This window comes from Rana temporaria, chromosome 7 (assembly GCF_905171775.1).
Source record: "Rana temporaria chromosome 7, aRanTem1.1, whole genome shotgun sequence".
NCBI lineage: Eukaryota > Metazoa > Chordata > Amphibia > Anura > Ranidae > Rana > Rana temporaria.
In genome coordinates this window covers 170,132,070-170,276,248 of record NC_053495.1, presented here as the reverse complement: position 1 = coordinate 170,276,248, position 144,179 = coordinate 170,132,070, and the positions used below count along the sequence as shown (strand labels likewise).

General features: G+C 43.6%; 2 protein-coding genes and 1 pseudogene across 7 annotated transcripts; 2 read left to right on the top strand and 1 right to left on the bottom strand.

Annotated features, from left to right (window-relative positions):
- Positions 1–10,827: 10,827 nt before the first annotated feature.
- YIPF1 (Yip1 domain family member 1) lies at positions 10,828–51,251 on the bottom strand. 5 transcript variants are annotated; one of them, XM_040360445.1, is made up of 12 exons: positions 51,146–51,248; positions 49,995–50,072; positions 49,503–49,665; positions 40,230–40,289; positions 30,233–30,387; positions 27,472–27,552; positions 25,959–26,046; positions 24,887–25,003; positions 22,633–22,799; positions 21,028–21,210; positions 18,748–18,849; positions 10,828–11,192 (listed from the first exon to the last, which is right to left on the bottom strand). In XM_040360445.1, the coding sequence occupies exons 4-11, from the start codon at positions 40,258–40,260 to the stop codon at positions 18,754–18,756; spliced, it is 918 nt and encodes a 305-aa protein (XP_040216379.1). In that variant the 5' UTR covers positions 40,261–40,289; positions 49,503–49,665; positions 49,995–50,072; positions 51,146–51,248; the 3' UTR covers positions 10,828–11,192; positions 18,748–18,753. The 5 variants fall into 5 exon arrangements, with proteins under 5 accessions (XP_040216379.1, XP_040216381.1, XP_040216378.1 ...); XM_040360447.1 differs by having other exon boundaries at positions 49,995–50,066; positions 51,146–51,190; XM_040360444.1 differs by lacking the exon at positions 49,995–50,072 and having other exon boundaries at positions 51,146–51,251.
- Positions 51,252–61,748: 10,497 nt separating this feature from the next.
- On the top strand, positions 61,749–90,827 carry LOC120945893 (annotated as a pseudogene).
- Positions 90,828–116,939: 26,112 nt separating this feature from the next.
- LOC120945892 (type I iodothyronine deiodinase-like) lies at positions 116,940–131,318 on the top strand. 2 transcript variants are annotated; one of them, XM_040360442.1, is made up of 4 exons: positions 116,940–117,424; positions 122,467–122,610; positions 124,728–124,927; positions 126,812–126,952. In XM_040360442.1, exons 1-4 carry the CDS (start codon positions 117,094–117,096, stop codon positions 126,824–126,826), a joined length of 690 nt encoding a protein of 229 aa, XP_040216376.1. In that variant the 5' UTR covers positions 116,940–117,093; the 3' UTR covers positions 126,827–126,952. The 2 variants fall into 2 exon arrangements, with proteins under 2 accessions (XP_040216376.1, XP_040216375.1); XM_040360441.1 differs by lacking the exon at positions 126,812–126,952 and adding an exon at positions 130,518–131,318 and having other exon boundaries at positions 116,995–117,424.
- Positions 131,319–144,179: the final 12,861 nt, after the last annotated feature.

The window sequence follows — 144,179 nt, the reverse complement described above, 5'->3', positions numbered from 1 at the left end:
TGGAGATCCCATCCCACCCAAGTCTCTGCAGGATCTCCAAACTACACAGCCCCATTCAAACTTGACTTTGAAACAGAGAAAACTGTTTTGGCAGCTTTCTCTGGGTTTTGCTATGCTGTGTAGTTCTGCAATCCACTGACATGCAGACTCTGGCCCAGATTCAAGAAGCACTTGCGCCCGCGCAACCATAGGTTGCGCGGCGCAAGTGCTTACTTGCTCCGGTGTAACGAGTGCTCCTGATTCAGGAACCTCGTTACACCGAATGCAGCCTAGGATGTGACAAACATAAGCCTCCTTATGCCTTCACATCCCAGGCTGCATTCTTGCGTTGGCCGCTAGGGGGCGCGGCCTTTGTGATCGGCGTGTAGTATGCAAATTGCATACTACCACCGATTCACAAAAGTTGTGCGGGCCCTTCTCACGCAAGGTACGGAGTTTCTGTACGGCGCCTTTAGCATAAGGTTGCTCCTGCTATAGCAGGCGCAGCCAATGCTAAAGTATAGCTGCGCCTCCCGCTCGCGACGTTCAAATTTCACGTCGTTTACGTAAGTGAACCGTGAATGGCGCTGGACGCCATTCACGTTCACTTACAAGCAAATGACGTCCTTGCAACGTCATTTGCCGCAATGCACGTCGGGAAAGTTTCCCGACGGAGCATGCGCTGTTCGCTCGGCGCGGGAGCGCGCCTAATTTAAATGATTCCCGCCCCCGGCGGGATCATTTACATTAGGCAGCCTTGCGCCCGGCTGCTTAGCATATTGCCCGCGCAATTTACGGAGCAACTGCTCCGTGAATCGCGGGCAAAGCGCAATATTTGCGTGGGCGCAGAGAAAAAAATTTGCTCTTTGCCCACGCAAATATTGCGCGATTCTACTTGAATCTGGGCCTCTGTGTCCATTTTTGCTCCCTTTTTATAGTGACAGGGACTCTCACTATTACACAAGTTACACCTGAATTTAAGGTGTAACATGATGCAAATACTTCAATACTATACATAATTGCTCACTTGTCAGAGTATGAAATGTCAACATGGTTTGTGTTGATCCAATGACATAGATGTAGCTGAAATGTTATGTATTTGGGATGTGTGTTTTGTTTTCTTTTTTACTCCCAAGAAGCTGATGACTCTTTTTAATAAATGGGCAAAATTAAATCCAAGGACACTAAGGTAGAACTTTGTTACAAATAATGACATGAAATGTTGCTGTATATTGTGTCTGAAACATATTCAACAGACACTAGAATTTTTTTTCCAGCTCTTTTTAGATAGACAATTTTTTTTATATTTCAGAAACCAGCCAAATGTAAAGCCCTGTACACACGATCGGTCCATCCGATGAAAACGGTCTGATGGACCGTTTTCATCGGTTAACTGATGAAGCTGACTGATGGTCAGTCGTGCCTACACACCAACCGTTCAAAAACCGATCGTGTCAGAACACGGTGACGTAAAACACAAAAACGTGCTGAAAAAAACAAAGTTCAATGCTTCCAAGCATGCGTCGACTTGATTCTGAGCATGCGTGGACTTTTAACCGATGGACGTGCCTACTAACGATCGGGTTTTTCCTATCGGTTAGGTATCCATCGGTTAAATTTAAAACAAGTTGGCTTTTTTTTAACCGATGGAAAAATAACCGATGGCGCCCACATATGATCGTTTTGGACCGATGAAAATGGTCCATCAGACCGTTCTCATCGGTTTAACCGATCGTGTGTACGTGGCCTTACTCGTTTTTTTGTGGTCTTTGTGCCCTTTAAAAGGATTTTCCCAAATTTCTTGCCTATGGGACACACTGTAACCAGAACACAAAGTGAGGAGAAATCTACACACCTAAAAGAAAAAAGTGTTGTGTCTGGAATTGGGCTTTACCTTGATCCATGTTCCTATGAAACTCCCTGATCAAACAAGATGTGATGAGAAAGGGTTAATAGTACCCGCGTTGCGGCGCTGCCAAAGTGCTTTGCAGGAGCTTCGGCAGCACTGTCCATTCTTTTCAATTCATGTTTTGGCTTGGGGATCAGATACTTATCTTACTCACTGAACTGCAACTCAATTTATAACATTTGTTTCATGAGGTTTTTCTGGATTTTTGGTTGATGTCTCTAACATTTGAAATACACATTTTAGACCCTTCATTTCTTTGTAAGTGGGCAAAGTTACAAAATCTACAGGGGATCAAATTATTATTTGATCCCCACTGTACACACACAATATTTAGTACCTTAGTAGTATTAGTCTTTTATAGTAATGCCCCGTACACACAATCACTTTTTGTCATGAAAAAAAACAAAGTTTTTCCAACTTCATCATAAAAAACGACGTTGCCCACACACCATAGTTTTTTCAAAATGCTCTAGCAAAGCGCGGTTACGTATGTAGCGCTCACCCCCGAAGGAGCCGCTGGTTAGTTTGGGACCAGCTTACCAAGTTACCTTCTTGACTTGATCTAGAGGTGACTTCTGTGAATGTGAATAAAGAGCAAATGTCCAGACACCAATTCAGTTTTCAATGCTTTATTCCAAGGCCCAAACTGGCCAACATCAACAAGGCACACGACAGAACGTGCAAGTTATGAGACGGGAGCACTCGTTCTCATTCCTGTCCTTTTGTTACCTTCAGCATAATATGCGTGTCGTCAGAAACTCGTGAAGAAGCTCAAACGAGCGAAACATGTTAAGCGGTGGTATCGTTACATACGCCCTCTAAATGGAACATATAAAACGCTTGACATGAATGTTGTATTTTCTCATGTTTTTTAATCTTGCATTCAATTATAAAATGTTGTATTTTTTCCAAATACGTTGTTTACTTTAATGTTCTGAACACCTTAAAAGTCCCGGGGGTTGGAACCCCCCCCCCCCCCCTTTTCATAAAATTTGTGCTCAGAGGTTCCCATTTTCCCTGAATGGGCTACTGAACTTGATCACATCACATGCATGGAACTACTCTTGGTCCAAGAAGCTGACACTCAGGAGCAACACACTCACACATAGGCTGCTTGGAAGGTGTTGAGAGAATCTCAAAAATTCTAATCTCTTCTTTGGAGCTAAAAGTAGTTGGGCAAATTAAGCCTTGACAGAGAAAATATCAAGGAATTGTACAATTACAACACTAACGTACCAAAATATTTGGATTCAAAAGGATAACATTTCCAATTTATTCGATCAATTACATTTCAGGGCACTTGTATATTTTAGATGATATTGCTTTGGATGTGTCTTTGCATAACCACAGACATAAGATAATTATTACCCAATCCAGGCAAAATGGTTGTTGTGGGCAGTTAACGGTATGTAAGTGAGCCCCTCAAACCCATGCAGTCACTCCCATATGTAGTGATATAAAATGTATAGCGGAGTCCGGTTAGATAATTGATATTTAGGTATTAGTATGATGACTATAAGTTCTGTCCCACAGCAATACCCCAGGCTCTCCAGAGAGTGCATTTATTTGATTTCCAATACAGAACAAAGTCCAAATTCCACAGATGATACAAATCCAACAGAGTAATTCAAAGTCTCATCTTTTCCTAGACCTGTGCCATATTCATACAGAGAATATACTCAGAATATACTCAGTGACAAGATTGACTGAATGCCAGCTTGAATGTCTCAAATACTGGTCTCACACTGGAGGGAGGGGTTCTTCCAGGTCAACCAAATGTTTCCCTGAATGAATACCCCCTCAAGTCTAATTACCATCAATAAATACTTCCTAGGTAGTCTTGCATAAGATTAAATCATCAAAGGGTCTTTAGCTGTCCCTTTGATATGTTAGAATTCAGCTGGCTTGGACAACTGAATTCCTGGTCAATATGGTAATGCAATACAATATATTGTGCAATACATACCTACACATAAATATTAATATTACAACACTATACTGGTAGGACACACTTTTGAATACTCTCTATTGTTACCCAGAGATTAAATTGACACCGCAGGTGCCTGCAGAGCACATGAACACCTGTGCTCAGCCGGTATGGTCATCCATTCTTACTTATGTCATGTATGTTCTACAAAACAACTGCGTGGCTTTTGCTTCTTCCAAACCACTGTATATGTACAGGTGCCTTAAAGCGTACATATAGAAACAAAAAAAAAAATACTTTTTGGACAGAGAAAGGTTAAAACACTGCCAGGCTTTTTTTTTTTTGCGGTCTACATAACATTGGGGAATTTCCCTTCACTTCCTGTCCTAGAGACACAGGAAATCTCCTAAAATAAGGGGAATTCCCCTCTTAGACAGTTGTCCCCAGATAAGGTGTCCCTATTGGGTGATTTCCCCTAACCTCTTGTCCAGGAAAAAAAAAATGCAAAACATTTTGATTTCCTCCCTTTCTTTTTCAATGATAAGGTCACAAGTAGAAATCGAGGGGGATCTTCTCAATTAGAACACAGAGATCAATAAATCTTGACAGGGGGCTAAACCTTCTACACTCTATCCAAGAGGTACTTGAAGGCTAGCAAACTAATGCATTTATCCCTGCAGGAATGAATTATTTCCTACAAAATGCTAGGAAAGCAAAAGACTGCCCACGTTTATAAATCTGGATTCTGGTAGACAAAGTAACAGATCCTTTAGTTTAAAATATTTGCATATTGCTATAAGGACTGTACTTGGAACTCATGGACTTTAGTATAGTCTGCTTATCACAAGGATGCTCGAAATGGTCAATGTTGTATACAAGCCAATGTAGCTCATCAGTAGCATCCAGACAAGGGTTGGATGATAGCTGTTCACTGACAGCTGTACAAATAAGCACCTCTTACCTGCCAGCCTCTGAAGTCATATCACGGGAGCATAGAGAAATCTTCTGTCCTGTCTGCAGGTATTGAAGGGCTATGGCAGAAACAATAATTACACCTGAAGCGCCCAGCTAAGGAAACCTCATCCGGGCTGAAAGCATCACTTACAGTGGTTGTGTAGAGTTACTGTCATTAGAGTTACTGTCATTAAGTAAAGAGAATCTTGCCTGGTTACTGGCATAACACTAACTGATGCATGATTACACTCTGATGTCAGCCCTAGACTACAGCCTACAGTTACCAGAATCCAGTCCCTGATAATAACATCCTAATATAGAACGGATGGTGATTCATCACTGCTGACTCTACTGCCATCAGACACCCTGACCTACTGTATATCCCCTAAAATGAAACCTGTCACCAACCTGCACAATTCAGACTGAACATATAATTAGCAAATCATGATATACTTTATAACCAGCTTGGAATAGCTTCCTGCAAGTTGGCTTAGTGGTCAGCACTTCTGCCTTGCAGCACTAGGGCCCTTCAAATTCCAGACAGCACCCTATATGTATGGGGTTTGCATATTCTCCCTCCAGGTACTCCGGTTTCTTCCCATGCTCAAAAGACAATCCGGTGGGTTAATTGGTTCCAGTATAAATTGATCTTAGGTTCTGCATGTGAAATAACAACCTCAGATTATAAGCACCTTGAGGGCTGATGTGAATTTACAATATGTAAGGCACTGTATAAATTGTGGGCACTATATAAAAAAAAAAAAAAAATTATAATAAATATGAAAAATAATAATATAAAAAAAATATATATATATATATATATATATATATATATATATATATATATATATATATATATATATATATATATATATATATATAAAATAGTGTAGCGCCTGTAGTTTGAAAAAAGATACAGTGCAAATATGAACAAATATTAGTAAAAATATTGTGACATAGAAAACCGTTATGCCCCGTACACACGATCAGGCTTTTGCCTGGCCAACTAGCATCGGAATTCCGACGGAATTCCATCGGAGTAAAAGAGAACATGTTCTCTATCTAAACTCCGATGGAACACAAGTCCGCCTGACTTTTTCTATCGGAAATTCTGATCGTGTGTACGGGGCTTTAATATGCACACAAATGACAAAAACACAAATGCAACAGTATATGAATAGTGAATACTGTGCTCTGATTAATAAACAAAATAAGCAATGAATGATTAAAAATTCAAAAACTCCAAAATAAATGTTCATAAATCAAAACATGAATAAAAAAAAGGGAATGAATAAAGTCCACTGAGAAAAATAAATCCTTAAGTGAAGATGAAGATATCCATATGAAGGTACAGTATAAAAAACACTGGCCACTGCTTTGTGCAATCCACCACCTGAGAGTAAAATGGACACGCTTACCAGAAATTGTGAATTTCCAATGAGCATCAAAAGTCGGCTTGATGAGCGCATTTAAAATCCAAAAGATGTATCAAGAAACAGCCTGCGACTACTCACGAGCGTTACCCGGCGCGTTTTATCCTATTGGACATCATCTGGGGTGTGCCGGTAGGGGACATACTGGTAGGTCAATTGGTTCCAGTCTAAATTGGTCTTAGTATCTGTATGTGAAATAACAACCTTAGATTGTAAACAGTATTTAACCCCTTCAGGATCATAGTTGGCAAACAAAATATCCATTCCTTTTCTTTCCACATAAGGATAGTGTCGTAATCACCTCTGCGTTTAGGTACGAATAGGGAAAACAAGCATTTTCATTTTAATCCCTCAATAGAGGATTTATGAGACCTCTCAAAGTGCTGTGCTATGGGGCCCCCATTTTGAATTATCTTTATCCTTACTTATTTAAATGTTTCTAATGCTACAGAGGTGCTCCCCTTTATGTGTACATAGCTGTTGCTTCGTTTAGCCCCTTGAAATGTAACCGCACTGTTTTGATACAAAAAAATAAAAGTAAGATTGAAACATCTAAACAGAAAAGCAGTGGCCCTTTAAGGGCACAATTTTGAAAAGGGAGGAGCATCCCCATTATAAGCCCACTGACCAGTCCATTGCATCGTTCTGAGAAAGCTCACACAGCTGTGCGAAATGCATAAAACACCACAGTGTTTAGCAGCCCAGTCTTGGAGCCACATACATGTAGCATATATCCACTTCACTCATCACCACACGAAGCGGGGCCACCACTGACAATTATTATTATTATTATTATACAGGATTTATATAGCGCCAACAGTTTACGCAGCGCTTTACAACATCAGGGAAGACATTATAGTTACAATACAATTTAATACAGGAATGATCAGAGGGCCCTGCTCGTTAGAGCTTACAATCTAGAAGGGAGGGTGAAGTGGAACAGAGGGTAGTAGATGTGGGGGGTGATCAGGTGGGCAAGGTTAAAATACAGTTGTTAGATGTGGGTAAGGTAGGCTTCTCTGAAAAGGAGAGTTTTCAGGGATCCTCGAAAAGCTAAAAGAGAAGGAGATAGACGGATAGTTTGGGGTAAGGAGTTCCATAGGCTTGGAGAGGCTCTGGAAAAGTCCTGTAGACGAGCATGGGAGGAGGTGACAATCAGTGTACATCTACAACCAGGCAGGCAAAGGATGACCACTTCCACTGTCTGAACTGTCCCAGGAACTGACTTTTTCGGACATCTGAGGAGTCAATCGGTACTTGACTAAAGAAGCAAGCAGCATGGCGGGTGAGATTGTGTCAAGTATGCTGCAGTTTCGTCATTTAAACTTTTCTCCATTTTCTCCAAATCCCGTGCCATCTGGCTGTGGCGGCTTCCTGTGATCGGAACCTCATCCATATGTACATATATGTCAGTAACTTTTAACTACAGGACGTCCCCGAGTTACGAACTTTAGAACTCCTCCTACTTATGAACGGGAGGATGCGAGACGTATCTGCCGCTCTGCGCATGTGTGGCCACTTTGAGGGCGGGCACATTCGACGGAACATCGAAAAATTACGTATCTGCCGTTCTGCGCATGCTTTTCCGAATTACAAACATTCAGTCCCTAGCCCGTTCGTAACTCGGGGACTGCCTCTGTATGCTGGATTATCCTCTTCACAGCTGACTGTATTATCTCACTGATTTTTTTACAAAATAATTTTATTAGGAGAAATTCCACCATGCATATACACACAAACAAATATGTATATTTAGCATGACATATCATCCGCTAATGCAATCATAACAAAGAAACTTACATAGGTAACGTGCAATGTTCAGACATTAGTAAACATTAGTAAACATGGATATTAGAACAGCGCGATGCTGTACACGTTACCAGATAAAATTCAATAAGCCTAAAGACACCCTATTGATAATATCTCACTGATGTTTTAGTGTTGCCTTTCAGTTGGCTAAACACGTGTAGGAAAAATAGAAGTGATATATGTTTAGGAGATGTGTTTGAGTTTCGTGAAAAGCGCAAGCGCAGTACCAGGAGGGCATTATTCGACACGGGGCATTTCTCGACCCTAGTATAGATTGCAAGGATATTGGGCCAAATCCTCAAAAATCCTGCCTAACTTATCTTTTCCCATTTAAGTTACACTGACTTAAAATTTCTACCTAAGTGCCCTATCCACAAAGCACTTACCTAGAAATTTCAGGCCGTGCAACTTAAATGTCTCCGGCGCAAGGCGGTCCTCTTCTGCAGGGGGCGATGACAATTTAAATGAGGCGCGCTCCCGCGCCGGCCGTACTGCGCATGCTCATGACGTCATTTTCCCGACGGGCAGCGCGCAAAATTACGTTACGTCGGGCTTTGTGGATTGCGACGGGACAATAAAGTTGCGTCGGGTAAAAAAAAAGTTACGCGCCGGAAAAAAAAAATCAAAATTTAAAAAAAAACGCGGCGATCTGTTTTTACAAGGTGTTACTAGTTTACACTTTGTAAAAGCAGAACTAATTTTACGTATGCAAACGTAAACTTACGCAGAAAACACAAAGCTGAAAAGCTTTGTGGATCTCTGTAAGTCCTCATTTGCATACGCAAAGCGGCATTTCAATGAGAAATGCCCCCAGCGGCGGATGCGGTACTGCATCCTAAGATCTGACAGTGTAAGTGTCTTACAGATGTCGGATCTTCTGCCTATCTTTGGAAAACTGCTTCTGAGGATCAGTTCCAAAGATAGGCACAGGGATACGCAGGCTGAACAGCAGTTCCGCCTGCGTATCCCTTTTGAGGATTTGGCCCATTATCCCTGAGTGCATTAATATACGTGCAAGTCCACCATATATGGCACGCGCGTCGAGACCAGGGGCGCACGCCCCTTTTGGCTGATTCGCGAGATGACGTAATATTACGTGATCCCGCGCAGCCGAGCCGACCTGCCGCCGTATAACTGGCTGGTCAGCAAGCGGTTAATAGACTTTGGGGTTGATTTACTAAAACTGGAGAGTGCAAAATCTGGTGCAGCTCTGCATGGCAGTCAATCCGCTTCTAATTTCAGTTTGTTCAACTAGGCTTGGACAAAAATCCTGGAAGCAGATTTCTATGCAGGGCTACACCCGATTTTAGCAAATCAGCCCCTTTGTCTGTTGAGAAATTATTTTCTTTTTAATCATCAATAATTTTACAAAAAAAATAGACACATACAAATACAAAAGCGGATTAGGAGTAGGTAGCTTTTATTTAAAATGGTACATTGGTTCCAGTGTATAAAATAAAAACTTGCTTAATTATGGTTATCACAATGTAGCTATGGCTATACCTACTTCCCCAATATGTCAGAGTATTAGGCCACATATTATTACTCACTGCATTGTATAGTCAGTTACATAGTGCAATTCATTTAAAATGTAACATAGAAATTCATTGTACCTGCAAGGAAGAAAAACAAAATGTGCAAAATTTTCATCTGCTTTAAAGCGGACCTAAACTCGCTTTTTTAACTTAAATTGCTTACTCCTCCTCCTCCCCTCTTTTTTGCAAGTCATTTTTTTTTTTGGCGGGGGAAATAGGTGATACCTATTTCCAACAGAGGGCTCCCAGTGCTTCCACACCTAGATAAAAATTACATTCTTACCATCCAACGCCACCTGGGATAGCCACATCAAACATCCCAGGAGGCTTTGGGGCAGTGCAGAACCTACTACACATGCACAGTGTAGTGTCATTAGGAGTCTGGCTGCTAGAATCCAGGCCTTTTAATGATGCCACAAGAAGATGGTGGCATGGCACCCGGCCTGCAATGATGGGACAATACTTGATTCACTGGGTGGACGAGTATGTTATTTTAGCTCAATCCATCTGACCAGGTAAAAAAAGTGGTTAATGTTAAAATATAAAGTTCCTCTTTAATCTCCAAAACTTTTATAAACTAGTTTCTCAATACCCCTCACTTCCTGTCCTTGAGGCCTGATCACAGTAGAGACGCCCTAGGTGTTGATGTGGTGCTTCCTTCCAACTGCATTAAACTTTCTCAATTCTGATAAATAGGCACTCAAGTCTTGTTCCAAACGTTACATGCAGCCTTTAGATTGCCTTACACAATTTGATTTAATAGGTCCTAATAAATTAGGCATTTGGGGAGATGCTTGGCAGTGAGAACTATGTGCCACCCCATTTAACCATCTGTATGAACAGGTTGTATGGAATACAGTATATAAAGAGTGAAGTTTGCATTGCATCGATGGTGATCACTGGGATAGGACAGGAAGTGAGAGCGACAGTTCAAAAACATTTTACAAAAGGAGAGGAGAGGAGTTTTGGTTGGAGCTACACAGAACAGAAAACCGAAGATAGGGTAGTAAAGAGATCATTTTCAAAAATGCCCTCAGCTGCAGAGAGACAGTGTACAAAATGTAGAGAGATAGAGATGGAGGAGATAGGGATGGAGGAGATAGGGATGGAGGAGATAGGGATGGAGGAGATAGGGATGGAGGAGATAGGGATGACGGAGATAGGGATGACGGAGATAGAGATGGCGGAGATAGAGATGGCGGAGATAGAGATGGCGGAGATAGAGATGATAGAGATGATAGAGATGGAGATATATATATATATATATATATATATATCCTCCTTTTTCATTAACCTTTACATACTGTAATGTGGTTGAGGATGCCCTTAGTGGGTCATTTAGGCATAGTGTTTTTGTAAATAAGAAGAGATTACTCCTTTTATAGTCTATTAGCATAAATAATCTAGCAATATATTAGTGTTTTCCCTTCTGCTGCTTCTGAGCAATTCCCAGTTTTCACCCAAAATATTACACAACAAAAATAGAGCCACCCAATAAATATTTTAGACCATAAAAAAATAAAAGAAGGAGGAGAAAAATTGTGACAAAGCGGTTTATGAGGCACAGCTGACATCCAGTGTCCTATTCACCAATCCAGCAGAAGCGTCCAGCCCTGCTCTCCATAAACAAAATAGGTCCGGGACAACTGCAAATTGAAAACATGAACAGGGAATTAGAAATATTATATCATTTCAGTTTAGCAAATGGAATTACACTTGAACCTCAGATTACGAGCATAATGCGTTCCAGGAGTATGCTCGTAATCCAAAGTACTTGCATATCAAAGCGAGTTTTCCCACTGAAGTCAATGGAAACGAAAAAAAATTGTTCCGCATTGACTTCAATGGGATGCAATAACAAATGCAGCCAGAGGTGGGGGGCGCCAGAGAGCGAAAACGGACGACAAGGCCCGAGGACACTTCAGCTTGTTTCCTGCGCCCCATACCTCAGGCAAAATGAGGTACTGCAGGCCAATGTTCAGCTTTTCTTGGCTTCTGCGCCCCCGTACCTCAGGCCAAATGAGGTACTGCAGGCCTATTAGCTTGAATTCTGCTCGTCTTGCGAGTCAACACTCGCAAACCGAGTCAGAATTAAAAAAAAAAAGTTGCTTGCAAATCAAAATGCTCTCAAACCAAAGTTACTTTTGAACCGAGGTTCCACTGTACATATTTGTAATCTGCAGTATACTTGGCCAAACTCCATGCATGGATATATTTGGCCAAACTCCAGGGCAGGATTATATTTTTTTGGAAAAACTCAAATACTGTATAGCCGTGCGCAGCCATTCATTAAATGACAGGCTGCAGGAAATACAGCTACAGTTATGCTGAACAGGCTCACTTGGTCCGTGTGCAAGAGCCCATATACACAAAGCAAAAGTGCACTGCATCGTTTTGACAACCATCACAGGGAAGAGTGAGAGCGTTTACAACTGGCTGATGTGCCACACTTAGGGGTTTATTTACTAAAGGCAAATCCACTTTGCACTGCAAGTGCAGTCACTGTAGATCTGAGGGGGACATGCAAGGAGAAAAAAAAAAAAAAAATGAATTTTTGCTTGTACATGATTGGATGATAAAATCAGTAGAGCTTCCCCTCATATTTACAGCGACTGCACCTCCAAATGCACCTGCAGTGCAAATTGGATTTGCCTTTAGTAAATAATCCCCATAGTTTCCAGAGGTTGCCTAAGGCTGCTTCTAATTGCTCTCTCTACAGCCAGCATATGGAGACCTGTTACACCTGTTTGACCCGTTTCCAATGCTCATACAGGCTTAAAAGTGATTCTAAACACACATGGTTTAATTTCCATTGTCTCTTCTATTTCTGTATATGAATTATGGCATAGTAATTATTAAAAAAAAACACACACACACACACTTTTTCCAAATCATTATACAGCTGTAACATGGCCCAGCTCTCTTCCAGCCTGTCTTCAAGGAAACAAACAGGAGGAGCTTGTAGTTCTCTGCTGCTGGTCACATGTTTAAAAAAAAAAAACCCTCCAGTGTCTTAGAATAAGAGGGAGGTGAAGCCTCCATCAATCCATATAAAATATCCCTCTCCCATTGTGTTTGGTGGGCATTGAGGGGAGGGAGGGAGTGGGCTGTCATTTACCACTGATATTATGCCCATGTGTGCGACTCTATAGTCACATGGGCAGCTCAGATGTGATAGGGAGGAAATGCTCATAATAGAAACTCACTGAAAACTGAGCATGTGCAGAGGTGCCAACACTGCTCTGCAAAATCCCTAGCTGAATTGGGGACATGAACAGAAGGTGGAGACAGAGAACAATTGCAAACAACTGTTGTTGAAAGAGCCAGGTAGAAAAACATCAGCCAAACAGCTCTGTTTGGGGATTCTGACAGCTGGCACTTCGAATACAATAACTCACAGCAGAAGATTCGGCCATTCACACCGTTATGTATATACATGCAAGGCAAACTTAAAGCGGGGGTTCACCCTATCGACAGGAAAAAAAAAAAAAAAATTTTCTTTTACCTTTAAATCAGGCACTGTAGCGCGAGCTACAGTATGCCTGTCCCGAATTTTTTCCCCCCATACTCACCTTGTAGTCGTCCATCGAAGATACCGGGGAATGGGCGTGCCTCTGGAGACGGAGGATGATTGACGGCCGGCTCTGGCGCGTCACGCTTCTCCGGAAATAGCCGAAATAGGCTTGGTCTTCACGACGCGTGCGCATAGCCTGTGCGCACGCGCCGTGAAGAGCCGAGACCTACTCCGGCTGTCTTCGGGGAGAGTGACGTGCCAGGGCCGGCCGTCAATCATCCTCCCTCTCCATAGGCACGCCCATTCCCCGCGGGAGCCGGAATCTACGATGGACGACTACGAGGTGAGTACGGGGTTAAAAAAATCGGGACAGGCATACTGTAGCTCGCGCTACAATGCCTGTCTCGATGGTAACATCATGTGGGTCAGGGTGAACTACCGCTTTAAGCATGTGTTTATAGTACTCTTGGAAAAAACAGTATATACTTTTTTGTTTATAAATACTTATTTGCTCAATAAAGCACAACTTTGCTTTAAATTTATGGGCCAGATCCTCAAAAACCCGGCGCAACGTAATTTTTGGCATTTAAGTTACACCGCCGCAAAATCTCTACCTAAGTACCCGATCCACAAAGCACTTACCTAGAAAATTTTGAGCGGTGTAACTTAAATCCGTCCGGCGCAAGGCGTTCCTCTTCAACTGGAGGCGATTCCCATTTAAATTAGGCGCGCTCCCGCGCCGGCCGTACTGCTCATGCTCGTGACGTCATTTTCCCGACGTGCATAGCGCGAAATTACGTTACGCCAAGCTTTGTGGATCGCGACGGGTCAATAAAGTTGCGTCGGGAAAAAAAAAAAAGATACGGCGAAAAAAAAAAAATTCAAAACAAAAAAAATAAATCGCGTCGCTGGACAGAAGGGTCTACTTTTACATGGTGTAAACAGTTTACACTTTGTAAAAGCAGCCCTAATTTTGCGTTTGCAAACTAAAACTTACGGAGAAAAAACTAAGCGTAAAAGCTTCGTGGAAAAAAAAAATCGCAATAAGCGTATATTGATTGGTTTGCGCAAACAATTATAGTGTCTACAAAATAGGGAATAGTTTTATGGCATTTTTATTAATAATAATTTTTTTACTAGTAATGGCGGCGATCTGCGACATTATGGTGGGCACATCGGACACTTCTGACGCTATTTTCGGGCCATTGTCATTTATACAGCGATCAGTGCTATAAAAAAAATGCACTGGTTACTGTGTAAATGACACTGGGACGAGGAAGAGGTTAAGTGTGTCCTAGGGAGTGATTCTAACTGGGCTACGAGTGACACGACATTGATCACTGCTCCCGATGACAGGGAGTAGATCAGTGTCATGTCACTAGGCAGAACAGGGAAATGCCTTGTTTACACAGGCATTCCCCTGTTATGCAGCTCCGTGACAATCGTGGGACACCGACGGACATAGAGTCCGCAGGTCCCGCGGGCACGACCATGGAGCTCACGGCCGGCGGGCATGCATGCTCTCTGCCGGCAGGCTTTTCAAAGCAACGAACAGGTGCGTTGCTTTGCCCACAAGAGCCATTCTGCTGATGTATAAGTACGTGAAGCGGTCGGCAAGTGGTTAAACCATTGAAGTCTATGCAACCAAAAACCAGAAAAATTCCCTGGCCCTTTCCATAAAATGCACAGATGTGAACGTGACCCATAGGAAACCATGTTATATGGACTCTGGTGTGTTTCTGCAAAACTGAAAAAGCACTAAAAAATGCATAGGTGTGAACCAGGCCTTAAGCTGTGGTCAGACTTTCTTGAGTGCATCCTATTGGGTGACAAAGTGATCTGTTTGGAAGCAGTTCCATTTCTATCATTGTGCCACCTGAGACGGCACTGAAAAGATGTCACCTATGATCTCATCAGCCACTTCACAGCACACACATAAAATGTTTTCATCCCTGCTCACTTTTACAAAGGCTTCTACAAACAGCTCAATAAAAGCAAGTAATGCTTGCAATTATGCCGTTGAGATGTTTATCAGATGTGATGCCTGATGAGGATACTTCTGTATCTGGTGCTACACAACGTTTTTTCCTTTGTATTTGCCGCTCTTGTTACCAGCTGTACTGCCCGGCATGGCAGTTTTTTTTTTTTTTTTTTTCCTTTCTTTGTTTTTTATTGTAAAAATTTACAACAAAAAAAAGTTCAAAAATAAAATTCTAATAAAAGAAAAAAAAGTAAATCTTGCAATTACTGGGTCATTTCTAATGTATTAGCGGACAAAAAGGCAAACCTCAGTAAGTCGGAGGGGTTTTTCACACCAACATATTCCAAAATGTGAGGCTCTCTGGTCTTCGTTAGAGAAGACAGAAGGATCCAAAAAGTTCTAAAGTAAAAGAGGCAGGTCCTGGCACTCATGTGACACCTGAGAGAACAACCAGCCATTGTTCTCATGAAGATATCTGTAGCCAACCTTGGACAAGTCATAGTTGATTGCGATTTTGGCTGCAGGAAAGAAAATTGATCGATTCCCCCATCAACACAGTCAGCATTCCCTGCTGCCAGAACACAATGATTACTGCTGGCAGCTATAGCCATCGACAGTAAATCGCATGCAAAAAAAAATCCAACAGGTGGTACTGAAGTCGATTGTTTGATGGAATTCAGTACAACCAGCCTGCCCATACATGAATCGAATCGCTGCTGGTCCAGCTGAGATTTGATTCATCTATGGCTTGCTTTAGAGTCCACAAGATAACATCACAAACGGAGAAGAACAAAATATTGATGTGCACACCCAGGGGTTTTCTTCCCATTCCAATTTATTAAAAGTAGTAAAGCAGCATTACAAAAATCTCCCCAAAAATCATCTAACCTCCCCCACAACTCCCCGCAAGTGAACAAGACACCCCTCCCTCCTAAATGGCAGGGACCCAGCATCACAAACTCAACCCCCACCTTCCCTCACAAAAGGGGACCACTATTCACCTCCCCTTAAGAGCTGGAACCAAGAACTTTATACACCCCCTATAAAAACAAGATGGTAACCCCAGAACACATGTATGCAAATTACCCAGAGATGTAATCAAGCCAGGCAGCTCCCAGTGCCCCGAATGAGAGGCTCAACACCTTAAAGCCACATTGGGCAAATTCAGTAGCCTAACCTAAACAGGAGGCACTGAAAGACTATGACTGCTGGGAAAAAAAATAAGAGAACACCTATAATAGTGTGACAGTGGCCAATCCCAAAAGGACTAATAATGGAAGGGTCGGTGATCCTGTCAGGAAGAACGCATTGAGGGATAGAAGTTGAAGGCGACAGTTTAGGGATGAATGAAGTCTCTATATGAGAAAAGAGTGCAACGTTTGATCATCCCATTGGTTGCCACCCAGGTGCCATTTAGGGGGGAGTGGTGTCTTATTCACTTGGGGGGGCATTGTGGGGGAGGTTAGATGATTTTTGGGGAGATTTTTGTAATGCTGTTTTACTACTTTTAATAAAATGGAATGAGGAGAAAACCCAAGTGTACGTCAATATTTTTTCTTTTTGTGATGGTATGCTTCTTGTGAACACACCCTACCATTATATATGAAGGTACCCTCATGCTTAGTAATTTATCAGGCTCCTAGGTTGTATTTTCTTTTTTCATAGGTTTTACAAAATAAGGGAGCATAGTCCATAAGAAGAAGTCACTGTGTCATATGACGAAATACGTCAGAGGGCAGAGTCACGTGACTTGAGCACGCCTGACAGGAGGCAAATGGCCATTGTATATTCTCCACTGGATGGATGTTTCCATGTAATAGGATATTTCTGGATATGGTGAAACCTGTCTGCTGTATTCAGTGCACTGGATTGTAAAGTGCACTCTCCTTGTGAGTATATTACAACTGTATTTTAAATAAAGTAGACCCGTATTTTGATATACTACACCATGATGGTTTTTATTGGTTCTATCCCTGGCTAAGCTTTGGAGGCTGTGAGAGCGAGAAGTTTCATGTAACCTAAACCTGAGGTTGGTTAACTTTCTCCTGGAGAGCTTCTGCAATGATTACACCCAGTGATCTGGGAAGGCTTGTGCTGATCTTCCCTATATGGGGGGTCTCCAGATGAGGTAGAGAGGCCGCTTAAATAGGTGGTGGATCATGGAAGTAATCAAAAAGTCCTACCGTGTGTATGGGGCTTAATGCCGTGTACACACGATCGGACATTCCGACAACAAAACCGTGGATTTTTTTCCGACGGATGTTGGCTCAAACTTGTGTTGCATACACTTGGTCACACAAATGTTGTTGGAAATCCGATCGCCAAGAACGCAGTCAGGTACAACACTACGACGAGCCAAAAAAAATTAAGTTTGATGATTCTTAGCATGCGTCGAATTGATTCCGAGCATGCATAGGATTTTTGACAAGAACTTTTGTTGGTCGGAAAAATTGAGAACCAACTCTCAAATTTTTGGTGTTGGAAATTCTGACAGCAAATGTCCGATGGAGCCTACACACGGTCGGAATTTCCGACAACAAGCTCCCATCGAACATTTGTTGTAAATTCAGACCGTGTGTACGCGGCATGAGAGATCACGTGTGTGTGAATATAGAACACAGTGAAACAGAATATTATACCAGGAGTGGACTGTGATTTGGCAAAGCATCACGTGGGTGTTAATAGAGTGCACAGAGGTGGACTATGATATATATGCACTCTTTTTGTGTATATATATATATATATATATATATATATATATATATATATATATATATATATATATATATATATATATATATATATATATACACACACACACACACACACACTTATTATAATTGTAATATATTTTTGTACATATTGAGGTGTAGAGTTGCACTATACTGATTATAGGTACATCAATAATTATTTGGTTTCAGCTGACAGACAACTATGCAAAGAGAGTAATCGGTCTCATGCCACCTTTACAGATCAAAGCTCAAGACAAAAATGTCCGATGGTATGGATGGCCTTGTCTGCGACCTTCATAGCAGACAACATAGCTGTTAACATTTCCATGTAGCCTGCAGATAAAACATATTAGATATGACAAGAGAAGTGACCATATTGATGCCTATGATGCCGCGTACACACAACCGTTTTTCATGTCATGGGGAAAAAAAAAATGCGTTTTCTCCACGTGATTCTTGTCAAGCCTGCCTTGCATACACACGATAGTGAAAAAAAAATGCTTGAGCAAAGCGCGGTGATGTACAACACATACGACGGCACTATAAAGGGGAAGTTCCATTTGAATGGCGCCACCCTTTGGGCTTAATTATGCAAATTTCCCTTCTCATAACTTGCTTCTGAGCATGCACGTTTTTTTCCCAGTGGTTAAAAACTACACACGACCATTTTTCACGACGTGAAAAACCTCGAGAAAAAAAAGAGCATGTTCTAAATTTTTAATGGTAATTTTTCACGTTGTGAAAAATACTCTGGAGCCTACACACAATCGTTTTTAATGACCAATTTAAAAAATTGTAATTTTCTCGTCATGAAAAACGGCCGTGTGTACGCGGCATTAGAGATTCTGAGACCCCACTACCAGTAAGAATTTTGTCACAGGAAATGTTTTTAGTGCTCTTCTGAAATTTGATTGCAAAGAACAAAACAAACAGTGCTTTGTGATTTTTTGTTTTTAATTAGACAGAACCATTACCTCTTATCAATGACTCTGCACTTGCCCCGATGTTGTTGTGCTGACTATAGACGTGACAAGGCGTGGAGTGAGATCAACTTGTGGTTGATCAAAGAAATATTCCTTTAAATAGAAAGAAAGAAATTACACTTTTCATACAAAAAATGGCTCCAGCATTGATGATATTTCAGAATTTACAGGGACATTTTTAACACAAACAAAACAGAAGAAGAATTTTCACAGCGATATTTACAATCTGGTCAGCAGACTTCACCCCAAGAGAGTTCTATTTTATAAGAGTGTCTCTGTGTGATCCCGTCTGGTCTCCCTGCACAGAATTCCTTTCAAAATTTGTTTGAATTCTACAAGGTTATGATTACTGGTCTTTTCTAAAGAAAGAACCTATGGAACGTTTGGCAGTAGAATCCCCAACAATGAACAATTCATAGATCCTGCACCAAAACAACCGTTTCTAAATCCCATCACTGTGTTGTAACCTAAACCTGGCAAAATGGGGTAATAGAAAAGAAGAATGATTATTATTTAAACCAGCCAGCTGGTGGAGTTCTAACCCCCTTTTCATCAGTGAAGTATTGCATCATTATTATGTGTTCTGAAAGAAGCCCATTGTTTAAGGGACTGAATGAGGCCTGGTTCACACTAGTGCCACTTCAGAAGTGACTTGTGTTGCACAGAATTGCATGACAACGGAAAATCACGTCAATGCGACTCTGTGTGGTTCAATTTTGGAAAAGGTTTCTGTGCTATTTTTTTTTTTGTGAAATTCGGCTCCATAGAATTTGAGTCGCACTACATAATTGCACTGAAAATTGCATTAAAATCTCATTGCAGTAGTGCGATTTGAGCCTTAATCATCAGACACCAGTGATTCCCTTATTCCCTTATCAGATGGCAAAGTCAAAGGTTCAGGCTACAGAAACATCAAACTTGTGCAAGAAGCACGCCGATAGGTGGAGTGCGCATAAAGATTAGTTTATCAGTTTTCCGATTCTCCCATCACTGTCAAAAGGGTAGAGAGGAGAGCTGTGAAATGCGAAAGCAAAATTACAGCACTGCTAAAAATTTTGTTAGTTTTCGTTTCATTCGTTTTTTTTCGGAAAAATTGAAAATTCTAATGTAGAAAATTCAAAATTCGGAAATCGTAAATTCGCCAATTCGAAAATCCAAATTTTTAGATTTTAGAATTTACGTATTTTCCAATTCTGAATTTTCTAATTTACCTTTTTCGAAATTTTTAATTTTCGAATTTCCCAATTTAGAATTTCCGATGAATTTATGAATTTCGAATTTCCGCTTTTCCAAAAATTTAGATATTCCGAGATTAGGACTTTGTAATTTGCTAAATTTTCAAATTAGATTTTTCGAAATTCTGGATTTTGGAATTTCAAATTTTCTAACTTCGAATTTCCTAAATTTACATTTCCAAATTACCCGGAATTCGAATTTTCGAATTTCCTAACTTCGAATTTCCGCTTTTCGATATTCCAAATTTCCGCTTTTGGAATTTCGATATTCTGAAAATTCGAAATCAGAAAATTCATAAATTGAAAAATTCAGAATTAACAAATTTGTTAAAAGGTTTGTAAAGGTTTGTTTTTTATTTTCTAAATAGGTTCCTTTAAGCTAGTGCATTGTTGGTTCACTTACCTTTTCCTTCGATTTCCCTTCTAAATGTTTTTCTTCCTTTGTCTGAATTTCTCACTTCCTGTTCCTCCTCAGTAAGCTGTTCTGGATGACTAACCCCCAGCCAGAACGGCTCGGATGATGGGGGCAAGCTTACTGAGGAGAAACAGGAAGTGAGAAATTCAGGCAAACAAAAAAAAAAACATTTAGAAGGGAAATGCACTGGCTTAAAGGAACCTATTTAGAAAATAAAAAACAAACCTTTACAACCCTTTTAAAAAACAAATTGCACATGTCTAAAGATTAGGTTCCCTTCAGACTGTTTATGTATCTGTTAGCAGCTTTGCCTATCTAGAAGCTGAACTCCAGGTTACCTGTTCACCATGGCAGACAGTCTCACTTCAGAATGATTTTTCTACACAGCAACAAAGTTTAGCAAAAACATTTTTTGGAAAAAAAAGTTTAAAAAAATTGGGCCTTTTTTTGGGGTGGGAATTATAAAAAATATCATGCTACAGCTGTTGCATAGGTCCCAATAAATGGACTAGGGTTGGAGAGTCACACACCTGCCTAGTATGCCTCTGCATTATCATGTATCATACTTCTCTTGCATCTAGTTCAGCTCTTTTGCCTTAGTACAGTGTGGTGTTATCTTACCCCACAACCAACTGCCAGCAGAACATGAAGCACCATTATCGCCACTAGAGTGGAGATGGCAACTTTTCTGTTATCTTCCCGTACAGCGGGCCAAAATGTGAGCATGAGCACAGCTCCAGACAAAGACATGGCTAAAGACATGAGGACCCAGCGTAGGATTTCTGAGTGAATGATCCACAGGACCTGTAAAGAGAAAGCAATTCGAACATAGAATGACATGAAGTGGGAAACACGGAGCACAGGCTTTTATACATCACATCTTAATGAGATTGGGTAATATGGGTATATGAATACAGGCCCTAGCTAATTATTGGACAATTTCTGACTTTCTAGTTAGGCAACTGAAAATTCTAGAGATATTAGATAGATAGATAGATAGATAGATAGATAGATAGATAGATAGATAGATAGATAGATAGATAGATAGATCTATCTGGAAGGGGGACCCAATCTTTCTCTGTTGTAATTTCGCTTTTAAAGTGGAGTTCCACCAATACAAAAAAGTCTGCAGCTACAAAAAGTGTAGCTGCTGACTTTTATTAATCAGACACTTACCTGTCCCAGGTTCCAGCGATGCAGGCGGACGAAAGCCCCCCACTCATCTCCCCCTCCTCTCTGCAGTGAAGGCACCTACTGCAAATCCGCAAGCCGTTATTTGCCGGGCAATCATCTGGGACCTGTGACGTGTCCCAAGCCGTTATTGGCCAGGCAATCATCTGGGACCTGTGACGTGTCCCAGATGATTGCCGAGAGGCAAACTTCCTTCTGGTGCCATGGAGCCCCGGGAAGAAGTGGGAGCTGGAACCCTCTAAAAAGGGCCGTTGTTTGGCTAGGCTGGGAGGATTGATAGCAGCGCAGCCATTGGCTGGCGCTGCTGTCAATCACAGCGGATGACGCGGCGCGCCGGGGCCGAGTGATACAGTAGACGGCTATGGCCGCTGCTGTATCATGGGTGCGCGCTCGCAAAAGCTTTCCACCATGCGAGCTTGCTCGCATGAAGGTAGAAAGTTTTTGCCAGGAGGAGCCGAGACAGCCGCCGAGGGACTCCAGAAGACACGGATCCGGGTCACTTTGTGCAAAACAAGTTTGAGGAAATTTCCTGCATGGTATAGTACTGCATTACCTCTATCCAAAATGGCAAAAAGGCCCAAATACATTTCTACTTTTTTACTATACATTTCTTAACCACTTCAATATAGGGCACTGAAGTGCCTTATCGTAATGAAGTGACTTATCGTAAAAAATGGCCTGGTCAGGAGGGGGGAATCTTCCGGAGCTGAAAAGGTTAAATCAAAAACAGAAAGGCTCTATATAATATACTAATGGAATATTTGGGCTCAGAATATTTCCTTATGTTTATGGTTAACAAATATGTCCTTCTTTATGTAAACAGGAATGCACTGCGCTCTGGCAGAGCCTGGCGCTGTCTGTTTGTGCTGGCAGACAGGAACATACCATATCGTGTGCTCTTCCTTCTCTATGGCAAAAGGTTACTGCATATTTTAGGTGTACTGTGTCTAAATGAAGCACCTTGTTTCTATAATTAATGCTTATAAGAACAAGAACTAGTTAACATGTTCACGAATGGCTATCAGATGGACTTACAGAAGTGGGGATGTAAATGAAGAGCGAGTATCCATAAACACACACTATTTCCAAGAAAGAGTAGGACACCATACTCATTACTTTGCTGTGTCTCCACGATAGGAAGCCCCAGAGAGCCAAAGGCACCAACCAGGCATATGCATAAATGGCAGTGGCAGCAATGGAAACTGCAAAAAAACAAAAACACACAAAATGGTGAATGAATATGGACAGAGGAAAAATTATTATGGGTCAATTTGCCACTGGAGTCATGAAGAGCAAAGTTAGCTGTAATCTTTTTTTTGTTTGTTTCATAAAAACAGTTGTGATCTATGTGGAACAGACACTAGCAATGTGTATCAGTTCTTAGTGAGCTTAGCCTTAACCCAGCTGCATACCCTGGGCATTCTAGGTATGCTCATTAAAAGGTGTATCTAGCCGTCTCTCTCCCCACTTCCTTTTGCCTCTGTGCCAGTGGAAACTGCAGGGTCCCAGTCTTTGTCTTAGTTATTGCAAGCAGAACCACAAAGTTCTTTAATCCAATAAAACTCTCAAACTGAAGACATAAGAGATGTTGGTTGACCTGTCCAACCAATACTTTGTAAGACAAATATAAACAGGAGGGTCCCAACTCCCGGGAGTGATTGCATTAGAATGTGACATCTATATAGCATGGAGATTTTGGGCCAGATTCACATAGGTTAGCGGATCTTTAGATCTTTAGTGCAAAAAATAAAAACCACAGAGGTGATCAAATACCACCAAAAGAAAGCTCTATTTGTGGGGAAAAAAGGATGTCAATTTTGTTTGGGAGCCACGTCGCACGACCCCGCAATTGTCAGTTAAAACGGTGCAGTGCCAAATTGCAAAAAGTGGAATTGTCATTTGGCAGCCAAATGGTCCGGGGCTGAAGTGGTTAACAGGCCTTACGCAAAATATGTCTTCTAAAGGGCATCTATTACAATGGTGCAGTAAAAACAAAAAATGTTATACCCCCTGTTTCTAAATTACCATGTTTCCACACTATGTACTGCTTAGAACTGCTTGGGAACAATCGTGAATTCCAGACTGGACTATGCTAACGCCCTGTACCTCGGACTCCCAAAGTACCAAATCTCCCGTCTGCAAGTCGTTCAGAATACGGCCGCCAGACTGGTGACTGGGAAAAAAAATGGGAATCAATCTCACCTTCGTTGAGAACCCTTCACTGGCTGCCAGTAAAAGACAGAATTGCATTTAAAGCACTCTGCCTGACACATAAGTGCATCCATGGGAAGGCTCCGCAATATCTTTGCGACAAGATAGAACCTCACAATTCGAATCGCGTTCTGTGATCCACCGACCAAAATCTGGTCAGGGTACCAAAAACCAAATACAAGTCCAAAGGAGAAAGAAGGTTTGCTTTTCAGGGTCCTAGACTATGGAACGCTTTACCAACCAGCATTCGGTTGGAGGAAAACCACCTGACTTTCAGAAGACAGATCAAAACTCTGCTCTTTTGATGTCATGAGACACGAACAACTAGCGCCCAGAAGCGATTCAGTTCGCATGCGCCGCGCTTTATACGTTTTTCATTCATTCATTAGAATATTTTGGTCTAGCTGAGCTGAGAATGGCAGTAGCTTCCCAGGGAGTCTTAGCAGATGGATCATTTGCAAGTGCCCAAAAACTGAGTGTAACAAGCAGCACCCTCTCGCCTACATAATCTGTAGAATCTTCCCAATGACACACTCCTCCTTAACCAGAGCATAGCAGACTTTATGCTGGGACACCCACTCCCAACTCACTACTGTTCTCGGAGATGTACTAAAGTTGGCTTACTATTCTGTAAGCTGGCAGTGGCACATCAAAAGCTGGCAGCAGAAATAGCAACCCATGTTTTGGGAGTAGCATTTCACTCTGCAGGAGGAAAGGAATCCTCAAATGATCCTGCCACTGCCTGCAAAAGAAGGAGAATACCTAACTTTCTTTTTTCTGCATATTATATGTAACTTCTACTATCCTGAAGAAACCTATGAATGGCATATTAATACATTTATGTTTTTGGGTGTAACATGACAAAATGTGGAAAATTTCAAGGGGTGTAAATACTTTTTCAAGGTACTGTATATAACTACTGCTAACTTGAGGGAAACCTACAAATGTCCAAGTTAGTCAAAGCTTGTTTTGCAAGCAGAACCCTTTGCTCCTCGGATCTACTGTATGTCAACTTCCAATAGGGAATGTCAGTTTATTCACAGGTAAAGAGAAAAATATGACATCATAAATCACTAACCTTTTCTAAATTCAGGCACATAATGGTATTGTGGCTCTCCCTTGTGCAGCAGGAAGTTGGAAAGATTCCCACTTATGGTGATGGTGAAAATCAGGGTGGCGCATATCCAGATAGGACCTTTTAAAAGGAAATAAATGTTACTCTACATTTTTACATGTAATACACAGTAAATGAAAGCAAGGCCAATAAGTTGATGGAACAGCTAGTGTAAAAAATTACATTAAAATAGAATGGTTTATAACAAAAAAATAAATAAAAAATGTAAAAGGGATCTATCAAATCAAGCTCTTCAAAAGCGTGGATAATAAAAAAGTCTCTGACCATACAAAGTAATAATACCACCTAATAGCCCCCAGCAAAGTATACCCAGCTGAGCTGTGCCTCTGTAATGGAGTGGGGCTTGTGGGGATGTAGGTGGCCTCCCACATTACAGTGCTCGGGATCATGGATCGGTGTGCCCCTTAAAAGGGTTGTAAAGGTAAAAAATGCTTTTCCTAAATAGCTTCCTTCACCTTAGTGCAGTCCTCCTTCACTTACCTCATCCTTCCATTTTGCTTTTAAATGTCCTTATTTCTTCTGAGAAATCCTCACTTCCTGTTCTTCTGTCTGTAACTCCACACAGTAATGCAAGGCTTTCTCCCTGGTGTGAAGTGTCGTGCTCGCCCCCTCCCTTGGACTACAGGAGAGTCAGGACGCTCTCTACGTTGCAGATAGAGAAAGGAGCTGTGTGTTAGTGGGTGTCCTGACTCTCCTGTAGTCCAAGTGAGGGGGCGAGCACAAAACTCCACACCAGGGAGAAAGCCTCGCATTACTGTGTGGAGTTACAGATAGAAGAACAGGAAGTGAGGAAAGTGAAGAAATAAGGACATTTAAAAGCAAAATGGAAGGATGAGGTAAGTGAAGGAGCACTGCACTAAGGTAAAGGAAGCTATTTAGGAAAAATATTTTTTATCTTTACAACCCCTTTTACCCTGAAAGGAGGGGGGGGGGGGTGACACTTTCTCTTTAGTCCACTCCTACTTTGGGAAGTTTTAGGCACAGAGGGCTACAATAGTGAAATCAAAAAACTCACCATAAAGATCTGGATTGCTTCTGACATATAATCTTACAAAATTTCTTCCTGGTATTGGTAAGACAGAACCTTTTATCCTATCCAGAACCTGTGGCATTGTGAAAGCAAAACATTCAGTTTTTGTTTAAGGCAACAAATGGAATTTTCTGTCTTTTTAGTTATACGGAGATCAGCTCAATGTAAATAATGTTATCAATGTCTTTTCATTTTTCTATTCCTTTTTTTTGTGTGTTCAGTTTGCAATTATGTACAGGGCCGCCATCAGGAATTATGGGGCCCCTTACACAGCTTCAGGCATGGGCCCCCGTGGAGCAGAGAACCGGGAGGGGGGGGGGGGTGCTGCCGCCTGAAATTGAGAAGCGGGGTGGGGCTGCTGCGAATTGAGAAAATTCAGAAGGGGGGGCCCTTTAAAAGAAACAAAGAAAAAAAATTATATATATATATATATATATATATATATATATATATATATATATATATATATATATATATATATATATATATAAAAAAAAGGGGGGGTAGCCATTTTTTGCTGTGAAAATGACAATGGTCCCAAAAATGTGTCAAAATTGTCCGATGTGTCCGCCATAATGCCGCAGTCACGAAAGAAAAAAAGCTGATCGCCGCCATTAGTAGTAAAAAAATAAATTATTAATAAAATAGAAATGCAATAAAACTATCCTCTATTTTGTAAACGCTATAAATTTTGCGCAAACCAATCGATGAATGCTTATTGCAATTTCTTTTACCAAAAATATGTACAAGAATACGTATCGGCCTAAACTGAGGAAAAAAATAGTTTTTTTATATCTTTTTTTGGGGGGTATTTATTATAGCAAAAAGTAAAAAATAGATTTTTTTTTTCAAAATTGTCGCTCTATTTTTGTTTATAGCGCAAAAAATAAAAACCGCAGAGGTGATCAAATACCACCAAAAGAAAGCTCTATTTGTGTGAAAAAAGGACGCCAATTTTGTTTGGGAGCCACATCGCACAATTGTCAGTTAAAGCAACGCAGTGCCGAATTGCAAAAACTGGCCAGGTCCTTTACCTGCGTAATGGTCCGGGTCTTAAGTGGTTAAGCAAATTAACCTTGACCACCGCTGCTCATTAGAGGGGACTGAAGGGTCCGCCTGAAAAACTGACAGGAGGACCCGATTGGTCTGCACATGTGAAAGGGCTCTTTATTTCTCTACTCACTCTGCTCTCTCATCCACACATGTACTGCAGATGCAGCAAAGCTTGAATAACTAGCAGCCATTCCAGTCTCAAAGTTTACAAGGGAATATAAGAGGCAATATCAAGTCAAATTTAGTTTTACACTAGCTGCATTTTTTAAAGAATGCATAACTACATTCATTGGTGTTATTTTAGATCTGCCTGATACACATTGCAATCACAACAAAATATGTGCTCACTGAAACTATACTATATTTTGCCTTATATATACCAATATGGGTACAGTACTCTATTTTATAGACCATTTACATTACATACTATGGGCATTTCTCTTACCTGGTAAGTATCAACATCAAAGAAAGTCTGGTAATACTCAAACGTCCAGAAGGGGGCAGCTTTCTTCTCTCCAGCAAGCAGCTGAAAAGTAAAAAGATATTTGCTATACAAACCAGACATAGGCCTTTCCTCAAAAAATATCCACCAGACCGATATTTATCCTTGACGTATGGTATGTATTTTAGGGGGGAACCCTACATGCAAAAAAAAATGAAAAATACAAGGGGGTGCATAGGGTCCCCCCCAAAAAAACAAAACATATTATACCCTTGGCTCAGCGGTTGTAGGAGTCTGCTGGCGGGGGGGGTGAACTTATCAGAATCTGGAAGCCTTCTTTAACAATAAGGGAGCTCCAAGATACAGTCTCCCCGGGTGATGAATAAGAACCCCTTATATTGTTCAACAATCATTCAAACCTCAATTATAATGAATGACACTTGTCAAATGAACCAGCTAATGTCAAATTATAGCTTCCAGGCCCTGCTGCTAAAAGGTAAATAGAGGGATGTGCTTCTCAAGGGATGTAATTGAGCAAATATGACCACAGCCATATTTGGTTAATGTCATTGGCCCGGATTCAGGTAGATTTTCCCCTTAATTTGCGGAGGCGCAGGGCAGCGTTTTTGCCCTGCGCCCCCGCAAATTTGCTGCGCTACCCGCGATTCACGGAGCAGTAGCTCCGTAAATTGCGTGTGCGCTGTGTAAACTTGCCCTGCGTAAGGGCGCCTAATGTAAATGATCCCGTAGGGGGCGGGAATCATTTAAATTAGGCGCGCTCCCACGCCGAGCGTAGAGCGCATGCTCCGTCTGGAAACTTTCCCGACGTGCATTGCGGCAAATGACGTCGCAAGGACGTCATTTGCTTCAAAGTGAACGTGAATGGTGTCCAGCGCCATTCACGAATCACTTACGCAAATTACGTAAAATTCGAACGTCGCAACGCGGGAACGACGGGTATACTTTAGCATTGGCTGCCCCTGCTATTAGAAGGGGCAGCCTTACGCTAAACACGCCGTACGGAAACGCTGTAAATTGCGTACGCAGGGTTCGCGCAACATTGTGAATCGGTGTTAGTATGCAATTTGCATACTATACACTGAGCACAATGGGAGCGCCCCCTAGCGGTCATCGCTAGAATGCAGCCTAAGATATGCGTGGCATAAGAGCCTTATGCCACGCAGATTTTAGGCTGCAGTCGGCGTTACGATGTTCCTGAATCAGGAGCATTCGTAACGCCGGGGCAAGTAAGCAATTGCGCTGTGTAACCTATGGTTACACAGGCGCAATTGCTACTTGAATCCGGGCCATTGACTGAATATGGCTATATTGTGTCAGTGATGTGACCCTAAATCCGCCCCTTTATTTACATGGCCAGTGATTCCTAGCAAAAAAAAATAAAAAAATATATAGGGCTGGGTGATGTCACTGGTTGCTAAGGATGTGTTGGGTGCCAGCACCCACTGCTTCCTTAGCAACAATTAGCAGCAAGAAAGCTGTCATATACAGTAGTGGTAAAAATACTGTTACTATACATGACATTCGGCTCCTGCTAAACAAGTCAAAAATAAATTGGATGAATACAAACAGCCAAAGTTCAGTCCAAATACTTTGAACTCTTCCCCAATATCCCCAAAAAAAATTTAAAGTGAAGTTTCTCATCAGCCTCTACAAAAAAAATATATGCCTTCTGGTTTTAAAGCTACAACTACTGATATATATGATCTTGGAGCTACAGTAAAAAGACATTCAGTATTCTATTTCTCACAGCTAAAATAATGGCTGTTTGGAAACTCAGAGGGCCAGATTCATGAAAATTTGCGGCGGCGTAACGTATCCCGTTTACGTTACGCCGCCGCAAGTTTCCAGCGTAAGTGCTTGATTCACAAAGCACTTGTGTGTAAACTTTCGGCGGCGTAGCGTAAAGCCGTCCGGCGCAAACCCGCCTAATTCAAATGGGGCGTGTACCATTTAAATTAGGCGCGTTCCCACGCCGAACATTTTGCGCATGCTCAGTTTGGAAATTTCCCACCGTGCTTTGCGCAAAATTACGGCGCCCCGACGTGTTTTTTTTGAACGGCGACGTGCGTAACGTACTTTCGTATTCCTGGACGTCTTACGCAAAAAAAAAATAATAATTTGAAATTCGATGCGGGAACGACGGCCATACTTTAACATGGCTGGTCTAAATCTAAGCCATGAAATAGCAGGCTTAAGTTTGCGACGGGAAAACCCGACTAGCGACGACGTAAGAGAATGCGACGAACGCACGTACCTTCGTGGATCGCCGTAAACAGCTAATTTGCATACCCGACGCTGGAAAACGACGCAAACTCCACCCAGCGGCCGCCGGAGAATTACACCTACGATCCAAAGGCGTACGAAGCCGTACACCTGTCGGATCTATGCCAAAAGCCGTCGTATCTTGGTTAGAGGATTCCAAATCAAGATACAACGCGGCAAATTTGAAAATACGCCGGCGTTTCAGTAGATACGCCGGCGTATTTCTGCTGTGAATCTGGCCCAGAGTACTTAAAGCTGATCTCTATGGAGTGAAATAATACCCCTTTCTATAATACCCAAAGATTAACGTTAAAAAGTTAAAGAAAACTTGTCATGACAGAAATATTGGAGGCTGCCACCGCTGACCTTTACTTCTGAAAATGCTAATTTCTAGGTTGTCATTTTAATGCTACATTTATTAGTGCAGTTAGCTTGATAAACAAGGCCCAATGTAATCCCCATGACTTTTCCTGTATTTCACCTCTGTTTTATCAGAATCTTCATTTCCCAGCAAGTCATCCTCCTCTTCTCTGGATTGCAATCCTTTCTTCTTCCCACTGCTGTCTTCAGGATCTCCGATATTTATAGTAGTGGCATCAGGGTTGGCAGCTAATAAATTGGCTGCATCATCAAACTCTGTCAAGCAGTACAAAAGAAAAAGATCTTTGCAAACCTCATAGCCAATGACATAAATAAAACAGTTACATAAGCAGTTGCAGAGAACATGTTATGTAACGAAAACATGGGCGCCATTGCTGACCAACTTCCGAAAGGGCCAATAGCCTGGCAGTCTTTGTCTTCAATGTCTTCTGAATCAGTACACATATATCAAATGAAACGATAATTCCAGGTATGCATATTTGTTGCAAAACAGTGACCTATAAAGTCACTGGATACATAGAACAGTGAGGCAATTATCTTAAAGCGGGGGTTCACCCTAAAAAAAAAAAAATGTTTTTTGTCTATCATGCCATGCAGCATACTAGCGTCAGCTACAGTATGCATTTATTTTATTTTTTTCCGCTGTACTCACTGTGTAATCCGTTTCAGACTCCCTCGGGGAGTAGGTGTTCCTATCAAGAGGGGAACGTGATTGACGGCCAGCTATGGCGCGTCACGCTTCCCGAAAATAGCCGAAATACGACTTGGCTCTTCACGGCGCCTGCGCAGTCAGCTCCTAGTCTGTGCGCAGGCGCCGTATAGCGCCGTGAAGAGCCGAGACCTACGCCGGCTATTTTCGGGAAGCGTGACGCGCCATAGCCGGCCGTCAATCATGTTCCCCTCTTGATAGGAACGCCTATTCCCCGCGGGTGTCTAAAACGAAACTATTGGATAACACAGTGAGTACAGAGCAAAAAAAATAAAATAAAGGCATACTGTAGCTGACGCTAGTATGCTGCATGGCATAGTAGAAAGTCGTTTTTTAGGGTGAACCTCCGCTTTGATTACAAGGTCAATAATAGGAACCACTATATTTCTATTTTGCCATACTTCTGTGGTGCACTTTTGTCAACAGGGCAAACTGCTGATCTGTCAGGGAGCAAAAGGAGAGATCTTTGTGTTTCAGCCAAGCTAAAACACAATTGGCCAGATTCACGTACGGCGGCTTAAAGTATGTAATTTACGTTACGCCGCCGCAAGTTAGAGAGGCAAGTGCTGTATTCACAAACTTGGCGTCCCAAGTTACGGCGGCGTATCGTAAATGTGCCGGCATAAGCGCGCCTAATTCAAATTAGGAAGAGGTGGGCGTGTTTTATGTTAATAAGGCATGACCCCATGTAATTGACGTTTTGAACGTACAGCGCATGCGCCGTCCGTGGACGTAACCCAGTGCGCATGCTCCAAATTACGCTGCAAAGACTCATTGGTTTCGACGTGAACGTAAATTACGGCCAGCCCCATTCACGGACGACTTACGCAAACGACGTAAAAATTTAAAAATTTGACGCGGTTCCGACGTCCATACTTAACATTGGCTGCGCCATCTTTTTGGTGGTTTATCTTTACGCCTGAAAACGCCTTACGTAAACGGCGTATCTTTACTGCGACGGGCGAGTGTACGTTCGTGAATAGGCGTATCTCGCTGATTTACATATTCTAGGCGTAAATCAGCGTACACGCCCCTAGCGGCCGGCGGAACTAGACAGCTAAGATACGACGGCGTAGGAAGACTTACGCCGCTCGTATCTTAGCAACATTTAAGCGTATCTCAGTTTGAGCATACGCTTAAATGTAGGCTGGTGCGGATCCAGAGTTACGACGGCGTATCTACTGATACGCCGGCGTAACTATACCTGAATCTGGCTAAATCTCTCTTTTCCTCCAGTGCATCTGTCCCCCATAGAGTTAGAAATCACCTCCCAGGCACATACTTACCCCCTTGATTGCCCCTGGTGTTAACCCCTTCAATGCCAGTTTCATATACAGTGACAGTACATTTTTTTTTAGCACTGATCACTGTATTGGTGTCACTGGTCCCCAAAAAGTGTCAGAGTCCCGAAAAAAAAAAAAACGCTGATCACCGCCGTTGCCAGTAAAAACAATAATAAAATAAAAATGTCCCTAAATCTATCCCATAGTTTTTTGACGCTATAACTTTTGCAAAAATCAATCAATATACGCTTAATGGGTTTTTATTGTACCAAAAATATGTAGCAGAATACATATTGGCCTAAATTGGATGAAGAAATTCGATTTTTTTTTTTATTGGGAATGTTTTATAGCAGAAAGTAAAAAATATTGTTTATAGATTATTCAAAATTGTCGGTCTTTTTTTGTTTACAGCACAAAAAAAACTGCAGAGGTGATCAAATACCATCAAAAGAAAGTTCTATTTGTGAGGGGAAAAAAAGAAGGACATCAATTTTATTTGGGTTCAACGTCACAAAACTGCAGAGGTGATCAAATACCACCAAACGAAAGCTCTATTTATGAAAAAAAAAAAAAAAAAGAAGGACATCATTCTTATTTGGGTACAACTTTGCATGACCGTGCAATTTTCAGTTAAAGTAACGTAGTTCTGTATCGCAAAAGATGGCCTGGTCAGGAAGTGGGTAAAACCTTCCAGAGCTGAAGTGGTTAAAGTATATGCAGTAAAAATAGGATTTTTATAACAGCTTACCTGTAAAATCCTTTTCTTGGAGTACATCACGGGACACAGAGTCTTAATCATTACTATCTGGGTTATATTCCACCATCAGGTGCTGGACACTGGTGTAATCAATTAGAACAGGAAGTTCCCTCCCTATATAACCCCTCCCATACTGGGAGCACCTCAGTTTTTGTCCCAAGCAATAAGTGTCCCAATATCCCCAAACAAGAGGGGTGGGGACTCTGTGTCCCGTGATGTACTCCAAGAAAAGGATTTTACAGGTAAGCTGTTATAAAAATCCTATTTTCTTTATCGTACATCACGGGACACAGAGTCTTAATCATTACTATCTGGGATGTCCTAAAGCAATGCTTACTGAGGGGAGGGAGACACCAACAATGCAGACTGCCATCAGACACAAGGAATTCTAATGCTGCCTGCCGCATATTGTGCCAACAAAAAAAGGCTGCATCCTCCTGCCGTCTTATGTTCACTTGATAGGATTTAGTGAACGTAAGCACAAACGACCAAGTTGCAGGTCTGGCAAATCTGAGTCATAAAGGCTTGGTAATGCACCCTGCATGAAGTGCTTACTATCCTGGAAGGGTGTACCCCAAAAAGAAACAGGGGGAAGCCCTCTCTATAAACCACAAGCCTGAATAATAACCTGATGAATCAACATTTGACAATAGTTGATTTAGACGCTGCCTGCCCCTTGCTGGGGCCTCCTGGTAGCGCACCAACATCAGTCTTCCGTATCCGAGCAGCCGCTTCGGATAGGTCTTGACCTCTCTTACTATAACGAGAGAGCGCATAGCCATTTTAATAGCCGATCTGAACACTGCCCGCCCCATCTAGGGGCTTTCTGGCAACAAAACGTTAGGTTTCTATATCTGAAGCCTTCAGATAGATCTTTAGCTGCTCTTATCTTTATTAAGAGAAAGCAATAACCTCTCCTTCCGCGGATCAAGGTCCTGAAAAAAAGGAAAAGGAAGGCAAGAATATCTTAATTCAAGTGAACACTGGATCCTTCTAGCCAATAAGGTTGGGTGAGTATTTAACATCACCCTTCTTGTACAAATAATTAAGTATGGCTCTATACAAAGAAAGTTGCCAATACTCTCTTGCGGAGGCAGCCGCAACCAAGAACACCAATTCCCTCTTTAGAAGGATAAAGGGAAATATCTATGGTGCATCAGCCCAAGGTGCTGACTCTGTAAGCCAGCATACTGGATCCAATCCTCCGAGCACAAGGCCGCCTTAACTGGCGGACTTATACCTGTCACCCCTTGTATAACGGCCCAGATCAAGAGTGTGCCGAGATCGGACCCTTGATGGAACTTAAGGCCAGCTCCATCTCTTTTCCAATGTAGAAAGGTAAGAATTTTACCTATGACCTACTACCAAGGATTCCACCCCTTGGTTTCACACCAGGAATATGGGTCTTCCATATCCTAGGATATCAGGTCCTGGAGGCCAGCTGTCCTGTATGAATCAAGGTAACTGCCGCTGATTCTGTACGCCCCGATCCTCAAGAATGCAGGCTATAACAGCCAGACCATTAATACCCATGTATGCAAGACAGGATGTAACCCTGCAAAGCAGGCCTGGACAAGCTGTAAGAGACCCTGGGTCCTCTACGATCAGTTCTGCTGTCCCTGCGCAGTAAGGTTGTATGGGCTATGCTGGAGCAATTAAGCCAGCTTCCGTTCTCTTCTGATGTAGCATGGAAGCCACGAAGTTTGCGGCCCTGGGGGGAGATAACTCATAAACCAGCGACAACTGGGCCCCCAGGGTCACTAAAAAATCTGTCCCGCATGCGGGTGGATCCTTTGGCCTTGACACAAAGTTGTTCCACCTCTTGTTGAACCTGGACGTCAACACCCTTTATGTGCAGGGTAACGTTTCTGTGACATTTGGTCAGAAAAAAATCGGGGTGTAGAGGCCAATCTCCCGGACCCGATTGTTGATGGCTCCAGCGAATCGCCTGCCAATCTAGCATTCCATGAAATGACAATTGACAATATGCAAGGCACAAGCTCTTCTCTGGTAACCAAAGTAAACCACTAGAGAGGCATAGTCATATTGTATTCAGACAGAGCAACCCTGTAACCTAAACGTTCAGGTCCTTAAGCCGGATGCTCCATCCGTAGCTCTAGAAAGCTAGCAGATAAGGCTCCCTAGGAGCTTGACCACCTTCCCTGTGCCGTGGTCTCTTCCAGGCCTGGATTCTATCCCTAGAGGCCAGTCCTCGCAACCTGCTCCCAGGTAACGGGTATGAAGGATATTCCCTTCTGCCAATCATTCAGTTAAGAACCCTAAACTGAAATTCCAGCATATCCCTGGGACAAGACTCCTAGGATAATGCTAAGTTAGGATCCACTCGTTCCAGGCCGACAGAGCAAAGTTTATATCAGCCTTGAATAAAACTGAGCATAGGGAACTGTGTTTGAATAAAGACAGCATATTCCCTCTAGACTGGGATCCCAACCCAGGAGTTCCAGATAATTAATCATGCTGGACTCCCCTAGGCCCAACCATGCTGCTGACTGATCTGTCAGCACGAGTTTGCCTCGGAAAGACATTACTGCTAAACTGTGGGCCTTTAGCCCTGCTAGAGGCGGGCCCTAGCAGCCTTGTAAATAAACACACCTGCAAATAGCTCCCCCTATGTGCATGTGGCAACCTTTAAAGCCATATGCCTCTATGGAAGCGTGTGTTCATAGAAGCTTGAGTTCATAAGAATATGTTTTCCGCAAATACACAAAAAAGGGGGCGTGCTGTATACACGCATGCATATAGCATGTGAGCTATGAACAAGCATCCTGCAAGCAAGTATGCGCCTATGTAAGGCCAAGGAATCCTGTATAATTAAGGAAACCTAATTATAATGCCTCCTAAGTCAAACTCTAGGCAACATGCATTCTTATGCGATTCAGCAAATTTTCATGCGATCCAACATCTATGCATCTTAAGCACTCCTGTGCGGACAAGTACCCTTGTGGGACCAAGGATTCTTGTATGATCGAGCACCACTGTGCGATCCAGCAATTTTATGCAATTAAGCCTTTTAATGCGATTTTTGGCATTTTTGCGGACACAACCTCTCTGTGTGACCAAATATGCCTGAGTAATCCAGGACTCGGGTGATCAGATAACCATGTGTGAACCCGCATCTTTATGCACTCCAGCATCTTTATGCGATTTCAGACCTTTTTGTGGAAAAAAGCCTCTCTGTGTGACCAAATATCCTTGGGTAATCAAGGATTGTGGTTTGTCAGGTAAACCTGTGCGATTCCGCATTTCTATGCACTCCAGCATCTTTATGCGATTTCAGGCACACCTGTATAAAACAAGCCTCTCCGTACGACCAAATATCCTTGGATAATCAAGGACTCGGGTTATCAGATAACCATGTGTGATGTCGCATCCTTAAGCCTTTAAGCATTTCCATGCGATTTTAGACATGCCTATGGAAACAAGTCTCTCTGTGTGACCTAAATACCCTTGGGTAATCAAGGACCTGGCTTAACAGGTAACCATGTGTGATCCCGCATCTTTATGCACTTAAGCATTTTCATGCGATTTTAGGCATTCCTGTGGAAACAAGCCTCTCTGTTTGACCTAAATAACTTTGGGTAATCAAGGACCTGGTTTATCAGGTAACCATGTGTGCTCCCGCATCTTTATGCACTTAAGCATCTTTATGCGATTTTAGGCATTCCTGTGGAAACAAGCCTCTCTGTGTGACCTAAATAACCTTGGGTAATCAAGGACCTGGGTTATCAAGTAACCATGTGAGATCCCGCATCTTTATGCACTTAAGCATTTTTATGCGATTTTAGGCACTTTGCTGTGATTAAACACTCTTATGTGAACATATAAAATCATACGAACAAAATAACATGTCTCTTTTATGTGATCAACAATAAAACATGCTTTGTTACCGGTTTTTACCCCACATGCATTTTGAACATTCCAAACTCATGCTCTGCAGATGTGCGTCTCCGCAAACCTGCAACGTTAGCCATGTGCACAGCAGCAAATGTGCACCCCCCCTGTTGTGCATTCGGTTAGCCTGAAGCCAACACCAGGATGAGGACTTTAAAGAGACAGAGGCTCTGACCATCTAGGCCAGTGATGGCGAACCCCGGCACCCCAGATGCCCCGGAACCACACCTCCCACGATGCCCACGCACTCTGCAGTGCAGTTGAGCATCATGGGAAATGCAGCCCCAAAACATCCGGGGCGCCAAGGCCCGCCACCACCGATCCAGGCTAAGTGAAGTTATATGCAGCTTGGATCTCTGAAAAGACTGCAGCTGCAACCAGAGCTTTTGGGGCTTCTGATAGTTTTCTCCTCATTAACACCTGTTATCTGTTCTCTGACAGTGAACCTTCATCCTCAGGTCTTTCAATCCCTTGTTTGAGGATTTAGAGCAGGGAAAGGGACACACCCTGTTTTCTGCTTGTGAGGCTGCTGTGAATATAGCAGTTAACCTCTTATAGACCTATACATGCAATGCAACAAAACATATGCAGAGTGCTGCAATGTTGGGGGAGGCTCACGCCTGACAGGGCTGATAGCTAATTACGTGAGCTATCTTAAGTCTCTACAGGGGAGGATAGTATCATGCAAGCATGATAAAAAGGGGCCACCAGATTTAGGTGGTGATACCCCTTCCTACCCCTGAACCCTCTTTTACGGGGAGACAAAAGAGTCCTAAGCAAAAGCAGAGGAACTTTAACCCTGGTGCATCAACAGCTGAACTTAGTCTAGCAAATTATGCTTGCTAACACAGCTAGATGCCGAGTAGGTGTCTTAAATGAATCTGTATCCAATTTCCACAAGGTGCTTACGTGCTCAAGCTACCGTGTCCCCCTGGCTTCTCTGACGTCTGGGCCTTTTGAAGGGGCCGCCCTGCGTCTGCACCATGAGCCGGCACACGTGCGCCAGCGGCAACCACATCGTCCCCCCGCCTTCAAAGCGCGCCCCTCTCACGCACGCGCGCGTAGGGGAATGGTGGAGGCGGGGGGAGAGGGAGATCCCCCAAGGAGCCGTAGAGACTACGAGGGACCCCCCCCATCGTGGCAGAGCCTGAAGCGGAGGTAGTAAGCCGCACCCTAGATCAGCTAACCTTGAGCTTCCGTTTCTGGAAAGCATGGCAAGCGAAACACCCGGAATGTCCTCTTAGGGCCCTTCGTGGAAAACAGATAAGACATACTCATGTAGGGGTACCAACCTCCTGAATGGGAGATCTATGGGTATTACAGCCATCCTGTCTCAACAGACATAGTGGTTTCTTTGCCAAGGCACACATGCATTATAGGCAAGACCCAATAGCCCCTTCAGCGGAGGACTAGGACCCACTAGGGGAGGTATATGGGTGCCAGAGCCATCCTGTCTCAAAAGACTTTGTGGTTAAGTTGCCCATGCATAGAAGCATAAAATAGGCGAGACCCATAATCCCCAATGGAGAACCCACTGTCGGACCAAGTCCCGTAGGTACCTCCGCTTACCTTTCCACGCTGCAGGGTATTGCAAAGCAAGAGGCCCAGCCTTCACCCCTCAACGCGGGCTTCGTCTCAGACCTTCAGGGACTGGGGTCCATAGCAGGTCACCTCTCCCCTGGACCTATATAGCACCCTGGCAACAGAAAAAATATTTGGTCTTTGACATCGACCAATGTACTGGAACCCAGGGTCCAGCTCTCAGAGAGAAGCATTATAGGCAAAACCTCGTTCTTCGTACCGAGGCCCGGGTACCGTCCACTTTGGCTATGAAGCACCTTGGACGGATCCGGATTTTATGGAGGCTTTTTACATCCAGCATGGATCCCTCCAGTGGAGCTCCTCAGAGCACATGTTAATTCGTGACCAACACCTTAGACACTGGTGAAAAAACTGAGGTGCTCCCAGTATGGGAGGGGTTATATAGGGAGGGAACTTCCTGTTCTAATTGATTACACCAGTGTCCAGCACCTGATGGTGGAATATAACCCAGATAGTAATGATTAAGACTCTGTGTCCCGTGATGTACGATAAAGAAATAATCATAGCACCACTGTAGGATGTGTTTAAACGGATTTCGCTACAAAAAAATAAAAAGTTTTATTTGGTTTATAAAAACTGCTACTACTTTTCACCATTACAGCAAAATAGCTTTAAAAAAAAAAAAAAAAAAAAAAAAGGGTCAAGCTATAGATATATAGACCCATATAGATTTGTGCAAGTCTGGCACAGCTCATTCATGCTAGCGGTTGAGGGGTCGACAAAATCCCATGTTGAGTACCGTATATACTCGAGTATAAGCCAAGTTTTTCAACACATTTTTTGGTGCTGAAAATGCCCCCCTCGGCTTATACTCGGGTCACCTTTTTGTGCCTGACCTTCCGGACTTTGGGGACCCGGTACAGGCCGGCCGTAGGTACCCTAGACTTCAGACTTGGCACGCATATAGCACTTCCTCTTCCTCTACAAGTGTGCCCAATTTGTTGGCCGGGGATCACAGATTTTTCAAAATCAGGCACCCCTTCCATAGACTCCCATGTTAAATGGAAATTTCTGCTGTAACTTTGGGGACCCGGTACCAGCCGGCCGTAGGTCCCCTGGACCCAAAACACACATGTAGCCCCAGTTCTCATCTACAAGTGTGCAAAGTCTAGTCATGGACACAGTGAGGCATCGGCACCGTGAGGCCTGCACATGGACACAGTGAGGCATGCACATGGACACAGTGAGGCAAAGTAAGGCACAGTGAGACAAAGTAAGGCACAGTGAGGCATGCAGATGCACACCCTAGGCTTATACTCGAGTCAGTAAGTTTTCCCAGTGTTTTCTGGTAAAATTAGGTGCCTCGGGTCGGCTTATACTCGAGTATATATGGTAATTGTTTTTACTGCCCCCTTTAACTACAGAGGCCGTGGCTTGGAGTGTACACATGCCACACCCATGCTGCTTTCCTTAATGGCCACTGCAGGAAATACACCCCCTGTCAAATTTAGCGAGTGTAGTGCCCGTTGTGATAAAGATAATCAAAACACTAAATGCAACAGACGGAAGATTGGTGTCTTTTCCCGCGTCACTTCCGGTTTTGAAGCAACGCGATTCTTGCCCTCGGCGATGCCCACCGACTCCTGGAAAATGATGACACACATCTACCAGGAGCAGTAGCGAGCAGAGGAGCCGAGGGAAGTGACGCGAGGCGCCGCAGTGAGGAAGGGGAAGATTAAAAGGCACCACATAGCAACAGGGATTAAAAAGTAAAGAAAAAAGAAATTCTCCAAATGTCATTTGTTAGATTATTTGCTGCACAGTAATGAAATGTTTTTTTTGTTTTCTTTTATGAGTGGAACTCCACAAAACTGATTTGAAGCTTAGGATTTACCTTGAAATGTAAGGTCATTGGTGCCTGCCATTCACCCAGTTTGGTGGTATCCAATTAATGCTGAAAAATACACAAAATATCATTTATTAAATCTTACCATCCACTATACATACAGATGATTTAAGAAGAAGTTGCAAATGAGAGACCTCAACCTGACCCACAACCCTACCCAAAAGCTGCAATACTCAATATTACAAAAGATTGCCAGGTACAGAGAACAGAGACTGTCCAGACTAATAAATCGCAAGTAAGTCAAGTAGAAGCCAACATAAATCTATGGATTTCCCCCATAAAGGAGGATATTAAGGAGGGATATGATCACCATGTAAAAATACATAAGCGGTCCATAAATTGAACATGGTGTTAAATTTTAAGTTGCAGGTCGTTAGAGGGGGAAAAAAAGATTTAACCTCCGCATATGGAAAGGCTTCTTCACATTAAGGCGTCTTTTACATGAGTGATCCAATCAAGTCCACCTGTCAGATGGGGTGGTCCTTGCATTTCTAAGGACCAGCGAGTGTAAACAGACCTCCAATACGGTCCGCTAAAAACAAATGTAAGAGGGTGCCTGCTCTCTGCGTAGGTGGATCAGATCAGAGATAGTAGGGTGTGAACAGACTTTACACCAGGGGTGACCAACCAGTGGCCCGGGGGCCACATGTGGCCCGCAGAGCCCTCTGATGTGGCTCACGACCTTCTGCTCTGGGATGGCAAGCCCAGATCGATCGTGGGTTGCCAAATGGCCATCCTAGAGCATCAGTGTTGTGAATGGAGCCAGCAGTAGAGGAAGCAAGCGGCTGCAGAGCAGAGCCGCATAAGCCGATGCTTCCTGTATAGCACCGGCCCCTGTCACAATCAGAGTGATACCAAATGCACTCTTCCTGGGACAGCAACAGCCGGTGATGCCTAAATAGAAAAATGTTATTAAAGGGAAGTTTGTTACTAAAATCACAGTGTATATATGGGCATACCTGTTCTGCAGAGGTTACTGGGCTGCTTTCATACTGATCTGCAGGGTTAGATGCACTGTGCCATAGGCTTCTGTTACTGCCTGCAGGTTTGGTGCACTTTCAGAAAGTGCACTACACCTGCAGGATATAATAGAGGTCTATGGCAAAGTGCAGCTAACCCTGCAGGAAAGCCGCAGGTGCACTGCGCTGCATCCACAGTGTGGGTAAACCACAGTGCATCATTGTGAAAGCAGCCTTAGGCCCCTTTCACACAATTGGTCTGACCCAATCTGACTCTCCATTCACCTCCATGGAGCAGCAGATGTAAACGGACTTGTGTTCATTTACACCCGCCTACCTCCAAGTCAATTGTGGCCCACGACCGGTTACCAAGTCACTTAAGTGGCCCTCCCTCTTTAAAAGGTAGGGCACCCCTGCTTTACACCAACTGCCCATATTAATATACTGTAGATAAGACTTCTCTATCGCACACATTCCTGGCAAATAAGGCTCATAAAGTGGTGGGTACTGCAGCGATTACCAGCTGGATCCAGGAAACATCAAACAAGTGTACATATTCACCAGCACACCATGGATCAACAATCACCATCCAAAAGGTTTATTGCAGAGAGATTACATCACAGAGACAAGTGCCACGTTTCGGAGCCACGCAGGAGACAGGGGTCCTGCGTGGCTCCGAAACTTTGCACTTGTCTCTGTGATGTGATCTCTCTGCAATAAACCTTTTGGACGGCGATTGTTGATCCATGGTGTGCTGGTGAATATGTACACTTGCCCATAGAGAAAAGCGGGCTCGGTCTGTGTCCACTCTGCATAAACTGAGCAGACACTGACCTATCATCCGCCCACTCTGCTCTGAACAGCAGGGGTTCAGTGGACAGATCCCCTACTTAGCAAATCAGATTTCCCCCGCATGAAAGGGGCCTAGTAGCTGTGACTATACTATACTTCCTCAAGAACTAGTTGTCACCAGCTTAATAGATTTTTTTAAAAATAAATTTTGTGCATTCAGGGAATGCGTCAAGCTCTAACAAGATGTGAACAGTCATAAGTAATTACACCAGGGGTAGGTAATATCCTGATATTCGTTTTATTAGTACGTTTTTTGTATGAAAACGATCGAAAGAGCAAGACTATGCATTCTCAGAAACAAAAGAATACTAAAGGCCCAAACACACGATCAGATATTCCAACAACAATTGTTCGATTGATGTGTTTTGTCGGATAATCCGACCGTCTGTATGCTCCATCGCACAATTGTTGTCGAAATTTCCAACAACAAATGTTAGTTGTGCATGCTCTCAAATTGTCCGACAACAAATGTGTTCCGTCAGATTATCCGATCGTGTGTACACAAATCCATCGGACTAAAACCCAAAAGTACAAACACGCATGCTCCGAACCAATGCTAAACATCAGACAACAATAGCAGAAGTTGCCCAAAGGGTGGCGGTAAAGAGCTGAAAAACCATGAAGTTTGGTGAATGTTGGCTGAAAATGTTCTGCCGTCTGTATGCAGAACAAGTTCACGGACAACGCCCTTCGGACAAAATTCCGTGGATTTGTCCGATGGAAGTCTGAATGTGTGTATGAGGCTTTACAAAACTATTCAACACATTACATCACTTCTGAAGTTGTATTCTGTTGTAAGAAATTTTTCGTATTGCAAGTAACCTCTTCACTTTTGGACATGAAACTAGCATGCCACAACAAAACGGACGTTCGGTCGTCCAAAAATCTAAGCGTGTGTACGAGGCTTTATAGTTGTCCTGTGGACAGATTCTCCCACCTGAGCTGTGGATCTCTGCAGATCCTCCAGAGTTACCATGGGCCTCTTGGCTGCTTCTCCGATTATTGCTCTCCTTGCCCAACCTGTCATTTTAGGTGGATGGACATGTTTTGGTAGGTTTGCAGTTGTGCCATACTCTTTCCATTGTCAGAAGATGGATTGAACAGTGCTTTGTGAGATGTTCAAAGCTTGGAATATTTTTTTTAATAACCTAATCCTGCTTTAAACTTCTCCCTGACCTGTCTGGTGTGTTCCTTGGCCTTCACAATGCTGTTTTTTCACCAAGGTTCTCTAACAAACCTCTGAGGGCTTCACAGAACAGTCGTATCTATACTGAGATTAAATTAGACACAGATGGACTCCATTTACTAATTAGGTGACTCCTGAAGGCAATTGGTTCCACTAGATTTTAGTTAGGGGTATCGCTGTAAAGGGGACCGACTTCAAATGCAAGCCACACTTTTCAGATATTTGTAAAAAAAATTGAAAACCATTTATCAATCCCCTTCCACTTCACAATTATGTGCCACTTTGTGATGGTCGATCTCATAAAATACATTTACATTTTTGGTTGTAACATGACAAAATGTGGAAACTTTCAAGGGATATTCATACTTTTTCAAGGAACTGTATGTGATGAGAACATACAGTATACAAATAATATCCTTTTCATGCCTATGCCTATTTCTGACATTTGTTGCTTACACTTAGAACACCCAAAACACATTATTATATATGTTTAGTAGAGAATCTAGAGAATAAAATGGCGATCGTTGTAATATTTTATGTCACACTGTATTTGCGCAGCAGTCTTTCAAACGCAATTTTTTAGGGGAAAAAAAAACACATGAATTAAAAAAAACTAAACAGTAAAGTTAGCCCAATTTTTTTGTATAATGTGAAAGCTGATGTTACACTGAGTAAATAGATACCTAACATGTCATGCTTTGAAACTGCGCACACTCATGGAATGGCAACAATCTACGGTACTTAAAAATCTCCATAGGCGGGGATTTAAATGTGAGGCGATACCTCACATGTGTGAGTTGAACACTGTTTACATATGAAGATGCGACTTACGTGTGCGTTTTCTTTGCTGCGCCAAATCGCGGGGACGGGCGCTTTAAAATATTCCTTTTTTTTCACCCTCCTTTTTTTTTTATTTTTTACATTGTCACTTTAAAAAAAAGAAAAATGTGATCACTTTTATTGCTGTCACAAAGAATGTAAACATCCCTTGTGACAGTAATAGGTGGTGCTCTATATGGAAGAATGGGGGGTCTAAAAGACCCCAAATGCCTTCTTTGCACATCAAAGTATTCAGATCACCAAAAACTGCGATTCTGAATATTGTAAAAAAATAAAAAAAACAGCGCCTTTGGCAGACGAGTAAACCGGAAGTGACATTGCTTCCGTGTTTAAACAAAGGACACTGGAAGGAAGCCGTTTCTGGCGGAAGTGCCGGATCAAGGATTGGGTCTCCCGGTGGGACGGGAGGCCTAGGAAGGGTGGCGGAAGGGGGGCGACCCCTCCCGCTCCTTCGGATAACAGCCAAGCGGCTTTTAGCCACATCGGTTGCTATCCCTGAAGAGCCAACTGCCCGCACTAAAAAATGGTACCGGGTGATTTATGCAGCTGCAGGCATTATCCCAGTATAAACCCTTAAAGCCAAGGCCGATTATGTGTGCACGGTCGGTGCTAAGGGGTTAAAGACGATATTATCTCAGGTTTGGCTGCAAAAGTAGAAATACACCAAAGCATGCCAGGTGTAGACTTGCCAGGGACATTCCTGTGCCTTGGAGTTTGCCTCTGGGCATGTCGTTGGTTCAGAAAACCGATCAGACTTACAAGGAACGATATAGTTACATAGTTCGGTTGAATAAAAAAAAAAAAAAGTTAATCTACACACACACACCACACTACCATACAATCCCATAATCACAATCCTTCACCCAGGGTTGATCCAGAGGAAGGCAAAAAACCCCAGCAGAGCATGATCCATTTTGCTACAGCAGGGAAAAAAATTCCTTCCTGATCCCCCGAGAGGCAATCGGATTTTCCGGGCAAAATGATATCTCTCTCTGGAGTCCATACCTCTCTTAATACAAGAAAGGACTTTGCTCGCTTTGGAAACTGCAGCTTGGCATTGCATGCCATTATTGAGCTTATGATCAACTAAAACCCCCAGATCCTTCTCCACTACAGATCCCCCCAGTTGTACTCCCCCTAGTATGTATGATGCATGTATATTCTTAGCCCAACTTTACATTGATCAACAATTAACCTAATTTGCTACATAGTCGCCCAATTAAACAGTGCATTTAGGTTGGCTTGTAAGTTGGAGACATCCTGTAAGGATGTTACATAGAAGCAAGGTTGAATAGAGATAATAGTCCATCCAGTTCAACCTGTGTAGATATAAGTGTGTCAGTGTCTATAATTATTTCCCATATCCCTATATGTTTAATTCTTTAACCAGTTCCCGACCCCCGCATGTACATATACGTCCACAATATGGCACGTACAGGCACATGGGCGTACACGTACGTCCTCGCCTATTAGCGGGTGGGGGGTCCGATCGGGACCCCCCCCCGCTACATGCGGAGGTCGGGTCCGCTCGGGGAGCGATCCGGGACCACGGCGCGGCTATTTGTTTATAGCCGCTCCGTCGCGATCGCTCCCCGGAGCTGAAGAACGGGGAGAGCCGTGTGTAAACACGGCTTCCCCGTCCTTCACTATGGCGGCGCATCGATCGCGTCATTCCCTTTATAGGGAAGACACGATCGATGACGTCATTCCTACAGCCACACCCCCAAACAGTTGTAAACACATACTAGGTGCACCCTAACTCCTACAGCGCCACCTGTGGTTAACTCCCAAACTGCAACTGTCATTTTCACAATAAAGAATGCAATTTAAATGCATTTTTTGCTGTGAAAATGACAATGGTCCCAAAAATGTGTCAAAATTGTCCGAAGTGTCCGCCATAATGTCGCAGTCACGAAAAAAATTGCTGATCACCGCCATTAGTAGTAAAAAAAAAAAAAATAATAAAAATGCAATAAAACTATCCCCTATTTTGTAATCACTATAAATTTTGCGCAAACCAATCGATAAACGCTTATTGCGATTTTTTTTACTAAAAATAGGTAGAAGAATACGTATCGGCCTAAACTGAGGAAAAAAAATGTTTTTATATATGTTTTTGGGGGATATTTATTACAGCAAAAAGTAAAAAATATTGCTTTTTTTTCAAAATTGTCGCTCTATTTTTGTTTATAGCGCAAAAACTAAAAACCGCAGATGTGATCAAATACCACCAAAAGAAAGCTCTATTTGTGGGGAAAAAAGGACGCCAATTTTGTTTGGGATCCACGTCGCACGACCGCGCAATTGTCTGTTAAAGCGACGCAGTCCCGAACTGTAAAAACACCTTGGGTCTTTAGGCTGCATATTGGTCCGGGGCTTAAGTGGTTAAGATGAACATCCAAGAGCATTTTAAAAAATTGTGGAGGAGAGTTCTACATCCTTATTGCTCTGACAGTGAAAAACCCCCTGTGCAGTTTAAAGCAGAGGTTCACCCTAAAAAACATGTATATACCATTCCATCCAGCTTTTTTTTTTCGCTGTACATACAGTTGTATAGCTATTTTCCCCCCGGCTTCCGGGTAGTGGCTCCCACGGGAGTGGGCGTTCCTATTCAGAGACTAAGTGATTGACGTGATGACAAAAGCTTCCCCCCGGCGCAGAATGCACGTCACCAGTGTCCGAAAGAAGCCAAACGTCGGTGCGCAGGCGCCGTATAGCGCCGACTTGCAGTTCGGCTTCTTTCGGAAACTGGTGACGTGCATTATGCGCCGGGGGGAAGCTTTTATCATCACATCAATCACTTAGTCTCTGAATAGGAACGCCCACTCCCGCACTTAGTGCTTTTAACTGAGACAAGTACACACTGTAGAGGAATATGCTTTGTTCATACTTGATGTGTGAGGTTTACAACCACTGTAAAAGTAGCGGCCTCACAGTCTGCACATGCACTTTCCTGTTTTGCCGAGCACAGAGTAGGAATGTCCTATTGAGATTACCTTGCACTGCACTCAGTAAAATTAACCAATGGAGGACACTGTAGTGTTTGGTTGTCAGAGGAAGAAACCACTGAGTGTAACAGGGGAAACAGGACAAGGTTTAGGTCTAAAGGATAGCAAAAGCAGTTTTACTTACCCCATCCCCTGCTCCTCCATGCTTCTAGAACAGTCCCTGTAACCCCTTCTTTCCTTTGCTCTGGTGGTCGCAGTTCCTCTGACATTATGGATGCTGAAAAGCAGTCTACCATTGGAGCGTAGGAGAGCAGCAGCAGCTGCTGCAGGACTGTAGAATCAGGTAGGTGAAACTGCTTTACCATTCCCTAGACCTAAGCAAGCATTTAAAACGTGCAGTGCAGGGGCAGCCCCATAGTAAGGGAGGATTTGTACTTTTCCTGGAATTGAGCTGTGAAAGAAAACATTTTTATTAGGGTTGTCCCAATACCACTTTTTTAAGACTGAGTACAAGTACCGATACTTTTTTTCCAAGTACTCGCCGATACCAATTAGCGATACTTTTTTTTTTTTTGTGTGTCATGTGACAATTTGACTCATGCGCACTGATAGGTGGCACTGGTAAGTGACTGGCAGTGATGGCTGGCACTGACTGATGGGCACTGCTAGGTGTTACTTATGGGCACTGATAGATGGCACCGATAGGTGGCTGGCAGTGATGTCTGGCACTGATAGATGGCACTGAAATGCAGCACTGATTGGCAATTGCATAATAAATTACATGAATGATGAGAGGAAAGGAAGGATTATTCAATGCTATATGGCATATAGCATTGCAAAATCCTTCCTTGCCTCTCCTCATTCATGTCATTTAACATTTATCATCTAGTAATTATGTTGCGACGCCCATCTTGGTACACTTTACACTCAGCTGCAGTAAGCCAGCAGCGGACATCTTGTTATACCCAGCCCAAACTATATGTCCAAAAAAAGAGAGTTTGGTCAGGGAGACTTTAAATGAGGCCAATCACTATGTAGAGTAAGCATGTGGGATATAAAACACATTATGGCTTAAATAGGTTCCGACAAAAGAGGGGGGCAGTTTGTTAGGGAATGAGATGTATACCAAAAAGCTGTCTTAGCAAAGAGCATTTTAATAAGATCATGTACAGCATACTGAATGACAAAAAAAAAAATGCATACACAAAATCGTATAAACGCAGAGCATGCTAAAAACCACATATACATATTGACGCCATGGTGCTTGGCATATCGTGGAGTAAAGACAAGTCCTGCACAGCATGAACCACTGAAGGGGCTAGATGGTATTGGAAAATCTTGGAGTAAGACAATATAAAAGACATAAAATCCTCTGTATGGACATCATACATCTATGTAGGACCTATGCGTTTCGATGGGGTATACCAACTCTTCAGGGGCGAATGCAATGGTGAGGTCAATTGCATCACAACGCCCATCTTGGTACACCTTACACTCAGCTGCAGTAAGCCAGCATCAGACATCTTGTTACATATAGCCCATATAGAAAAAATTATATGGTCAAAGGCACCATGAAGAGCTGATATACCCCAACGAAACGCATTGGGCCTACATAGATGCATGATGTCCATACAGATGATTTTATGTCTTTTATATTGTTTTACTCCAATATTTTTCAATACCATCTAGCCCCTTCAGTGGTTCATGTTGTGCAGGACTTGTCTTTGCTCAATGATATACCAAGCACCATGGCATCAATATGTATGTGGTTTTTAGCATGCTCTGCGTTTATGCGATTTTGTGTATGCATTTTTTTGTCATTCAGTATGCTGTACATGATCTTATTAAAATGCTTTTTGGTATACATCTCTCATTTAAAGTCCCTAACAAACTACCTCATCTTGTGTCGGAACCCATATACGCAATACTGTGTTTTATATCCTGCATGCTTACTCTACATAGTGATTGGCCTCATTTAAAGTCCCCCCTGACCAAGCTCTATTTTTCTGTCCAAATTTGGGATGGAAGCCAATTACTCATAGTGCCTTGCAACACATAATTTTTTTATATATGGGCTATACGTAACAAGAGGTCTGCTGCTGGCTTACAGCCGAGTGTAAGGTGTACCACGATGGGCTTCGTGATGTTTACCCTCCAACGGAGACAAGGAACGTCACTTCCTTTACCAAATGTGACGGCTCCGGTCACCGGTTTGGACAGAATATGCGGCAGTGCCCTGCATCCCTGCCCCAGCCAGCTTAACTGTAGTTCTATTGCTGCCCGACCCATCTCCATTCTGGCACCCACTTCCAGTTGCAGGTATCGGATTAGGCATTGGGAGCATTTGTGCAAGTACAAGTACTTGCACAAATGCTTGGTATCGGGACAACCCTAATGTTTATGATCTGATTTACAAAACAGAATGGCTGTAGGGATTGTATAAAGAATACATAAAGACAGTAATTTAAAAACTTACTTAAATGCTACTTGCCTGGCTGTCCCCCCTCTCCCTCAATACTGTGTCGGTCACTGACTCTGGAACCGCATGCAGCTAGTGAAGTCAGAGGGACATCAGAACTTCTATATAGATGCTTCTTTCAGGTCCAAGTATTGAGTTCTTCAGATCAATACCTAAGTAACTGGAATTTTCAAAAGGAGAGTTAGCAGAGAGCAGCTTCCATATGCAGTCAGTGCAGACTTACTTTATAATGCTTCCAATGCCGACCCCCAGAGAATGCTCTCTGAGAGCACCCCAGGTACTTATATAAAACATCTCTAAGGGGTTAGGCCCCCTAGGAAGGGTTAGACCTCCCATCAGGTTTTAACTAATGTCCAGGTTCCCTATTACAAAGATGTTCATCATCACATGAAGAAATTTAAATTTTGTGGTGGCAAATAAAACAGGACTAAAAGCAGAGCCCCCCCCCCCCCCCTTATGCTTACTAAACTGGAAAGCCAATAGACTCACCAATAGGAACACTTTATTCGCTTGACCCTTTTTTACAAGTACTTCTCATCTGGGCTCTGCACCTCCAGTCACCTGTTTCTAAAAAAAGAGCATCATCAGTGGCTGACTTGTTTTTTGTATTCATCACCAGTGCCCACTGAACACCATGAAAATACATACATTTGTCGGGGCTTTTTCATACTCGTGGTGGAGTGTGGTGCCCTCTGAAGAGCAATCGGCACTCAGACCACTTTTCAGAGAGCCTTTGATAGCAAATAAACTGACAGGGGTTATAACCCTCCATTACTATATACAATCTTGAACTGTTATAGTATGTATATATATATATATATATATATATATATATATATATATATATATATATATATATATATATATATACACATATACATACATACATACACACACACACACACACACACACACACACACGCCATATACAACTCTGCATTCACTATATCTGGTCTCCCACAGTACACAGAACACGGAAATGCAATGGTTTTAGTAAATATAAAAACTGCCAAATACCTTTTCTCATCTGCAGTATATTGCAGTCTTTCGACTTCTATCAGTGTTTTGATAAAGCTTGTAGGAGGAGTTTTATTTCTCCTTTGACTGTCCTATGAGGCTGCAGGACCCCTGACTCTCTGTCTGGACAGTGCTGATTGGCCGTGTGCTCATCATCACATGCACCCCCCCCCCCCCTGGAAAACTAAGCATGGGCAGCTTGTCCCCTCACCTCTGTTCTACCAGGAGATGAATTGGGGACCGTGGAAGCAGGGGAGGATCAGGGAAGACAGGATCAAACAGACTTTTTACACAATGGAGGATTAACCCCTTAGGTTCCACAGTGAGTATAACAAGCGTGCTTTCCTGGATATATACAGACTGATTGTGGGTTTAGTAACACTTTAATGCAAGGACCCAGGACTACCAGTACCTTTCATATTCTATTATTATGCACACAGCTCCTGAGCATGTCTGTACAATGAATCAGCGCTGTCACTGAGTCGCTGTATACAATATACTGGAAGGTGGTAGCAGCAGCCGAACAGAGGCGCTCTCCCACCATGTGCCCTGTACACCCGGGAGAAGGCGGGGGGCTCTGTGCCAGGCCTGGGTTGGGTTGGAGGGAGCATACATTTACTTACAGCTCGGATCACGTCACCATTCAAGCTCCAGTTGTTGCCGGAAGTCGAAGCAGAACTCACGTGACAATCTGCGACCAATGGAGGCGCCGGGGTCCTGAGACCACGCCTCCGGGGAGGTCCTGTGTGTATCCTGAAAGAAGCCGGATCTGCGTCACGTGACTGAGTGTTCTGGCCAGTGAGGGAGGAGCAGAGCGTGCTCAGTGTGTAGATCACGCTGTGACTGAGATAATACAAGTACAGTTATATAGTTATATCACAGGCACTGCAAGGTGTATCAAGCTGAGGGTGACGGGTCATATCTAGGCTGTGAGTCTCTGTCTCTGGTTTATGTAACAGACCCAACAAAACATTCTACTTTGCTGTATAAATCAGAAACCATTTCTGAGAGGAACATGGAAGCCGCCATTGCTGACTTCTCAGTTTACAAATAATTCCCCGGCTGTTCAGCTTCATGAACACGACTGTACAGAGCCTGCGTGATACCTACCTCAACCTGCTACAGTGGCCCATTGAGATGAATGGGGACAGGAGAGAAGAAGAAAGACAATAACCAGCTTCTCTAAAAGGGACATCTCCACTGATAACCAGGACACTGATTATCAGTGCAGTCCCACCAGTGCTTAAAATCTGTGCCCGCCAGTGCTGCCAATCGGTGCCTCCTCACCAGTGCTGCCTATCATTGCCCCCTCATCAGTGCTGCTCATCAGTACTGCCTATTAGTGCCTCCTCATCAGTGCTGCTCATCAGTACTGCCTATTAGTGCCTCCTCATCAGTGCTGCTCATCAGTACTGCCTATTAGTGCCTCCTCATCAGTGCCCACCAGTGCTGCCTTATCAATGCTGCCTATCAGTGCCCATCAGTCGCCCTCATCAGTGTAGCCTATCAGTGCCTCCTCATCAGTGCTGCCTATCAGTGCAACTACTCTGATACCCTTAACTAAAGTCTAGTGGAACCGGGGGCGTGGCCCGGGATGGCGGACTGAGCAGACATGTTCTCAGAGCTCTCCTAGAGTGTGATCCAATCTATTTATACGCACCTAGTGACTGAGTGGATCGGAGAGACCCTGTGGATGCCTTCCAAATCCTTTGGGAGTCAGAAGAGGGGTAAGCGGCTGAGATTCCCCCCGTATGACTTGGTGGAGGCCACACCGGTCTCATGCGCTTTTGCAATATGGCGTCGCAGACGGACCAAGAGGAGGGCTCCGCTCCAGCACCTCCTGGCATACCAGAGGTCATGGCAGCTATCAACTCGTGCCAAACTGCCTTAACATATAAGATTGAGGAGGTCCAGCTGAATGTGGGTCAATATCCGCTCCAGGGTTGCTAAAGCTGAATGGAAGAGGTGGAGGACACGGTGACTGACCATGCTGCCTCTATCTGGCCCTGCAAATGAAGGGGTAGAACCTTAGGGCCAGATTCACACAGAGTTACGCCGGCGTATCAGTTGACGTAACTCCGAATCTAAGCCGTTGTATGTTTAAGTGTATTCTCAAACTGAGATACACTTAAACATGCCTAAGATACGACGGCCTGCGCCGCCGTATCTTAGGGTGCAATATTTACGCTGGCCGCTAGGTGGCGCTTCCATTGCGGTCGTCGTAGAATATGCAAATGAGTCGTTACGCCGATTCACGAACGTACGCTTGCCCGTCGCAGTAAATTTACGCCGTTTCCGTAAGAGATACGCGGCGTAAAGATAAACATGCCCCCTAGGTGGCGTATACAATGTTAAGTATGGCCGTCGTTCCCGCGTCGCAATTTGAAAATTTTACGTCGTTTGCGTAAGTCGTCCGTGAATGGGGCTGGACGCCATTTACATTCACGTTGAAACCAATGACGTCCTTGCTGAGCCGCCGCAACTTTACAGGCAAGTGCTTTGTGAATCAAGCACTTGCCCGTAAAACTTGATGCGGCGTAGCGTAAATGCGATACGTTACGCCGCCGCAGATCTACGTGAATCTGCCCCTTAGAGTATAGAGCGGAGGATGCCGAATATTTACAGAAGCTCTTCTGCACTCCCTATTGCTGGTGGCTCAACTCTCTCCGTACTTCGCAGTTGAAAGGGCCCACAGTGTTCCACCTAGGCCTGGATCCGAGGGTGCTCCACCCCGCAGCGCCGGTCCTACGCATTAAAGGAATCAAGTATAGTATCTTGTTCCCGGCAAAGCTACGGGTGTTGGACCGAGAGACTGTTTACTTCTTCACTAATCCTAAAGATGCCTCTGCGTGGCTGGAATCGCTTCCTCCATAAGAATGTAGTCGCCAGGCAGCCTATTGCATACCATTGGGAGGTTGCTGTGATCATTTCTTGTCGATGGAACCTGGTAAGCATGACTTTGCCCCTTGAGAATTGTGTCCCGGCCCCCCCCGACTCTCATGCACTGTTGCTGATGTGAGGGGCTATGCAGGGTGGCCAAAATGCCGCCCTCCGCCTTTGCTGCTGGTACCCCGGTTCCTCACAATGCTCCAACTGCAACTGACCCATCACTGCTGCCTGCAAGTTATTAACCTTTGTTTTGTCCTCTCTATGCTTTTTCTTTTTTTCTTTTCTTTTTTGCTGCCTGACCCTCACAACAGACTCTGAATTGTGTGCCCCCACTCAGTCAACTGTAAATAGCTTTATTCTACAGTATACATCACTCTGATGGCTCTGGGATGAACTTTTTACTGTACTATATACAACTGTTTCCCACGATTGTTGGTGGCTTAGATATGTCCCAGCCTGGTTACACTGAGTTTCTAGTCCTTGGACTATGTTTTTTTGGGACTTAAGTGCCTCTCAATGTTCCGAGATGCATGGAGTAGGGAGGTTTGGCAGTTGCTAACCATTGTTGTTTTTACCTACTGTTCTTGTGGTTATATTGGTCTGTTATTCAGTATGCTCACCAATACATGGCAATTATCTTAGTATGACATTGAGCCTGCGTATAGTGCACTGTTTGTTTCCATTGGGCTCGAGGGAGCGGGCTGCCCTCCTCCGGTGCGATGGTTCAGGACACTGCTGCTGTCATGGCCTCTTTATCTTATCAGTGTACTTACCTCATGGCTAAGTGCTTGATAGTGTCATGGAATGTAAGGGAGCTTAATTCGACCATCAAACGCTCAATGGTGCTTAACTATCTACGAAAGCTCCACCTGCTACCCTATTATACCTGTATGATGCTGATTCCTTGTTGAATGCTGCCCTTGAGGCCTTCAGCGCGTTTGGGAGGTTTTAAGGTATCCGCATTAATTGGACTAAACCTTTATGGTTTAGGAAATATTCCCCTCGCAATGAGCCGCTGAATGCAGCGACGCATGCGCACAGGGGATTTTCGGCTTAAGGCCCGGCAGCCGCTGGACCTTGCCGGAAAGAAGTCTCCCGCGCGATACCCGGAAGACACGCCGAGGCGAAATGTCAGCTACCTCGACGTGCACGGGAGGGACACCGACGCCTCGTTCTAAGGTAAGTATTTCATAATGAGCTAATATGCGGTGCATACTAGCTCATTATGCCTTTTCCCTTACAGGTGTAAAGAAAAAAGCAGACATTCCAAACCTAGATAGGGAAACCTTTAGGGATAAATTGATACAAACCAAATTCTTGCACAGGGTCTACTATACGCCTCTGAGACTGCATAGGATCTATCCACTGCTTTCACAGAATTGCCCACAATTTAAATCTCCTGATAGCACTTACTTCCACATGTTCTGGACCTGCCCTAAGTTGACACGATATTAGTCTGCTGTAGGGGAGTATATTAATGTTCGCCTTCAGGTGGAAATCCCTTTGACGGTGGAATTACGCTGCATATAGGTACACTAAGTTGCTGATTTCGTTTTTACTCTTCTATGCCAAAAAAGAGATGTTAAAGTGGGCCTCCCACTTAGCCCCTACAGTGAAGGCGTGGGAAACCTTGGTCAATGCAGCACTGCCTTTGTATAAGCTGAACTACGGAGTAGAGGGTGTCCCCAGAAGTATGAGCGGATTTGGCAGCCATGGACCGACCCCACTTGAGTCACTTGTTAATGGATGTCTGTTCCCTGCAATTATATCAGATTTAGTATGTTGCGGAGGAGCCTTCTCCCCCACCCTCCCACTCCCCCCCCCACCCTTTCCTCATCCCCCACTTCCAATGGTCCCATAACTGGTGGAAGTTCCTTTCCTGTGGAAGTCTGTTACGTTTTTTTATGCTCATTGCATGTATGTTAATTTCTTTTATGCAACTGCTCTGCCAACTTCAGAAATTTGAATGTATCATACCGTGTTTTTCAATAAAGACCAACATTGTTGTTAAAAAAAATCTAGTGGAACCAATTGCCTTCAGAAGTCACCTAATTAGTAAGTAAAGTCCACCTTTGTGTAATTTAATCTCAGTATAAATTTGTCTGTTCTGTGAAGCCCTCATAGGTTTGTTAGAGAACCTTACTGAACAAACAGCATCATGAAGGCCAAGCAACACACCAGAGAGGTCAGGGAAAAAGTTGTGGAGAAGTTTAAAGCAGGGTTAGGTTATAAAAAAAAAATACCACGCTTTGAGCGTCTCACGAAGCACTGTTCAATCCATTATCCGAAAATGGAAAGAGTATGTCACAACTGCAAACTTACCAAGACATGGTCGTCCACCTAAACTGACAGGCCAGGCAAGGAGAACATTATTCAGAGAAGCAGCCAAGAGGCCCATGGTAACTCTGGAGGAGCTGCAGAGATCCACAGCTCAGGTGGGAGAATCTGTCCACAGGACAACTATTAGTCTGCACTCTGGCCTTTATGAAAGAGCGGCAAGAAGAAAGCAATTGTTGATAGAAAGCCATAAGAAGTTCCATTTGCAGTTTGCGAGAAGCCATGTGGGGGACATAACAAACATGTGGAAGAAGGTGCTCAGGTCAGATGAGACCAAAATTTAACTTTTTGGCCTAAAAGCAAAACGCTATGTGTGGCGGCAAAATTTTCAAAATGAAAATCTGCGTACGAAGAGTCACGGAGACAGCATTTATGTCAGCTAAGGAATTGTATTGTCCCTGTTGGGACATTTTACAGCGTCCATTCCAGTGTTGCCTTAGGCCAGAGGGTTTTGGACATACCAGTGTGCCCCTTTTGTGGCGTGCCTCTCAGCCCAGGAGATGGAATAATCCTGACGTCGGATGCCAGTCTGTCTCCAGCCTGAGAAGACAAGTGCAAAGCCATTGGAGCCTGGTGGAATGCAGATGCGCTGACTGTCTTAAATGGAAGGCAGTTTTTTTTTAGCATTGCAAGCCTTTTGCCCTGTACACACGACCGGTTTTCCCGCCGGAATAAACTCGGACGTTTTTTCCGACGGAATTCCACTCAAGCTGTCTTGCATGCACACCGTCACACCAAATTCCAACCGTCAAGAACGCGGTGATGTACAACAATACGACGAGCCAAGAAAAATTAAGTTAAATGCTTCTGAGCATGCATCGACTTGATTCTGAGCATGCGTGGTTTTTAGTCTGTCGGAATTGCATCCAGACGAACGGAAAATTCTGCTATAAATTGTTTTCATTGGAAAAATTGAGAACATGTTCTCTATCTAATTCCATCGGAATTTCTGACGGAAAAAGTCTGATGGGGCATACACACGGATGGAATATCCGATGAAAATCTTCCGTCTGACTTTTTCCATCGGAAATTCCGCTTGTGTGTACAAGGAATTACAGGATCTTCCTCCAAAGGGCCCAAGCAAAGTTAATGATTGACAACAAGACAGCAGGAGCATACATTGCCCACCAAGGGGGCATCAAGTGTCTCTTCCTGGTATATTTTGCAACATACATTTTTGGTGGGCAGGGAGCCGCTTACAGACAGTTAATGGCAGTCTACTTACTGGGAAAGCAGGATCCACTATTGAATCAGTTAGACAAATTATTTTCCAACAGGACCTCAACTAGTATTGGCTCTATGGGACATTCCAGAGGTAATTCTTATAGAGACACCACTGAAGACGTAGCTTTTCCGGTATTTGCAACAAGGTACAAAGGAGAAGTGATAGAAGATGGATTCACAGAGCCATATTTTTTTTTCTGTTGGTGTCTGTCTTCCTCCAGTGTCTTCTGAATATTTTGTTTTTGCCATACAGGTGCTTTCCACCTGCCAAGGAGGCCTTCATTGCTCCCCCAGATGTCATCAGCAACACCAATCCCGTTTCCAGTCAAACAAGATCTTTTATGCCAACGTCAATGGCAGCACCCCAATCCAGTGAGACTCTTTTAATAGCCTGTCTATTGAATCAGCCAGACTAGAGGTGCAGGGATTCTCATTCGATGTGGTTCAGACCTTGGTGAAGACCACAAGACCATGAACACTACATATGAGAGGATATGAAGGAAGTTTGTACTGTTTGCTCAACAAAATTTTCTCTCCTGTGTCCCCAGCTCTAGCCAATATCCTAGACATTTTTACATTTTTGTACAATCATCTCTTGAGGTTGGTCTGGCAAACAACTCCATTAAAGTACAGGTCTCTACCTTTATCCTCTTTTTCAGGCTGAGGATGGGTAGAAGAGCCATTGAACAAATACTTCATGCAGGCAGTAATCCGTATACTACAACCAAGGAAATCCTTGTTCCCTTCATGGGACTTAGGCCCCGTACACACGAGAGGATCCATCCGCTGGAATTGATCCGCGGACCGGCTCCAGCGGATAGATCCCCTGGTGTGTACAATCCAGCGGATCTGTTTCCGCGGATTTTTATCCCCTGGGATGGATTTCAAGCGGATAAAAATTTGAAGACATGCTTTAAAATCTATCCGCTTGAATCCATCCCAACGGATTGATCCGCTGGTCTGTACAGACTCACCGGATCAATCCGTCCAAATGGATCCCCCGCATGCGTCGTAATGATCCGACGCATGCGTGGAATTCCTTATATGACAGCGTCGCGCACGTCGCCGCGTCATCATCGCGGCGACGGCACGACACGTCATCGCGATGGGATTTCGGCGCGGATTTCGATCCTATGGTGAGTACACTCCATCGGATCCAAATCCGCGGAAATCCTCGAGAGGATTTATCCGCGGAAACGGTCCGTTGGACCGTATCTGCGGATAAATCCTCTCGTGTGTACTAGGCCTAAGGCTTGGTTCTGAAAGCACTAGTGCAGGCATCCTTTGCTCCAATAGCTTAATTTCCATTGTGGTTCCTAGTGGTAAAACTAGTTCCTCTGACAGCAGTTGCTTCAGACAGAAGGATGTTGGAGATTGCAGCACTTTCAGGCAAAGATCCCTTTTGTGTCTTTTTACCAGAAATAGTGATACTACGTCTATTTTCAAAGTTTGTTTCTAAAGTGGTATCCAATTTCCAGGAAAACTAGGGGTAGTCCCTCCAAGCATTCACATGGAGTCACCGAGTACACAGCAGGAAGACTTCAGTTCCTTACACATGGACAAAAGTGTACATGCAAAGGTCAAAAGACGTGAGAAAAGTGGACATGCTTTTAATTTTGCCATCAGGATCTGGAGTCATTTTCTATTGGTTTACCAGGGTGATTAGATTGGTATGCAGGAAGTAGTCCTTTCTGCTCAGAAACAGGTGCAAGCTCCTTCAACCTGAGGGGTGGCAGCCTTTTAGGGCAGTTATGTTAGGATTTCAGTGGAAGATATATGTGAGACAGCTAGCCCTTTATTGGAATTTACAAGCATAAAGTGTGCAGTCAGCAAGTTCTGCAAAGTTTGGGATGAGACATATAATATATTTTTTTCTTTGGTAGCCATTCTTTGGCAATGTTTCTTTTCATGTGTTCTCTCCCACCCATTTATTCATCTAGTTATATCCCATTGTGTGCGGATGTGAGATAGGGCTAGGAAAGTGGTAAATTGTTATCAAATATTTACCGTAATTTTCCTTTCCTGGCCTATCCTAGGGTCAGCATAGGATACTAGACATGTGCAATTCGTTTAGTTCCAAATTATTTTATTAAAGAATTTTGAAAAAATTTCAATTTTCGAATTAAACAGACAGATATCTCACCGCTCCAGGTGAGCCCCGTGAGCAATCAAGGGTTGTTGAACCACCAAGGTGCTGGCAATGCTAATGATAGCAAATAAATGGACGAGAACTGGACAGCCGCACTCCAAAATCACTTAAAAAAGTTGTCTTTTTATTTTTCAACTGCACAAACAGTCACTGCAAACCAACAAGATACAGTATGGCCGACGCGTTTCGCACTTACAGTCAGTGCTGTATCTTGTTGGTTTGCAGTGACTGTTTGTGCAGTTGAAAAATAAAAAGACAACTTTTTTAAGTGATTTTGGAGTGCGGCTGTCCAGTTCTCGTCCATTTATTTGCTATCAATTTTCGAATTGTCAGATTTTCAGAAAATTCGAATTTCCGAATGTCCAAAAATTTAAAATTTCTAAATTCAAAATTTCAAAAATTCGGACATTTGAAAATGTGAAAATCCATAAATAAAAATGAAAATCTGAAAACTTTAAAGAATGAAAATCCGAAAACCCAAAAATCTGAAATAAGAACTATTAATAACTATTAAATTGTAGGTATTGGAATTTCCTTTCAAATTTGGCTGTTAGTGAACATAACAAATACAAATTTATCCAAAGTTACGAATTATCCAAAATAACGAATGTCTTATCTAAATTTGAAAATGTGAAATTTGAAAATCGGAAAATTCAGAATTCGGAATTTCTTAAATTCGAAAATTTGGATTTTCAAATTTACGAATTACGAATTGTAGATTTTACGAATTTCCGAAAGCAAAAAAAATTCGGCTGTGCACATGTCTATAGGATTCCATCCCTAGTGGCCTGTCGCAGTCTAGGTTATTGAACACTCACTTCAAATTCCGAAATTCGAATTTTCGGAAATTTAATAAATACAGTATTTGGAAATCCGACGGACTGTTTAGATGTTAAATTTTAGAAGCAGCAGCAAACCTGCTGACCTTACATGGTTGCTAATGTGACAGAACACCTCTGATTTTAACATTTAAACAGTCCGTCGGATTTCCAAATACTGTATTTAAGCATATAAGCTCTGTTTTGTGTTGAAAATAACTGTGAAATCTAAAACTCTGGTGGGTGTAACAAGATGTCCAATTGCCCCCTTCTCACTCTATCATTACTGTGCAGGAGTGCGGGGTGTAGCAAGATGGCGGCGACGATGTAACGAGACAGCGGCCGCCGCCAGGTGGACCAAGATGGCCGCCACTACGGGAGCTAGGCCGAAGCCGCGGCCTTTCTTATGGCCAATGCCAGACCGGGAGGCCTGCGGATGGTGTGTGCGTCGACCTGAAGGTGTTGATCCGTACGGATCACGGATCAATGAGGATCCGTTGCACCCCTAATCAATATCAAAGGACCCTACATAAAACCATGTCCAGCATGAGAAATCTAGCCATACTCCTTTTTCCTCTGACCTGCCAGTTTTTGACCCTTTTGTCACAAAAAATGTAACTGGGAAATCACACCACATAAAAAAGTGCACAGACCAACCTCTGAAGTGGTAGGGCCTTAACCCCTGAATCCCCCAGGGCACAACGCCGATAAAAGGGGCAAGGTACAGTAAGTTCCCTAATTACGAACAAGTTCCTTTCCAGGAGCTCATTCGTAAGTCCATGTTGTTCATAAGTCCAACAACGATCAGTGCTTGCAGACAATGGCTGCGAGTGCTGATCAGTGTGTTCTGGTGGGGGTAGTTCCCCTGTCAGAACACAAAGGCACAGCGGGAGAGATCACCGCACCAACATTGCTTGTGTTAGTATGGCGATCTGTCAGTTTTTTTTTTTTCTTCGTTCAGCCAGCTGGGTTGAACGAAAATTTTGCAACTTCAACGTTCATATGTAGGGGACTAAAGCTAGGTACACACTATGAGTTTTTTCCGTTCAACCCAGAGGCCTGAGCAAAAAGAAAAAATCTGCAGAGCTTGGGAGTGGTTCGCTGTACTAACTATCCGATGTTAGAACAGCGATCTCCCCTTTGAGCTATTGTGTTGTGACAGCCCCCCACCAGTACACACCAATCAGCGCTAGCAGCCATTGGCTGATAGCACTGATTGGATGCCGATAGGCAAATGTTTTTTGGTCATGCCCCTTCTTCAGAAGCTGGACGCTCGGCCAGCATCTTTTGGACCGGCTGCCTTACACATGGGCACTGGTCAAGAGGGAGGAGCCAGGAGCGTTGATGAGGGACCCAAGTAGAGGAGGACCAGAGCTGCTCTGTGCAAAACCACTGCACAGAGCAGGTAAGTATGACATGTTTGTTAATTAAAATTAAAAAGAAAAAAGACTAACCTATAATAATACTTTAAGAAGGCAGGGGTGGAAGGGGAGGGGGGTTTAAATTGACAGAGGAGGATTTTAACTAAATGGGGCATTAGCACAAGGAAAACATTCTTCTGACTGTAGGTAAGGTCCCTTGTGCTGATTTTGTTTCTTCTTTAAATAGAGGTCTTAAAATTAGATTAAAAAGAGAGGCAACAGAAAAGAGAGTAACAAAGGACAGGGGGATTTAGTTCCAAAAGAGGGACAGTCTCTCCAAAGGAGGGACAGTTAGAAGTATTTGTATGTTTTAATGTTATGTAAGAAAGGCTGCACTTTGACATAAATTATTAAGGTTAAGATGGCCATTCTTCCATCACATGTTTCTTAGAGCAGATAGCGTGTCTGTGGAAGGGAAACACCTATCTGTTCTTGCTGCCAGCAAATCGTTCCCCCAGGGGACAGTCCTCATGAAGCAGGTTGTGCTACTATGAGTAATAAAGAGCCCAGCGTGAGCGTTGCTTTGCACACTTTCAGGTTGGGATTATCCAGCTTTGCTGTCTGTCCAAATGATAAAACACATTATTCGTTATGTGCAGAAGGCACTGATCTTCTGTTCTCTCTTACTGTATGTGGCAGTAGGCAAACTCCTCATGATCCTCTTTCCACAGACCATGGCATCGGTGCTTAAATCTCGCTTTCAGATGACCGGTGCTCATGTTACAAAGTTTCAGTACGAAGATTGGGGACCCTCCATCTTCACTTTCAAGTTCTTGTGGTCAGTGTTGCAAATCATGTGGCTTCACCTAGAAGATGAGGCATTTCTGGGGGGTGCTGCACCCAACACACCTGTGGTGGACCTGGATGGTGAACTGCACCACATTTGGGATTATATGAAAGGTAAGTACTCTGGATATCTTCTTTATATATTGCTGGAATGCACACCTATACAGGAAATTTACTAACCCCAAAAACAATTTTTTTTATATTCCAGATTACAAGTTCTTAGATGTTGTGCCTGCATTTGTTTTCCTTTTTTTCCCCACCTTTATTTTCACCTGGTGATCCAGCCAGTAAATTTGTTATTTTTCAACTTCTGGTAGTAAACTCAAAATCAAAAATGTCATATGTTGCAGCTTACCAATCATTAGATGTGGTGGCTGCATTTGTTTTCTGTTTTAGGATTTTTTTTCTCTCTGCTTTCACCTAGGTAGTAACACGCCTCCTGTATTAGAATGTCTCCACTCTAGATGAAGGAGAACAGGGGCATTTTTAAACTGGGGGGAGATCAGCATTATATGGACTAGCAGATTTAGATACAATTACAAACTGAAGCCAAACTTTAGATCACACATTATGGGCCAGATCCACAAAAACCTGGCGTAACTTAAAAAATCCCATTTAAGTTACACTGCCTTAAAGTTTCTACCTAAGTGCCCGATCCACAAAGCACTTATCTAGAAATTTCAGGCTGTGTAACTAAAATTCCGCCGGCGCAAGGCGTTCCTATTCAAATGGGGCGAGTCCCATTTAAATGAGGCGCGCTCCCGCGCTGGCCGTACTGCGCATGCGCGAAGTTACGTTACGCCGAGTTTTGAGGATCGCGACGGCTTAAAAAAGTTGCGTCGGGAAAAAAAAAAAAAAATGACAGCGTCGCTCGGCATGCATTCCTGAGGGAGAACTCCATGCCAATTTTCAAAGAAAAAACCGGCATGGTTTCCCCCCCAGGAGCATACCAGGCCCTTAGGTCTGGTATGGGTTGTAAGGAGACCCCCCTACGCCGAAAAATCGACGTAGGGGGTCCCCCTACAATCCATACCTGACCCGTATCCAAAGCACGCTACCCGGCCGTCAGGAAGGGAGTGGGGACGAGCGAGCGCCCCCCCCCCCTCCTGAGCCGTGCCAGGCCGCATGCCCTCAACATGGGGGGGTTGGGTGCTCTGGGGCAGGGGGGCGCACTGCGGGCCCCCCCACCTCAGAGCACCCTGTCCCCATGTTGATGAGGACAGGACCTCTTCCCGACAACCCTTGCCATTGGTTGTCGGGGTCTGCGGGCGGGGGCTTATCGGAATCTGGGAGTCCCCTCAAATAAGGGGGCCCCCAGATACCGGCCCCCCCACCCTAAGTGAATGGATATGGGGTACATCGTACCCCTATCCATTCACCTGTAGGCAAAAAGTTAAAGTTAGTAAACACACAACACAAGGCTTTTTAAAATAATTTATTATTCTGCTCCGGATGCCCCCCCTGTCTTCTTTATTAGCTCTATTAGCAGGGGGGGCTTCTTCTTCCACTCTCCGGGGGTCTTCTCCGCTCTCCGGGGGGGGTTTCTTCTTCCGCTCTCCGGGGGGGGGGCTTCTCCGGACTCCGGGGGTGTTCTTCCATCTTCTCCCCTCTTCCGCTGTTGACTCGGCGAACCCCGGTTCTTCTGCAGATGTCCGGTGCCTTCTTCTTCAGCGCTGGCTGCCTGCTATCTTTGTGTGTTAGCTCAATTTCTAGCAGGCAGCCGGCGCGGTCTTCTGTGACGTCAGGTTCTTCTTCTCCCCTCTTCCGATGTTGCCTCGTCGCCTGTTGTCGCTGTAATGATGGAAGCGTGCCTTGCATCCCATTTATATAGGCATCACCGTCCCATCATGCTCCGGCAGGTACCCACGTGGTGGGTGCCTACCCACGTGCACCCACCACGTGGGCACCAACCGGAGCATGATGGGACGGTGAAGCCTATATAAATGGGATGCAAGGCGCGCTTCCATCATTACAGCGACAACAGGCGAAGAGGCTACATCGGAAGAGGGGAGAAGAAGACCCTGACGTCACAGAAGACCGCGCCGGCTGCCTGCTAGAAATTGAGCTAACACACAAAGATAGCAGGCAGCTAGCGCTGAAGAAGAAGGCACCGGACATCTGCAGAAGAACCGGGGTTCGCCGAGTCAACAGCGGAAGAGGGGAGAAGATGGAAGAACACCTTTGCCTTAAGAACGGCCTTCATTCGTCATGGCATAGATTCAACAAGGTATTGGAAATATTCCTCATAGATTTTGGTCCATATTGACATGATAGCAGCACGCAGTTGCTGCAGATTTGTCGGCTGCACATCCATGATGCAATTCTTCCGTTCCACCAGATCCGAAAGGTGCTCTATAGGATTGAGATCTGGTGACTGTGGAGACCGTTGGAGTACAGTGACCTCGCTGTCATGTTCAAGAAACCAGTGGTGAGATGATTGGAGCTTTGTGACATGGTGCATTATCCTGCTGGAAGGATCCATCAGAAGATGGGTACACTGTAGTCATAAAGGGATAGACATGTTTAGCAACAATACGCAGGTAGGCTGAGGTGTTTAACCACTTCAGCCCCAGAAAATTTGGCCCCTTAATGACCAGGCCATTTTTTGCGATACGGCACTACGTCATTTTAACCCCCATTGTACAAAAACAAAATTGACGTCCTTTTTTTCCCCACGAAAAGAGCGTTTTTTTTGGTCTTTTCAATAGTTTTTATTGATATAGCAAACAGAAAGGAAGAGTTACAATCATATAAATACAAGATGGTCAAAAATAAACAATAATGTGGTCGCATTATCTATAGAAAGAACTATCCTAACCTCAAATATTGTAAATACAGAATGTATCTAAATGACTGTTACAAAGGATCCAACTTTAAGAGATCATATATTTAAGAGAATTTACCTTTAAGAGAAACATCTCTAATATAAACAAAAAGGAGTGACGAAAAGTCCAAAAAAAGAGAGAAAAGAAAGGGAGTACACAACATGTAAGCAATAGAAAACCGATCATAAACAGTTCGATAATAATCTATCCAAGGTTTCCATATTTTGTCAAAAGAACATTGTTTGTCCAGTAAAATTGCTATAAGACGTTCATTAATCATTATAAATGACAATTTCTTTTTAACAAATTTAATGGGAACAGAAGGAGATTTCAAGGATTTGGCTATTGCAATTCTAGCAGCAGTAAAAATGAATGCTATAAATTTTCTCATATGTCCCTGAGAATGTTCAATAGCCCATTCCAATAATGCTTGTTTAGGAGATTTTATTATGTTAAATGGAGCCAAGGAATTTATTAAATTATAAACTTGTATCCAAAATTTTTGTATTCTTGGATACGTCGACCAAATAAGATTTAGAGGCATATTGTGCCAACTTGTACCATTCATTAGTCAAAATTAGATCTTGTTCCCATTTATGCATATACATTTTTTTTTTCAGAATTAGAAATTAAAATAGAATACATTTTCAAAATGTGACCAGTATGTTTATCAAAATATCTACATAAGCATTCCATTAAAGTGGAAGAAGTCAGGTCAAATGAATGTTGTAATAACTATAATGCAAAATCTGTGAATAATGATGCATTTCAGAATCAGGAAATTGACATTTCTCTCAGAGTGTTTGTCTTGTCATAATACCCCTAAGGTCATAAAAATCAGCAATTCGCAACAAACCCTTATTCGTCCACTAAGAAAAAAACTTGTGGATTTAGATTGGGGGCGAATGAAGGGTTACCAGTTAAAGGAGCTAAAGGAACATGGGGAAAAATACATTTAAGTTTTACTTAGTCTGTCCAGTGAACTTAAAGAAAAAGAAAGTGTAGGACGCATTATAGGTGGTCTATTTTTGTTTTGTAACCATATTAAATGGTTAATTGGTTTCAATGGATAAAGAGAAGATTCAGTTTCATCCACAATGGCTGTGGTGATAGTGAATGAAAACTAATTAGTTGTGCCAACTGTGTCGCATTAAAGTATTTAATAAAATTTGGCAGTCCCAAACCTCCTTGTAATCTAGGTGTATGTAAAGTGTGCGCATTTACTAGGGGTCTTTTATTCATCCAGATACAATTAGATATTTTTCTTTGGACCAATTTAAGATCTGGCATATGGATCGAAATAGGCAATGTTCTGAACAGATACAACAATCTCGGTAAGCTATTAATTTTGATTGTGTATAGTCTTCTAAACCATGAAGGTGGTGAACCCACCCAGCGTATAAGATCCAATGACAGTTTTTTATATACTAGGGGATAATTGGCTTTATATAGAATGTGAAGGGAAGGTGTTAGAAAAATTCCCAGATACATTAGACTTTCCTTTTGCCATTTAAAGGGGAATGTATTTTGTAACGATTGGAAAGTATCGGTATTAAGGTTGATGTTTTAAGGCCTCTGATTTCAAGTGATTAAGTTTAAGACCAGAAATGTCAGTAAAGTATTTCATTGTGTGGTATAGATTGGGTAGCGAAGTTATTGGGGAGGAGAGGAGCATCAGAATATAATCTGCAAAAAGGGCATATTTATGTACTCCACATTAAATGCCTTTAATATCAAGGTGATTTCTGCTTTTTATTGCTAAGGGTTCCAAAGCCAAGATAAATAATATGGGAGAAAGGGGACATCCTTGTCACGTAACTCTGCAAATATTTATAATTTGTGAACTATAACCTTTTACAATAATTTTTGCAGTGGGTGTATTGTATATGGCCTAATAGCATTCCCTTCCGTATGCCATAGTTGTCCCAATTAGAACATAATGCCGAAATTATGTTTTTCAGTCTCTGAGTCTGACTGAGAGCTTGTCTAGTAGGAACAAACCCAACCTGGTCTGGATTTATATATTGAGATAAAAATGAGTTCAATCTTGTTGCCAACACGTTAGTCAATATCTTAAGGTCAACACCAATAAACAAAATTGGGTGAAAATTCTCACAATTGCTATGATCTTTTCTCAATTTAGGAATTACGTGGATAAAAGCCGCATTTTCATGTGAAGGCAAAAGAGATCCCTTTTTTAAATTATTAAAAAAAGAAAATAAATGAGGTATCAATAAATCTAAATATTTTCTATAATAGTGACCAGAAAATCCATCAGGACCAGGTGCTTTAGAGGGTTTTAAGTTTTTAATTGTTGTCTTAATTTCGTGATTGATAAAATCACTATCCATCAAATCTTTATGATCATTCGTAATTTTTGGGAGTGAGAGATCCTGAAAGAATTTATCAGCATGAATGATGGAAAATGAATCCGGAGAAGAATAAAGTTTAGAATAAAAATCTAAAAATAATTAGACTATAAACTGTGGATTTTGGGTTAAATTACAATTTTTCAAACGTAACTTTGGCATGGCCGGATTAAAACAAACGAGGATTGAGTTTTCTTGCCAATAATGTACATGGTTTGTCTCTAGCAGAATAGAATCGATGCCTAGACCATCGCAGATATTTTTCTGCTTTGGTAGTAAGACTAAGATTTATAATAGCACGTGCTGCATCAATTTTATGTCGTAAATCTAAATGAGGATTATTTTTTGGTTCAGAAGTAAAATTTTGTAGTTCTGTTTCTTGTTGGAGTATTGTATTTTCATGAATCTGCTTTGGTCTAGAGGCTATTTGAATCAATTTCCTACAAATGGTGGCTTTATGAGCTGCCCAAATAACATTCGGGAAAATATTATGGGGAAGGTCATCATTAAAATATTGTTTGATGGCTGATTCCACTTCAATATAGGTAGAAGTGTTATTAAATAGGGAGGCATTCAATCGCTAAGAGAAGGGTTTAGGTTTGAACCACATATTCGATAATGTGAGTCATACTGAGGAATGATTAGACCACGATACATCAAGTATGGCAGCTGAAGTAAAAAGAGGATGCAATGACAACAACGTAAATAGATGATCTATTCCAGAGTAAGTTTGTGCACGTGAGAATAAAAAATAAAATCTCAAGCTGTGGGGTTGAGATCTCTCCGAATGTCTATAAGATTGTAAGAATGTAACAATTGAGCCAAATTATTGCTCTGTTTTGGAATGTGTTTTAAAGTAGGTCAAAGTGGGTCAGATTTATCAAGGGTTTGATCTAGAGGCAGGTTACTATATCCCCCTAGAATAACATGACCATCAATATGGGGCATCAAATTATTTATCATAGATTCAAAAAATCTCACCTATCCATAGCAGGAGATTAAAGTAATGGTCTGTTCATAAATTTTTCCAACTACCATAATGTACCTTCCATCCTCATCCCTAAGTACTACAGTAGGATTAAAAGGGATATGTTTAGCTATACTTTTCTGGTCAATTAGAGAGATAGTAATTGGGATATTTGGCATGTAGATATTTAGGTGTTGAAGTTTGGGAAAAGTGAGTTTCTTGTCAGAATAAATCTACACCCAACTTATAGTAGTATTGAAATGCAGTTGTGCATTTAGTCGGAAAAATAAAGCCTTTTTCACATTGTGTGTTAATTTGTTAAATTGGGAGGAAGGAGTAGTTAACATGAGAGTTTAATCATATTTACTTGTATAATCTCCAACAGCGCAAGTATAATTCCATTGCACATCTCAAATAATAGTATAATAATGATGGTGTACTCAAGCAAAGAAACAACAGTAAATAAAAGAATAGTGAAAGGAAAAAAAAAAAATCAGTAGTGTATTAAAAAGGTGTAAATACATAGGGCCAGATTCACATATACTTGCGGCGGCGTAACGAATCGTCTATACGTTACACCGCCGCAAGTTTTCAGTGCAAGTGCCTGATTCACCAAGCACTTGCGTGTAAACTTACGGCGGTGTAACGTAAAGGCGTCCGGCGCAAGCCCGCCCAATTTAAATGGGGCGTGTACCATTTAAATTAGGCGCGCTCCCGCGCCGGACAAACTGTGCATGCTCCGTTTTGAAATTCCTGCCGTGCTTTGCGCGAAGTGACGTCATTTTTTTGAACGGCGACGTGCGTAACGTACTTTCGTATTCCCGGACGTCTTACGCAAAAAAAAAAAATTGAAATTCGCCCCGGGAACGACGGCCATACTTTAACATGGCTCATCTAAAGTTAAGCCATGTTAAAGCAGGCTTAACTTTGCGACGGGAAAAAATTACTAGCGACGACGTAACGAACGTGAAAACCTTCGTGGATCGCCGTAAAAGCTCATTTGCATACCCGACGCTGGAAAACGACGCAAACTCCACCCAGCGGCGGCCGAAGTATTGCATCCTAAGATCCGACGGTGTAAGTCAATTACACCTGTCGAATCTTAGGGCTATCTATGCGGAACTGATTCTATGAAACAGTCGCATAGATACTCCCAGAGATACGACGGCGTATCAGGAGATACACCGTCGTATCTCTTCTGTGAATCTGGCCCATAGAACCTAAATTTTTGGGAAAATAATATTCCCATAAATTGGTGTGAGTTTACCATTTTAAATCGAGTCATGGTAAGCCCACTTAGAAATGGCATATGCGTCCACACCAAACCCTTTCCCTTAGAAAATAAATAAAAGAAGCAGATATATTCCTGGAGCAGGCAGAACCTAGAAATCAAAATAACATAACCATGTTCAATATAAGATTAACAGTTTAACAATGGCAAATAAATCAGTTTAGTCCCAAAAAGGGTGAACCGCAAAAATCGGGAGAAAAATTTAAGATCGCTAGAAGGATGAAGTTTCTTGGATGAAGAACCACCTTGTTTGGACCATAGCGGTGACAGTGGGCGAGTCTCTTTGGAGATGAGGCCCAGGATAAGTAATACATCTTCCCCTTCTTAAAGAGCGGCAAATGAATGAGATTTGCCCATGTAAGAAAGGGACAAGCGGAGGGGAAACGACCAACGATATTTAATTTGATGATAGGTCAAGTGAGTTAGCAAAGGTTTTAGCGGTCTTTTTTCTTTGAATGGTTAATTGAGAAATATCTGCAAATATCTGGATGTTATGACCTAGGAGCTTGATCTCATGTTTGAGCCTGGCAGCAGACATTAATTTCTCTTTAATATTGTAAAATGTAATTTTACTATGATATCTCTGGGCAAGCCATCAAATCTAGGGGCTGTCAGGGCACAATGTACTATGTCGATTTCAAGGTGGTGAGGTGAAATATCTGGCATTACCGTATTTGCCGGCGTATAAGACGACCCCCTAATTTTCCAGCCAAAATGTTGGTTTTGGGATATACTCACCGTATAAGACTACCCCCTTCCTACTAGTCATGCCTCACCTCACGGTGCCACCATTACATGCCAGACTATGCCACTACATGCCAGACTGTGCCCCATTACATGCCAGACTGTGCCCCATTACATGCCAGACTGTGCCCCATTACATGCCAGACTGTGCCCCATTACATGCCAGACTGTGCCCCATTACATGACCAGACCGTGCCCCATTACATGACCAGACCGTGCCCCATTACATGACCAGACCGTGCCCCATTACATGCCAGACCGTGCCCCATTACATGACCAGACCTGCCCCATTACATGACCAGACCGTGCCCCATTACATGACCAGACCTGCCCCATTACATGACCAGACCTGCCCCATTACATGACCAGACTGTGCCCCATTACATGACCAGACCGTGCCCCATTACATGACCAGACCTGCCCCATTACATGACCAGACCTGCCCCATTACATGACCAGACTGTGCCCCATTACATGACCAGACCGTGCCCCATTACATGCCAGACCTGCCCCATTACATGCCAGACTTGCCCCATTACATGACCAGACCGTGCCCCATTACATGACCACACCGTGCCCCATTACATGACCAGAGCGTGCCCCATTACATGACCAGACCGTGCCCCATTACATGACCAGACTGTGCCCTTACCTTATCCTAAGACATGCGAATCGCGGCCGTACGTTTTTTCAAAAGCCGCGCCTCCTACGTCTTCTGTTCCGTGATAGGCGGAACATTCAGCTTCCCAGGAGACACTGTGTTCAGTGTTCGCCTATCGCGGAGGCCCTCTCGTCCGAGGACGAGAGGGCCTCCGTGATAGGCGGACACCAAACACAGGACGAGAGGGCCTCCGTGATAGGCGGACATTGAACACAGTGCCTCCTGGGAAGCTGATTGTTTCCGCCTATCACGGAACAGAAGACGTCGGAGGCGCGGCTTTTGAAAAATCGTACGGCCGCGATTCTGGGATAAGGTAAGGTTAGGTTACCGGCGTATAAGACAACCTCCGACTTTTAAGAAGATTTTAAGGGGTTAGAAAGTCGTCTTATACGCCGGAAAATACGGTAGATCCTGTAGCAATATATGTATTGCTTCTTCAAAGTCTACCACCGTTTCGAGCAATCCCCGTACTCTAAAATTATGACATCTAGAACGATTTTCCAAATCTTCAATTTTAACATTGGGCAGATCTAATTGCTCTTGTATAGATGAAATTATGGTGACGTTCTGGTTCCCACTCTGCACTGTGTTGTCAATTTTGGATTTAATATTATATAAACGCTCACCAGTATTTTGCCAGTCAGATTTTATCTCAGCAGTGATAATATCACAAGCTCTAGACCAGGGGTCCTCACTATGGCCCTCTAGTTGTTCAGGAACTACAATTCCCATCATGCCTAGTCATGTCTGTGAATGTCAGAGTTTCACAATGCCTCATGGGAGGTGTAGTTCCGCAACAGCTGGAGGGCCGTAGTTTGAAGATCCCTGCTCTAGACAGTTCTGTAGAAGTGTAGAGAATTTATGCAATAACACTGTGTCAACAGATGGAGGAGCTGGCTGAGAGGATGAAATAGAGCTTTCTTTTGGTAGTATTTGATCACCTCTGACAATTTAATATTTTTTACTTTTTGCTATAACAAATATCCCCCAATCTTTAAAAAAAAATGAATTTCTTCCTCAGTTTAGGCCATCATGTATTCTTCTACATATTTTTGGTAAAAAAATAAAAAAACGCAATAAGCGTATATTGATTGGTTTGTGCAAAAGTTATAGCGTCTACAAAATAGGGGATAGATTAATGGCATTTTTACTAGTAAGGGCGGTGATCTGCGATTTTTATTGCGGCTGACCGATTGGACACTTTTTTGAGACCATTGACATTTATACAGCGGTTAGAGATAAAAAATAGCCACCGATTACTGTATAAATGTCACTGGCAGGGAAGGGGTTAACACTAGGGGGCGATCAAGGGGTTAACTAGATGTGTTCTAACTGTGGGGGGGATGTGGCTGACTAGAGGAGGAGACAGATCGTTGTTCCTACTTAGTAGGAACACACGATCTGTCTCCGTTCCCCTGACAGAACTGGAAGTTGTGTGTTTCCACACACATATCCAGATTCTTGCTCTGTCACGAGCGATCGTGGATCGTGCCTGGTGGTCATCGCTCCTGCTACAGTGTCTTAAAGAGCCAACGTACAGCTACGACAGCTCACCCAGGGGAGCCAACCTGCCGCAGTATAACTGCAGCAGCTGGTCGGGAAGGGGTTAAACGATGCTCAATTGGTACTAAGGGGCCCAAAGTGTGCTAAGAAAATATCCCCCACACTATTACACCACCTGAACCGTTGATACAAGGCAGGATGGATCCATGCTTTCATGTTGTTTACGCCAAATTTTTACCCTACCATCTGAATGTCGACCAGGCAACGTTTTTCCAATCTTCTATTCTCCAATTTTGGTGAGCCTGTGCGAATTGTAGCCTTGGTTTCCTGTTCTTAGCTGTCAGGAGTGGCACCCGGTGTGGTCTTCTGCTGCTCTGAAAGTATGCTGTAGTAAATTGGCACTAAGCTGTCCGTAGCAGATCCTTTAAGTCCTGTAATTTGCAAGGTTGGCCCTCCATGAATCTGACTTGTTTTTCAATACATCCCACAGATGCCCAATTATATTGGGATCTGGATAATTTGGAGCCTAGGTCAGCACCTTGAACTAGTTATTGTGTTTTTCAAACCATTCTTGAATTTAACAGACCAGGCTAGCTTCTTCCATTGCTCCGTATTCCAGTTCTGGTGCACATTGTACATTCTTTTAGCTGTGGCCACGGATCAGCATGGGCACCTTGACCGATCTGCAGCTACACAGCCCCATACACAACAAACTGCAATGCACCGTGTGTCCTGTGTGTCCTGTTTCTATTGGAACCAGCATTAATTATTGGATCAAACTACACGGACCAGCCTTCGTTTCCCACGTGCATTGGTGAGCCTTGGCTGTACATCACCCTGTTGCCAATTTGGGCAGAGGTCCATGCTTTCCCATACCTGGAAGCACGTAGTATATAGCAAGATAAATAATGTAGCAGCAGGGGAGCTGTCATGTACTTGGTCAGATTTGACTAGAGGGCTTTCCTTACACTTCTTTTCCTATATCCCCTGGGGCTGATGATGGGTATAACAGGGTTCAGCATGACATGGGTGCCTGTAGGAGATTCAGGCTAGGAGATCTTGTAGTAGATGCAGAGCTGAAGATTGTGCTGTAGGCAAGCTTGCAGATGCAGGATCTCAGATGTATATACAGGCAGGCAGAGGTTGGCAACAACTGGACGGCACAGGTACAAAATCAGGAACCAGGGGCAAAATCAGAGCCAGGCCAAGGTCAGTATCGGGCGAGCAGAGAAGGTACCAGAACAGTGGGCAGATGGCAAGGTTGGGTCACAGGCCAGAGTCCACAACAGAGTTTTTAGGAGCAAGCAGAGTCAAACAAGCCAGGTCAGAACACAGACGTAAACACAGATCAGGTCACATTCAGAAGGAGCTGACGACCACTCAGCAATAATCCTAAATCTTGCAGTGCTTCAAAGAAACCAATGGGCAATTTAACATCTACTCAAACATTCAGGCACGTGCTCAAGTGCAGGCTAATGGTCACGTGTAGATGTGCACACAGTTCTGTGGACCATTCTGTGTGTATTTGCACAGGAGAATAGCACAGGTGGGTATTGGTGGTGGCATGGTAGGCTGGGCTCAAGCAAAGCAAATTAAGTGACAGATCCTATTTAGGTCATTCAGGTTCACTGTAAAGTGTTACTAACCGCAGGAGCCTGCATTCACTCTGGTATCCCACAGTACACAGAACATGGAAATGCAATTATTTTAGTAAATATAAACTGCTAAATACCTTTTCTCATCAGCAGTAAAATCTCTCTAGCAATACACACCAAACTGAGCATGTGCAGAGTGTCCCCAAGGCTCTGTACGATCAGCAAATGGATTGGGGACAGTAAAAGAAGAGAAGGATCAAAGAATACAGGATCAAAGTCTGTTTACACAATGCGGAGGATTATCTCCTTAGGTTCCATAGTAAGTATAACAAGCAACACTAAGTTTCATGTACTCTCAGTTGTGCGTATACAGGAAATGTGTTTAGTGGTAATATTTTCAAAGTAAAAAAAAACACTGTAGGACTTTTGTACAGAAATATGGCAATAAAATATATTTTATAGAACGATATTGGTTTATTTCTACCTGTAACTGTAACATAGTAATTAGGCATGCTGTGTTGATTTCTGCAGGTCAGCGGCCGTTGGTGCTCACATTCGGAAGCTGTACATGACCCTCTTTCCTGTTTAAGCTCAGCGAGTTTAATAAGCTTGTCTGGGATTTCGGTTCTGTGGCTGATTTTTTGATTATCTATATTGATGAGGCTCATGCAGAAGGTACAGTATGCCTTTCTCACTCTTACAGGTGTCCATATATAGATATGTGCATTTTGGGTTTTGTGATATGCTGATACTTTTTCATATACTGTATGTATACTCTTATATAAAATCCATTGTTTACCAACTCCCTCATACTTGCCAACAATCCAGATTTTGGGACTCAAGACTGTTTTTGGCACCGTAGCGGGCCACGAAAACTTGGCCACGATTCAGATCACATCAGGTCTCTTTCCCCAGGTGTTTAGTAGAGAGGGGAGGGGCCTCCAATCCGTGCAGCCAATCGGCTTCTCTCTTCAGTGTACAAGTAGGCAATTTACTTGTATACTGAAGCCGGTAAGCTGCACGCATCGGAGGCCCCTCTCCACTGAACACAGGGGAACTAGACCTGCAAATGGAGCTGCAGCCAACCCTCCGCCCCATGTGTCCCACGAGAGGGCACACCTGATGCACAGAGCAGAGGGACTCTGCTGGGCACCCCTTCTGATGTGAGGAGCAGAGGGACTCCACTGGGCACCCCTCCTGATGTGAGGAGCAGAGGGACTCTGCTGGGTACCCATCCTGATGTGAGGAGCGGAGGAACTCTGCTGGGCACACCTGATGTAAGGAGCGGAGGGACTATTGTGGTATAGGATCTGGGCCTGCTGTCCCTCCATCCCTTTTTCTTTCCTTTTCTCTCCTTCCCTCTCTCCCTATTTCTCTCTCTCTCTCCCTCTCTCGCTCCCTCTCTTTCTTTCTCCCTCCATCCCTTGTTCATCTTATCCCCTGTACACACAACCATTTTTTCCATCGGAATAACTCAGATGTTTTTTCTGACGGGATTCCGCTCAAGAACGCGTGACATACAACAATCTTGGCAACTATGCTCCCTTATCTCGACTATGCTCTGCCATATTTGTACTAAGCTAAGTGTACATGTGTGCCAAGAAGAACAGGCATTTCAACCGTATTGTTAAATCCTCACAAATGCCTGCCAATGCTCTGTACCAATTATCTCCATTGCAGCTGACAGTGTAGTTCACATGGTCATGTTTGCATTTTACCAAAATGTATCCGGTGTGCAGTGTTTGACTGGTTTTACCTCTCCCCAACCACCTCCATTCATGTCTATGTACATGTGCTACAAATGAGTGCAGTTGAGATGCATTAGATAGCCTTAGTAGCTGAGATGATAGTACAACAATCTATATGTAGCAAAGTCTTTAACCTCTTTCAGTCTAATGAGAACCTTTGAGGCCACAGATTGCTGACATCTTTCAATATGTACTGGGTTGTGAGGCATAGTGGGTGCAAAGGTTATAAAAGTCATTGGGCGCCAGACACTTCTTGGATGCAAAAGAGGCTTTATTTCTTTTAACAGTCCTTTTTATATTTTAAAGGGAAAGAGGGTTAGGGCTAGGGGTGCCGAAATTAATCGATGCATCGTGATTCGGGTGTCCCTGATGCGGCATTAATGCATGCGACTGGGAAAATCAATTCCCGGGAGACTTGCCCCACCCCTCCGGGAGAGCGCTCCGAGCCTTTAACCCCTTGGCGCTGAGCGTATGTGGCCTTAGCTTTAGGGAGATGCCCGCAGCTGCAGCCTATCCCGGAGGAGTGGGAGGGACATTTCCCCCTTCCACCGCTCTTACCGGACCTCCCGTCCCACTGGGAGACCCGATCCGCGAGCCGCCACTTCCGGCGGCTAGAGAGATAGACTGGAACGAAGGATCAACTTTGTTTCAGCCTGTATGTAAGCAAGGAAGCAACATCACAACATCACTTCCGGTTTTCTCGGCTGCCAATGGTTGCTTTGCTTGCCCGTGCCATTCTGCTGACGTATATGTGCGTTAGGCAGTCGGCAAGTGGTTAATAATGTGTCTTAACGTAATAGGTGAATTAATGGGCGTTCACCGTATCTAACATTTCAAAGCACATCTAAACAAGCCCTTAGCCTAGGTTCACATACACTATATTGTCAAAAGTATTGGGACACCTCCCTTTACACGCACACAACTTTAATGGCATCCTAGTCTTAGTTCGTAGGGTTCAATATTAAGTTGGCCCACCCTTTGCAGCTTCAACTCTTCTGGGAAGGCTGTCAACAAGGTTTAAAAGCGCATTTATGAGGTCAGGCACTGATGTTGGACGAGAAGGCCAGGCTTGCAGTCTCCACTCTAATTCATCCAAAAGGTGTTCTATCGCGTTGAGGTCAGGCCAGTCAAGTTCCTCCACCCCAAACTCGCTCATCCATGTCTTTATGGACCTTGCTTTGCACACTGGTCCAACTCATTTAGTGGAGGGGGAATTATGGTGTGGGGTTGTCTTTCAGGGGTTGGGCTTGGCCCTTTTGGTTCCAGTGAAAGGAACTGTTAAGGTGTCAGCATATTAAGACATTTTGGATAATTTCATGCTCCGAACTTTGCGGGAATGGTTTGGGGATGGTCCCTTCCTGTTGCACACCAGTGCACAAAACAAGGTCCATAGGATGAAATGGATGAGCAAGTCTGGTGTGGGGGAACTTGACTGGCCTGCAGAGTCCTGGCCTCAACCTGAAAGAACACCTTTGGGATGAATTCGAGCGGAGACTGCGGGCCAGGTCTTCTCGTCCAACTTCAGTGCCTGATCTCACAGGTGCGCTTCTGGAAGAATGGTCAAACATTCCCATAGACACATTCCTAAACATTGTGGTCAGCCTTTCCAGAAGAGTTGAAGCTGTCATAGCTGCAAAGGGTGGGCCAAATAAAACTACAGGGCCAAAAACAAACAATTAATAGCATTTTTGTCCTTAATAAAATACTGTTTTCTCCCTTTTTTTCTCTCTTTATTGCATCTCCCTCCAGTCACTTCCTATCTACATGCACTTGCTCCGGTGTTGGCTGCACATCATTGTTCAAGTGCAGCTTCTCAGTAGTGACCATGATGTTTTTATGCATGCATTTTCCGTTCTAGATGAATGGGCCTTGAAAAACAATATCTCAATATATAAGCATCAGAACATTCAGGACCGTCTGGTTGCAGCCAAACGTCTGCTTGAGGAGCTGCCTTCTTGTCCTGTGGTGTTAGACACTATGGAAAACTTGTGCAGTGCCAAGTATGCTGCCCTCCCTGAGAGGCTTTACATCCTCCAAGAACGCAAAATCATTTATAAGGTAATATATTACAGTACATTATAATGTCAGTTCAAAGCTTGATTCTCTGTAGTAGATAATGAGCATTTTTTTGTTGTCAGATCTCATAGTCGTATACTGAAAATGGTTCTAAAGGCAAAAGGTTAAACTTGAAAGTCGCACGTTTTTGCAGTCACAATTTTGACGCGATTTTAGGGAATGCCTGTGTAAACTTGAGGTCTGTGGACTCAAATTGGACAAAGGTAGTACCAGGACTACTTTGAAGCTGGAGCAACTTGAAGTTGCACAGATATGAATGGTTATCATTTGGAATCATGGGGTACGATGCAACGCTGATGTCCAAAGTCGCAGGAAAAGTCGCACAAGTGTGAAAGAAGCCTCAGTGTGCAGCAGCCCCCCTACACCCCTAATACTTATCTAAGCTCCATCTTGATCCAGCGATGAGCACGAGAGTTTCTGCTGTCCAGGATTGGCTCAGGCACATCACCATGATTGGCTGAGACACATCAGCGGGCACCATTGGCTCCTGCTGCTGTCAATCAAAGTCAGTGAGCAAATGAGGAGAGGAGAGAGAGGGTGGGACGAGCCACGGCTCTGTGTCTGAATGGACACACAGAGCAGTGGCTTGGCTCAAGTGCTCCCATAGTAAGCTGCTTGCTGTGGGGGCAGGAGGGAGTGGCCAGGAGCACCGGCGGGGGAACCAAAAGGAGGAGGATCTGGGTTGCTCTGTGCAAAACCACTGCACAGAGCAGGTAAGTATAACGGAAAATTGTTATTAATACCTACGGTAATTTTCCTTTCCTGGCCTGTCCTCACGTCAGCACACCATGGGTTACCAGTACCACCTTCTTTTTAGCTAATATGCAGGCTACCAATTCTGCTTTCTTGCGTTCTGGTAGCTGGACAAGTCCTCTGCCTGTATTGAAGATCAGTCCCAGATATTCCATCTCCTGGCAGGGAATTAACTGGCTCTTCTGCCTGTTAATGATCCAGCCAAATTTTGATAGGGTTTCTAGCACTACCTTGCGTTGAGACGCTAGCTCTCGGCTCGCACGTGCTACTACTAGGATATCGTCTAAGTAGTGGAAGATCTTTATGCCTTTCAGGGGGATGACGGCGATGACAGCTAGCAAGATCTTGGAAAATACTCGAGGTGCTGTGCTGATCCCAAAAGGTAGACATCTGAACTGGAAGTGATCTTCCCCCACCATGAATCTTAGGTAATTTTGGTGGTTCTCGCTGATTGGGACATGCAGATATGCATCTGCTGAATCGACTGATGTCAGCCAGTCTCCTGGTTGCAAAACTGAGATGATAGTAAATAACGATTCCATCTTGAACGTCTTGGAAATTATGTAGCGATTCAGAACTCTTGGTCCAGAACTGGTCTGAGATCCCCTGACGCTTTGGGAACCAAAAAGATTGGAGAGTATACCCCTTTTCCTCGTTGTTTTAGGGGTACTGGCGAAATTGCATTCTTTTGCTGTAAGCCGGTTAAATATTCTTGTAAGCAGTTCCGTCTTTTCTGATCTGACGGCCATTCTGTACGGACCACGGTATTGGGTGGTTTCTTCTGAAAGGATATTTTGTAACTGTATTTTACTGTCTTGTGGACCCATTGGTCCTTGACTGCCTCCGCCCACACCATCCAAAAGGACGCTAACCTGGCGCCCACCTGGGGAGGATGGGTGGCTAACCCATCAAAAATACTTTTCGGGCTTCTTCGCGGTCTGTGCAGCTCTGAACTTTACATTCCGTAAAAAAAAAGAACCCTGTGAGCTCCTCCCATAGGGTCTTGCATATTCCAGTCCTGGTGTATATGACCTGGCGTCATATGCCCTCTTGTAGTCTGGTTGGGCTGACCGGGTGGTCTGTTGTCTCCTCTTGGGCCTTTGTGGTATTAGACCCAATTTTCCCCCTGTAGCTCGACTAATAGCTTCTTCTAGGGTCTTTCCAAATAACATCTTTCCATTTAACTGGATATTGCAGAGACTTAGTTTCGAAGTATTGCCTGCTACCCAACATCGTAACCAAAGGACCCTCTTAGCTGTCACTGCAAAGGCCATGATCTTTGCGAGTAGCTTTACCAGATCCATAGAAGCTTCTGCTAGGAAATCGGCCGCGAGATCGAATTCCTCCATTGTCTGTATGACTGTTTCTGTCTCCAGGCCAGCTCTCAGGTCTGTCTGCACTTTTGTGGTCCAAACCTTCAGCGCTCTGGAGACTGAGGTTAAGGCTATAGCAGGGCGGCATGCTGCACCAGCTGCAGAGTAAACCTTCTTTATGTCTATGTCCGTGCGTCTGTCCATTGGGTCTTTGAAGGTCGTAGAGTCTTGTAACGGCAAAGCGACCTGTCTAGCCAGGCGCTGTAAGGCCGCATCTATGCCCAGCGGGGAGTCCCAGAGAGCCACTTCTGGGGACTTAAAAGGGTACAGCCTTGAAAAATGATTCTGCATGTTTGCCCTCCTTTCAGGCTTCTCCTATTCTTCCTCGAACCATTCTCGAACCTCTGGCAAGAGGGGAAAAGTCACCCCTTGTCTTTTCCGGCTAGGAAAAAAACTCTTAATCTTAATTAAATTAATTAATCTTTAATTTTCAGGTGGCTGAACATCTTGATCCCAGTCAATGGCCTCCTTTACGGCCATGACTAATGATTCTATATACTAAAAGTCAAATAGGTACTCAGAGGGTTCTTCAGAGTCCGACGAGTTCTGTGATAGTGCCTCCAGGCCTAGTGATTTGTCTTGCACTTGTTGTTCTGTGTTTCTGACTCTGGATTTAGTTTTTGGGGCTTTCCTGGTTGAGGCTGATTGTATACCCTCTGCCACTGCGTCTTGAACATAGTCTCTAATTCTTCGCGCCTCCGCCTCCCTGTCTGTAGCTACGTCTTTAATGCAGCCGGTGCATAAAAGTTTATCAGGTTCGGATGGCGCCGAACATGCCCAACAAAGACCGTCGTCTGGGCGGGGTCTTGATACGTTTAGTTCTGCTACAGTAGCAGGATGACTAGATTTGCGAGCTGGGCTGGATTGGGGCTTATGTGTTGCCCGGGACCCAGACGCTTGCGGAGATTTTGAACGCTGGCAGGACTTTTTTCTCCGTACATGTCTTGTTCTAGGGCTTCTGCTCCTAAAAAGACAACCAAGAAAAGCTACCTTTAGCTCTTGGTATTGCACTCTTTTATACTGTGGCCCCCGTTGACCCCTCCTACCTCTCCGGTGACCTTCGTGCATTCTGGGGCTGTGGTGAGCTCATGCTGTATAGAAAAGGCAGGATACGCAATAAGGTGGCAAAGAAAATCCAATCTAGCACCCAAAATAATGACTTTCAAAAAAAATATATCTATATTAATATATATTATATACCTATATATTTATTATTATCTATATATTTTCTCTTTCTTTTTTTTCTTTTTTTTATGAAAAACCTACGAATTTTCTTATTTTTCTTTTTTTAACACATCCTAAAAAAAAGCACAAAACATTATTTTTTTTATTTTTTTTTAATTAGGACTTTACCTTTAACTGGGGAAAGGAAAATCCCAGGGTGGCAGCAGATCTAGAGCGTCTGTCAGAGCACTGTTTAAACGAGTAAAGATCATTGACATTAGAACAGGCAAGCTGACACAATCTTTTCTCTTCCCCCTCTGCAGGAGACTTACCAACAGCGTCCTATCTAGAGATAGTGGCAGATCGCACTGAGATTCCTGCCATGCAGAGCTTTTCTAGCTGATCAGTGCACGCCCTATGGCACTCCCACAACACCCCTCCCCCATGACGTCATCGCCGCCCGACAGAAAGCAGGGGGGCAGCCAGCGCGCTCTTACGGAGCTCAGTTTAAACAGTAAGGAAAATGACAGCCGCACAATATTTTGGATACAGTAGCGCAGATGGACAGCAGCAACACCACAGCCCCTGTAAAAAATAAGCTTCTTATAAGCTATAGAACGCCCGCAGCTCATGCACCTGAGCGTCCAGTGTCATAAAGGGACATACCTTTATTATTCTGGACCTTCCAACCCGAGGAGAGGCTCAACCTGGGTGGGATGATTCGGCAGGGGGGTTTCTACTTTGTTGTAACGTCTGTCTGTAAGAGTCTGGTGATCTGGTCATCCGACCAAAAAAAAGGAACAAGGGCAAGGGAGGAGGGGCCCCCTACTTATTAGCTAAGAAGAAGGTGGTACTGGTTGTTCTTTTCCACCCGGCTTCCTATGCAGCGGCGCAATGTCACTTGGGACTTTGCCCAGATGATTGGTGTGCTTAATAAAAACTTCCCCCCGACGGATAAGGCGCGTCACGAGTTTCCGAAAATAGCCGAACTGGGAGTTGGCTCTATACAGCGCTATACGGCGCCTGCGCACAGACTAGGAGCCGTGTAGAGCTGACTGCGCAGGCGCCGTATAGAGCCGACTTCCAGTTCAGCTATTTTCGGAACTCGTGACGTGCCTTATCCGCCAGGGGGAAGTTTTTATCAAGCACGTCAATCACCTGGGCTAAGTCCCAGGTGACATTGCACTGCTGCATAGGAACGCCTACTCCCGCGGGAGTGAGAACCCGGAAGCCGGGTGGAAAAGAACAATAATACGGTATGTACAGCGAAAAAAAAACAAAAAACAGCATACTGTACATGTCAGAAGTATGCTGAATGTAATGGTATATACATGTTTTTAGGGTGAACCTCCGCTTTAAGTTCTCGCTGTCCAGGGTGAAAGGATAGTCTGAAGAATTTCAATGTCCACACAATGCACTTCTTTTTCTTGGATTTATTTGGGAGAACTTTAGAAGAAAAGAAGGATGAGGGGTGGAAGGGTAGGTGGGTTCAGGTGCATAATCAAATATAAGGGAAACACTTCTGTTTCCAGCATACAGTTCTCGTCGCCACTCTAGCCAGAGTGGGTATTGCTCACCCGGATAGGTCCCTCTCACTGGCCTAGCAGCCGGGATGGCGCACAAAGTAAAGTACAGTCTCTGCCACAGACCTTCCTTTCTTGATGAGACACTTTGGTCCGGAATCCCCTGCTACAGGATTCAACACCCGGATCTCTTTAGCTTAGTCTTTTTAGAACTTTAGATCCGACAGGCGACACTGTCAAGCCTCTCGATGTATGGTGCATCCTTTGATGTCAATGTATTATATTGGGATTTTATGTGATAGACCAAAACAAAGTGGCACATAATTGTGAAGTGGAAACAAAATGATCAATGGTTTTCAATTTTTTTTACAAATAAATATCTGAAAAATGTGGCATGCATTTGTATTCAGTCCCCTTTACTGTGATAACCCTAAAATCCAGTGGAACCAACTGCCTTCAGAAGTCACCTAATTAGTAAATAGAGTCCACCTGTGTGTAATTTAATGTCAGTATAAATACAGATGTTCTGTGAAGCCCTCAGAGGTTTGTTAGTAGAACCTTAGTGAACTAACAGCACCAGACAGGTCGTAGATAAAGTTGTGGAGAAGTTTAAAGCAGGGTTAGGTTATAAAAAAAAATATCCCAAGATCTGAACATCTCAAGGAGCAATGTTCAATCCATCATCCAAAAATGCAAAGAGTATGGCACAACTGCAAACCTACCAAGACATGGCCATCCGCCTAAACTGACAAGCCGGGCAAGGAGAGCAATAATAAGAGAAACAGCCCAGAGGACCATGGTAAATCTGGAGGAGCTGCAGAGATCCACATATAGGAGATTCTGTCCACAAGACAACTATTAGTCGTGCTCTCCACAAATCTGACCTTTATGGAAGAAAGCTGTTGTTGAAAGAAAGCAATAAGAAGTCCCGTTTGCAGTTTGCGAGAAGCCATGTGGGGGACACAGCAAACATGTGGAAGAAGGTGTTCTGGTCAGATGAGACCAAATTTGAACTTTTTGGCCTAAAAGTGGAAAATGAACTGTGCCGCCACCGTGAAACATGGTGGTGGCAGCAACATGTTGTGGGGATGCTTTTTTCAGCAGGGACAGGGAAAATGGTCAGAGTTGATGGGAAGATGGATGGAGCCAAATACAGGGCAATCTTAGAAGAAAACCTGTTAGAGTCTTTAAAAGACTTGAGACTGGGGCAGAGGTTCACCTTCCAGCAGCACAATGACCCTAAACATACAGCCAGAGCTACAATGGAATGGTTTAGATCAAAGTGTATTCATGTGTTAGAATGACCCAGTCAAAGTACAGACCTAAATCCAATTAAGAATCTGTGGCAAGACTTGGAAATTGCTGTTTATAGATGCTCTCCATTAAATCGGACAGAGCTTGAGCTATTTTGCAAAGTAGAATGGGAAAAAGTTTCACTCTCTAGATGTGCAAACCTGGTAGAGACATCCCCAAAAAGACTTGTAGCTCTAATTGCATCAAAAGGTGGTTCTACAAAGTATTGACTCAGGGGAGCTGAATTCAAATGCACTCCACGGTTTTCACATATTTGTAAAAAAAAAAGTTGAAAACCATTTATCATTTTCCTTCCACTTCAAAATTATGTGCCACTTTGTGTTGGTCTATCACATAAAATCCATTGAAGTTTTTGGTTGTAACATGACAAAATGTGGAAAATCTCAATGGGTATGAATACTTTTTCAAGGCTCTGTATGATCAGTGAAAAACTTGATGCCATTCTTCACAGTAAAATCTATAAATCCGATCAAAAAAAAAATGGTCTCCCACGAGACTTTGATAGATCATCCTTGATACATTTATGGTCCAATTACTTACTCATATTGATGTACACTCTCTTGGTCCTCGTTTCTGACTTCCTCGCTGGCCCTTTCCTTCTTTTCTCTTTTCCCTTTCACTTATCCTCGACCTTCATATCTACACCACAATGGTAGAATGATGGTTATAGCTTAAAAACGACTCTATATCTTTCTATATTATTATTATTATTATTATTAATAATATAATCTTTATTATCATAAATTTTTATTCCATATGATTCATATTTTTTTTTTTTTTCTTCCCACTTCAGACTTCAACCTTATAGAGTGTGCGTTTATACGCTCATGTTCCGTTAACCAGCCCTTAGCGCCTCTAATCGGGTTTCGCATCATTAGTGTGGTCTTTTTTCTTAAGTTACTTTTTCTCTTACAAAAATATGTATATTGTATATTTTTATACACATATATATGTATTTTTTTTTTTTTTTGAGATATATGGCCCGGAAAATAAACAAAACAAAAAGACAAATAATTTTACAATTCCTTCACCTTATCCCCGTTCCTCCCTCCCCCCCTCCCCCTATCTCACCATATACATTCCAAAATGACTTCTGATGCCTTCATCTAATTTTAATTTGTCTTTAGGTCTCAGCCCTTAGTTTTTCTACATAGCTCCAAGATCTCTTAAATTCCCTCCAATTATCCCACTTCTTATCTTGAGCTATGTTATTGCCTTCTACTCCTTCTCTCATTTCTTCCATTCTATAGGTCTCTTCCACGGAGTCTATCCATTCCCAGATTGGGGGACATTCTTCCTCCTGCCATTTTCTCGGTATTATCCTTTTCGCGGCATTTAGTAGATGTGGGACTAGGGTTTTCTTATAATTTTTAGTTTTTTCCTCTCCCCCATGGAACAGTACTACCCAAGGGTCCAGTTTAATTTTTCCTTTTGTAATCTCTTCTATGCATCCCAAATTTTTTTTCCAGAATACCTCTACTTTAGGACATTTCCACCACAGATGGGCCATGGTTCCCGGGGTCCTACATCCCCTCCAACACTCTCCCGTTTGTTCGTCATTAAATTTGGATAACTTATCCGGGGTCATGTACCATCCAGTCAGGCATTTATAGCTCATCTCGGCTGTACGGCTATCTACTGCCGAGGAATGAACTAGTGTCAGCATTTTTTCTATTGTAATCCTATCCCGTTTTGATCCTAATTCCCTCTCCCATTTTTTGACGAAAGGGGGGACCGTCCGCTCGTCCACCTTTAGCAGAATCTTATATAATTTTGAGATGGTTCCCTTGACCTTCTCTGATGTGCATAGTTTTTCCAAAACGGATAGCTGCTCCCCTGACCTCAGTGGGTGCGGCAATCTTTTTATAAAGTGGGCCAGCTGATGGTATCTCCATTCGTCAATTTCTAAAAAAAAAGTTTTTTTCTCTTTTAATTCTTGTAGTGTTGCAATGTGCCCATCTTTTATTACGTCTCTTAATTGAGTTGTGTCTTTTTTTATCCAATTTCCTCCAATCTGTGATTTACCCGGTGCAAAATAATCATTGTTTTTAAGTGCTAATAGTGGTGAATTAAATTCCTTTTCTATTTTTTTATACATAGTATCCCAAATTTTTAGTGCCTTTTTAGTGATCTCATGTGTATTCTTATCCAGTGTCCTATATTGAGGTGGGTTCCAAATAATCTTATTGAGACTTGCCTTTGACATTTCATTTTCGATGTTGACCCACCTCTTTTCCTTGCTGGCCCTAGCCCACTCCACTACCCTTGACAGGATCACCGCCTCGTAGTATGTTTTAATGTCTGGTACTGCTAGTCCCCCCTTTATTTTAGGTTGTCTTAGAGTCTGGAAGGATATTCTGTGTTTCTTGTTTCTCCAAATAAAATTCATAATCTGTTTTTTAAGAGCTGAGAAGAGTATTCCAGGCAAACGTATAGGTAACATCTGAAACTTATAGGTAATCTTTGGTAAAATTACCATTTTACAAAAGTTTATTCGTCCTATCCAGGATAGTGGTCTATTTTTTATCCTCCCAATTTCCTCCCTGATTTCATTTAGCAATGGAATGAAGTTTTTCACATACATTTTTTTGGTTGATTTTACTAGGAAAATACCGAGGTACCTGAGTGCTTTTACCCAGGAAAATCGGTATTTCGATTTTAAGTCCCTTTCCTCCCGTCCGTCAACATTAATGCTTAAGATCTCAGTTTTGGCTACGTTGATTTTAAAATTTGATATTTCTCCGTATAGCGTACATAGGTCTAATAAATTTGGAATTGAGGTTTTAGGGTCAGACAAATAGAAGAGGACGTCATCTGCAAATGCCGAAAGTTTGTGTTCGTCCTCACCTATTTTAATTCCTCTTATATCGGGGCACCTGCGTATCCTGGCCAATAGTGGCTCCAGAGAGAGCACAAACAGGAGTGGAGACAGGGGACATCCCTGCCTAGTACCGTTTTTCATTATCAGCTCTTGGGATAAACTACCATTTATTTTTATTTTTGCCCTCGGTTCCTGATAAAGAGTTGTTATCCACTCTCTCATCCTTTGACCAAACCCCATTTCTTCCAGGGTGCGTAACATGAATCCCCAGTCTACCCTGTCGAATGCCTTTTCTGCATCTATCGACAGGAGTAGACTGGGGGATCCGATCATTTTCATTCTTTGCATTATCAACAATGCTCTGACTCCATTATCCTTCCCCTCTCTTCCCTGGATAAACCCTGTCTGGTCTGGATGTACCATCTTTGCCATTTCTTGTTTTACTCTCTCGGCCAAGACCTTTGCGAACAGTTTCACATCTGTGTTTAACAGAGATATTGGTCGATACCCTGAGCAATCTTCTTTGTCCTTGCCTTCCTTGTGGATAACTGTTATACTGGCCTCTGAGGCCTCCCGGCTCAAACAAAAGTCTTTACCCAGTCCGTTAAAATATTGGCATAATTTTGGTAGAAGGATCTCCCTACATTTTTTATAATACAAAATAGTGAAGCCGTCGGGCCCCGGACTTTTACCTGTTGCTGTACCGGTTAATGCTATATTAATCTCTTTTTCCGATATTGGTCTATCCATAACTGATGCCTCGCTTCTGTTTATTTTTGGCAGTCCAGCTTTCTTCAAGAAATTTACAGTTTTATTTATTTTTTCTCCCTCCTGCCCCTTCTTTTGTTCTACCGAATAGAGTCTCTCATAATATAGCCTGAAGGTCTCTGCAATTTCCTTTGTTGTATGCATCATTTCTCCTTTTTCATATGATTCATATTAATGACAATTTAAGATTTTATGTGATCCTTCAATTTTCCATTATAAATGTTCCGTTATTGTTTCAATTGCCCGTATTCACATATATTACCTTATACTTCTGTATACTGTGAATCTTTTCACTTATCATATGTAACCGCAACAGTTATTTTCTTTTTTTATGTCAATAATCAATAAAAATGTATGGGAAAAAAAGACCTACACACTTTGAAGACAAGAAATCCTGCCATCTTTTGACCTGCAGCTGTGCATGGTAGTCAATCAGCCTCTAATTTCTGCTTGTAAATTAAGCTTTGGCAATAAAACCTGGAAGGTTATTGGTTTCCAAGCAGAGCTGCACCAGATTTTGCACACTCCAGCTGTAGTAAATAACCCCCAATATGTCTTGGCAGGTGTTCACATTTCTACCATGCCATATGTGGGGGAAATAAACTGACATTCTTACAGACCAGTATAAGGAATACTACAGGGTGGGCTATTTATATGGATACACCTTAACCACTTGAGCTCCGGGCCATCGTCAAATGACGGCTTCACGGTGACTCTGAATATTCAACAGGACGTCTTTTGACGTCCTGTATTCCTCCGGCCACTGGGGGTCGCGCGAGCGCGCCCGGTGCGTCCCCGAGATGCCGATGCGCGTGCCTGGCGGTCGCGATGTCCGCCAGGTACCCGCGATCGGTACTGACAGAGCAGTGACGTGGAGCTCTGTGTGTAAACACAGAGCTCCACGTCCTGTCAGGGGACAGAGGAGACCGATCTGTGTCTCTTGTACAGTCACCCCCCTCCACACACAGTTAGAACACAATACAGGTATACATATTAACCCCTCCCTCACCCCCTAGTGTTAACCCCTTGAATGCCAGTCACATTTATACAGTAATTAGTGCATATTTATCGCATTAATCGTGCCAAAAACGTGTCAAAAGTGTCCGATGCGTTCGCCGCAATGTCACGGTGACAGTAAAAAAATCGCAAATCGCCGCCAATACTAGTAAAAAAGTTAATAAAATAAAAATGCCATAAATCTATCACCTATATTGTAAACGCTATAACTTTTGCGCAAACCAATCAATATATGATCATTGCGATTTTTTTTACCAAAAATATGTAGAAGAATACGTATCGGCCTAAACTGAGGAAAAAAAAAGTTTTTTTTAAAAAAAATTGTGATATTTATTGAATAAAAAAGTAACAAATATTGTGTTTTTTTTTAAAATTGTCACTCTTCTTTTGTTTATAGCGCAAAAAATAAAAACCACAGAGGTGATCAAATACCACCAAAAGAAAGCTCTATTTGTGGGAACAAAATGATAAAAAAATTGTTTGGGTACAGTGTAGCACGACCGCGCAATTGTCATTCAAAGTGCGACAGTGCTGAAAGCTGAAAATTGGCTTGGGCAGGAAGGTGTGTAAGTGCCCGGTATGGAAGTGGTTAATAAAATGGGAATGGTTGGTGATATTAACTTCCTGTTTGTGGCACATTAGTATATGTGAGGGGGGAAACTTTTCAAGATGGGTGGTGACCATGGCGGCCATTTTGAAGTCGGCCATTTTGAGACCAACTTTTGTTTTTTCAATAGGAAGAGGGTCATGTGACACATCAAACTTATTCAGAATTTCACAAGAAAAACAATGGTGTGCTTGGTTTTAACGTAACTATATTCCTTTATGAGTTATTTACAAGTTTCTGACCACTTATAAAATGTGTTCAATGTGCTCTCCAGTGACATGCGGCGAGTGCTACGCTGTGGGCTCTTGCTGAATGAAGCTAGGACAGCTACTGATGTTTCTTCATTAGTGACAGATTTCATACATCCACATTTTGGCAAATCCAACACTGACCCAGTTTGACGAAACTTAGCAAGCAGTTTGCTAACTGTAGCATGGGAGATGGGTGGTCTCGTAGGCTGTCTTGCATTGAAATCTGCTGCAATGACCCGGTTACTGCGTTCACCAGACATCAAAACAATTTCTATCCGCTCCGCACGTGTTAACCTCGGCGACATGTCAATGGCTGTAAACAAAGAGAAACTTGTAAATAACTCACGAAAGAATAAAGTTACGTTAAAACCAAGCACATCGTTGTTTTTCTTGTGAAATTCCGAATAAGTTTGATGTGTCACATGACCCTATTGAAAAAACAAATGTTGGATTCAAAATGGCCGACTTCAAAATGGCCGCCATGGTCACCACCCATCTTGAAAAGTTTCCCCCCTCACATATACTAATGTGCCACAAACAGGAAGTTAATATCACCAACCATTCCCATTTTATTAAGGTGTATCCATATAAATGGCCCACCCTGTAGTTCATAACTGTGCTAATAAGGTATTCCTTACACAACTGGTATTAATAAACATGACTGTTCATGTAGCCAAAACTATAAAATGTGCTTAATGGATTGTAAAACCTTATTAATGCAAAGGATTCAATGCATAAATTACAGGGCAGCATGGGTCCCTGGGGCTACAAACCAGAAGAAGTACGTTCTGTTCTTGTGAATAAGACATTTCCTGGGTGTCATCTCCAACTCGACAGCAACAGAAGAAAAGCTCAGAAATAGCCAGAAACCAGCAATGAATTCTCCTATATTAATGGACACATATTAAAATGTGGTGCCCAGTGGCTGGAAACAAGACATTTCCTCTGGGTGTCACTCCCTAACATACACTGATGGAAGAATAAAATCACAACCAGCGGCCAGCCCAGCCAGGAATTACACAAGTACATTAACATGAACTTCTAATTAAAGGCAAATGTCACCCTTCTGACATGGTTCCATGTTGCACCCCATAATTAAAGTGCAACACAACACATGGTGCCATTCAACAGATCCTCGCCATCAAACTACCCCCCCCTCCCCCTGAATCGTAGGGTGCTTTTCTTGCTGGCTTCTGCTTATTTTTTTAATTTGGCATGGCTACAGAGCTGTAGTCTCCCATTCATGCATTTGTGAATGGAAGACTATGGGGGTTATTTACGAAAGGCAAATCCACTTTGCACTACAAGTGCAAAGTGTACTTGAAATTGCACTGAAAGTGCACTTGCTGTAAATCTGAGGGGTAGATCTGAAATGAGGGGAAGCTCTGCTGATTTTATCATCCAATCATGTGCAAGCTAAAATGCTGTTTTCCTGACGCATTCATGGCAGCACACACTGGGTTGTGACTCCGCCCCCACAACCTGACAGGATTGGTTAGCTATAAATTTGAAGGGGAGACGCCCCGCACCATTCTCTTTTTTTATCCTCACCTGACAGATTGGACGAACAAGCAAGAAGCATGCCTCTTACCGCAGATCGCCCCAGCAGGTTCAGCCTCTCCTGTTTGGAAGTCCCTCCTGTACAGTCTCTAAATGAGCTTTATGGTGGGAACCCCCGTTCTGGTGGTCTCAGGGGCTCTGGAATTATACTGGCATCTGTAGCAAGCTTTAAAGAAGCTTCAAATCTCGCAGTGGTCCCCACTTTCGCTCTGTCTTTCCTTCCAGTGCAGTGTGTGCTTCCACAGAGGTATTTGTATCATTACATTTGCCACCTAAGGTTAGTCCGTTTTGTACCTTTGCCTGCCTGTTGTTTTTTTCTCAGCTCTGCTGAGCCCTGTGGTTCCTCTGACACCCCATACTCTCGGGGTCACCGCCGCGTACCCCTCAGCGCTCTGCGCATGCACGCAGCTCAGTGATGATGCCGCCGGTCTCCTCTGCCCTCTTCCAAATGGCGGCGCCGTTTAAAAAAAAAAAAAAAAAAAAAAAGGAAACAGTCCTATCGCTCTGTAGTTCTGGCTGCAGTCCTGCTGCTCTGCTCTACTCAGAGTGAAGATTGCACCAGGTGTGTGCAGGCTCGTCCCAGTTCAGCCTGGGCCAATTGATTACACAAAAAAAAAAAAAAAGAAAAAGAAATAGGAACAAATAGGATAGAAGATATAATACATTTATATATTAATTTATAACATATTGTAGGAGAAAGTATATCCATAATTAAACAATTAATATAATCCAAAAAATAAAAAATAAAATAAGGATAGATATATGTATATAAAATTATTATATTTAATAAATAGAAATGTTGGGGGGGGGACATATTGTAATGTTTTCCCTTCTCTCTTTTTTCCCACCTTTCCGGGCTGTCTTCCTGCTATCCTCATGGGGGCCACTGCCCTCGCAGACCACCATCAGCTGACCAGGTATAGAGGCCGTCCAGAAGGTGGTAAGTAGAGAAGAGACAAAAAAGAGAGCTTGGCCACTGACGCTACAGTTTTGGTAGCCCTATCGGGTCAAAAGACGCAAGTTTGCGGCACAGAGGGAGATTCTAGCCATGCTTCCGGCAGAAGGCGCAAGAAGTCACTCAAGGTTACCCTCTTGCTTTCTTCAATCAAGGCATAGCCGCTCGCGTCACAGCCACTCCTGTCATAGTCGGTTCCACCGCAGACGATTACCTTCATCCCAGATGGAGCTATCTTACCCGCACCACAGCAAATGTTTGCAAAATATGCGGGGCGCCAGCCTTGCCAGGGGAATTGGCCTGCCGCTCGTGCTTCATTGAAGTAACCAAGGATTCGGAGGCCAGAGTATATACTGAGCTCCTAGGAGAATCGCACAGGGATCAATTGTGGGCGATCCTTCCCCAAGCACATCGCCCAGCACCCGGCCGTTACGCCAGGCTGCAAAAACCCTCTCTAAGAATGAGGAGTGTGAGCAGGCGTCGGACTGTCTCTTCTTTAGTTGAACCATTTGCCCATTCAGTCGAGGAAGCGATCGGCTGGGAAGAGGTTATGGCAGAACCTCTGAAGGTTCAGAAATATTTCCTGGTGCTGAAAAGGGGGTCCTGAATCATTTCCCTTCATCAAAGAGCTGGAAAACCTCATAAAGGATGAGTGGGGGAGATCGCATAAGCGGCCCAGTATGAGCAACAAGTTTGCAGATTGTACCCCTTGTGGGAGTCTAGGATCAATTCTTTGATCAATGCAACTACGGTCGATTCATCTTTAATGCGACTCGCTAGAGACGTTTCTCTACCGATTGAAGATGCAGTTACCATCCGGGACGTTCTTGATCGTGAAATCAATATAGAACTGAAGGAAGCCTGCTCCACGACAGGAGACGCTAGTAGGCCGGCTATCACCACGGCGGCAGTAGCTAAAACTATCGCTGCATGGGCGGCTAACGTTGAGAATTCCATTCTAGAAGGAGCCGACCAGGGGAAGATATTCTCCTCCCTGCAGGGAAATTAAGTTGGCTTACGGCTCCTGAGGGGGCGACTTCATGACTGGGAAGAGCCTTATGGCTGAGACCCTGGATAGCGGAGACAGCATCAAAATCTACTGGTGCAAAACTCCATATGGCGGCTCAAGTGTATTTGGCACAAAGATGGACTTGGCCATCTCCAAGGTTACCGGGGGAAAATCCGGGCTGATTCCCTCCGATAGGAGACCAGAGCCCCAGAAGGGCCCCGCTTACAGACGCGATCTTCCTGTCAAGTACAGGGATGCTAGATCCTACCGTCCCGGCAGGAAATTTAGGAGGGACTGGAAGACTCGACCCTCCTTCATGTATTTACAGTAAGCCAAGGCTATCACAGCCGGGGAACAGCAGAAGTCCTTTTTGAGGGTCCGTCTGCCCACCCAGCTCAGGTGGGCACCAGACTCAAGAGATTCGCTCGGATATGGGCAACTCGTATAACAGATTCATGGACACTATCCTCTATCAAGACCGGTCACAATTGGAAATTCATGGGCACATTGCCAGGGAACACATTCCAGCCTACCAAGTACCTCCGCACCAGAAAGGGAGGGGGTTTTATTCCCCTTTATTTCTGGTACAAAAAAAAAAAAAAAACAGGGGATCTACGTCCAGTCCTGGACCTAAAGAGGTTCAACAGACGATCAAAATAGAGGCCCTCAGATTGGAAAAGCCTTCAGTCCATTTTGTTGACAGTGGACGTGGGAGACTGGATGCTATCTCCTAGATTTTTCGGACGTTTACCTTCACGTCCCGATCATCCCGCCTTCCAGAGGTCCCTTCGGTTCTCAATCTATCAATCTCATTTCCAATTTTGGTGCCCCCCATTCGGCATCGCCTCAGCACCCAGAGCATTCAGCAAGTCAGGGTGTTCCTAGGGGCAGAATAATATACCAGGTTGTACCGGGTGCAACTCCCTCAAGAGAGGCTGAAGCCCTTACTCCAGAAGGTACAGAATCTGCTATCATCCAGACGTCTACTGTCAGAGCCTGCCTCAGTACCCGGGGGTCCATGTCAGCATCCATATCTTTGATACAGTGACCCCTGTGACACATGCAAGTCTTACAGAACTCCTTTCTCAGGCAGTGGAATGGAACATCAATACTCCAAACCATTCACATCCCGAACTGGGTAAAGCAATTAGTATGGTGGTGGACACACCCGTCCAACCTCAGGGAGTCCATTCCAATAGTTCCCCCAAGTCCAGAAGTAGTAACATCGGACGCCAGCCAGGGGGGATGGGGTCCACACCATCTAGACCAAGTAGCCCAAGGACAGTGGCACTTTCGGGCTCAGGGCATAGTGTCAAATATTTTAGCGCTCAGAGCAGCCTTTCAGGCTCTCCTGGCCGTTGCGCCTCTTCTAGAGGGGAAGAGTGTCCTGATCAGGATGGACAACAAGTAGCGGTGTCATGTATCCAGATACAGGGGGGCATCAGGAGTCGCACGCTTCAAGAGGAAGTTTGCCCATATTGGAAAGGGCACAAGTGCACCTGTTAGATCTATGGGCAGTGTACGTCCCGGCAACACAGAATTCGTTGGCCAACTACCTAAGCCGAGATACACTTTCAAACAACGAATGGTCCCTGAACCAACAGGTATTCTCCATTCTTACGAAAACTTGTGGAATACCAGAAGTCGACCTAGCGGCCACGCCAAAGAACTCCAAGTGTCAGAGGTTCCTGTCCAGAGCCCACTTTCCATCAGCCGAAGGGACAAACTGCCTAGCTCTTCCATGGAGCTTCGAGCTGGGGTACATTTTTCTTCCAACTTCTCGGATTACAAGATTCCTGTCCCGACTTCGGAGGTCCTCAGCCACGGTTATTGTACTAATACCGTTCCGACCGAGGAGGCCATGGTTTACGACCCTGCTACAACTAGGTACGCGGCCTCCAATACATCTTCCAGTAACCTGGGATCTCATACATCAGAGGCAATTCTTCCATCCAGTCCAGAGAAGCTGCATTTGCCAGCTTGGAAGTTGAGAGGGCTAGGTATGGGGAACTAGGATACTCTCAGGAGGTAATATCAACCTTATTACAAGCTCTAAGGAGCTCCACTGATGTCACCTATACTAGGATCTGGGAGAGGTTTGTGTCGTCGCAGCAAAGAGATTGGAATCCCATCTCAAATTCTTGAATTTCTTCAGTCAGGGCTTAACAAGGGCCCGAGCCCGGGTACCCTGAAGGTGCAAGTATCCGCCCTTTCAGCCATGACGGGTACTAGATGGGCTCTTCATCATCCGGTCACTCTGTTCCTCAGGGCCTGCGTAAGATCAGACCACCTAGGAGGCCAGCCTTTCCAACAGGGCATCTCTGTGTAGTACTCGAGGCCCTGTCCAATCCACCCTTTTCTCCATTCAACTTAGTCTCACCGTGGAACCTAGCTCTGAAGATGGCTTCCCGTATTGTGATCACCTCAGCTAAGAGGACGTCGGAGATACAAGCACTTATGGCTACGGAACCCCTATTTAGTGTTCTCCCCTGACAGAGTGGTTCTGAAGCCCTCAGACCATTTTTATCCAAGGGTAACTTCCTCCTTTCATTATAACCAGGACATCGTCCTTCCATCTTTTACTAATGAGAGGGGCGAGTCCCATGCCTAGGATGTCAAACCTACCATCTCCAGTTACTTCACAGCTACATCTCAGGAAGACGGATTCTGTCTTAATTATCCCACACGGGAGCAGACGAGGTCAGCCAGCTACCTCCCGTACCATTACCTCTTGGTTGTTAGTGCTATCGCGGAGACCTATTCCATCCAGCAACTTACGACTCCTAAAGAGCATTAGGGCTCATTCGACAGGGGCAGTGGCCACTTCTTGGGCAGCATATTGCGAGATTTCACCGGAAACCATAGGCAGAGCAGCAACTTGGTCTTCCCAACACATCTTAATTTCTCACTACAGAGTGGATTCTGCTCTCCTGGCTACCGTCGACTTTGGCAGATCTGTTCTTAGAGCCAATTCCTCAGCACTATAGAGAATAAATATTACTGTTTTCTTGCACCCTCCCGACTGGCGAGTTATTTCCCAGTGTGTGCTGCCATGAATGCGTCAGGAAAACGGAAAATTGTATACTCACCTTTCCGTAATTTTCCTTTCCTGACGCATCTTCATGGCAGCACACAGATGCCCGCCCTATTGTTTTATGATGATATATACAGAGAATGGTGCGGGGCGTCTCCCCTTCAAATTTATAGCTAACCAATCCTGTCAGGTTGTGGGGGCGGAGTCACAACCCAGTGTGTGCTGCCATGAAGATGCGTCAGGAAAGGAAAATTACGGAAAGGTAAGTATACAATTTTCCGTTTTTTTCCCCCTTGCCTGTCCCCCTCAGATCTACAGCGACCGCACTTCCAAGTGCACTTTCCGTGCAATTTCAAGTGCACTTTGCACTTGTAGTTTGCACTTGTAGTGCAAAGTGGATTTACCTTTCGTAAATAACCCCCTATAAGTTCCATTTGCCAGCACGACACAGGGATTCATAGATCTCAATGGAGCACAACTGCAATGACGTAATCCTTCTTGTATTCCATTGTTTACTTCCTCCAGCTCCCTTCTTCCATACAGACCTGGGGTTAGGAAAAAAGCCTGCAGAAGCTTATACAGTACATTGCACCCATGAACCCATGATCCACTAATCGTGGTTGCAATGCTTTGTAGGCTTCAATGCAATATGGGTGCATTTATTATGTTGTTTACATAGCAGCACCACATATAGGGCTAGATTCACAAAGCCTTTACGTTGGCGTATCTATTCATACGCCGCGTACGTTGAAAGATGCGCCGTCGTATCTATTCTTGCTATTCAGGGAGCTAGATACGCCAGAATTTCGGCTTCCTCCGACCGATGTAAGTCTTAGTACGCCGTCGTATCTAGGGTGCATATTTACGCTGGCCGCTAGGGGCGCTTCCGTAGATTTACGCGTAGACTATGTAAATGACCTAGATACGCCGATTCACGAACGTACTTGCGCCCGCTACGCCGTTTACGTAAGGCTTACATCCGGCGTAAAGTTATCCCTGCTATATGAGGCGCTGCCAATGATAAGGTATGGACGTCGGAACAGCCGTCTAATTTTACGTTGTTTACGTAAGTGGTACGTGAATGGGGCTGTGCGTAGGTTATGTTCACGTCGAAAGCATTGAGCCGACGTTTCTTAGGGAGTATTTGCGACGTGATTCTGAGCATGCGCGCGCATGCGCCGTAAGAACAGCCATTCATTTACATGGGGTCACGGCTAATTTAAATGAGGCACGCCCCCTACCTGCCTATTTTGAATTAGGCGGCCTTACGCCGGCCTATTTACACTACGCCGGCGCAACGTACGGCGCGGGATCTTTGAAAATACGGTTCTGGGCTCACTGTTTTACGTCGGCGTAGCGCATATGGGATGCGCTACGCCGGCCAAAAGGTACGCCGCTGTACCTGAATCTAGCCAATAGTCTATAACTACCCTACCAACTTTCTTTGTCTCCCTGATTCGCTGATGCAGCCCCTACAAAAAAAAGTTTCCAGAGTCACAAAGTCCAAATTTGCTCATGTAACAATGTTCCAGCTTGGTAATTGGCTGGTTAAGTACTTCACTGAGAATAGAAGTGAAAAGCATCACATGTTCCTCTCATTTCCAGAAGTACTGTTTTTTTTAACTTGGCAGCACATGGGGGCAGCACGGGTGCAAGGGTAAGTACAGTATCTATTTCTCGAATAGGCAAACCTGTTAATTTGACAAATTCAGGCAACATACATATTTGCTTTAAACATTGGCATAAAGCTATTAAAAAATAGGTGGATACAGCTGCACTAGTCAGATGCCTGAAGGCCTCGGGCTTTGGTCATATAATTTCTGACGAAGGAGAAACACGTCCAGTTTGAAGAGTGAAGATCTACCTTGGCCTCCAGACATGTTCTACCCCTGGATGGAGCCTGGATCAGCATGTCTTCTTTATTCATCCAAGAATGACTGATCAGAGATTCATGTTTACATTTCAGTATAGGCCCACTACAATGACCCTATAAATAATATGGGTTGAAAGGAAACTGTATGTGTTGTCTACACAGCAACCAATCAAATCCCATTCTTGTGTAATGCATGCCGGGTGAAGAAGTGAAAGCTAGTATCGGCAATATCTCCATGTTTCTCCTCATGCAGATTTTATAAATTAATTCTGAAAAAGATTAATGTCTGTTTTCATTGTGTCTCAGTCAAAGCTGTATACTCAGACTCACACTCCACAATATATTTGTTTGTGATGGTTGTGGCCTAAAGCCTTGCTGGCCTCAGCCTGATGGTGCAGATAATTGAAAGTGATGTGAGTTCTGGAAACAAATAAAATAATAAATATAAAAAGTGTTTTTAACAATTATTTCAAACCATATTATTATTTTTATACAGCGTATTTAAGGGATGGGTAAAAAAATACAAGCACATTTCCCCAAGTTGTCTCCTTTTCGCTGCCCCCGGAGTTAGGTGGCCATAGATTAGGGTGACCAGACATCAGGGCCGGCCCTACCATGGGACCCGATGGTACCATTGTACCAGGCAGCACTTTCAGAGGGGCAGCAAATTTCCTGCCAGCACGCCATCCCATTCCGCCAGCTCCACTCTCCACTCCACTGTAGGGCTAATTGCCGCCTGACCGCTCCTCCCGTTCCGCTCTCCGCTCCACTGTGGGGTTAATTGCATGAATAGAGCCATAACAGGTCCTTTTTATACTCCTATATACATGTATAGAGCCATGATAGGTCTACTTTAGTTATCATGATATAAAATAATGGATGTGGGGGCATTTTGGTGAACGTAATTTTTTTTTTTGGGGGGGGGGGGGCAGCATTTCATTCTTGGTACCAGGCAGCACAATGTCTTGGGCCGGCACTGCCAGACATTCCCAGTTTCTGGGGACCATCCCCGGATTGAGGACATGGTCACCGGACCAAGTCTGTCCCCAGTTTTGTCCCCGGATTGGATTTGAACAGGGGCTTGGGCAATTTCAAAATCAGTCAGTGCAAAATTAAAAAAAAAATTCCCCACTTCGCCGTGCCTACTAGCTTAGGAGGGTGTATTTTTTCCCATTATATGTGCCCCTTTCTGATGATCGTGTGCTGGTGGAGGGAATATTTCTTCAGTTTCGGGTGCATGCCCATTCAGCTCTGCTCGCATGTTCTTCTGCCTTGGCTCAAGTCCCGGGCCAGCCGCCTGTCTATCTTCTTGCCTTCCCTGGCGGAGTGATCTTCCTCCGCTCCCCACCCAGTAGTAGCTGGGGCCTGGAGAGTAAGACTTGATAGGCTGTGAGGCGGGCGGCGACGGGCATTGAGTCGCTGATTGCCACCATTACTAGTAACAAAAATAATATGTCCCCGGTTTTCATTTTAAAAATCTGGTCACCTTACCATAGATGGATCAAAATTTGGCGGGTTCAGCATGGACAGGCTGAATTTTGATCCATGTGTGGTCCTTCGGACCGTTCTCATCGGATGGACCGACCGTGTGTACAGGGCTTTAGAAGAAGCTGCAAATGTGACAAGACCTGTTTTACTACAAACAGTTGACTTTATCTAGAAAACATGATTGTGATCCGTTCAGTCAACTTCTTTTATCCTAAAAGGGCTAATAAGAATGCTTTTAGCTAAACAAGGTTCGTATGTAGAATGTAAATTCATACAAAACTCCAGGCAAATATAAAGAACACTCTTTAGTTCAGTTATGTAATCAACCATAACTTTATGACTACCCGTCTAATATAGAGTAGGTCTCTCTTTTGCCACAAAAGCAGCTCTGACCCATCGAGACATGGACGCCACTAGACCTCTGAAGGTATGGTGTGGTATCTGGCACCAAGCCGACAGTAGCAAATCCTCTGGGAGAAATTTGCTAAAGCTGGAGCAGGTTTAGGGTTGAAATTGTGTTTATTGTCAATTTCACAAATATCACAAAGAACAACATAAAAGTTACAACTTAGTGACAACCACTAGTAAACATAGGTAATGAGTCAGCCTGATGGCTATCGCCCATCAGAATCTGGTTTAGCTATACATGGTAGCCAATCAGCTTCTAACTCTAGCTTGTTCAATTAAGCTTAAGCAATAAAACCTGGAAGCTGATTGGTTATTATGCAGAGCTGCACTAGATTGCGCACTCTCCAGTTTTAGTAAATCAACCCCTATATGCGGCGCCGCTATTCCTTATGTCTTGTAGGTTGCGAGGTGGGGCCTCCATGAATTGGGCCTGTTTTTACAGCACATCCCACAGATGCTTATTTAGATTGATATTTAGAGATCTCTGTGTTCCTCAAACCATTGTAGGACCATTTTTGCAGTGTAGCAGGGTGCATCATTCTGCTGAAAGAGGCCACTGCCATCAGGAAATACTATTTCCACGTGTCAAGTAACATCTAGATGAATGGCAGGACACAAGGTTTTCCAGCAGAACATTGCCCAAAGCGTTGTTTTCGTTCGGCTTTTTCCGGCGTATAGTTACTCCTGCTATATGAGGCGTAGCTAATGTTAAGTATGGCCGTCGTTCCCGCGACGAAATTTGAAATTTTTACGCCGTTTGCGTAAGTTGTTCGAGAATACGGCTGGACGTAATTTACGTTCACGTCGAAAGCATGACGATTTTCTGACGTCATTTGGAGCATGCGCACTAGGATTCAGTCGCGGCTGGCGCATGCGCAGTTCGTTGGGCGCGGGGACGCGCTTGATTTAAATGATACATGCCCCCTACCCGCCGAATTTGAATTCCGCCAGGTGATTTACGCTACGTCGCCTCAACTTTACAGGCAAGTGCTTTGTGAATAAAGCACTTGCCTGAAAAACTTGCGGCGGCGTAACGTAAATGACATACGTTACGCCAATATAAAGATCCGCTCTCCTATCTGAATCTGGGCCATTGTCTTTTTATGGAGTTGGACTTTAAAAGGAGGACATCCATGATTTTTTTTTTTGGAAACATTACAAAAAACGTTACCTCTAATTAAGACTATCCTATGCCTGAATCGCTGCTGGTTATTGTACGAATCTTATTTTCTTTCATCCTGGATACTAAATACAGCGCTCTTCTTCTGGCACGGAGACTGCAGATTCAGGATCTCATACAGTAAAGGAATAGTTTCACACAATGCAAGCTGTTCTGTCTATAGACAGGGGAAAGTAAACGGCAAGATCCACTCTTGTCCATTCAGATAAAAAGTATATAAAATGGTGAATGGATGAAAAGAGAGGAAGGGGGAAAGTGATCAACAGTATCCCTTACTACAGTCACAGCTCAGGAAGAAGAGCACTGTGTGTAGTATCTGGGATGAATAAAACCTAAATGTGTACAGTAACCTGCAGTATGTGGAAAAAATAAATGTTCCTGGACTGCCGCACTCTGATAGGCGATTTATTGAAACAAAATAAACAAAGGATAAAATCCAAAGCTGTATAACATCCAAAAAATCATGCAACACTGCAATCAATGGTAAAAAGTGGACATAGGGGACAAAAAAGCTAACATGTTTCACATCATGGATAGATGCTTAGTCATAACCTGCAGAAATCTGGCCATATAGAATAACCCAAACCCTTTCTCTACTCACAGGCCAGCCTGTATCCTCTTTGATTCTCTGAAATCATCCAGGTGCCAAGACCATGGAGTCCGCTCGTTCTCCACTCCAATCCATTATCCACACAAGGGGCCACACATCCCCAACTCCAGCTAAGATTTGCTTCAATGACGGCACACTCCCAAGCAATAAACCTTAGCTGGAATTGAACATCTTTGGTGTGCTGCCCATTATTTGGATGCTGAGCATAGAATAGTCTTAATCAGAGGTACTTTATTTACAATGTGATGTTTCCAAAAAAAAAAAAAAAAAGTTTCCTGTAGTTTTGCTTTAAAGTGGTTGTAAAGGTACAATTCTTTTTCCTAATTGGCTTCCTTTACCTTAGTGCAGTCCTCCTTCACTTACCTCATCCTTCCATTTTGCTTTTAAATGTCCTTATTTCTTCTGAGAAATCCTCACTTCCTGTTCTTCTGTCTGTAACTCCACACAGTAATGCGAGGCTTTCTCCCTGGTGTGGAGTGTTGTGCTCGCCCCCTCCCTTGGACTACAGGAGAGTCAGGACACCCACTAACACACAGCTCATTTCTCTATCTGCAACGTACAGAGCGTCCTGACTCTCCTGTAGTCTAAGGGAGGGGGCGAGCACGACACTCCACACCAGGGAGAAAGCCTTGCATTACTGTGTGGAGTTACAGACAGAAGAACAGGAAGTGAGGATTTCTCAGAAGAAATAAGGACATTTAAAAGCAAAATTAAAGGATGAGGTAAGTGAAGGAGGACTGCACTAAGGTAAAGGAAGCTATTTAGGAAACAAAATTGCACCTTTACAACCCCTTTAATCTAATTCAAAAGAGGTACAAAAGCATTGCTCACAATAACACGCTCACCTCTCTCACACAGTGTTCAAAATTAGCTTGTTTCAATACGTAAACAACTTACTGTAAAAGAAGGCTGAAAAAAAAAAATTTACACTGTAAAGCGGAGTTCCACCCAAATTAACAACCACATCCTATCCCCTTCAGTAACTGCAAATATGTTCAATTGCCACATCATTATTTATTTGCGCTGTAAATACCGTATTTATCGGCCTATTGCGCGCACCGGCGTATAGCGCCCACCCCTGATCTGGACGTGAAATTCCTGAAAAAAAATATTTTATTACTTTCAGTTTTGGTGTCTTGCCTGGCGTCCATCGGCGGCCATGTCCGGTCTGGCGTCCGTCTGCGGCATTTGTGGTGTCCTCCCCGCTTGTCCCGTGCTGTCTCTGAGCCGAACCCCGCTTCCCATGCTGTGTGTGAACGCCGCCGCCATATACCGAGCGCAGTACACTCGGGCACGCTTGGCTCCTCTCGCATAACCGCGAGGGGAGCCGAGCATGGCCGAGTGTACCCGAGTGTACTGCGCTCGGTATATGTCGGCGGCGGATTCAAACACAGCGCGGGAAGCGAGTATCGGCGTATATCACGCACCCACAATTTTGCCCTGATTTTAAGGGAAAAAAAGTGCGCGGTATACGCCGATAAATACGGTACCTTTTTATTGCAGGGTAAAGTCTGACTTCCTGTACATCCCTCCCACAGGAGTAGGCAATTCTACTGCTTTCCCCGGCACAGCACTGTCTCTTGGGGGCTAAGTGTCATACTTCCCAAGAGTCAGTGCGGAACGCCGCCCAGCGAAATCTCGAGTGATTGCCATCGCAACCAGGAGGTTTACGGCGCTGCTCACAGTAAACACTGAGCATGCGCGGGAACGAGCGGTGAATGCTGGGAGATAAGCATTCACCGCATATAGGAAATCAGTGCTTGTGAGCTTCACATGCCCACAAGCAAAATGGAAAATTATCATTTTTTAAAAGATGTTCTTGTGCATGAAAACGGACAGCGGATATATAAAGACACCAAAACAGTGAGTATTGTTTTGTAATGTGGAAAAGAATTGAATGACAAAAAAAAAAAAAATGATTGGCCGTGGGACCTCCGCTTTAAATTTGATAAAGGAAGCTGAGCGATGTGAGCCCAAGACTATACTGCCATCTTGTGGTAACACTACAGTACAGTCCATTAATACTTAGAAACCATGCTCAGGCAAATATGGAGGGTGCTTTAGCTACTCTTTCTAAAAATATCAGTTGCCTGACAGTTAGATAATCTAATAGCTTCAGGACATCCCCAGGTTTTGACCCAGCACAAGTATGTAGATCAGAAGTCTTGACTCATTGCTTATATTTTATATTTGTTCAGGGTCTGCGAGAGTGCTAGTTGTAATAATAGAAGATCAGCAATTGCCGCCTTTGCACACACAAACACATATCTCTTATCTAAAGTGGTTCTAAAGCCTAAGCACTTTTTACCTTAATGCATCCCTTGCACCCAGGTAAAAAATGTTCAGACATTGATTTTGACCCCTTGCTGCCCCTTATACTTACCTGAGCACTCATTTAATACAATGCTGCAATATCTGTATGCCCTGGATGCGGGCGGTGAGAGCGTGGTGGGCTCGGGGAAAGCTGCTCCATTGTCTTCTCCTGGAGCAGCTTTTACAGTGTCTCCTCTCTCCTCCTCCCAGCGCTAGGCATCCAATAGGATCGCCTGACATTTGGCCAATCGGGAAACAGGATTCACATTTGCTTCCTGATTGGCCGGGATGAGGATCAGTGTTGCAACAGTGAATTTTCATTCGCTATTGCAACACACCTGGGCAGGGCTGTTTGAAGGAATTTAGGGGCCCCAAGCAAAATGGACATGGAGGACCCCAACCCCCCCCCCCCCCAACGCACGCACGCACGCAAAGCCTACAGGAAACATAGCATAGCGATACAGTTTAAGTTCACCTACACTTTATATAAATAAAAAGTGTTTACAGTGCAAATACTGCTGTTGCATATAATGTGCATACAATTTAAACATTTTCAACAATTGAACATTTGCAAAAAACACCACTGTACCATAAAATCAATTAAAATACATAAAAAAGGTGCACAATAACTAAATCCAACATATTCCCCCATCTTCCTCCCACCCCACAGCAGGTGTCCCCACCAGAGCCTCCCCATCAGAGCCCACCCCACAGCAGGTGTCCCCATCAGAGCCCACCCCACAGCAGGTGTCCCCATCAGAGCCCCCCCCCACATCAGGTGGTGTCCCCATCAGAGTCCCCCCCCCACAGCAGGTGTCCCCTTCAGAGCCCCCCCACAGCAGGTGGTGTCCCCATCAGAGTCCCCCCCACAGCAGGTGTCCCCATCAGAGTCCCCCCCCACAGCAGGTGTCCCCATCAGAGCCCCCCCCACAGCAGGTGTCCCCATCAGGGTCCCCCCCCACATCAGGTGGTGTCCCCATCAGAGACCCCCCCCCCACAGCAGATGTCCCCATCAGAGTCCCCCCACAGCAGGTGTCCCCATCAGAGTCACCCCCACAGCAGGTGTCCCCATCAGAGTCACCCCCACAGCAGGTGTCCCCATCACAGTCACCCTACAGCAGGTGTCCCCAGCAGAGTTGGGGATGAGTGGCTGTGCTGGTGGGGGGTGGGATGAGTGTCGCCTTCCCCAATAACCTTAAGACCAGGGGAAGGGTGGAGGAATAAGTAAATCCCCAAGGTAAAAGATCTGGAGCCTCTGCCCCAGCTTAACTAGGCTGGTGCTTGTGGCTCCGGTTCCCGCCATTGCTGCTAGCTCCACCGACTCCATGCTGCAGCAAGTGTAGCAGCTCGCTGTCCTTTTTTCAATACTCCTGGTCTGTTTGCGCTGCAAGGACCGGAAGTCTACACCAGCCAGGGCCCACCCCCCGCCTTCCTGCGTACCACAGGCTGGAACCCACGTGCCCGACCGGAAGTTCCACCCCCTTTTAGAAATTACGTCACCCAGACCCGGTGTAGTGTCACAGTCTGCTGCCTATCGTAGAATGCTGCGGAAGTCACGTTAGCGGCCAACTGCGCATGCGCTATGCGTTCCAAACGCAAGTGCGATGCGTTCCAATAGATTTACGACAGTACACACCAGCGAACCCGGCATTCAGGGCGACGTGGATTTAGAGGAAAGTGGCCAGTCGGTCTCACGTCCTTGCTTCACTCGGACAGCTCGCTCTGCTCGCTCGGCCTCCTGGCTTTTTTTTTAACATCCTCCAATCCACGGGGATGTTAAGGAAAAAGCCTGGATGCCGGCCGAGGTTTCACTGGTGTGTACTGTCGTGAATCCATGGAACGCATCGCACTTGCGTTTGGAACGCATTGCGCATGCGCAGTTGGCTGCCACGTGACTTCCGCAGCATTCTACTATAGGCAGCAGAATGTGACAATACACTGGATCAAACGGAGACCCACGCTCCAAGAATGGGACGGACTCTCCCGGCCGGTCCAAGCTCTTGCCAAGTGGGGAAGAAGGGGCTCCGGAGCGTCCCACACACATCTGGGAGGATGCTGGGATGGCCTAGTGGACCGCAAAGTCCAAAGGAAAAAATAAGCAGAAAAAATTAAGGTGAGCCATGCACCCACACTCAGGATCTCTGCCTGGAAAGAGCGCAGCCCACCCACAGTTCCACGCATTGCTTCCACCATGGCGGAGGAAACACTACAACTGAGGCCATGGTGGAAGTGGGTTGCCTTAAAAGGTGTTATTCGCAATGTTTCCTGGGAAGTCGGGTGGCGCTACGCCCTCTCCAGGTGCTGTCCTGAAAGACGCTTTGAGAAAAAATCTTCTGCAGCTGAAAAGGTTAAATAAAAAAATAGAAAGGCTCTATATAATATACTAATGGAATATTTGGGCTCAGAATATTTCCTTATGTTTATGGTTACAAATATGTCCTTCTTTATGTAAACAGGAACGTACTGTGCCTTGGCAGAGCCTGGCGCTGTCTGTTTGTCCTGGCAGACAGGAACATACCGTATCATGTGCTCTTCCTTCTCTATGGCAAAAGGTTACTGCATATTCTAGGTGTACTGTGTCTCGAAAGTGCTCGGAAACTCTCAAATTGAAGACAAAGACAAAGAGATGTTGGTTGACCTGTCCACTCAAAACGTTGTAAGACAAATATAAACAGGAGGGTCCCAACTCCAGGGAGTGATCGCATTAGAATGTGACATCTGTATAGCATGGAGATTTTATGTTTTAAATCATCAAGAAGTTCAAAAGGGCATTCAAGAAATACAAACTAGGAAAACACTGTCATATATACTGTATATATTTAGTATAAAACATATTAAATTACAATGTGATAGTTACAGTGGGGAAAATAATTATTTGATCCCCTGCAGATTTTGCAAGTTTGCCCACTTACAAAAAAATGAAGGGTCTATAATTTTTATAAGACAGAATATCAACCAAAAATCCAGAAAGAAAAAAAAAACACACACACGATACAAATGTTATAAATTGAGTTGCAGTTCAGTGAGTAAAATAAGTATTTGATCCCCAAGCAAAACAAGACTTAGACCCCTTTCACACTGAGTCGGTTTTCAGACGATTTAGAGCTAAAAAATAGCCTCTACTAAGCGCCTGAAAACCGCCTCTCATCCATTCCAGTGTGCCTTTTCACACTGGGGCAGTGCGCTTGCGGGACGGGAAAAAAGTCCTGCAAGCAGCATCTTTGCGGCGAGTTGGGGGCGCGGTATACAGCGCTCCCAAAATGCCCCTGCCTATTGGAATGAATGGGCAGCGCTTTCAAAGCACCTTGAAGGCACTGGGATATAGGAGTTTATAACCCCTTTTTTGGAGTTAAAAGCGCCCCACTATCGGCCAAAAAGCGCTGCTTAAACAGTTGTAAAGCGCAGCTAAAGCAAACAGCGCTTTACCACAAACGTTTCTTGTAGTTGGTTACCAGGTTTGCACACATCTCAGGAGGGATTTGGGTCCACTCTTTTACAAATCTTCTCTAAATCCTTAAAGGGGTTGTAAAGGTAAAAATGTTTTTCCCTAAATAGCTTCCTTTACCTTAGTGCAGTCCTCCTTCACTTACCTCATCCTTCGATTTTGCTTTTAAATGTCCTTATTTCTTCTGAGAAATCCTCACTTCCCGTTCTTCTGTCTGTAACTCCACACGGTAATGCAAGGCTTTCTCCCTGGTGTGGGACACTCTCTACTTTGCAGATAGAGACAGGAGATGTGTGTTAGTGGGCGTCCTGACACTCCTGCTCGCCCCCTCCCCCCTCAAGAGGCTTTCTCCACACCAGGGAGAAAGCCTTGCATTACTGTCAGTGACATTGCCACTGTGAAGAATGAGGAAGGTGTGTTTACACACACCTCTCCCCGTTCTTCAGCTCCTGTGACCGATCACGGGACACCGGCGGCGATCGGGGCCGCGGTCACGGCGCTTTGGACCGGGTCGCGGGCGCGTGTACGACCCATGGCTCGGCACTTAAAGGGGACATACAGGTACGTGCCTGTGCCCAGCTGTGCCATTCTGCCGACGTAAATGTGCAGGAGGCGGTCCTTAAGTGGTTAAGAAAAGGTAATAATAATCCAAAAAGAGTGATAAACTAAGCCTTGACGTGAATACAAATAGACATAGTGCCAAAATAATTGATAGAAGATCCACCACTGAAAACTTCAAAGGCTTACTGGAGGGATTGAACTCGGGTAGGTGTACACCTAGTAAGTCAATCAGACTTGTGGTATAATAAACCTAGAGGAGGCTACCTCTGCAGACACGACCTTTAGGGAAATGATGGATTCCAAACAATGGACCTCAAATGGTATTTTGGGTCGATAAGCCCAAAACGGATGGTAGAGGTAGCCTCCTCTGGGTTTATTATACCACAAGTCTGATTGACTCACTAGTTGTACACCTTACTGAGTTCAATCCCTCCAGTAAGCCTTTGAAGTTTTCGGTGGTGGATCTTCTATCAATTATTTTGGCACTATGTCTATTTGTATTCACGTCAAGGCTTCGTTTATGACTCTTTTTGGATTATTATTACCCTTTCTTAAATTAATGTTTGAAAGTTGGAATATTCTTAAGGACTGTTTTTTTTTCAACACTAAGGACATTTCATAAATTTTTTTGGACTTTTACTATTCCAATGCTTCACTATATTTTGTGTATTGGTAGTAAGCTTACCTGAATAGCACATTTATTATTCACATGCAATTACAGTCCCAGTTAGTTCTGAGACTACTCACTTCAGCACTGTACTTATTCACCTTTATGTCACTAGGACCTTAATGTGCTATTCTTGAGCCACTCCTTTGTTGCCTTGACGGTATGTTTTGGGTCATTGTCATGCTGGAAGACTCATCCACAACTCATCTTCAGTGTTCTGGCTGAGGGAAGAAGGTTCTCATCCAAGATTTTACAATACATGGCCCCATCCATTGGCCCCTCAATTCAGCAAAGTCAACCTGTACCGTTAGCAGAGAAACAGCCCCAAAGCATAATGTTTCCACCTCCGTGCATGACTGTAAGGATGGTGTTTTATTATGCTGCGTACATACGATCATTTTTCAGGTTGTAAAAAACAAAGTTTTTTAAAAATGTCATTTAAAACGATTGTGTGTGGGCTTCAGAGCATTTTTCGGGTTCTGAAAAACGGCCAATTTTTTTTTCGAACATGTTCTATTTTTTAACGACGTTTTAAACAATGTCGTTTTTCGGGTTGTAAAAAATGATCGTGTTTTATATACAACAATATAGATCAGACCAAAATGAGGAGGAATGAGGGACAGAGGGACATTGCTCCAAATCAGGGACAGTCCCTCGAAAACAGGAACAGTTGGGAGCTATGTCTTAGGTTTGGCTGCAAAAGTAGAAATACACTTTGACTCTACAAAGCATGCCAGCTGTAAACTTGCCAGGGACATTCCTGTGCTTTAGAGTCTGCCTCTGGGAAAACCGATCAGACTTACAAGGAATCATATAGTTACCGGTACATAGTTAGATTGGAAAAAAAGACAAGTTAATCTAGCTCAACCAATAAAAAAAAAACACAACCATACAATCCCATATACACAATTCTTCACCCACAGTTGATCCAGAGGAAGGCAAAAAAAAAAAAACAGTGAAGCACGATCCAAATTTGCTACAGCAGGGGAAATAAAACCTGCCTGATCCCCAGAGAGGAAAATCGGATTTTCCCTGGAACAACTTTACCTATAAATGTTAGTACCCAGTTATATTGTGTACATTAAGGAAATAATCCAGGCATTTTTTAAAGAGGGAATAGATTCAGTTTCTCTAATCTCTGCTCGTAGCCGAGCTCCTTCATGCTTCTTATCAGTTTGGTTGCCCTTCTCTGCACTTTCTCCAGTTCCTTTTTTAGAATTGTTTACCAAAACTGAACTGCATATTCCAGATGAGGTCTTACTAATGATTTGTACGGGGCAAAATTATATCTCTCTCTCTGGAGTCCATACCTCTCTTAATACAAAAAAGGGACTTTGCTCGCTTTGCAAACCGCAGCTTGGCATTGCTTGGCATTGCATGGCATTATTAAGCTTATGATCTACCAAAACCCCAAGATCCTTCTGCACTATGGATCCCCCCCCGCCCCACCCCAGTATGAGGTATTTGTAAATCGCTATCATGTCCCCTATGTTATTCCACTGCATAGCTTGGTGTCATCTGCAAAGACTGAAATGTTACTTTTAATCCCAGACCCAATATCATTTATAAATGTATTAAAAAGTAAGGGTCTCAACACTGAACCTTGGGGTACACCACTGATAACCTTCGACCATTCAGAGTAATAATCATTAACCACTACTCTCTGAATTAGTTTTTTTTTTTTTTCCAGTTTTCTTTCCATTTACAAACTGATCTTTCCAAACCTGTAGACTTTACCTTACACATAAGCCGTGTTCGGGAACTGTGTCACCGCGTTCTTTTCTTTCAAGAGAACCGTGATTCTTTTGAAACGAGAGTCTGTACACTCGGGTGGCAAGAGATTCTAGCCAAGAATCTCGTCAGGGAAAACACTGTTTTTTTCCTGACGAGATTCTTGCCCGTGTGTACAGGGCTTAAGTCTTTAAAAGTTCATATGCTGTGATAAAGGTACAGGGCCAGATCCACGTAGATTGGCGCTTCTCTACGCCGGGCGCAGCGTATCTAAGATACACTACGCCGCCGTAACTTTTTTTTTTTCAAATCCACAAAGAATGCGCGCCGAAAGTTACGGCGACGTAGTGTATCTTTGGCGGCGTAATGACGCGCCATTCAAATATCTGTGATGGGGGCGTGTTTTATGGAAATACGTCGTGACCCGACGTATTTACACCGAAATTAAACCGGAACCAGCCAATGCTTACGACGGTGACGTCATTCTACGCAAATTTTTATTCGCGAACGACTTACGCAAACGACGTAAAAAATTCAAAATTGTACGCGGGAACAACGGCCATACTTAACATTGAGTACGCCTCAGAATAGCAGCTTTAACTAAACGCCGGAAAAAGCCGAACGCAAACGACATAAAAAAAAGCGACGGCCGGACGTACGTTCGTGGATCGCCGTAACTAGCTAATTTGCATACTCGACGCGGAATTCGACGGAAACGCCACCTAGCAGCCGCCGAAAAATTGCAGCTTAGATCCGACGGCGTACTAAGACGTACGCCTGTCGGATCGAGCCGAGATGCCGTCCTATCTTGTTTTGAGGATTCAAAAAAAAGATACGACGCGGGAAATTTAAAATTACGCCGAAATTCAAAGAAAAGTCCATGTAAAAAAATGGAACGAAGGTGCAAATGGTGCTGATGAATCACAGAAGGATTGTATTACGTCGGCAGAATGGCATGGCTGGGCACAAGCACGTACAGGTACGTTGCCCTTTAAGTGCCCACCCTGACACACAACCGCGTACAGCCGCCTCTTCCCATTCATCTGAATAGGCGGTGACAGCGAGTCGTGGGGGGGGGGGGCATTACCCAGGCTCTGCACATTGTACAGCTGTCTGTATGAAGCCTAATGGCCCGTACACACAATCAGAAACTAAGACAACAAAAAATGCTTTTGAAGCGATCGTATGATAATCTGATTGTTACTACACATCTTTCAAGAGCCGATCAGTACAGGTCATCTGATATTATCTGATGAGACAACCACAAATTTTTTCTTGTATGAAGCCAGATCGTCCGATTTTCGTTTAACCACTTGTCGACCGCGCTATGGGTGAATGACGGCTACAGCGCAGTCATCTAGTTCTGGGATGCTGTCATATGACAGACATGGCTGATCACAGATTAAGGTAAAGAGCCAATCAGCGGCTCTTCACCATGTGATCAGCTGTATCCAATCGCAGCTGACAACGGAGGTAAACAGATGCCGGTTATCGGCACTCCTTTCCAAATGCTGACAGGAGAGGAGAAGAAAGCAGATAACCAACTTCTCTAAAAGGGACATCTCCATTGATTATCAGTGTATCGATTATCAGTGCATAGTTGGCAACATTGCAAAAAAAAATTATAGGCAAATTTTTTTGTCTGTGGGAGGGGCCGCAGCTCAATTTCTATTGGTGGTGATGAAGGGGTGCTTCGGCTGCACAGAGAGGCACCAGGTCTGTCAAGGAAGTTATGCCCTCCTCTCTGCTGCTGATTGCTGAGAAGGGGGGGGGCAAGACAAGCCTCTCCGTGGCTGCAGGGAGAAGTACCAGATCTGGCGGAGGAGTTAAACTCTTGAACTGAGTGCAGTGGTGTGAACTAGGAAAACATTGATTTTACAGCCCATGCGGTCTGGACTTGTTTAAAAAAACAGACAGTGTGCATTCGGGCTGCTCACCTACTCATCTGTCATATTAGGACATACAACTGTGTCTGTGCAGCCATTGCATCCTAATAGACTTCAGTGCACTGCCTGCATGCAGCACCTGGACATTAGAGACTGCAAAAAAATGGCCTGTTCATGGTATGCAATCATCAATTGTATCGGGGAACTGGAGAAAGTGCAGAGAAGGGCAACCAAACTGATAAGAGGAATGGCGGAGCTCAGCTATGAGGAAAGATTAGAGGAACTGAATTAATTCACTCTTAAGAGGAGATTAAGGGGGGATATGATCAACATGTACAAATATATAAGGGGTCCATATAGTCAACTTGGTGTTGAGTTATTCACTTTATGGTCAACACAAAAGACAAGGGGGTAGTCTTTACGTATAGAGGAAAAAAGATTTCATCTCCAAATACGGAAAGGTTTCTTCACAGTAAGAGCTGTGAAAATGTGGAACAGACTCCCTCCAGAGGTGGTTCTGGCCAGCTCAGTAGATTGCTTTAAGAAAGGCCTGGATACTACTTAAATGTACATAATATAACTGGGTACTAACATTTATTGGTAAAGTTGATCCAGGGAACATCCGGTTGCCTCTCTGGGGATCAGGAAGGAATTTTTTCCCCTGCTGTAGCAAATTGGATCATGCTCTGCTTTTTTTTTGCCTTCCTCTGGATCAACTGTGGGTATAGAATTGTGTATATGGGATTGTACGATATTTTATTTATTTATTTCTTATGGTTGGACTGGATGGACTGGATGGACGTGTGTCTTTTTTCAACCTGACTAACTATGTAATGTCCCTTTCATACTGCTCCAGTACAGGTTAGTTTTACTTTGCCATAGACTTCTATGATGTCTCATGGTTATGGTAAACCTTCTGAAAAGGCACCAAAGCACACGCGCTGCAGGAGAAGCACAGCGGGCCTAACTGGGACTTTCTGCAGCACCAAAAAGATTACATGATTATTATGAATATCTTAGTAAAGAAAAACCCTCCATACAGCCAAGAAAGCTGCCATGTGTTTTATCCACCGTTTCTAAGGAGCTACACAAGAGATCTTTTATAATTTCAACTGTTTTATGGCTTGACAGGATGACTTGAATGAGTTTTAGAAAACTTAAATTGATGAGTTTGATGTAGCACCCTGTTGTTTAGGCAGGGTTGCTAACTAATTTAGTTTGCCAGGTAGTAATTTCTAGACATGTGCAATTCGTTTAGTTTCTAATTAGTTTTTTAACGAAAATTCGGAAATTCGTTAATTCCAAATTTTCGTGTTAACAAATTTTTTATTCACAAATTTTCGGATTTCCGAATTTTCTGACTTCCGAAAATTCGAATTTCCAAATTTTTAATTTCGGAAATTCGGATATACGAAAATGTTTCGTATTTTTAAATTTTTACATTTTTTAATTTTTGAAATTCCGAATTTTCGAAATTTCTAATTTTTCATTTTTTATTTTCAAATTTTTCAATTTTCGAAATTTCTAATTTTTCATTTTTTATTTTTCGAATATTCGATTTGTCAAATTTCGAATTTTCAAATTTCGAATTTTCAAATTTCGAATTTTCAAATTTCGAATTTTCAAATTTTTTATTTTCCGAATTTTTCAATTTTTTATTTTCGAATTTTTCAATTTTTCATTTTCGAATATTCGATTTTCAAAATTTCGAATTTAAAATTGCGAATTGTTAAATTTTCGAAATTTCTATTTTTTTATTTTTCAAATTTTCAAATTTAGAAATTTTGAATATTTGAATCTTCAATTTTTTTTTTTTCGAATTTTTCATTTTTCATTTTCGAACTTTGGAAATTCCAAAATACCGAATTTTCGTATTTCCGAATTTTTCATTTCCGAATTTTCCAAAATTTCGGGAAATTCGAATTTATGGAAATTTGGATTTCGAATTTTCGAAATTCGGAAATTCAGAATTTTGAAAATTAGAAATTCGAAAATTTGGATATTCGAAAATGGCTATGCAAGGGGGAACAAGCGAGGGCTAGGACCTTGTGCTTTGAAGTCAAGTACACAAGTTGCTGGCAAGAGATGTAATAAACCAGCAAATCCAAAGTGTTCCTCTTTAGGCTTCATTGTTATCAAGGTGAGCAAATAGAATATATGTAGGCAGGTTAACTCATGATCTAGCTTGGGACACCATCTCGAGCATCTGCTCACAGGTGTCGCTCATGACGATCAAGCCAGTTGGTAGCCATAGCTGGGTTTTCAAAAAAGTTTACAGAACCATCTGCTACTAAACGTAGCTTGGCCAGGTAAAGCATGGAATGCATCACTGATATTGCTTGCTGCCGTTTCTTCACTTCAATGAATCTAGCCCTCTGCTTTTGAACTGCTGCTGAGAAATATGGATATATGGATACTTTGGTGCCCTGTATTTCCAGATTAGCTTTTTGTCTAGCCATGGGAAGAATAATCTTTATAGTGTAAGAGTTTCAGCAGGAAAGTCTGTCATTGCCCCCTGTTGGCGGTGGGCGAGAAGGCACCATGTGAGCTCGTTCCACAGAGAAAACTGGAGTAAGGTTATTTTTACCCTCACATGTCAGCTAGCCAAGTTTCAATGAAGTCAACAGGGTTCTTCCCTTCCGATTTTTCAGGCATACCAACTATTTGGATATTACTCCACCTCAGCCTATTTTCCATGTCTTCTACTCTGGCCGCCATATCTGTTGTTTTAGCAGCAGTCATTTGAACATGTTGCAAAAGTGGAGGCAGCTCATCCTCTATGGAGCTCACACTTCCCTCCAAAGCAGTGGCCCTTTCTCTGATCTTGTGCATGTCATGTCTGATTTGCAGTATACCTTCTTTCATGCTTCTAACTTCTGTGGACAAGTCAGTGAGTGAGGACTTAGTCCTAACTAATGTAAATGTAAAATATCAAATTACTTATAAGAACTGTGCCTTTTCAATAAACATAATATTCATAATCCATATATCACATAGTGAGGATCAAAGTGCATAATCCAATTATCACATAATATGGTAATAAAACAATATTGCAAAATATAAAGTGACAAAAATTTGTGAAATTATATAAAAAGTGCTGAGGTGCATAAATGCTGTGCTGCACTAATCACATGCTGCGATGCAGCCCAAATCGCATCAAAAGTCCTTCTGTGATTTGAGAACTATGATTCCATTAGTGTTGTTCAAACAATGCTGTGACATCCACACACAGGTGCTTAGGTAGTAGCCGATCACCTCTGAGCGTGCAACCTTGCAATTAAGCTTGACCTCTGGATATTCATATGGTTATGGTGCCTTAGTGCACCGCTCTATGCAAAGCATGGAAAACTGCGTCTCTGTGGGCAGACCAGCTGCCGTCTCCACCATCCTGCCATTTTCTCTGCTGCATGCTGTTACGTGTGCTGCTGTTTCACAGTGGGGCTGTTTTTTGCCGCTGTTGCTGCATACGATGAGTGTGGCTGCTGCATAGGTTTCTGGCCACCCGGATCGTGGGCATATTTTTCCAGGATGGACGCCGCCGAACTGCTACGATCTTTCTCTGTATGCTGCTGGAGCAGGGATCCGCCATGTTGGGATCTGCCGCTTGGCATGCAGACTCTCCTCCTGCCTTTTAGTTATCCCTGCCTTAAGTAGATTTCGACCAGGATTCAAAGTGGGAGTATCTCCACGCTGGAAGCGGAGTGTCCGGTCAATTGCTGCAGCGGTATACACTTACAACAGGATGAATTATATCAGGATACCGGAGCAAATGTGAGGAACCTCTGCTCACATGTACGTCCAAACCACACCCTGAACAGCAATTTTCAAGTCTTGCCACAGATTCTCAATTGGATTTAGGTCTGGACTTTGACTGGGCCATTCTAACACATGAATATGCTTTGATCTAAACCATCCCATTGTAGCTCTGGCTGTATATTTAGCGTTGTTGTCCGGCTGGAAGGTGAACCTCCACCCCAGTCTCAAATCTTTTACAGATTTTCTTCTAAGATTTCCCTGTATTTGTCTCCATCCATCTTTCTATCAACTCTGACCAGCTTCCCTGTCCCTGCTGAAGATTAGCATCCCCACAACATGATGCTGCCACCACCATGTTTCACGGTGGGGGTAGTGTGTTCAGGGTGATGCGCAGTGTTAGTTTTCCGCCACACATAGAGTTTCGCTTTTAGGCCAAAAAGTAAAATTTTGGTCTCATCTGACCAGAGTACCTTCTTCCACATGTTTGGTGTTTGCTGAGCAGGGGGCGGCGCTGAGCTGCAGCTCTATGTGTCTTAAGAAGCGAGCATGCACCAGTGCCCCCAAAGCCGATTTTTTTTTTTCAGCACGTCGTTGTGTTTTACGTCACCGCGTTCTGACACGATCGTTTTTTTAACTGATGGTGTGTAGGCACGACGGACCATCAGTCAGCTTCATCAGTTAACCTATGACAACGGTCCATCAGACCGTTCTCATCAGATGGACTGATCGTGTGTACGAGGCTTAAAAAGAGAGACAACAGAAAAGAGAGTCAACAGAAAAGAGAGTAACAAAGGACAGGTGGATTTAGTTCCAAAAGAGGGACAGTCTCTCCAAAGGAGGGGCAGTTAGAAGTACAGTATATGTATGTTTTAATGTTATGTAAGGAAGGCTGCACTTTGACATACATAAACAAGGTTTCTTAGAGCAGATAGCATGTCTGTGGAAGGGAAACACCTATCTGTTTTTGCTGCCAGCAAATCGTTCCCCCAAGGCACAGTCCTCATGAAGCAGGTTGTGCTACTATGAGTAATAAAGAGCCCAGCGTGAGCGTTGCTTTGCACACTTTCAGGTTGGGATTATCCAGCTTTGCTGTCTGTCCAAATGATAAAACACATTATTCGTTATGTGCAGAAGGCACTGATCTTCTGTTCTCTCTTACTGTATGTGGCAGTAGGCAAACTCCTCATGATCCTCTTTCCACAGACCATGGCATCGGTGCTTAAATCTCGCTTTCAGATGACCGGTGCTCATGTGCCAAAGTTTCAGTACGAAGACTGGGGACCCTCCATCTTCACTTTCAAGTTCTTGAGGTCGGTGCTGCAAATCAAGTGGCTTCACCTAGAAGATGAGGCATTTCTGGGGGGTGCTGCACCCAACACACCTGTGATGGACCTGGATGGTGAACTGCACCACATTTGGGATTATACAAAAGGTAATTACTCTGGATATCTTCTTTATATATTGCTGGAATGCTCAAGAGGTTTGCACACCTATACAGGAAATGTACTAACCCAAAAACAAACATTGTTATATTCCAGATTACCAGTTGTTAGATGTTGTGTCTGCATTTGTTTCCCCTTTATTTTCACCTGGTGATCCAGCCAGTACATGTGTTATTTTTTAACTTCTGGTAGTAAACTCAAAACCAAAAATGTCATATGTTGCAGCTAACCAATCATTAGATGCGGTAGCTGCATTTGTTTTCTGTTTTCTGTTTTTTTTTTCTCTGTTTTCACCTGGGCAGTAACACGCCTCCTGTATTAGAGTGTCTCCACTCTGGATGAAGGAGAACAGGGAGCACCCTTGGACAGCAGCATTGTTAAACTGGGGGGAGATCCGTGTTATTTGGACTAGCAGATTTAGATACACTTATAAACTGAAGCCAAACTTTAGATCACACTTTATAAGCAGTTACATCAATAGTTTTTTTATTTCTTTTAGGATAAAGGTTTTACATGAATAAACAAAAGTTAAAGTATAACTATAGGCAAAACATTATTTATTTTTTCAGTTCATCTATGTCCCATTGTGGAGATTTCCCTTCAGTTCCTGTCTCATAGCCAAACAGGAAGAATAGAACAAAACCTGCATTTGTACGTTAAGTCCTTGAAGGGGAGAGAAAAAAGTGCTGAGGGTTATTGGGTTTTGCATTATTGAACATGCATCTTGGTATCAATATCTGATGTGCTGCAAGAGCAACTCTAACGCTTTACATTTTTTTTTTCAACGTGCCTGAGATAGATGGATTTATAAATTTCAAAGCAATTACAAAAACTGTTAGGTGACCTGCAGACCTTTGCCGTATATTTAAAAAAAAAAATCCTTTTGTTGTATGCAGCATGATCTATATAAAGATGACTGTAAAAAAAAAATATATATATAAAAAAAAAATCCCTTTGTGTGTACATATATACCGTATTTGCCGGCGTATAAGACGAAATGTTGGTTTTGGGATATACTCGCCGTATAAGACTACCCCCTTCCTACTAGTCATGCCTCGCCTCACGGTGCCACCATTACATGCCAGACTGTGCCACTACATGCCTCACTGTGCCCCATTACATGCCAGACTCACTGTGCCCCATTACATGCCAGACTCACTGTGCCCCATTACATGCCTCACTGTGCTACTACATGCCAGACTCACTGTGCCCCATTACATGCCAGACTCACTGTGCCCCATTACATGCCAGATTCGCTGTTCCCTTATGACATGCCTGACTGTGTCTTGACGATCCCTTACCTTATCCTAAGACATGCAGAATCGTGGCCGTCCATTTTTTCAAAAGCCGCGCCTCCTACTTCTTCTGTTTTGTGATAGGCGGAACACTCAGCTTCCCAGGAGGCACTGTGTTCAGTGTTCGCCTATCACGGAGGCCCTCTTGTCCGAGAACAAGAGGGCCTCCGTGATAGGCGGACACTAAACACAGGACGAGAGGGCCTCTGTGATAGGCGGACACTAAACACAGTGTCTCCTGGGAAGCTGAGTGTTCCGCCTATCAAGGAACAGAAGAAGTAGGAGGCGCGGCTTTGAAAAATGGACGGCCGCGATTCTGCATGTCTTAGGATAAGGTAAGGGATGTTAGATTATCGGCGTATAAGATGACCCCCGACTTTTAAGAAGATTTTAGGTGGTTAAAAAGTCGTCTTATACGGAAAATACGGTATATATATACACAGTGGGGCAAAAAAGTATTTAGTCAGCCACCAATTGTGCAAGTTCTCCCACTTAAAAAGATGAAAGAGGCCTGTAATTGTCATCATAGGTATACCTCAACTATGAGAGGCAAAATGTGCAAACAAATCCAGACAGACAATCACATTTGGAAAGAATTTATTTGCAAATTATGGTGGAAAATAAGTATTTGGTCAATATCAAAAGTTCATCTCAATACTTTTGTTATATATCCTTTGTTGGCAATGACAGGGGACAAAATGTGGAAATAAATACAGACAATCACATTGTCTGATTTGGAAAGAATTTATTTGCAAATTATGGTGGAAAATAAGTATTTGGTCTCCTCTAACAAGCAACATTTCTGGCTCTCATAGACATGTATCTTCTTCTTTAATGGGCTCCTCTGTCCTCCACTCATTCCCTGTATTAATGGCACCTGTTTGAACTTGTTATCAGTATAAAAGACACCTGTCCACAACCTCAAACAGTCACACGCCAAACTCCACTATGGTGAAGACCAAAGAGCTGGTGAAGGACACCAGAAACAAAATTGTAGACCTGCACCAGGCTGGGAAGACTGAATCTTCAATAGGCAAGCAGCTTGGTGTGAAGAAATCAACTGTGGGAGCAATAATTAGAAAATGGAAGACATACAAGACCACTGATAATCTCCCTCGATCTGGGGCTCCACACAAGATCTCACCCCGTGGGGTCAAAATGATCACAAGAACGGTGAGCAAAAATCCCAGAACCACACGGGGGACCTAGTGAAGGACCTGCAGAGAGCTGGGACCAACGTAACAAAGGCTACCATCAGTAACACACTACGCCGCCAGGGACTCAGATCCTGCAGTGCCAGACGTGTCCCCCTGCTTAAGACAGTACATGTCCGGGCCCGTCTGAGGTTTGCTAGAGAGCATTTGGATGATCCAGAAGAGGATTGGGAGAATGTCATATGGTCTGATGAAACCAAAGTAGAATGGTTTTGTAAAAACACAACTCGTCGTGTTTTGAGGAGAGAGAATGCTGAGTTGCAACCAGAGAACACCATACCTACTGTGAAGCATGGGGGTGGCAACATCATGCTTTGGGGCTGTTTCTCTGCAAAGGGAACAGGACGACTGATCCGTGTACATGAAAGAATGAATGGGGCCATGTATCGTGAGATTTTGAGTGCAAACCTCTTCCCATCAGCAAGGGCATTGAAGATGAAATGTGGCTAAATCTTTTAGCATGACAATGATCCCAAACACACCGCCCGGCCAATGAAGGAGTGGCTTCGTAAGAAGCATTTCAAGGTCCTGGAGTGGCCTAGCCAGTCTCCAGATCTCAACGCCATAGAAAACCTTTGGAGGGAGTTGAAAGTCCGTGTTGCCCAGAGACAGCCCCAAAACATCACTGCTCTAGAGAAGATCTGCATGGAGGAATTGGCCAACATACCAGCAACAGTGTGTGACAACCTTCTGAAGACTTACAGAAAACGTTTGACCCCTGTCATTGCCAACAAAGGATATATAACAAAAGTATTGAGATGAACTTTTGATATTGACCAAATACTTATTTTCCACCATAATTTGCAAATAAATTCTTTCCAAATGTGATTGTCTGTCTGGATTTGTTTGCACATTTTGCCTTTCATAGTTGTATACCTATGATGACAATTACAGGCCTCTTTCATCTTTTTAAGTGGGAGAACTTGCACAATTGGTGGCTGACTAAATACTTTTTTGCCCCACTGTGTGTATATATATATATATATATATATATATATATATATATACACACACACACACACACACACATACACACACACATATACATACATAAACACTCATTGGTCTCTTTATTAGGTACACCTTGCTTGTATCGGGTTGGACCCCCTTTTGCCTTCAGAACTGCCTTCATTCTTCATGGCATAGATTCAACAAGGTGTTGGAAACATTCCTCATAAATTTTGGTCCATTGTGACATGATAGCATCACGCAGTTGCTGCAGATTTGTCGGCTGCACATCCATGATGCGATTCTCCGTTCCACCAGATCCCAAAGGTGCTATATTGGATTGAGATCTGGTGACTGCACAGACCATTGGAGTACATGTTTAAGAAAACAGTGGTGAGATGATTTGAGCTTGGTGACATGGTGCATTATCCTGCTGGAAGAAGCCATAGGAAGATGGGTACACTGTAGTCATAAAGGGATGGACATGGTCAGCAACAATACTCAGGTAGGCAGAGGTGGTTAAATGATGCTCAATTGGTACCAAGGGGCCCAAAAGTGTGCCAAGAAAATATCCGCCACATCATTACACCACCACCACCAGCCTGAACCGTTGATACAACGCAGGATGGATCCAGGCTTTCATGTTGTTTACACCAAATTCTAACCCAACAATGTGAATGTTGCAGCTGAAATCGAGACTCATCAGACCAGGCAACGTTTTTCCAATCTTCTATTCTTGGATTTTGGTGAGCCTGTGCGAATTGTAGCCTCAGTTTCCTGTTCTTAGCTGTCAGGAGTGGCACCCGGTGTGGTCTTCTGCTGCTGTGACCTCTGAAAGTATGCTGTGGTATTTGCCACTAAGCTGTCCGTAGCAGATCCTTTAACCACTTCAGCCCCGGACCATTTGGCTGCCAAAGACGGGGCCACTTTTTGCGATTCAGCACTGTGTCGTTTTAACTGACAATTGCGCGGTCGTGTGATGTGGCTCCCAAACATAATGTACGACCATTCTCATCAGCTGTATATAGCAGTCTTGTGACTTCTGTCAGTGTCCAGCCGAGCACTATTTAAAGCTTGTAGGAGGAGTATTCATTCACCTCTGACTGTCCTATGAGGCTGCATGACCCCTGACCCTCTTTCTGGACAGTGCTGATTGGCCCTGTACTCATCACATGCACCCCCCCCCCCCCCCAAAAAAAAATCACCCCCAATTACAAACCAAACTGAGCACGTGAAGAGTGCCCCCAAGGCTCTGTACTATCAGCATATGGATTGGGGACAGTAAAAGAAGAGAAGGATCAAAGAATACAGCATCAAAGTCTTTTTACACAATGCAGAAGATTAACCCCTTAGGTCCCATATTAAGTAGAACAAGCAAGCAACACTTTAAGTTTCATGTACTCTCAGTTGTGTTTATACAGGAAATGTGTTTAGTGGTAATATTTTATAAGTAAAAAAAACACTGTAGGACTTTTCTACAGAAATATTGCAATAAAATATATTTTATAGAACAATGTCGGTTCATTTCTACCTCCTGTAACATAGTAATTAAGCATGCTGTGTTCATTTCTGCAGGTCAACGGCCGTTGGTGCTCACATTCGGAAGCTGTACATGACCCCCGTTCATGTTTAAGCTCAGCGAGTTTAATAAGCTTGTCTGGGATTTCAGTTCCGTGGCTGACTTTTTGATAATCTACATTGATGAGGCTCATGCAGAAGGTACAGTATGCCTTTCTTACTCTTACAGGTGTCCATATATAGCAACGGCGGATCCAGGGGGGGGGGCAACAGGGAAATTGCCCCCCTGAGACAATCATGTCACATTGGCTTTTAAAAAAAAAAAAAAAAATGTATCATTTTTTTTTAAACTGCTTTGCAGTGCCTGCAGCTGCCGCTGCCGAGTCTCTCACTCTCTCTCTCTCATCACCAGGCCCGGACTGGCCCAGCCCGGTAGGCTGCCTGCCCAGAGGCTGCTTTGAGCTGTAGCTGACTGCAGCGCTCCCCCTCTCTCCTGCGTGTATGACACCGGGCATCTCTCGCTGTGTGTGAGAGCTGGGTTTGTGTTCAGCTGTGCTGTCTGTGCTAGACCTGCTCGTGTTATAGTAGATGGAGATGGAACACTGATTGAATCTGTGTTTTGTCTATCACACAAGCCTGTCTAGGGGAGGACCTTGCTAGAGCACACTGCCCTGCCGAACACAGACCTACAGCTCCTGTTTGTTCCATGACACACGTCGGGAGAGGAGTTACCTGCTGTGTGTGATCAAGGCAATGCCATGGTGAGTGCCATGCACAGTGGGGCTTCATTCATATACAAAAGTGGGGCTGCATTAATATACAAAGTGGGGCTGCATTCATATACAAAGTGGAGCTGCATTCATATACAAAGTGGGGCTGCATTCATATACAAAGTGGGGCGCATTCATATACAATGTGGGGCTGCATTCATATACAAAGTGAGGCTGCATTCATATACAAAGTGGGGCTGCATTCATATACAAAGTGGGGCTGCATTCGTATACAAAGTTAGGCTGCATTCGTATACAAAGTGGGGCTGCATTCAAATACAAAGTGGGGCTGCATTCATATACAAAAGTGGGACTGCATTCATAGACAAAAGTGGGACTGCATTCATAGACAAAAGTGGGGCTGCATTAATATACAAAAGTGGGGCTGCATTCATATACAAGTGAGGCTGCATTCATATACAAGTGGGGCTGCATTCATATACAAAGTGGGGCTGCATTCATATACAAAGTGGGGCTGCATTAATATACAAAAGTGGGACTGCATTCATAGACAAAAGTGGGGCTGCATTCATATACAAAAGTGGGACTGCATTCATATACAAAAGTGGGACTGCATTCATATACAAAAGTGGGACTGCATTCATATACAAAAGTGGGACTGTATTCATATATACAGTGGGGCTGCATTTATATACAAAAGTGGGACTGCATTTATATACAAAAGTGGCCACAAGGTTTAGGAGTGTGTCTATGTTGGCACCGATGTTGGATGGGAAGGCATGGCTTGCAGTCTCCACTCTAATTCATCCCAAAGGTGTCCTATCGCGTTGAGGTCAGGACTCTGTGTAGGCCAGTCAAGTTCCTCCACCCTAAACTCACTCACCAATGTCTTTATGGACCTTGCTTTGCGCACTGGTCCAAATCATTTAGTGGAGGGGGGATTATGGTGTGGGGTTGTTTTTCAGGGGTTGAGCTTGGTCCCTTACTTCCAGTGAAAGGAACTCTTAAGGTGTCAGCATACCAAGACATTTAAGACAATTTCATGCTCTCAACTTTGTGGGAACAGTTTGGGCATGGTCCCTTACTGTTCCAACATGACTGTGCTGTGCACCAGTGCACAAAACAAGATCCATAGGATGACATGGATGAGCAAGTTTGGGGTGGGGGAACTTGACCTCAACCCGATAGAACACCTTTGGGATGAATTAGTGTGGAGACTGTGAGCCAGACCTTCTTGTCCAACTTCAGTGCCTGACCTCACAAATGCGCTTCTGGAAGAATGGTCAAACATTTCCATAGACACACTCCTAAACCTTGTGGACAGCCTTCCCAGAAGAGTTGAAGCTGTTATAGCTGCAAAGGGTGGGACAACTAATACTAGGGCCAGGAACAAACAAACAATTATTAGCATTTTTTTCTTTACTAAAATACTGTTTTCTCAATTTTTCTTTTCCTTTCTTTATTGCATCTCCCTCCAGCCACTTCCTATCTACATGCACTTGCTCCAGTGTTGGCTGCACATCATTGTTCAGGTGCAGCTTCTCAGTAGTGACCATGATGTTTTTATGCATGCATTTTCTTTTTTAGATGAATGGGCCTTGAAAAACAATATCTCAATATATAAGCATCAGAACATTCAGGACCGTCTGGTTGCAGCCAAGCGTCTACTTGAGGAGCTGCCTTCTTGTCCTGTGGTGTTAGACACTATGGAAAACTCATGTAGTGTCAAGTATGCTGCCCTCCCTGAGAGGCTTTACATCCTCCAAGAACACAAAATCATTTATAAGGTAATATATTACAGTACATTATAATGTCAGTTCAAAGCTTGATTCTCTGTAGTAGATAATGAGCATTTTTTTGTTGTCAGATCTCATAGTCTTATACTGAAAATGGTTCTAAAAGGCAGAAGGTTGAACTTGAAAGTCGCACGTTTTTTCCGCCGCAATTTTGACGCGATTTTAGGGAATGTCTGTGTAAACTTGAGGTCTATGAACCTCAGCTCCGAACCAAGTCGGACCAAGGTAGTAATGGGACTACTGTGAAGTCGGTGCAACTTAAAGTTGCACAGATGTGAATAGCTATCATTGGGAATCATGGGGTACGATGCGATTTTGATGTCCATAGTCACAGGAAAAGTTGCACAAGTGTGAAAGGGGCCTCAGTGTGCAGCAACCTCCCTACCCTCCTAAAACTTATCTAAGCTCTATCTCTATCCAGTGACATGCACACGAGTTTCTGTTGTCCGTGACACTCCCTCCTGATTGGCTGAGACACATCAGTTGGCGCCATTGGCTCCTGCTGCTGTCAAAGTCAGTGAGCCAAGAGAGAGAGGGTGGGACGAGCCATGGCTTAGTGTCTGAATGGACACACAGAGCAGTGGCTCGGCTCAAGTGCTCCCATAGCAAGCTGCTTGCTGTAGGGGCAGGAGGGAAAGGCCAGGAGCGCCGACAAGGGGACCCGAAAGGAGGAGGATCTTGGTTGCCATGTGCAAAACCACTGCACAGAGCGGGTAAGTATACACATGTTTGTTATTCCTATGCCTAGTGTGGCCAGTTTAAATAGGAAAGCAGGGGGACAGGTAGGAACACCAGGGATTTCACACAAGCAAAGCAATACAAAGAAAACAGGATACTTTTTCATACAAGTACATGGTACAGCTACATATCAGGAATATGAAATGTTGGGTTTACTTATTCTTTAAAGCGAATCCAAACCCATCAACAAAAACTATGGATATTGCTGCTTACCAGTCCTTAGATGCAGTGCCTGCGTTTGTTTTCATATTTCATTTTAAATTATACGTTTTGCATGGTTACAATGGTGCAGTTTTGAATAAAAAATAAAAATAAAAAAAAAAGGTACGATGAAAAGAAATGCAGATATTTAAAAATGTGTGATGTCCCCTAACATTAGTAGTCAGCGTAGAAATTACCTTACATTGGCAGTCAACAGAAAATGTTCCCTTGTTGGGGACCACTGTAGGTGGGAAATAAATTAACTACTGTTCAAGGAACCCCTAGCAACCACAGGAAAAACCCTAGGGGTTCCATGGGATCCAGGTTGAGAAATACTAGTTTAGGAGGTTAGATCTACTCTGGCCTAAAAAAGTACTACAAGTAGTTCAGTGGCTACATAATTATGTTTCATATAAATGACCTATTATTGCAACTAGACATTAGCATGAAAGCCAAGCAGCCAGAATTTTAGGAACAAAATCACCAATGGGAGCCTAGATTATTTCGATCTTGGTAGGTTTATCTGAAAATATGTCTTTTAGATGCTGTATTAATATCAAAAGATATATACAAAAATGTTTTCCACTACCATACAGCGTTATACTGTAGATACCATCTAATACTTTATATGTAATTAAACTTATTACCTATCCTAGTAAAAGTGCTCTACGTACTAATAAATTATTATAATAGGGATACATTTACACAAAATAATTAATAATACAGTGCATAAATGTGACCACATAAAAACAGTTCTATAAATATTGTGTATGAATGTGCCAAAATCATAACATTACACTCTTCACAGCAAACACTCTGTAATGCATAAAGTGCTTGGAAAACCACAAAAGTGCCATTTTCAAATTTTCACTTTCCCTTTCCATTGTCCATAAATTTTCCATTAACAGCACATTCCTTCAATGTGAATTTTTCTAGGTCACTCAGATATAGTGGCTGAATGAAGTCACGATGCCTTGCTCCGCACATCGCTTTTTATTACCATCGCGGCCGCTTGTGTCGACATACTATGATGTCTCCAGATGAGAAAAAGCCAATACAACACTTTCATACACACTATTTTGGGCCTGTTTTCATGTGTTCACATTTAAGCAGTGTATTAATAATATTCTGTTTGTATGAAATTATCAATATTAAAATTCATTTTAGGGCTGTTACTGATTAAAATTTTTGTGTTCGTTTAATCGTTTTGTTTTTTTTAATCAATTAATCGACTAATTTCGATTAATTATAACGCACATACAGATCTAACTACTTTTAGCTGATCTCCTTGCAGGCTGATTCCCAGTGCAGCTACCAACCACTGGAAAATGGATAGCTGGATACAAAAAACACACAAAAGGCAGCGCTCAATGGGAATAGCATTAAAACTTTTATAGTCTTCAAGTAGGTAACAAAATAAATATTGCACTGGAGATAAAATCGATGTAGCTACATAAACTGTAAAAAAGGTGTGAGTAATACCAAACGGTAGCAAAAGCAGTCATAAAAACATGTACCCAAGTATGATACTGGTATAAAAATGTGTACAACGATGCCACTGCTGAATCCAGATGAGGAGGGGTTAACTTCAGACCGTCGGCATGTAGATGTCCCATGAAGGGAACTATTACAACTCCCAGTGGATGGCTGTAGAATCCCAGGTTGATAGAGGGAAGTGATAGAGGGAAGTGTAACAGCCCTTGCGTGTGGCAGATAGTAAGGTCCCGCCGGCATGCAGATATGAAGGCACAGCAAAGGAGCTCTTCAGATGGACACGGCAAGCCCCACCGGTGTTGGTGACGTCACCGGATCTCCGACGGGAACTCCATGAAGGCCCGGAAGCCAGCAGAGAGGTGAGTACCAATCAAAAGAATTTTGATCGATCAAAAAAATTTAAGATTAATCGATTAATTAATAGTTAATTTCCCCAGCCCTAATTCATTTATTAGGGAACTTTTATTTGGTGGGAGTGTGATTTATGTATGAAGTTCAATTTATTAATTAGGTTTAGTTAGAAGTATTAGATGGTATCTAGCATGCTGTGTGGTAGTGAAAAAAATGTAGAAGACCTACACACACAAACGATACATACACTATTGGTAGGGATGAGCCAAACACCCCAGCCAAACAAACAAAACGGTTTGGTTCACAGCAGAACATGCGAACAGGCAAAAAATTAAAGTCTATTGGACACGAAGATGAAAAATTAAAAGTGCTAATTTTAAAGGTTAATATGCAAGTCATTGTCATAAAAAGTGTTTGGGGACCCAGGTCCTGCCCCCCCCCTCTGGTAATGGACTGGGGGGGGAACCAATATCGTTTTTTTAATGACTTATCTGTATTGTCGGGAGCCGACAATTCATTATAGCCACGCGTTTTAAATGACTTTTTTTCCTATAGAAATGTCATTTTGTGCAGGGAGTTTTCTAAGCACGGGAAACATGCGCTACTTTACAGGCATACTATAAAAAACCCCCAGGTACAAAAATGTAAAGAATATTTCACTTTTATTGTTTCACTTTAAGCATTATTAAAATCACTGCTCCCGAAAAAAACGACTGTTTTTAAAACTTTTTTTTGCATTGATACATGTCCCCTGGGGCAGGACCCAGGTCCCAAAACATTTTTATGACAATAACTTGCATGTTAACCTTTAAAATTAGCACTTTTGATTTCTCCCATAGACTTTTAAAGGGTATTCCGCGGTTTTCGAATTTGCCACGAACACCCCAAATTGTTCGCTATTCGGCAAACGGGCGAACAGCCAGTGTTCGAGTCGAACTCATGTTCGGCACTAGCAGCCGTCACCACCCTATCCTCCGGTACCCCTTCTTTCCACAAATGCACTCCACACTTTCCACATATTTATTTGTAAAACATTTTGAAAACCATTTATTATTTTCCTTCCACTTCACAATTATATTCCACTTTGTGTTGGTCTATCACATAAAATACATTAAAATTTTTGGTTGCAACATGACAAAATGTGGAAAATTTCAATGGGTATGAACACTTTTTCAAGGCACTGTATGAACAGTGAAAAACTTGCTGTCATTCTTCACAATAAAATCTATAAATCCGATTTTAAAAAAATGGTCTCCCTGGATTAATTCATACCTCCCACGAGACTTTGATAGATCCTTGATACATTTGTGGTCTAATTACTTACTCATATTGATGTACACTCTCTTGGTCCTCGTTTCTGGCTTCCTCTCTGGCCCTTTCCTTCTTTTCTCTTTTCCCTTTTCCCTTTCACTTATCCTCGACCTTCATATCCACACCACAATTGTAGAATGATTGTTATAGCCTAAAAATAACTCTATTTTTCTATATTATTGATAATATAATATTATCATTCATTGTATTCCATATGATTCATATTAATAAACCATTTAAGATTTTATGTGATCCTTCAACTTTCCATTATATTTTATTGTTTTAATTGCCCATATTCATATATATTACCTTATACTTCTGTATACTGTGAATCTTTTCACTTATATGTCACCGCAACAGTTATTTTTTTTTTTATGTAAAGAATCAATAAAAATGTATGAAAAAAAAAAAAGAAGACCTTTGCAGACAAGAAATCCTGCCATCTTTTGAACTGCAAAACTCCATCTTTCCACTAAGCCCCATTCTTTCCTCCAATGGGGGAGATTTACTAAAACTGGAGCGCTCAGAATCTGATGCAGCTGTGCATGGTAATCCAATCAGCCTCTAATTTCTGATTTGTAAACTAAGCTTTGGCAATAAAACCTGGAAGCTTATTGGTTTCCAAGCAGAGCTGCACCAGATTTTTCACTCTCCAGCTGTAGTAAATAACCCCCAATATGTCTTGGCAGGTTTTCACATTTCCACCATGTCATATGTGGTGAAAATGAACTGACATTCTAAAGGCTCGTACACACGGTCGGACATCCAACAAAATTTCCCTTGGATTTTTGTCCTAATTGATTTGTCCGATCACACCCATAGCATACACACGCTCTGACTTTTTCGGAAACCAACACGAACGTAGTGACGTTTCAACGTACTGCCGAGCGTTTAAAAGAGGAAGTTCAATTCTCCGACGTCACCCGTTGCGTTCCTTCAGCTACTCTATAGTTAGTTGACGTTTCGTGTAAGTGCTTTTCTAGATTTCGAAACTTGCCGCGTCATGAATGTGCTTTTTCAAATACGAAAGCTAGTTTCACTAGACAGAAGGCTTCCGGCTGCTCTTTGCTTCTGAGCATGCGCATTTTTACTTTGTCCAAAAGTCCGATTGTTTTCTGTACACACGGTCGGACTTTGCACCATCGGACTTTTGTTGACGTAAAGTTGGTCCGTTCGCAGACCCAACTTTTTGTCCGATGAAAGCCCAAAAATTTGGTCCGATGGAACGTACACACGGTCGGACAAATGCGAAAAGTTAGGAATTTTGAAGTTGGTTGGGCAAAAGTCCGACCGTGTGTACGGGGCTTTACGGACCAGTATTAGGAATGCTAATTCATAACTGTGCTAATAAAGGGATTCCTTACACAACTCTAAATTTCTGGTATCAATAAGGTAAACATGACTGTTCATGTAGCCAAAATTATAAAATGTGCTTAATGGATTGTGAAACCTTATTAATGCAAAGGATTCAATGCATAAATTACAGGGCAGCATGGGTCCCTGGGGCTACAAACCAGAAGAAGTACGTTCTGTTCTTGAGAATAAGAAATTTCCTGGGTGTCATCTCCAACTCGACAGCGACAGAAGAAAAGCTCCGAAATAGCCAGAGACCAGCTATGAATTCTCCCATAATAATGGACACATTAAAAGGCAACTGTATGTGGTGCCCTGCGGCTGAAAACAAGACATTTCCTCTGGGTGTCACTCTCAAACATACACTGATGGAAGAATAAAATCACAACCAGGATAATTTGAGTGGCCAGCCCAGCCATGAATTACACAAGTACATTAACATGAACTTCTACTTAAAGGCAAAAGCCACCCTTCTGACGTTGTTCCATGTTTCACCCCATAAGTAAAGTGCAACACGAAACATGGTGCCATTTGACAGATCCCCACCCTCAAACTGCCCCCACCTGAATCGTAGGGTGCTTTACTTATTGGCTTCTGCATTTTTTTTTTATTTGGCATGGCTATAGAGCTGTAGTTTCCCATTCACGCATTTGTGAATGAAAGACGAAGTTCCATTTGCCAGCATGACACATGAATTCATAGCTCTCAATGGAGCACAAGTGCAATGACGTAACCCTTCTTGTAGTCCATTGTTTACTTCCTCCAGCTCCATAACTGAAGGTCCCTACTTCCATACAGACCTGGGGCTGGGAGGAAAGCCTGCAGGAGCCTATACAGTACCCATGATCCACCAATCGTGGTTGCAATGCTTTGTAGGTTTCAATGCAATATGGGTGCATTTATTATTTTGTTTACATAGCAGCACCACATATAGGGCCAGATCCACAAAAGAATTACGCCGGCGTATCTCTTGATACGCCACGTAATTTCAAATTTTGCGCGTCGTATCTTTGTTTTGTATCTACAAAACAAGATATGACGGCATCTCGGATCGATCCGACAGGCGTACGTCTTAGTACGCCGTCGGATCGATGGTGCAATTTTTCAGCGGCCGCTAGGTGGCGTTTCCGTCGAATTCCGCGTCAAATATGCAAATTAGCTTGTTACGGCGATCCACGAACGTACGTCCGGCGCATTTTTTTACATCGTTTGCGTTCGGGTTTTTCCGGCGTGTAGTTACTCCTGCTATTATGAGGCGTACTCAATGTTAAGTATGGCCGTCATTCCCGCCTCGCATTTTGAATTTTTTACGTCGTTTGCGTAAGTCGTTCGCGAATAGGGATTTGCGTAGAATTACGTCACCGTCTTAGAACATTGGCTTGTTCCGGTTTCATTTCGAGCATGCGCACTGGGATACCCCCACGGACGGCGCATGCGCCGTTAAAAAAAAACGTTGTTTACATCGGGTCACAACGTATTTACATAAAACACGCCCCCATTACATCCATTTGAATCCTGCGCCCTTACGCCGCCAAAGATACACTACGCCGCCGTAACTTACGGCGCAAATTCTTTGAGGATTCGAAAAAAAAAATAAGTTACGGCGGCGTAGTGTATCTTAGATACGCTGCGCCCGGCGGAAAGATGCGCGGAGGTACGTGGATCTGGCCCATAGTCTATAACTACCCTACCAATTTTCTTTGTCTCCCTGATTCGCTAATGTAGCCCCTACAAAAAAAGTTTCCAGAGTCACAAAGTCCAAATTTTCTTAGGGCTTGGCACCAAATCCCCCCACTGGTCAGATGTCTGAAGGCCTCGGGCTTTGGTCATATAATTTCTGACGAAGGAGAAACACGTCCAGTTTGAAGAGTGAAGATCTGCCTTGGCCTCCAGACATGTTCTACCCCTGGATGGAGCCTGGATCAGCATGTCTTCTTTATTCATCCAAGAATGACTGATCAGAGTTTCAGGTTTACACTACAATGACCCTATAAATAATATGGGTTGAAAGGAAACTGTATGTGTTGTCTACACAGCAACCAATCAAATCCCACTCTCGTGTAATGCAGGCCGGGTGAAGAAATGAAAGCTAGTATCGGCAACATCTCCATATGTTTTTCCTCGTGCAGATTTTATAAATGAATTCTGAAAAAGATTAATGTCTGTTTTCATTGTGTCTCAGTCAAAGCTGTATACTCAGACTCACACTCCACAATATATTTGTTTGTGATGGTTGTGGCCTAAAGCATTGCTGGCCTCAGCCTGATGGTGCAGATAATTGAAAGTGATGGGAGTTCTGGAAACAATAAAATAATAAATATAAAAAGTGTTTTGAACAATTATTTCAAACCATATTATTATTATTATTATACAGCGTATTTTAGGGGTGGGTAAAAATAAATAAAAAAATCACGCACTACATATGTGCAATACAAGCGCATTTCCCCAAGTTTCCTCCCTTTCGCTGCCACCGGAGTTAGGTGGCCACAGATGGATCGAAATTCAGCAGGTTCAGCATGGACTGGCTGAATTTTGATCCACATGTGGCTACTGCCTATCAACATAAGTCGATCTATCAATTAATGCCTGTTGTAAAAAGCCACTCGATCATTGGCTGCATCGCTGATCTGTGTATTGTGACAGTGAAGACGTCCACCCATGTCAATATCACAATGAGGATTCCCCCATCTACCTCGAATGTGTGGATGGGGGAATCAGTTCAGCCATGTATGGACAGCTTAAAGGGCTTGAATATCAGGCAGCATCAGCCAGTTTAATAGAAATCGGCCAAGATTTGGCCCTTGTGTTGTATGGCGGGGGGGCTTGGGAAATCGCCATAATAACATCACGCTGGGTTGAATGAAAAAATGACTACCAGGCTGTGTACCAGGCTTAAGGTCCCTTTCACATATGCCTTCAGTTTGTTTCATCAGTTCAGCCAAGTTTTTTCAAAGAAAAAAAAAATGATCAGTTTTTCATCAGTTCTTTACATCCACTTAACCACTTGAGTCAAATTTTTGGTTTACAAAATGATTCTGGATAAAATGAAAATCTAAATTTTTTGGCTTAGAATAAAGATTATGATTCTCTCACGATTCTCGTGGCGTAACATCATCTTTCACATTATACAAAAAAAACTGGGCTAATTGTCGCTCTATTTTTGTTTATAGCACAAAAACTAAAAACCGCAGAGGTGATCAAATACCACCAAAAGAAAGCTCTATTTGTGGAAAAAAGGCCGCCAATTTTGTTTGGGAGCCACGTCGCATGACCGCGCAATTTTCAGTTAAAGCGACGCAGTGCCGAATCGCAAAAAGTGGCCTGGTCATTGACCAGCAATATGGTCCGGGGCTTAAGTGGTTAAGCTAGTGCATTGAATAAAGAATGATGAGCGCAAACTAAAAATCTAAAAGTGAATATAAAGACAGTCCATAGGGGACTGATAACAATCAATAAAGATATGCAGTGAATTCAAAATTAGTGAAATAACCCAAAACTGATAATAAATCCAAAAATAAAAGTCCAAATATATAAATCAAAGTTTGGATAAATCAATCTGGTGTGCCAGTGATAAACAAAACTTCTGCACTTCGGGCATCAATGTGGACAATCTTGATAACTCTTTGCTTAGCCTGGGCTCACAGAGCGCTTACCTCCAGACACTAGGTCATGCGTATCAACGAAATCCTCCCAAAACTGGAACAGAATCCAAACAGTGGGTAACTCGTGTTGCACGGAATCTTCCCAGTGCGGAGATAGAATCGAGGGGCGTTTTCTGTATCCAATACCAGTATCGGTCCAGGCGCAGCCACAAGGTGTATCAGGAGCAAATGTAGAAATAAAAAGTTCTCATGGTGGATTTCGTTGATACGCATGACCTAGTGTCTGGAGGTAAGCGCTCTGTGAGCCCAGGCTAAGCAAAGAGTTATCAAGATTGTCCACATTGATGCCCGAAGTGCAGAAGTTTTGTTTATCACTGGCACACCAGATTGATTTTTCCAAACTTTGATTTATATATTTGGACTTTTATTTTTGGATTTATTATCAGTTTTGGGTTATTTCACTAATTTTGAATTCACTGCATATCTTTATTGATTGTTATCAGTCCCCTATGGACTGTCTTTATATTCACTTTTAGATTTTTAGTTTGCGCTCATCATTCTTTATTCAGACCTTTATTTGTTGTTAGCACATTTTAGATTTGAGCACCATTTTGTTTTTCACTGGTCACTTTTAATTTTCACTGTTGGCTAGCGCTTTAGTCACCCACTTGTTTATAAGCTAGTGCATTGTTGGTTCACTAACCTTTTCCTTCGATTTCCCTTCTAAATGTTTTTTTTCTTTGTTTTCTTTGTCTGAATTTCTCACTTCCTGTTCCTCCTCAGTAAGTGTCTAACCCCCAGCCAGATGATGGGGGCAAGCTTACTGAGGAGGAAAAGGAAGTGAGAAATTCAGACAAAGAAAAAAAAACATTTAGAAGGGAAATCGAAGGAAAAGGTAAGTGAATCAACAATGCACTAGCTTAAAGGAACCCATTTAGAAAATAAAAAAACGAACCTTTACAACCCCTTTATATTAGGTCTTGAGGCCCTAATGTACATATAAAAAACAAACAGAAGATGACGCCTCGATCTTGGTGTAGCGATTTAATTAAAAAGACATAAAAAACCTATTAAAATGCACTCACTAGATAAAAGTAGATGAAGGCTTGTCGTAGACCCATATAGATCTTCATAGGATCACATGAGGCTGCAGAGCTCAGCAAGAACTTCGCTGGTTGAAGCAGCTGGTTGAGTTCTTATATTTATAGCACACAAATTTCAGCCTGGTTATATCTCCTGTGACAGAGAACTTGTCAGAATATATGCTGATAACAGAAGAACGGAGCAGGAGAAAGCCATGGGACTTAGTGCTTTGAAGAGAGATAAGAAAACACTACAGATATGTGTGCCCAGCTAAAATTTCATGAATTGGATTTACATCCACTTTAAGGTGAAAAACCCTGAGGGTTTACAACCCCTTTAAGTAGTTAAACTCCCCTCATTTACAGACCAAAGTTTAAAGAACCGAGAGATACATTGTATCGCTTCTCTTCTCTATATCTCTGCGCTGAGGAATGTCTCTTTTTGACAGCTTTGGCTCTGCACTGTTTATATAGAATCGTGAAAATGTTAGTTCAGATGGAGGAGGGGGTTAAATCCTGATCTTTTTTTAGCGATTAATCGTGCAGCTTTAGTATGCCTGTGTATGTGGGGGTGGGGAGGGTCAATAATTTGTTACTAATGATTTTATGGCGATCACATAGGGGACCGATAGTCCTCTAAGTGAAAGCAGGTACATGACAGGTCCTCTTGGTGGGGGCAGTGTGTGCAAGGGGAGGAGAGGTGAAGAGCGGTATACACAGTGAGGGGGCAGTCTGCACAGACAGATTCCCTCACTTGTCACCCAGTGACATCACCCGCTGACCCCGCCCCTTTGTTTAATTTAGTGGCAGGCTCGAATGACAGCTCCTCCTCGGCGCTACGAAGTATAGAAAATAAAAGCCGACAGGTACATTTAAAAGCTGACAGTGACAGTCAGCACCGGCAAGTGAGGGAGCCTGTCTGTACAGATTACCCCTCACTGTGTATACCGCTCTTCACCTCTCCTCTCACACACCGCCCCCCCCCCCCCAAATAACAGCTCCAAAATCGAAGGAAAAAAAAGCCGACTATTACATTTAAAAGCCGAAAATCACAGTCAGTGCCAGCAAGTGAGGGAGCCTGTCTGTACAGACTGCCCCCTCACTGTGTATACTCCTATACTGCTCTCCTGCTTTTCTCCACCAACCCCCCCCCCCCCACTCCAGTGACTGGTTGCTCCTAACAACTGATGCAAAAATGGATGCAACGGTCCATTCGTCCATTTACATCCGTTTTTCGTCTGATACGTTTTTTTAACGGATGAAAAATAGGGCTTTCACCTGTTCAAAAAAAAAAAAAACAGATGTTGATAGAAGCGGATGAAAATAGATGATTTTGTGGACCATCCATATGAATATAGTATATATGGAGAATGTCACCAGAGAGGGGACCAGAAGGTTCACTTCACTTCACACCCAGGCTAAGTGCATATCTCCCAACTGTCCCTGATTTCGAGGGACTGTCCCTGATTTGGAGCAATGTCCCTCTTCATTTGTCCCCCATTTTGGTCTGATCTACCGTATTTATCGGCGTATACTGCGCACTTTTTTGCCCTGAAAATCAGGGCAAAATCGTGGGTGCGCGGTATACGCCGATACCCGCTTTCCCGCGCCGAGTTTGAATACTGCGCCGACATATACCGAGCGCAGTACACTCGTGTATTGTCGGGCAGTATCGGCTCCTCCCGCGCTGACGTCCTGGACGTACAGGACGTCAGCGCGGGTAGCCGAGCATTGCCGACAATACACGAGTGTACTGCGCTCTGTATATGTCGGCGCAGTATTCAAACTCGGCGCGGGAAACGAGCGGGGAGGACGCGAGGACGCCGCAGAAGGACGCCGGACCCGACGGAGAGGACACCCGAAGCCGCAGACGGACGCCGGACCCGACAAAGAGAACACCCAAAGCTGCAGAAGGACGCCAGACCCGACGAAGAGGACACCCAAAGCCGCAGACAGACGCCGGACCCCGGACCCGACGAGGCCGCCGATGGACGCCGCACAAGACACCAAAACTGTAAGTACAAAAAAAACGTTTTTTCCACAGGATTCGGGGCAACTTTAGGGGTGCGCGGTATACGCGGGAGCGCGTTATACCGTGATAAATACGGTATATAGTTGTATAAAAAATGCACTTTTTATCTTTCAAAAAGTGTTTCCCAGTGCTAAACTTTTCATCCAAATTCTAAATTGCTACATTTGTCAATTTTAAAAGCCAATATAAAGAAATATTAGTGGTAAAAAAAGCATTTGTGGATTTAATTAACCCTTTTTTTGATAATGTCCCCTTTAAGGGGCGTGGCAAGGGGTGTGTCCTATGCCTACATACATTTGCTAGTAGGTGTCCCCCATTCCCAATGCAAAATGTTGGGAGGTATGTGGGTGTGTAACTGGTTTTCCTCACCACACCTATAGCCATTAGTAATTACCTGCAGAGTGATCAAATCTTGTCTCACCTCACCCTCAATAAAAAAAAAAAAATATATATATATATATATATATATAAAAAACAGATGGCTCAGATAGTACAGATGCCAGACAACCATTAGATACGTTAACCACTTAAGGACCCCTCACTGTATATATACGTCATTTTTTTTAAAGATGGATATCTCGGTAACGGCAGCAGCTGCTGCCACAACCGAGATATCCATCTTTTCAGTGAGCGGTCCTGTAAATGATAACGGTGGTCTCCGCGGCGGATTCACCGCGAGATCACCGTTATCGACAGCGGGAAAGGGCCCCCCCTCCCGCCGCTCTCCCGCGCCCTCCGCCGCTTACCGGAGCCGTCGCCAGTGGCGGAGGCGATCGGGTCCTGTCCCCTGCTCGGCTGGGATACAAGTGAGGGCAAGATGGCCCCCACCCGTCTCCATAGCATAGCAGGGCGGAAGCAACGTCAAAACGTCACTTCCGCCCATGCTTCTTAAAGGAACATTTTCTTGTTGTCATTTTTTCAAATGACAATTTTTTTGCATTTTAGTCTAAATATGGGATCTGAGGTCTTTTTGACCCCATATCTCATATTTAAGAGGTCCTGTCATGCTTTTTTCTATTACAAGGGATGTTTACATTCCTTGTAATAGGAATAAAAGTGACCCATTTATTTATTTTTTTAGTGTAAAAATAAAAAAATAAAAATTTAAAGCGCCCCATCCCGACGAGCTCGCGCGCAGAAGCGAACGCGGTATTCAAACCACACAGGTGAGGTATCACCGTGATCTTTAGAGCGAGAGCAATAATTCTAGCCCTAGACCTCCTCTGTAACTCAAAAGATGCAACCTATAGAATTTTTTAAACGTCGCCTATGGAGATTTTTTAAGGGTACATTTTTGAAGCGTGACATGTTGGGTATCATTTTACTCAGCGTAACATTATCTTTCACAATTTTAAAAAAATATATTGGGCTAACTTTACTGTTGTTTTATTTTTTAATTCAAAAAAGTTATTTTTTTCCAAAAAAAAGTGCACTTGTAAGACCACTGCGTAAATACGGTGTGACAAAAAGAATTGCAATGACGCCATTTTATTCTCTAGGGTGTTTTTTATATATATATATATATATATATATATATATAATATATATATATATATATATATATATATATATATATATATATATATATATGACGGTATCGGTATGATATCCCCGTCAACGTTCCCTTCTTCCCATAACGAAAATCACCCCAATATTCCACGAGGAGGGATATCCCTTGAATCGCCCAGAAAGCCACACATGAGACAAGCTTACTGCTAGAACAAGACACTTTATTGACACAAAAACTCAGCTTATATGTGGTTACAGCCTGTTAGGAACGCCCCCCTCACACAGTGGGGTTTCCCATACAGATTATAGGAGACAAGTCGGAGCCGACCCTGCAGACACGTTTCTTTAGATAAAGACATCAGTGGAGTTAAATACTAGTTGTAACAGCCTGACCACAATGAAGCAATCAGAATAATTAACATGAGCCACTTATCTAATCATTGTAAACAGTAAGGCCGGTCTCCTTCCCACACACAATAAATCAATTACCATTTGAACTAGGGAGCTGGCTGAGGAAGGGTCATTAACATGTCAATAGCTTGTAACACATGAATCCATCTAACCCACAATTTAACCAAGCAGGGAGATTTACACTGAGATATCCTTCACAATGGCCCCCCTTTTTCTCCCTGCTCCGGCAAACCCGGTTGGACCTTCCCTGGTCCAGTAGGGTTGACGGGTTCAGAGCTTTTAGTCCGAGGTTAACTCCGTTTGGCGTGACTGACCTCCATTGGTAACTGCTTCCGACTCAGGTATGCCACCGGGTCGTCAGATCACACGCCGGTCAGTCCCCAAGTCTTTGTGCGATCTGCAAAGTCACCAGAAGTCAGTGTGAAGACAGCGAATGGGTCTGTGCGCCGCCGTCTAGGTGTCCCGCTATGGGAGGGGGCAGGTTATGGCTCTGAAGTGACAATCACAGGAGATTCATAAAAAGAAAAAGTTATATTTGTTGAAATGCTGTAGCACTGGTGCTCAGAGTCCGGGGGGGGGGGGGGGGGAAGGGGACTCAGACTCAGCCACCCCCTGCTCCCTCCGCAGCCGCCGGTTCTCCTCTTGGAGCTTCTCCAGCTCCATCTCCAGTTCATGGAGCCTGGGGGGGTCAGCCCGCTGTGACCTCAGGTGGTTGTTCTCCTCCTCCATGCGGCTTATGCACTCCTCCAGCTCTATGTACTCACAGATCAGATCCTGCTTGCTCATGTCCTGCAGGCTCTCCACGTGGTCCTTCATCATCAGGAACTGGGTGGTGGTGTAAGGGGCCACCGGTGGGCCCTTGGCGAACATCTCGGCCCGCATCTGGGACGCCCGCTGCGATTCCATCTCCTCCAGTCGCTTCTTCTCCTCCCAGGTCCGCTGGTTAAATGACTTCCAGGACCTCTTCTTCTTGGAGGGTAGCTGGCGGTGCCTCTTTCTGCCCAGCTCCCTCCAAGGCCCCTCCGGCTCATGGCTGTCGCCCATGACCAGCTGACAATGGTGTTCCCTGTTGTCCGTAATAACAGATTGTACCATGAGGGCTTCGTAAGGGGTGCCCAATGGTTCTTCCTGACCCAGCTCCTGGGGATCCCAAGCTGAGTCTACACAATGGGCTGCTGCTGGTGGGCGGTACCCAGGTTGAGACCAATTTGACCTGGTGTTGTCATTCATGGGGCAATTCTGCTTGAAGTGACCCAACTGTTTGCACCGGAAGCAGCGTTGTTCGTTGTCCTCCTGGCGTGGGTAGCGAGGGCTATATGTCATCGGTCTGTTAGGCGGTTGGTATCTAGCGGCTGGTGGGTGTGAGGGCGCCGTTGGTTGTGGGGGTTGTACCCGTGGTGTGACCTGGTTTGTCTTGCGAGTATCCGCATATTCATCCGCCAACTTCGCGGCCTCTGGTAGAGTCATGGGCCTGCGATCTCTCACCCAATCCTTGACGTCCGTCTGGATGTGATTGTAAAATTGCTCCAGGAGCATTAGTTGCAAAATGTCCTCTGCGGTGGTGGCCTGGCTGCTGTTAACCCAGTTAGAGGCCGACAGGGACAGCTGGCATGCCCATTCTGCGTAAGAGTCTTCCGTGGTTTTGCGTGAGTCCCTGAACTTCTGTCGGTGGGACTCTGGGGTTACTGCATAACGAGCCAGGAGCGCTTCTTTAACCCTGGCGTAGCTATGGATATCCTGATCTGGCACGGTCCGGAAAGCATCAGAAGCTTTGCCTGACAGTTTGCCTGACAATATTGAAACCCACTCTCCTCTAGCTATTCGGTGCAGGTTACATTGTCGCTCAAAATCCGTCAGGTAGTTATCAATCTCACAGTCCTTTTCATCAAAAGCTTTAAAAGCGCTAAACGGAATCTTCCTTGCGTCTGCTGTGCTGTACTCACTGTTCGTAGAAGGTGTGGCTGCTTGTTGGACTGCTGCCAGTTTTAACTGTAGCTCTGCGTTTACTAACATGTCCATCACTTTCAGCACCACATCCGGCGTTGGGTTCGGGCCGAACCAAGCTAGCTTCTCTCTCATTAGCTTGTTGGCTGGCGATTCCTCCTCCTGAATCACTGGTGTCTCCATCTCTTGTACTGCTGGCGTTGCTGCAATCCCGTCCTCCTGGTCTAGCTCCATTGATTCTGCTATGATGACCCGCTTGGTTTTGTTGCTAGCAATCCTTCCACGAACTTCCAGTAGTTCTTCCAGTGTCTGCTTGGAATCCGGGTGTAAAGGGGAATAGAAGGGAAGATCCCGCTGCTACCAACCAATTGTGACGGTATCGGTATGATATCCCCGTCAACGTTCCCTTCTTCCCATAACGAAAATCACCCCAATATTCCACGAGGAGGGATATCCCTTAAATCGCCCAGAAAGCCACACATGAGACAAGCTTACTGCTAGAACAAGACACTTTATTGACACAAAAACTCAGCTTATATGTGGTTACAGCCTGTTAGGAACGCCCCCCTCACACAGTGGGGTTTCCCATACAGATTATAGGAGACAAGTCGGAGCCGACCCTGCAGACACGTTTCATTAGATAAAGACATCAGTGGAGTTAAATACTAGTTGTAACAGCCTGACCACAATGAAGCAATCAGAATAATTAACATGAGCCACTTATCTAATCATTGTAAACAGTAAGGCCGGTCTCCTTCCCACACACACTAAATCAATTACCATTTGAACTAGGGAGCTGGCTGAGGAAGGGTCATTAACATGTCAATAGCTTGTAACACATGAATCCATCTAACCCACAATTTAACCAAGCAGGGAGATTTACACTGACATATCCTTCACAATATATATATAATGTTTGGGGGTTTGAAGTAATTATCTAGCAAAAAAAAAAGTTTTAATCTTGTAAACACCAAATCTGAAAAACAGGCAAGGTCCTTAAAGCGGTTGTAAACCGCATAAACTTTTTTTTTTTTTTCCCCAAACCTGCAATGCAAAGGGCATAATAGGCTAGTATGCACCACATACTAGCCTATTATGAAATACTTACCTCGGAACGAGGTGTGTACCACTTACCTGGTCCACGCCGAGCAGGATGTCATCTTGTTCCGGCGTGTCTTCCGGGTATCGCCGCTCCAGCGCTGTGATTGGCTGGAGCGGCGATGACGTCACTCCCGCGCGTGCGCGCGGGAGATTTAAAATCGGCAGGGTCCGGCGGATGCCGATCCTTCAGCCGTGGATTCCCCCCTGCGCATGCGCCGCCCGCATTGCGGGGGGAATATCTCCTAAACCGTGCAGGTTTAGGAGATATTCTCCTTACCTACAGGTAAGCCTTATTATAGGCTTACCTGTAGGTAAAAGTCCAAATAGTGGGTTTACAACCACTTTAAGTGGTTAACCCGTGCTTTTAAGACGATTGTTGGAGATGCCCAACCTCTAGAGCAGGGGTGTAAAACAGAGAGGAAATAAGGGCGCTCTGGTGGAGGTGGATAGCTGGTCAGAGGGATGATAGTGATGAGATGGCACTTCTGGCAGCACTTTGGTTAGAGAAGCAACTATGAAGATATAAAAAAGGAAAAGAAAAAGGCGTCTAAGTGCAGTATGCAAAATTTAATAAAGTGCACAAAGGGTTAAAAGCACTTACAAAATTGTTGTGTGTTAAAAGACATGATAAAAATAGTCCTCATCTGTGGCATGTGTCTATCCTCGGCATGGTGATAGAGAGCAGTGTAGAGCCGTCCAGCAGCTGTAAAGCATGGTCGTACGTGTTGGAGAGAGGAGGCAGCAGGGAAGCCTGTGTTCTGGGTTCACTGCAGAACACACAAGGCTGATGTTGTCAGTGGGGAGAAAGGGGCGGTAGCGCGTTTCGGAGCATGTGCTGCTCCTTCGTCAGACCTCTGACGAAGGGCCGGCTCTACACTGCTCTCTACCACCGTGCCAAGGATGGACACATGCCAAGGGACTCCTGATTTTATCATGTCTTTTAACACTGAATGATTTTGTAAGTGCTTTTAACCCTTTGTGCACTTTGAGGCGCCTTTCTTTTCCCTTTCTAGGGCAGGGGTAGGCAACCTTTTGAGCACAGTGTGCCGAAATTTTCTTCAAAGAAATTGAGAGTGTAGATTTTATAACAAAAAAAATGTAAAAATAAAGTAAATGCTGTAATGAGAAATGAACATCCTGCACTCACAACTGCAAATCTGTTTCACCACTGTAATCCCTGCACATCTGCCCCACCACTGTAACCCCTGCTCTTCTGCCCCACCACTGTAACCCCCTGCACATCTGCCCCACCAATGTTACCCCTGCTCTTCTGCCCCACCACTGTAACCCCCTGCACATCTGCCCCACCAATGTTACCCCTGCTCTTCTGCCCCACCACTGTAACCCCCTGCACATCTGCCCCACCAATGTTACCCCTGCTCTTCTGCCCCACCACTGTAACCCCCTGCACATCTGCCCCACCAATGTTACCCCTTTCTCATCTTCCCCACCCCTGTACCTCCCTGCACATCTGCTCCCTTTCTCCATCAGCCCCACCAATGTACATCCCTGCACATCTGCTCCACCGTCGTACCCCCATGCTCTTCTGTCTCACCACTGAACCATCTTCTCATCTGTCCTAGCACTGAACTTATCTGCCCCACCAATGTACCTCCTGCACATCTGTCCCACCAAAGTACGTTCTTTTCTCCTCTGCATGGCCACTGTACATCTGCCCCACCTCTGTACCCCCTGCTCATCTGTCCCACCTATGTACCTCCTCTTATATCTCCCACTGCTGAACCCCCTTCTCATCAGCCCCCACACTGAACCCCCTGCTCATCTTTTCCACCACTGTAACCCCCTTCTCATTCGGCCCAACACTGTACTGCCCTACTCTTCTGGCCCACTGATAAAGCCCCTTCTCATCTCACCTCTGTACCTCCTGCTCTTCTGTCCCACCTCTACTGCTAATTTCCTCCTGCTCATATCTCTCTCTCTCTCTCTCTCTCTTGTTGTCGGTATATCCGATTATGTGTACGGGTCTTTATATGACACGGTCTAGCTCTGGTCTGTAATTTTTACATTGATCAGTGCATTTTTATAGCAGTGATCAATGTAATGTCACTGGTCCCCAAAAAGATTTGTCTGCCGCAATCCCGCAAAAAATTGCA

Coding starts and splice junctions, on each gene's coding strand:
- YIPF1 (XM_040360444.1), bottom strand. CDS start 40,260: ATGGCAGGCACCAATGACCTTACATTTCAAG. Junction 27,553..30,232: donor AAGATTCTGATAAAACAGAG/GTGAAATACAGG, acceptor TTTACTTTTCAG/CTGCTTGCTGGAGAGAAGAA. Junction 22,800..24,886: donor TGTGCCTGAATTTAGAAAAG/GTTAGTGATTTA, acceptor GTTTTTTTGCAG/TTTCCATTGCTGCCACTGCC.